Genomic DNA, 144,179 nt, shown 5'->3' on the forward strand with positions numbered 1-144,179 from the left:
ATATTCGCTATATTGCTATATATTCTTGTTTTAGAATATTATGAATTTTCGAAAAAACTAATATATTTGTTTTTTAGAATATTAGTCTTTTTTTTTTTTTAATCTGTACAGTTGTTCCACTTTGGCATACTCCTCCCCGACAAGCGTCCCCGTCACCATGGGAACGCCTGGGGGTTAGAATATACCATTGGATCTGAGTTTTCACAATCTCGTTGATTCTCATTACGAAAATTCTCATTACAAAAATTCACATTATTAAATTTGCAATCAACACTACTCCTAACGAATATTCGAATTTGCAAATATTTTACGATTATTCTACGAAATATTCGCAAAATTGAATATGACCCTGCCGCTCATCACTACAGGTATACAAGCGACCTGTGCATTGTGGGGGGGGGGGGGAGATTTTAGATATTGGATAACCCCTTCAAAAAGGTGCAAACTTACTCCACTAAGGGGAAAGTAAACAAATGGAGTAGCAATTGGTGCAATTTAATCTGGCACAAATTATGTCAGTGCAGACTGTCTTGAGGAATTCCACCCATTACTTTCTGCTAAGATCATCACCCACACATCTAAACTAGTAAAACATTACAAAGGATTGACTGGTACTCACCTCCATGGTATACAGGTCCTTCTAAAAAAAATTGCATATTGTGATAAAGTTCATTATTTTCTGTAATGTACTGATAAACATTAGACTTTCATATATTTTAGATTCATTACACACCAACTGAAGTAGTTCAAGCCTTTTATTGTTTTAATATTGATGATTTCGGCATACAGCTCATGAAAACCCCAAATTTCCTATCTCAAAAAATTAGCATATTTCATCCGACCAATAAAAGAAAAGTGTTTTTAATACAAAAAAAAGTCAACCTTCAAATAATTATGTTCAGTTATGCACTCAATACTTGGTCGGGAATCCTTTTGCAGAAATGACTGCTTCAATGCGGCGTGGCATGGAGGCAATCAGCCTGTGGCACTGCTGAGGTGTTATGGAGGCCCAGGATGCTTCGATAGCGGCCTTAAGCTCATCCAGAGTGTTGGGTCTTGCGTCTCTCAACTTTCTCTTCCCAATATCCCACAGATTCAGGTCAGGAGAGTTGGCAGGCCAATTGAGCACAGTAATACCATGGTCAGTAAACCATTTACCAGTGGTTTTGGCACTGTGAGCAGGTGCCAGGTCGTGCTGAAAAATGAAATCTTCATCTCCATAAAGCTTTTCAGCAGATGGAAGCATGAAGTGCTCCAAAATCTCCTGATAGCTAGCTGCATTGACCCTGCCTTTGATAAAACACAGTGGACCAACACCAGCAGCTGGCATGGCACCCCAGACCATCACTGACTGTGGGTACTTGACACTGGACTTCACGCATTTTGGCATTTCCCTCTCCCCAGTCTTCCTCCAGACTCTGGCACCTTGATTTCCGAATGACATGCAAAATTTGCTTTCATCCGAAAAAAGTACTTTGGACCACTGTCACTACCAGAGCTTTGAGACGTTCTCACAGCTCTGTTTCTCCACCCCTGTGATGATGTCACTACTAGAGCTTGGAGGAGTTCCCTCTGCCCTGTTTCTCCGCCCCTGTGATGAGGTCTTTACTTTCTGTTTCCTTCCTCCCAGCTGTCCCTCCTTTGTTTGATTTCACTGCCTTTAAATCACCCATCATCCTTTGTAGAGGTGCGGATTATACTTTTCATTTGAGCTGTATCTCTCGCTTGAGTATCTTCACCTGTGTGATATCTTTCCACTGGATCTGTGTTCTGCTGAAGCAAGTACTTTGGATATTGTCTGATGACTTTGGATCTGTTTTCACTGCAGCTGCAGCTCCTTCAGTTAAGTGTCCAGACATTGTGTGTTTCTGTTTCTTTGCTTACTTGATCCGAGGCGACCCCGGTTCCGTCCATATACTGAGCAGGGCACCGGTGGCCGTGCCCCTTCCACTATTGTAGGGGTTTCAGTGGTCATCAGCCTTAGGTACGCAGGCATGTCTCGATCCACCATCTGGATCTGGACATGTGCTTAGCAGCTTAGGGAGAGCTTTTAGGGTCTGACAGGGGTCACCCTTTATCCTCCCTAGTTTGGGTCCGGTCAGTTGCTATTCACTGTGTAGGCTCTTGTTGCTCACTTACAGCCGTGACAACCACTGAGCAACGGTCCAGTGCTGCTTCTCTGTAGCCCAGGTCAGGCGCTTCTGCCGCTGTTTCTGGTTCAAAAGTGGCTTGACCTGGGGAATGCGGCACCTGTAGCCCATTTCCTGCACACGCCTGTACACGGTGGCTCTGGATGTTTCTACCCCAGACTCAGTCCACTGCTTCCGCAGGTCCCCCAAGGTCTGGAATCGGTCCTTCTCCACAATCTTCCTCAGGGTCCGGTCACCTCTTCTCGTTGTGCAGCGTTTTTTCTGCCACACTTTTTCCTTCCCACAGACTTCCCACTGAGGTGCCTTGATACAGCACTCTGGGAACAGCCTATTCGTTCAGACATTTCTTTCTGTGTCTTACCCTCTTGCTTGAGGGTGTCAATGATGGCCTTCTGGACAGCAGTCAGGTCGGCAGTCTTACCCATGATTGCGGTTTTGAGTAATGAACCAGGCTGGGAGTTTTTAAAAGCCTCAGGAATCTTTTGCAGGTGTTTAGAGTTAATTAGTTGATTCAGATGATTAGGTTAATAGCTCGTTTAGAGAACCTTTTCATGATATGCTAATTTTTTTAGATAGGAATTTGGGGTTTTCATGAGCTGTATGCCAAAATCATCAATATTAAAACAATAAAAGGCTTGAACTACTTCAGTTGGTGTGTAATGAATCTAAAATATATGAAAGTCTTATGTTTATCAGTACATTACAGAAAATAATGAACTTTATCACAATATGCTAATTTTTTTAGAAGGACCTGTATTTATCATACTTACCAACATTTAAAAATCAAATCTCAGGACATTTGAAGTCTCTACTTTTCTTCCTTGGAACACCCCGGAATTACACAGAAATGCCACATTTCAAGCAAATTAGCTTGGTCGCCATGGGAGTGTGTGGATCCATTAGTAGGGTGATATAAACTCTGACACTCTCTTAGCACCTTGACTATTGAAATCAATGGTTTATCATGTAATACAGTGCAGAACTGGTCCTCCAGAACCTGGTCAAGAGATGAAGAGCCTGAAAATAGAATCTCCCTCTATTAGGGTACTTTCACACTTGCGTTTTTCTTTTCCGGCATAGAATTCCGTCACAGGGGCTCTATACCGGAAAATAACTAATCAAGCATATCCCCATGCATTCTGAATGGAGAGTAATCCGTTTAGTTTGCATCAGGATGTCTTCAGTTCAGTTGTTTTGACTGATCAGGCAAAAGATAAAACTGTAGCATGCTACGGTTTTCTCTCCGGCGAAAAAAACTGAAGACTTGCCTGAATGCCGAATCCGGCATTTTTTCCCATAGGAATGTATTAGTGCCGTTACTAATGCCATCAGTTAGCATACATTTTACCTGATCCGGCAGGCAGTTCCGGCGATGGAACTGCTTGCCATATCTCTCTGCCGCAAGTACCCTTAGCTGAGAATTATTTCATAGGATATATAAAAAGGGATTTTCAACTCCTTTAATATATATCCTCCAATGTATGTCAGCAAATAGTAGGAGACAGATAGGAAGGAGCAAGAGTGGACTACAGTCTGTCAGCATGGAGACACCGGTCTGCACGGGAGCCGTATACTCAGCAGCTGTAGTATATTGTTAACCAATGCCATGTGCAAAGTTGCTTCATTTTGGATCCACCGAAAAAATTCGGAATCGCTTTTGGAGCTGGACATAACTTTTAAAGATGTACTTTTTGCAAAAGCCTTTACAAAATCCCTACACGGCTTCTATAGTGTAACGCATGGCCTCCTACAATAGATACACTCTCCATCAGTAATACACCACATTAAAATAAGATCCATCTGGCGTTTTTTAATTATTTATGCTTCTAACTTGTTATGTCAGGACTTCAGAGATCATTCCGTGCTTTGGCTTTAAAATCAAATCAATAATTTTATAAATGGACGGGTTCTTTCCTTTAAAAAAAAAATAATCTGCAGGAATGACTATGCAGTCTCCATACCTAATATACAGCTTATAGGCCTGCAAAATACTAGTTTATTTTTTTAAATCCTCATCTAGAGATACATTTCGGTACGGCATAACAATAATAATAGGTGTTACAAAAAGCAGATATGGATCCACTTTGTACACTGAACAGATTTGACTTAGGCCTCTTTCACACGGGCGTCAGTTTTTTTGCCCGGATAAGAGGCAGGTGCGTTGCGGGAAAATGCGCGATTTTTCCGCGTGAGTGCAAAACATTGTCATGCGTTGCATTCGCGTGATAAAAATCACGCATTTTTGGTACCCAAACCCGAACTTCTTCACAGAAGTTCGGGCTTGGGATTGATGTTCTGAAGATTGTATTATTTTCCCTTATAACATGGTTATAAGGGAAAATAATAGCATTCTGAATACAGAATGCATAGTAAAACAGGGCTGGAGGGGTTAAAAAAAAAAAAAAGCCGGCATATCCTTGTGTCTCCTCTGCTGAACAGGACCTGGGGTGAGCTGCTGCATTAAATAGAGGTTAAGGACCTTTGATGACGTCACTCCGGTCATCACATGGTACGTTACATGATCTTTTACCATGGTGATTCATCATGGTAAAAGACCATGTGATGACCGGCGTGACGTCATCAAAGGTCCTTAACCTCTATTTAATGCAGCAGCTCACCCCAGGTCCTGTTCACTGTTCAGCAGAGGAGACACAAGGAGATGCCGGCTTCGCGATCAAGTGGACTAAGGTGAGTTAAATTTTATTTTATTTTTTTAAACCCCTCTAGCGCTGTTTTACTTTGCATTCTGTATTCAGAATGCTATTATTTTCCCTTATAACCATGTTATAAGGGAAAATAATAATGATCGGGTCTCCATCCCGATCGTCTCCTAGCAACCGTGCGTGAAAATCGCACCGCATCCGTACTTGCTTGCGGATGCTATGCGATTTTCACGCTTTCCATTCACTTCTATGGGGCCTGCGTCGCGTGAAAATCGGACAATATAGAGCATGCTGCGATTTTCACTCAACGCACAAGTGATGCGTGAAAATCACCGCTCATGTGCACAGCCCCATAGAAATGAATGGGTCAGGATTCAGTGCGGGTGCAATACGTTCACCGCACGCACCGCACCCGCACGGAAAACTCGCCCGTGTGAAAGGGGCCTTAGGGCTGTACGTGGATCTGGACTCTGCTGCAGGTGAACCGTCAGGCCACTACCTCTTGGAGTAATCTCTGTTCAGAAGAGAGGGGCTGGGGGTGAGGGGGGGGACCGTATACGGAACACAAAAAACGGCCTGCAAAACGGAAATAAATAACGGTAGTGTGAAAGAGGCTTTAGAGGCAAAAAATGCATACATCGCTGCAGTGGGCTCTATAGATTTTTATGAGTGCTGTATTATGGCTTTGTACAATTTGGAGATGTCATACGGTGATCTTGACTTTTAACCTATTATACTATCATCTACAGCAGGGCAACCATACCCATGAATGTGGCTAAATATTATGGAGAGCCAGACGCCCGGGGCTGACTGACAAGACTGCAGCATGTGTGCTCGGCATAAGGCATTACAAGATGAATAGCATTCTTTAAAAATGGCAGCAACGTGCAGATAGATCAGAGGTCTTTTTTAGCTTGAAGGACACTTTATAAGATAACCGGCGGATATGAGCCACATTACAGAAATATGTATGACCACAATCCAATGGAGGTTACATTTATTAACCGTGAACCATCAGTTAACCCCTTCAGAACCAAGCAAATTTAGGCAACAATCTTTTCTTTTTTCCTCCCTGCATTCCAAAAGTCATAACTTTTTTTCTTTTTCCGTTCCCACAGCCGAACCACTTAACTCCGTATAATGCACTGTACCACTGTCAAAAATATTTTCTAAGGCTACTTTTACACTAGCGTTTACATTTTCCGGTATTGACATCCGGCAGAGGATCTCAATAACGGAGAAAAACGCTTCCATTTTGTCCCCATTCATTGTCAATGGGGAAAAAAACTGAACTGAACAAAACGGAGTGCACCAGAATGCGTTCCGTTCCGTTTGGTTGTGTTTCCATACCGGAGAGCAAGCTGCGATTTTCTTTCTGTCGTGGGATGCGGAGCAAAACGGATCAGACGCAATAGAAAACAGATCCCTTCCCCATTGACTTTCAAAGGTATTCATGGCGGGTCCGATATTGCTATGTTAAAGATAATACAACCGGATCCGTTCATAACGGATGCAGATGGTTGTATTATCAGTAACGTAATCGTTTTTGCTGATCCCTGCCGGATCAGGCAAAAACGCAAGTGTGAAAGTAGCCTAAGAGGTAATAGAAAAAAAAGCAAAACTGCGTCATCTATGAAGTAAAATTTACATTATAACCTTACTCTGCAGGGCAGTTTAATTCTCGCAATACCAAATTTTTGAAAATAATTATTGTTATGTTTTACTACTTTTAAAAAAATTTAAAACGCTGAAAAGTTTGCTTTCTGTCACCAGATTTTGACACCCATATTTATGTATTTTTCCATTGATGTAGCTATCTGAGATTGTTTTTTTGGGCAGGGTCAGCTACTGTAGTTTTTATTGGTGCCAATTTTAATTTTTTCATTATTTTATACTCAATTTATTATTAAAGGGAACCTGTCACCCAAAAATCGCCTATTAAGCTGTTTACAGTACCTTATAGTGCTGTATACTCGTTTCTTGATGCACTTTTTGTTCGTTTTCCCGCATGTCTGCTCATTCAGAAATCGATGTTATATTCAGCTGCTGCCCCGTGCTTCAAGTCAGGCTTGAAGTCACGGGGGCAGCGGCCTCGGCGTCTTACATGGCCCTCTCCCCGCCCCCTGCCTCTGTTACTGACAGCCGAACTCCGAATCCGGGACCGCTCTCAACGGCCGCATGCGCAGTAAAGGGCGGCAGGAGCGCGGTCCCGGCTGCCGCGCGTACTACGCGCCGTCTTACTTTCGCCGCACTGCGCATGCGCCCGACATCCTGTATCAAACGCGCCCGCACCCGGCATCTGGGCGCGGGCGCGTTTGATACAGGATGTCGGGCGCATGCGCAGTGCGGCGAAAGTAAGACGGCGCGTAGTACGCGCGGCAGCCGGGACCACGCTCCTGCCGCCCTTTACTGCGCATGCGGCCGTTGAGCGCGGTCCCGGATTCGGAGTTCGGCTGTCAGTAACAGAGGCAGGGGGCGGGGAGAGGGCCATGTAAGACGCCGAGGCCGCTGCCCCCGTGACTTCAAGCCTGACTTGAAGCACGGGGCAGCAGCTGAATATAACATCGATTTCTGAATGAGCAGACATGCGGGAAAACGAACAAAAAGTGCATCAAGAAACGAGTATACAGCACTATAAGGTACTGTAAACAGCTTAATAGGCGATTTTTGGGTGACAGGTTCCCTTTAATATTTATACTATAGTTTTTTAGAAGGTGATTATTTTTTACATCATTTACCATGCAAGATAAATATTGTGATATTTTAGTATTTTGGATCATTAACAGATTTAACAGTGATCATTAAGATGGGAATACCCCTTTAAGGAAAGATGTCCTTTCTTGGCACGGTCATCTAAGGTAAACCATAATTGCATGAATAGCAGTGTGGTCTACCATTGACAATAATGAGAGGCAATTACCATTTGGCTAGCCCATGTTTTTGGGCCCAGAGACAGCGCCAAATTATGGAGATGAAAACTCTATGAAAGTTCCCTTGGGCTAGTGTCACACATCATTTTTTTGTGTTTTTGAGAGATTTTATGGTTTTTGATGCATTTTTATGCTGCCAATTTTAGGCTACCTGGGTGAGCGCACATAAGATCCACACAAATTATCATATGGATATATGTGTGTTTCTGCAGCGTATCCGCACCAATATCTGCAATGTCTAAGGCCCCGTGCACACGGCCGTGTGCGGGCCGTGGAACCGCGGCCTGGATCCCTCCTGAGAGCAGGAGCGCACGGCGTCACTGGTTGCTATGACGCCGTGCGCTCCCTGCTGCCGCCGCAATACAGTAATACACTGGTATGATCTATACCAGTGTATTACTGTACTGTGCCGGCAGCAGGGAGCGCATGGCGTCATAGCAACCAGTGACGCCGTGCGCTCCTGCTCTCAGGAGGGATCCAGGCCGCGGTTCCACGGCCCGCACACGGCCGTGTGCATGGGGCCTTACAGTGGTTTTGGGTGCCGCTTTGATGTGGTTTTGCCTCAGGGCTCACTCACTCATTGGAAAAGAGTGAAATCCGCAGCTAAAACTGCAAAATTAATTGACAGGCTATTTCATTTAAAAACCGCAATGGAACCGCAAAGGAAAAAATCTGCAAAGTGTTCATGAGATTAATGTAATACATATACTTTGCTGATACTGTATTACACTGCGTTTTTTCCATTGGGGAATCCGCGTGGAAGAACCGCACATATTCCACAATGTGTGCAGCTGGTCTTTAGGCAAAAATGTCTATGGGAAATATTAGGCCTCTTTCACACGAGCGAGTTTTCCGCGCGGGTGTCATGCGTGATGTGAACGCATAGCACCCGCACTGAATCCTGACCCATTTATTTCATCAGTTCTGAGTTGCGTGAAAATCGCAGCATGTTCTATATTCAGTGTTTTTCACGCAGCCCTGGCCTCATAGAAGTGAATGGGGCTTCAGTGAAAAACTCATTGCATCCGGAAGCAAGTGCGGATGCAATGCGTTTTTCACTAATGGTAGTTAAGAGATGTTGTGGTTTTTATTACACGTGTGAAAAACACATCAAAATGCATTGCACCCGCGCGGAAAAAACTAAACTGAACGCAATCGCAGACAAAACTGACTGAACTTGCTTGCAAAATGGTGCGAGTTTCACTGAACGCACCCTGAACGCATCCGGAGCCAATCTGCCACGCTTGTGTGAAAGGGGTATTCCCATCTTGGACATTGGGGGATTATCGCTAGGATATGCTCCTAATGTCTGATAGGGTCGGACCTGCACAGATACTTAGACCACAGCCCGCAACGTGCGCCGCTGCCCTCCATTCTTTACTATCTGAGCACCGAAAATAGTCAAGCACTGGCTCGGCTATTTCCAACTGCCCCATAGAAGTGAAGGGAGCGGTGACTGCGCTTGTGCGGTGCACTTCCCATTTATTTCAATGGGACTTACGAAATTGGCACTCCCATAGTAATGAATGGAGGGAGGCCGTGCATGTGCCCTCTCGCACTTTGCAGGGTCCGTTCTCTGGGACCAGCACCTATCAGACACTGGGGGCATATCCTAGTGATATGCCCCCCAATGTCCAAGATGGGAATATATAATCTGGGATTATAATATTGATGGCCTATCCTTGGGGCAGGTTGTCAACATCTGAAAGGTGGGGATCCGTCTCCTGGCTACCCCGCTGATCAGCTGTTTTAAGAGACCGCGGTGCTTCGATGAGTGCTGTGGCCTCCTCACAGTTCATCAAGCACACTGCCATAGATTGGCAAATTTATTTGTCAAATAGCAGCGTTTTTAGGGCCTGATGTTTTCCCCCCATTGTTTGGTTAGCCCATAGACCTCCATTATTTTTAAGTGATGGTATAAGGGGGTACCTACTTTTCTACAGAAAAACGCAAGGCATATAAAAATGCCAAGTGGTAAAACACATTATATGGCCAAAAACACCTAAAAAAACCTGAGCAAATCCAGCTTTTTTTTTTACGTCAATTACCCCCTCCCCCCTAAAAAAAACCCTAAAAACTGTATTCCGCAGCACCCCAACAAAAAAAAAACAGAACTGTATCCCCTACATATAAATGTCACATAACCTCTGTATACAGTCAATAGAAGAACACTAGCACTCTCTGACACTGTTTATGGGGAATCCTGCAGTTAGTGCTTTTATTATATGTACCCAAAATGGTGCATTAAAAACTATAACTTGTCCTGCAAAAAATAAGGCCCCATAAAGGTATATTGATGAAAAAACCAAAAAGATATAGCTCTTGGAATGCAATTTTGAAAAGAGAAAAAATGGGTGTGGTCACTAAGGGGTTAATAATGACATCATAAAAGTAAGGGCTCAAAACTTCCATTCAAACTCTTCTCCCTTCATATCATAGTTTAGCCTTTTTTCCGTCTTGTCCCCATCACAAGAGACATGTTCTCGTAGACTGATATATTACAGTCAATGACACTGTTCTCCATCAAAATGGCGCCTGCCGCACATACATAGCAGAGGATCGCGGGGACGTAGTTTCACACCGTAACATTTTTACCTCTAGCGCGGACAGACTCTAGTCACGCTCCCTGTCTAGGCAGGGCAGACGTATGCCTTTGACGCGTGCGCAGTAAAACCTAGGGCGATTCCTGTGTGGGCGAACATGACGTTATCGCCAGTCAACCGCCGGCAGGAGAGGAGGAGCAGGGGAGCGTCACCGCCGGCCTCCGCCATGGCTGCCATATTGGATGGGAAGTGAGCCTCATTCCTCCGCCCACTGAGCTTGGTGGCGCACGGACCGGGCCTGGAGAGTGGCGGCCGCGGCGGTTGGAGCTAGTTCACGGTGTTCTGCGCCTCACCCGCTCCTCTCCCGACTATTTTTCTTTGCCTGACACACGCCCCGGCCGTGAGGCGGAGGAGAAAGCGGACAAGATGGCGGACCCGGCAGAGTGCAGCATCAAAGTAATGTGCCGCTTCAGGCCTCTGAACGACTCTGAGGTGGTAAGGGGCGACAAGTACGTGGCCAAGTTCCAGGGGGAGGACACGGTGGTCATCGCGGTGAGTGTGGGCGACCCCCCGGGCAATGACAGGGGGTGGGGGTGTTCTCCTGGCATCTGCCGCTCCTCACTGGGGGCGCTGTTCTGTCACTGTATGTTTTCACACTGGCACCCATCTAGGTTCTGCCACCCAGGACCAGTGCCACCTCTCTCCACTGGTGATTGCCCAGTTACCCTTGATGCTTAGGTCCTGCCCCCAGAGGCTGGTGTTTCCATGGGCGGGTGACCTCCCTGCAGTGCCCGCTGTCTTATTTCCAAGCTGGAGGCTGTCAGTGTGGGTTGTGCTGCCCATGACTGGCGTCAGTGATTTTTAACTGGTTGCTCTGCCCATGACTGGCGCTGGTGCATTTGACTTGGTTGCGCTGCCCATGACTGGCGTCACAGTGGGCATGTCCTGGTGATGGTGGCTTCCATGGCCGCTCTGGGTTATTTGTTGCCGTTCCTGTCACTGATGACTGGTGTCGCTTGTTTTTTGTACCTGGTTTTGCTCCAAGTTCTGCCACCTATGAGCAGTGTCCCTGTGCCACCACAACACCCTGGTGGAGGCGCTCCTGCCCGGTGGCTTGTGTCGGGGGACGTTTGGGCAGTTCCTATCTTGGCGGACGGCCATGATGAAGTATTTCCACTGTCTGTGTTCTTGCAGCCTCTCCAGGTGCCCGTTTCTAAAAAGTCTATATTGAATGGGGCCCTGATCAGATGGAAGACGCATGCCTGGTACTTGTAGTGCCACACTAAGTGACTGAACATCACTGTGTAGACATAACCTGTCCTAGTTCTCCGGGCTAGCAGGCATGTCGCTCAGGAGCATAGGAAAGCTGAGTGTTGATCCCTAAAATGAGTGTTAGCTCTTGCGATTATTTTTCTATTAATATCCTTGTGCTTTAGATTCTTTCCAGTAACTGCAGGCTTTGGTTTTGCTGCTTGGTGACTTGTGTGGTTGTTAGTCGCATCCTCTCCACCTACCTACGATTCCAGCCCGGCTGTACATACTCCTTTTTCTATCATTTCTCGGACTTGCGTTGAACTCCTTCTACGTCTGTCGGCCGCGCTGCCGTATATCTGACAGATCTGCCTTTCCCTGAATGTCCACGACCATTTACTTCTGGATGTGCGGCTGATAGTAGGAGCTCGTCTTATATGCTGCTCTTTTACATTTTAGGTTAGTTTTATTTTTTTTTAAGGCAAATTTCGCTTTAGGTTTTTCAGCCAAAGCCAGATGTGGATTCGAAAGGAACCAAAAATATAAAGGAAGGACGTCCCTGCTGGATCCACTCCTGGGTTTGGCTGAAAAAACCTCAGGGGAGCCTGCCCCACGTCTGTGGGATCCTCCCTTACTGGCCCTCTTAGTGAAAAACTTCAGCAAAGTAAATGAGATTAGACAAATCTCAAGTAAACTTAGATAATTTATTTTCTGTGTGGATATTGACCTGTCCTGCTGATTTTGAAATCCCCAGCGGTTTCCCCATAGACGTCAAACAAAACAGAATATCTGCACCAAAACCGCAGTAGGTTGTGCCGATTTATGTGCTTTTTTTTAATGCAGTTTTTCTGCAGACAAATCCATAGTTACTCTTAAGGTCCCCTGCACACGTTGCAGATTACGTGCGTTTTTTCCGCCTGGATTCCTGTGCAGTACGGTTTTGATCGCTTATGAAAATTAGAATATCCCTTTAAATGCCCGGGGATATTTAGTCTTGTGTTTTAAATATTCAGTTTCAAAGTAAGGCCTCATGCACACGACTGTTCTGTTTTTTTTTTTTTTTTTTTTTTTTTTTTTTTTTTTTTTTTGTGGTCTGCAAATCGTGGATCCGCAAAAAACTGAAGCCGGCCGTGTAGAAATGCCTGTTGTCTGCAAAACGGACAAGAATAGGACATGCTATATTTTTTTTTTGTGGGGCCACGGAACGGTGCAACGGATGCGGACAACACACGGAGTGCTGTCCGCATGTTTAGCGGCCCTTTTGAAGTGAATGGGTCCACATCTGATCCGCAAAAACTGTGTGTGCATGAGGCCTAAATCGGAAGAATTTCTGCAGTTTGTCCTCTGTAGCTGGTAAATGAATGGCTACGGACAGTGGAGGAGATGTATCACGAGGAGAATTCTTACATGTCCATGTTTGGGGGGGGGCGGGGGGCGGGTCTTCTGGCCGATCCTTCCAACCAGACCCTCCAACACCCCCGTACCTCTGGGGACCTGAGAGGGGAAGCGCACGTGCCTGCTGCCCTCTTTTGGGTACCGCCACTGAGGCGCTCCGGTCCCATGCATCAGCGTTCAGTTTGATAGGGCTGCAGCAGTGGTGATGTATCCGGCATGCGTTACATCAATCAGTCACGCGATGCATGGGGAATCTATCTATCGATCTCAATTTTTTTTTTTTTTCATTTTGTAATGGAAAAAAATAAAATGTAACATTTTTCCAGACTTTGCTTACGACCCGAGTCTCGGTGATGTAAAAGATACATATGCCAATAATATTGGATAATATTTAGAGGCTGCACACTTTTGTAAAAGTAGGCAAAAAATATGATTTTTCAATGTTAATTACTTTTATTGGGAAAACTAGAAATCACAAATGTAAAATAAAACTAGACACTAAGATTAATAGGTAGTATGATAGGCAAAACGTGTTATAATCCGCTTTGAACGATGCAATCCCTTCTTTTGCTTGGTGACGACTTTTCTGTGATGCTCGACTGCCCTCAACAAGAATAGTTTTCGTTGTTCGCCCCTGACCGGTTCATTAAACTTTTATCAGAGCAATTCCTCTTTCTGCGGTATCGCTGACCACCTCGAAAGCGTTCACAGGGCTTCTTAGAGAATCGCTGCAGTATTCTGTCACGTCGTCGGTCCCAAACAGTTTGAAGAACGTCTTTGTTTTATTAGTAACGAAATGGCTCAGGTCTTTTCCTTTAAACTAGGTTTTTACCCTCTAATCATTTAATTTACTTTTTCTTTTGCAGGTTTGGTTTCAAAATTTTTAGTTGTTTTTTCCTTAACAGCCTGAGTTATACGTTCATCCAAAAAAGCCAATCCTTCGTTTTTGTTTCTGACAGATACCAAAGGGGTCTCTTAGCGACTGTGAGAGCACTTTTTTTGACTTCTGCATCTGGGTAAGTGCTCAGAAGCTGGAGCATATCCAAATCATTCTTTGGAGCCCATCAACCTACAGTTGCCTCGTGCAAAAAGTGAACATGTATGAGGCTAACAAAATGTGCAACCCGTTTCATTCCTTTCAATTCTCGTTGAGGAATATTCAACTGTTCAGTGAAGAGGACAATTTTAAGTGCATATAAATATTGCCTTTGCCTTCCACCTTGCTTGATGCAGAGCCCCTGGGGTCCTGAAACTGAAGTCGTTTTTAGACCAACCTCCTAGGTACAGGAGTGAGAGTAGTAATAGGTGATCAATGTGTGCAACCCCTAAATATTATTCAATCTTCTTGAAATTTGGCATATATATATATTTTCCACGGGTGGAAGCAAAGTCATATGAAAATCACATCTTTGGAAAAAAATTTAACACCCTAATTAATATATTAATATATTTTGCCCTTGATCCATTTTTAAGATGGCGGCCATGTTCCGGGCATAGTCTAAAAGATAGGCCCCCTCGCCCATTAGGCTACATTCACACTAGCGTTTTGGCTTTCAGTTTGTGAGATCCATTCAGGGCTCTCACAAGCGGTCTGAAACGGATCAGTTTTGCCCTAATGCCTTCTGAATGGAAAAGGATCCGTTCAGAATGAATCAGTTTGCCTGCGTTCCTTCTCCTTTCCGCTTTGGAGGCGTGTTTTCGTGTCCGTCTGAAGAAACTGATCCAAACGGTGTAAGTCAATGGGGACTGATCCGTTTTCTCTGGCACAATAGAAAACGGATCCGTCCTCCATTGACTTTCAATGGTGTTCAAGATGGATCCGACATGGCTATAGAAGACCTAATACAACCGGATCTGTTCTGAACGGATGCGTTTGTGCAGATCCATGACGGATCCGCACTAAACGCGACTGTGAAAGTAGCCGTTCTTGCTGGGATATTCAGATATTTAATTTTCATTCATTTCTGAAATCAAAGGGTGTCCTGATGATACACACACGGCAGTGCACTTGGCAGCATTCTGTCCTAATGGTCGGCGTACTGCTCCTGTGTGGAGATGACGCACAATAGGCTCTTCCCTGCACGCAGCAGACAACATGCAGATTTGGGTAAATTCTTGATCTTGCTTTGGTTTTCTTCCATGAAAGATTGTCTGCTGTTAGGGAGAACAGATTGTGGCTGATCTGGCAGAGAGCGGGTGGCTGAGCCCAGATGTTCACTGCTTCTCTCCATAATGAAAATCTGCAGCTTGTAGATGATCTGACGATGGGGCGTAATGTCTGGCCTGTGACGTGCAATTATCTGCTCCTAGCGAGCTTCCCTCCTTACCTATGTAATCCTTCTACTGTATCCGTATAAACTATCTGCCGCTGACAAGCCTTCTAATCGGACGTGTCTGCTGGATGACTTCATCCTTGTTGTTGGAGGCTGTGCGGTCACCTGTGGGATTTCTGATCCCTCCTGTATTCTCAACCTGGAGTTGTGGCAGCAGCTGTCTCAGCTGTAATACCTGGGTGTGCTCCTCTTTATTAGTCATCTCTCTCATCACGCTCATTATTGTAGTCACAGTGATCTCCTGATGGCTTTACTGGCGTTGTCCAGTCTTGTAGAAATTAAGTTTTGTTTCTTTATTTTTGGGTTTTGCGGTGGGTCTGAGAGCTGAGACCCCCAGTGATTGCTGGAATGACGTGAAAGAAGTTCTGGCCCGGAGCACTCTATATAAGGCTTCTTTCCCACAAACGTATTCTCTTTTCATGTCCTTTCCGAAAAAAATAAAAAAATATAATAAGTATGTGTATATATATATATATATATATATATATATATATATATATAATATTCTTATTATATTTTTTTGCTGACCGTATGCGGAACAATTCAATTCAGTGGGTCCACAAAAAACTAGTTACTCCGTTTCCGTATTTCTGTTCCGCAAAAATATAGAACATGTCCTATTATTGTCCGCATTACGGACAAGGATAGTACTGTTCTATTAGGGTCCTTTACACCTGGGGGTTACAGACCCAATACTTCTCACAGCTGAAGGTTTGATGCATTTGTTTCCAGTCTGGACAATTATCTCTGGCGGTGCAGAATGTCTGTGAGCTGGTCCATCATGGGACAAATACCCCAGATTCTGCTAGAGATATATATAGATAGAGATAGAGATAGAGATAGAGATAGAGATAGAGATAGAGATAGAGATAGAGATAGAGATAGAGATAGAGATAGAGATAGAGATAGAGATAGAGATAGAGATAGAGATAGAGATAGAGATAGAGATAGAGATAGAGATAGAGATAGAGATAGAGATAGAGATAGAGATAGAGATAGAGATAGAGAGAGATACATATAGAGATAGAGAGAGATACATATATAGATAGAGAGAGATACATATATAGATAGAGAGAGATACATATATAGATAGAGAGAGATACATATATAGATAGAGAGATACATATATAGATAGAGAGATACATATATAGATAGAGAGATACATATATAGATAGAGAGATACATATATAGATAGATAGATACATATATAGATAGAGAGATACATATATAGATAGATAGATATAGATATTTTTAGCTTTCTAGTTGTTAAATGGGATCTCCATGTAGCCTAATAGGCATATGGAAGGGGATCACTTAGATGAGAGGTCCTATAAACAGTTCCCATCACATTATATGAAATTTTAAAGGGGTTTTGCGGAAGACATGTTTGCCTAAGTAATTTCCAGAGCACCTATTCTTATGACTCTGTGATGTACAATTACTTTATTATTCCTGCTAGAATTCATTCATAACTTCTAGCAGGAATAATAAAGGAATGGTACAACATAGGGCCATAATAATATGGCTCTATGCTCCAGAATTGTTATTACAGCTATTACTAATGCAGCCATGTCAGGAGAGGTGACAGGTCTTCTTTGATTATTGATGACCTACTAGGGGTGGGCGATATGGCCTAAAATCTATATTGCGATATAATTTTAAGCATGTGCGATATGCGATATATATTGCGATATATTGTTTTCTATATTGGGGGGGGGGGGTGTTTAAATTTTTTTTTTTTTTTACTTTTTATTTATTAACTATTTGCCTCATTAAGGGCTAGAACCCTTGTCATATTCACCCTAATAGAGCTCTATTAGGGTGAATAGGACTTTACACTCTCCCTGCTGCCCTGTGCATAGTACACACAACAGCAGGGAGCTGACCATGGCGCCAGCCTCTCATGTGCTCCCCCAGCCTCTGATCTGCCCCCCTTCCCCAGCCTCTGATCTGCCCCCCTTCCCCAGCCTCTGATCTGCCCCCTCTGGTAACTCAACGCAACGTATTAATCATTGGTGGCAGTGGCCACAGGGTCCCCCTCCTCCCCCCATTATTGGTGGCAGTTTGCCGTTCCGATCGGAGCCCCAGCAGTGTAATGCTGGGGCTCCGATCGGTTACCATGGCAGCCAGGAGTCACGCTACTGAAGTCCTGGCTGCCATGGTATGTTAGTGAGCAGAGAGCAGCGCATTATACTCACGTGCGCTGTGGCCGCCGGTCGCTCCTTCTCATAGGTCTGTGCGGCGCATTGCTAATGCTGTAAGCATTAGCAATCCGCCGCACAGACAGAAGAAGCAGCGACCGGCGGCCACAGCGCACGTGAGTATAATGCGCTGCTCTCTGCTCACTAACATACCATGGCAGCCAGGACTTCAGTAGCGTGACTCCTGGCTGCCATGGTAACCGATCGGAGCCCCAGCATTACACTGCTGGGGCTCCGATCGGAACGGCAAACTGCCACCAATGATGGGGGGGAGGAGGGGGACCCTGTGGGATATGGCCGGCACATTCATTGGTAGCACAGTGGCCACAGTCCCTCCCCTCCTCCTCCTACTCTGTCCTCATTGGTTTTCAGCGGCAGCCGCGCACAGTGGGGAGGGAGGGACTCCCTCCTCCTCCTCCCTCCGCTGTGCCGGCTCAGGAGAAAATGATCATATCGCGGTCCGGCGATATGGCGAAAATCCATATCGTGGCCCAAATTCATATCGCATATCGCCTATATCGCCCACCCCTATGACCTACCCCAAGGAGAAGTCTTCCAGTATTGGATTCTTGGGGAGGGGTCCAGCTCCTGGGATTAAAGGGAGTCTTTCACCTAATCTGAGCGTTTTAGACCGCTCAGATCAGGTTATAGACTCTTTAACCCTCATTACGATCATACCTTTCTCTTATGTGTCCCTCGCCCAGATAATGAAAATAACACTTTTTAAACGTATGCAAATTACCTTCTGAAGGTGCCCAGGGGCGGCGTTACTGGGCGATGGGCTGATCGTGACGTCCGCCGGCTGGAGGTGTGTTTTTCTGGGCACATCGCCCAGTAAAGCCGCCCCTGGGCACCTTCAGAAGGTAATTTGCATACGTTTAAAAAGTGTTATTTTCATTATCTGGGCGAGGGACAGATAAGAGACAGGTATGATCGTAATGAGGGTTAAAGAGTCTATAACCTGATCTGAGCGGTATAAAACGCTCAGATTAGGTGAAAGACTCCCTTTAAGTTGAAATACTAAGTGCAGCCGCTATGCAATGTACAGTGCTTTGCTTGATATACCATGAAGAGACTGCAGCGCTGGTCCGAGTCCTGCTTCGCATTCAAACAGCTGATCGATAGGGGTGTCGGGGGTTAGACTCCCACCAGTCAGCTGCTGATAACCTATCCTGAGTCTGCAAGGGTGGAAACTGCTGGCACAGGGTACTTACCTGCTGACCTCTTCGCCTTAGGGGTCCATTCACAAGTCCATATTTCTTGCTATGCATCCGTTCCGCAATATTGCGCAACTGGTGCAGATCCATTCATTTCAATGGGGCTGCAAAAGATGCGGACAGCACGCAGTCTTTTCTAACATAGTGCTGGCCATGTGCTGTCTACAAAATGCACACGGCTGGTAGCCGTGTTTTGTAGAGCCTCAATTTGCGTACAGCAAAACACTTAGACGTGTGAATGGACCCTATTAAGATGTATTCACAAATAGTGGTGATTTAGCTTGCAAAAAGTCATCCCCACTGCTGCAGATGAGTTAATAGGTGTGTGTACCCCGCAGTAACCTCATGTCTGCTGGCAGCGATCACGCCTCTCAATGGGAAGTGCGCAGTGATTTGTCCCATGCTGTGCCTGTATAAAGTCCACTGCCTGCAGTCATTGTGGCTGAGCCGGCAGCCGAAACTAACTTGTACCCTGGATGTACCTTTTACTGCAGTGTCTGCCAGGCTTCATCCATAACTCTCATCATCTATAAGTTATTTCTTCTCTTGCAAAAACATTGATCATTTGAGGATTGCACGGCTAGATTAAAAAAAAAAAAAGTCTTAATTTACTCATCATTAAGGTCTCCCATGTACTTGACTGAGGTCAATTGAACCCGCTGAATATTGGTGGGCTGGCTGACATTTCCTATGTTGACAGGGGCCTACTGACTGCAAATGGCAATGGAAAAGAGGGATTGGGCATGTTGAATTTCAGCACTTGATTCTTTTAATTGTAAGCGCTATAACTGCCACCACCATAGGTGTTTGGCAGCAGCTTAAAGGGGTAATCCGGTTGTTTCAAGGTATCCCCTGTCCACAGGATCCTACCGCTGGGACCCCCACCAACCACAAAAATAGAGGCCCCGTAGCCCCTGCCGAATCCCCGAAATTAACGGAGTGTGCAGCAGTTTGATTAATTTCTATGGGAATTCCAGAGATAGCTGAGCCGGAACTCCCATAGAAATTAATAGAAAGGCCATGCGCAGGGGGTACAGGACCCCCTATTCTCCTGATCAGTGGGGATTCCAGCAGTAGGACCTCCACCAATCTAATAGTTATCACCTATCCTGTACAACCTTTCAGGATAGAGAGATATATATATATATATATATATATATATATATATATATATATATATATATTTTTTCGATCTATTTTATTTTTCACATTTTACTCATTTTGGGCTGACAATTCAACGAAAGCAGAAACTGGCAGTCTGCAAACAGACTAATTTTGTATCTTTGCTGAACATTTTTAATAATGACTTTCTGAAATATAAATATTTAGCCCAATATGAATAAAATGCGGTTAATAATATATAAATTGCCCAGGTGTCCTTAGTCTTTAATCCGGCCATACACATCCAGTGTGTCTCCCCACTGCCTCCAAACTCCCCCCACGTTCAGCTGATGTCAGTAGGGAATAAGGCGAAAGATGCTTCTGGAGTGACTTACTGGACTCTAAGGATTCTTCTGTCCCCGGATGTCATCGGTCATGTGAGAATTGGGAGCTCCCCATACACAGTAGACAGTCGGCTGATCCCACTGTTCTCAAATGGTTTGGCCATCAGTGCACTGTTTATATGGAGGTTTTTACACCCCTCTTCCATCTGAACAGAGTGTGTGTTTGGGGGAGGAGTCAGGAGGAATAGGTGTTAAAGAACTAGTAAGGTATATGGTCGCCTTTATCTCCTAGAAAAAAATGACGGATAAAACCGTAGCATCCTGCGCTGTTATCTCCATCCTGATCAGTCAAAAAGACTCAACTGAAGGCATCCTGAACGGATTTCTCTCCATTCAGAATGCATGGGGATAAAACTGATCAGTTCTTTTCCGGTATAGAGCCCCTAGGATGGAACTCGGTACCGGAAAAGAAAAACTCAGGTGTGAAAGTACCCTTAGGCCCCTTTCACACGGGCGAGTTTTCCACGCGGGTGGAATGCGTGAGGTGAACGCATTGCACCCGCACTGAATCCGGACCCATTCATTTCTATGGGGCTGTGCACATGAGCGGTGATTTTCACGTAACGCAGGCCCCATAAAAATGAATGGGGCTGCGTGAAAATCGCAAGTGCGGATGCGGTGCGATTTATTATTTATTTATTTATTTTTTTCCTTTCATGCATGGTTGCTAGGAGACGATCGGGATGGGGACCCGATCATTATTTTCCCTTATAACGTGGTTATAAGGGAAAATAGCATTCGGAATACAGAATGCATAGTACAATAGGGCTGGAGGGGTTAATTTTTTATTTTTTTATTTAACTCTCCTTAATCCACTTGTTCGCACAGCCGGCATCTCTTCTGTCATCATCTGTGAGGTAAAGGACCTGTGGTGATGTCACTGCGCTCATCACATGATCCATGAAGCCGGGCTGTGCGAACAAGTGGATTAAGGTGAGTTAAATTATTTTTTTAACCCCTCCAGCCCTATTGTACTTGGCAATCTGTATTCAGAATGTATTATTTTCCCTTATAACCATGTTATAAGGGGAAATAATACAATCTACACAACTTTGAACCCAAACCTGAACTTCTGTGAAGAAGTTCGGGTCTGGGTACCACATTCAGTTTTTTAATCACGCGCGTGCAAAACACATTGCACCCGCGAGATAAAAACTGAACGCAATTGGGTACCTACTCGCGCGGGTTTGCCGCATTGCACCCGGGAAAGAGGCCTTAGTTGTAGCCTTCTGGACATTTGAAACATGTCAACCTGTGGTAGTGGGAGGTGATGTCCACAAGATGTAACCTGTGATACGAAATGAAAAATAAAAACGATGCAAGTGCAACGGTAAATTTATCAAATGCTGGAATTTATCCTTTCACACTTATGTGCTGAGAGCCTGCTTTGGTTCATGCCGTACACGGAGAACATTTGGAATTTCTTCAATACTTCCAGTTGAGAAGGAGTACGTTGTAGTGCAGAAAGCCTGTTTCTTTCATAGATTGCTGACACGTCACTAAAAACACGCTCACTAGGTACAGAGGAGGGTGGAGAGCAAAGATATCTTCTGGCATCAGAAGCAAGGCTTTTAAAGTGCGCCTCATTTTCTTTCCACAACTCAAGTGGATTGTCCTTTCTATTGATCACTGGTTCTTTCAAATAAAGATGAAGCTCATCAAGGCTGACTTTTGGTAAAGTCAGAGAATCCTCTACATGGGGCCCCAATAAAAGGCTTAACATGGCATCAATTATTTTTTTTCCCATGTGTTTCCTATTTGGGAATTTGTATGTTTCTGTTGCATCATCATCCTGCTCTTCCAGGCTCTTCCGCACTAGTAGCATCAGGGCTCTTCCGCACTGGTAGCATCAGGGCTCTTCCGCACTGGTAGCATCAGGGCTCTTCCGCACTGGTAGCATCAGGGCTCTTCCGCACTGGTAGCATCAGGGCTCTTCCGCACTGGTAGCATCAGGGCTCTTCCGCACTGGTAGCATCAGGGCTCTTCCGCACTGGTAGCATCAGGGCTCTTCCGCACTGGTAGCATCAGGGCTCTTCCGCACTGGTAGCATCAGGGCTCTTCCGCACTGGTAGCATCAGGGCTCTTCCGCACTGGTAGCATCAGGGCTCTTCCGCACTGGTAGCATCAGGGCTCTTCCGCACTGGTAGCATCAGGGCTCTTCCGCACTGGTAGCATCAGGGCTCTTCCGCACTGGTAGCATCAGGGCTCTTCCGCACTGGTAGCATCAGGGCTCTTCCGCACTGGTAGCATCAGGGCTCTTCCGCACTGGTAGCATCAGGGCTCTTCCGCACTGGTAGCATCAGGGCTCTTCCGCACTGGTAGCATCAGGGCTCTTCCGCACTGGTAGCATCAGGGCTCTTCCGCACTGGTAGCATCAGGGCTCTTCCGCACTGGTAGCATCAGGGCTCTTCCGCACTGGTAGCATCAGGCTCTTCCGCACTGGTAGCATCAGGGCTCTTCCGCACTGGTAGCATCAGGGCTCTTCCGCACTGGTAGCATCAGGGCTCTTCCGCACTGGTAGCATCAGGGCTCTTCCGCACTGGTAGCATCAGGGCTCTTCCGCACTGTAGCATCAGGGCTCTTCCGCACTGGTAGCATCAGGGCTCTTCCGCACTGGTAGCATCAGGCTCTTCCGCACTGGTAGCATCAGGGCTCTTCCGCACTGGTAGCATCAGGGCTCTTCCGCACTGGTAGCATCAGGGCTCTTCCGCACTGGTACATCAGGGCTCTTCCGCTCTTCCGCACTGGTAGCATCAGGGCTCTTTCCGCACTGGTAGCATCAGGGGCTCTTCCGCACTGGTAGCATCAGGGCTCTTCCGCACTGGTAGCATCAGGGCCTCTTCCGCACTGGTAGCATCAGGGCTCTTCCGCACTGGTAGCATCAGGGATCTTCCGCACTGGTAGCATCAGGGCTCTTCCGCACTGGTAGCATCAGGGCTCTTCCGCACTGGTAGCATCAGGGCTCTTCCGCACTGGTAGCATCAGGGCTCTTCCGCACTGGTAGCATCAGGGCTCTTCGCACTGGTAGCAATCAGGGCTCTTCCGCACTGGTTAGCATCAGGGCTCTTCCGCACTGGTAGCATCAGGGCTCTTCCGCACTGGTAGCATCAGGGCTCTTCCGCAACTGGTAGTTCCGCACTGGTAGCATCAGGGCTCTTCCGCACTGGTAGCATCAGGGCTCTTCCGCACTGGTAGCATCAGGGCTCTTCCGCACTGGTAGCATCAGGGCTCTTCCGCACTGGTAGCATCAGGGCTCTTCCGCACTGGTAGCATCAGGGCTCTTCCGCACTGGTAGCATCAGGGCTCTTCCGCACTGGTAGCATCAGGGCTCTTCCGCACTGGTAGCATCAGGGCTCTTCCGCACTGGTAGCATCAGGGCTCTTCCGCACTGGTAGCATCAGGGCTCTTCCGCACTGGTAGCATCAGGGCTCTTCCGCACTGGTAGCATCAGGGCTCTTCCGCACTGGTAGCATCAGGGCTCTTCCGCACTGGTAGCATCAGGGCTCTTCCGCACTGGTAGCATCAGGGCTCTTCCGCACTGGTAGCATCAGGGCTCTTCCGCACTGGTAGCATCAGGGCTCTTCCGCACTGGTAGCATCAGGGCTCTTCCCCTGGTAGATCCTGGCTCTGCGCACTGGTAGCATCAGGGCTCTTCCGCACTGGTAGCATCAGGGCTCTTCCGCACTGGTAGCATCAGGGCTCTTCCGCACTGGTAGCATCAGGGCTCTTCCGCACTGGTAGCATCAGGGCTCTTCCGCACTGGTAGCATCAGGGCTCTTCCGCACTGGTAGCATCAGGGCTCTTCCGCACTGGTAGCATCAGGGCTCTTCCGCACTGGTAGCATCAGGGCTCTTCCGCACGTGGTAGCATCAGGGCTCTTCCGCACTGGTAGCATCAGGGCTCTTCCGCACTGGTAGCATCAGGGCTCTTCCGCACTGGTAGCATCAGGGCTCTTCCGCACTGGTAGCATCAGGGCTCTTCCGCACTGGTAGCATCAGGGCTCTTCCGCACTGGTAGCATCAGGGCTCTTCCGCACTGGTAGCATCAGGGCTCTTCCGCACTGGTAGCATCAGGGCTCTTCCGCACTGGTAGCATCAGGGCTCTTCCGCACTGGTAGCATCAGGGCTCTTCCGCACTGGTAGCATCAGGGCTCTTCCGCACTGGTAGCATCAGGGCTCTTCCGCACTGGTAGCATCAGGGCTCTTCCGCACTGGTAGCATCAGGGCTCTTCCGCACTGGTAGCATCAGGGCTCTTCCGCACTGGTAGCATCAGGGCTCTTCCGCACTGGTAGCATCAGGGCTCTTCCGCACTGGTAGCATCAGGGCTCTTCCGCACTGGTAGCATCAGGGCTCTTCCGCACTGGTAGCATCAGGGCTCTTCCGCACTGGTAGCATCAGGGCTCTTCCGCACTGGTAGCATCAGGGCTCTTCCGCACTGGTAGCATCAGGGCTCTTCCGCACTGGTAGCATCAGGGCTCTTCCGCACTGGTAGCATCAGGGCTCTTCCGCACTGGTAGCATCAGGGCTCTTCCGCACTGGTAGCATCAGGGCTCTTCCGCACTGGTAGCATCAGGGCTCTTCCGCACTGGTAGCATCTGGGCTCTTCCGCACTGGTAGCATCTGGCCTGTTCCGCACTGGTAGCATCTGGCCTGTTCCGCACTGGTAGCATCTGGCCTGTTCCGCACTGGTAGCATCTGGCCTGTTCCGCACTGGTAGCATCTGGCCTGTTCCGCACTGGTAGCATCTGGCCTGTTCCGCACTGGTAGCATCTGGCCTGTTCCGCACTGGTAGCATCTGGCCTGTTCCGCACTGGTAGCATCTGGCCTGTTCCGCACTGGTAGCATCTGGCCTGTTCCGCACTGGTAGCATCTGGCCTGTTCCGCACTGGTAGCATCTGGCCTGTTCCGCACTGGTAGCATCTGGCCTGTTCCGCACTGGTAGCATCTGGCCTGTTCCGCACTGGTAGCATCTGGCCTGTTCCGCACTGGTAGCATCTGGCCTGTTCCGCACTGGTAGCATCTGGCCTGTTCCGCACTGGTAGCATCTGGCCTGTTCCGCACTGGTAGCATCTGGCCTGTTCCGCACTGGTAGCATCTGGCCTGTTCCGCACTGGTAGCATCTGGCCTGTTCCGCACTGGTAGCATCTGGCCTGTTCCGCACTGGTAGCATCTGGCCTGTTCCGCACTGGTAGCATCTGGCCTGTTCCGCACTGGTAGCATCTGGCCTGTTCCGCACTGGTAGCATCTGGCCTGTTCCGCACTGGTAGCATCTGGCCTGTTCCGCACTGGTAGCATCTGGCCTGTTCCGCACTGGTAGCATCTGGCCTGTTCCGCACTGGTAGCATCTGGCCTGTTCCGCACTGGTAGCATCTGGCCTGTTCCGCACTGGTAGCATCTGGCCTGTTCCGCACTGGTAGCATCAGGCCTGTTCCGCACTGGTAGCATCAGGCCTGTTCCGCACTGGTAGCATCAGGCCTGTTCCGCACTGGTAGCATCAGGCCTGTTCCGCACGTGACCTTTCTAGAACCTGCACCTCCTTTTGCCTATCTTCTGTCAGCCGTTCTTTTGCCTTGCTCAATACATTATCAGAAGAGAAAGCATGATGTTTGAATCAAGGATCTAAAAGACATGCCAACACTGTTTATATTCTCTTCATACTTCAAAAAACATTTGAGGTTTTCCTTCATGACCTCCTTGAGTGTTTTAATGCCTCGTGTAGTGGGCCCTTCATTCTCTTGAAGGATCATCTTCAGCACTCTTACACATGGAATGACAGATGACACACGAGTCGTTATGGCTAACCTCTAGGGTCACTTCCTCTATTGGGAGGAGGGTCTGAATCAGATTTGCTACAATCTCCTACTGATCCTCCATGTTCACCAGCATAGATGCTAACAGCTCGCTTCTGTTCCAGCATTCTTTGTGGAGTGGGGAGTTCCACCATGTTGGAACAGCCTGAATCAGGCTGTTTTGGGGCAGGCCAAGGTCTGACTGAATGCACCTCAGTTGGTGCTTGGCAACGAATGAATGGTGGAAATGACTTGCGCACTTCTTTAGCATGGCAGTTATGTCGCTCACAGCTCTCTGGGCTTGACAGACCATCGTTTACTACGTTGCAGGGTGTGTGTCATTCAGCTGAGATCTGACACTTCAGCAAGCTTCATTCCTTTCACCATGCAGGGCTCCAGATGGCGACCAAAATGGTCGCCAATGCGACTTAGAATTTACAAATGGCGACATGACTTTTTAGTCTTGTCGCAATTTGCGACTAGACCCGTTGCCGCAGCTCTTCAGTTGAATACAGCGGCGGGCACAGGAGCTGATAGTTCTCTGCCCCGCTGCCAATGTTCTTCTCAGCAGCGCAGTGGAGAAGGAGTTTCTCCCTGCCCCCCCTGTGCTGTTGCTGCCCCCAATAAGAAGAGAGACAGGAGGAGGGGGGGAGCAGCTGTGGCCACTGCGCCACCAATGAAGATAACTGACCTGTTATTACAAATACAGGAGACCGGTGCTGGAATCAAATAGCCGGCACCCGACCTCTGCGATCCGCTGCAGTTAACCCCTCAGGTGCCGCATCTGTTTAAATTTGGATGTCTATAGCCATTGCTTGGGTATCTTCAGTGTGTGAACTTACCCTTATGTATTAGCGTCATTGCTCATACACACTGTTACGGATCTATGTTGGATGAATGTGTAATACTGAACCCGTTGTCTGCCTTACTGCATTGTCATTCTGCGTCATGGATTCCGTAAAGAAATGGTGGCATGCTCTATTACTAAAGCAAGATAGGTCTAAGCCCCGACTGTAGGGAAACGGCAAATGAGCTGGCGATTTCCTGTTTTAACAGCTTTCATGCAGTGTGGCACATCACCCCAAGGCCTCTTGCATGCGACCGTATGCCCTCCGAGATATACGGTCCCGGAGCGTCATGAATCGTGTGCACAGGAGCGCACAGCATCATAGGTTACAATATGATCATAAGAGTGCAGGACAATATCCCCGCTGGGCGGCCCGATGTGCACAGCATCATTGTAATCTATGATATTGTGTGCACGATCAATGCCGCTCCGGGACACAGTCAGGTCCATAAATATTGGGACATCGACGCAATTCTAAAATTTTTGGCTCTATACACCACCACAATAGATTCGAAATGAAACAAACAAGATGTGCTTTAACTGCAGACTGTCAGCTTTAATTTGAGGGTATTTACATCCAAATCAGGTGAACGGTGTAGGAATTACAACAGTTTGCATAGGTGCCTCCCACGTGTTAAGGGACCAAAAGTAATGGGACATTACTTTTGGTCCCTTATTTATGGACCTGACTGTATATCTCGGAGGGCACACGGTCGTGTGCAAGAGGCCTAATTCTGTTTCCTAGCTCAAACATATTGCTGTGCTACGCTGTTTCCATCGCTCCCATGCATTGCAATGGAAGCTGCTGAAACAATGGAGCTGGCTCCCTCCATCCCAAACACCTAGTGGTCAGCGCCTGTCCCATCTTGCCTTAATAATGATGAAATGGGACATCCCTTTTAAGCTGCCCATATGCAATAGACCGTACAATTTTGTCAGGGTTGGCTGACCTTCTAATATGTATTTGGCCAGCCTCCAGACTATCCGCTGATGGCCCATGCCTGGGGAGATAAGGATCAGGCATGTTGAATTTAACTTCCCGATCCTGTTGTTCATGCTGTACGTGCAAGGAGGATCGGGAGAGAGAGCAGTTGGCTGACTATTATCTTAGGGGTATACCTACCTTTAGATAAATGGAGTCTCTACACTTAAAGGACCACTACAAAAAAAATAAGCAATTACTTGGTATTTATATATGTTTTCTATCTTACTTTTTTCAGGCTTTCTACTGGTTTTTATTTTCTGTCACCCCATATTTCCCACTTCGCAGGATCTAGTGGCTGTTATCTCCATGCCTCCAGTCGGCTGTATAGAGATTACCTCTCAGCTAAGCCCCTCCCACAGAGGTGAGACTGGTAGTTACAGATAATGCGTCATGGAGTCCGAGAGACATAAACCTGAGCTACCGGTAATTTTACATCTTAATGGGGTTGTGCCACTTAATTTTTAGGTTATCGTCTATCCACACGATGGGGGACGACTAGCTCAGTGTTTCCCAACCAGTGTGCCTCCAGCTGTTGCAAAACTACAACTCCCAACATGCCCGCACAACCAAAGACTGTCCGGGCATGCTGGGAGTTGTAGTTTTGCAACAGCTGGAGGCACACTGGTTGGGAAACACTGGACTAGCTGATCACTGGGGATCCAAATGCTGTGACCACCATTAAGGGTCCATTCACATGTCCGTTGTTTCTTTCCTGTTCTGTTCAGTTTTTTGCGGAACAGACCAGGACCAGTTCTGGACCCATTCATTTTCAATGGGTCCTGGAAAAAATCGGACAACACAATGTGTGCTGTCCGTTTCCGTTGTTCCGTTCCGCATGTCCGATTAAATATAAAACTTGTCCTATTCTTTTCCGCAAAAATCGGATCCTGGTACAATACAAAGTCACTTATTCACATTTTTTTTTCAAATTATTTTTTTCAAAGAAATCCGAACAACTTTATTTGCTTTGTGAAATTTATACATGTTTCCGTTTTTTGCGGATCCGCAAAAAACGTATGACATACGGAAACATTTTCAGGAACAACGGATCCGCAAAAAACGGAGCGAAATTCGGGATATAGAAAAATACTGATATGTGAATGTAGCCTAATAATGAGAATCGTGGTCCCGCCCCCATTCTGATAGAGCAACAAGTTGTGCGTTCACATTGCTGCTCCATTTATCCTCTGTGAGAGCGCTAGAGATAACGGATTACAGTGCAAGGCAATCTGTTTCTCCCATAGAGAATGAATAGAGCGACAGGACGCGTGCTCAACCTGCTACTCCTTCAGGATGGGGGAACGGGACAACAGTTCTTAAGCTTAGTGAAAGTCTTAGGCCCCTTGCAGATGAGTGTGTTCGGATGTGTTGCAGAGCTTTCATTGAAAATTTCGCAAAGAGAGCCATTCAGTTTTTTGTTTGCAATCGCGATCAGTTTTTATCGCACGGGTGCAATGTGATTTACTGCGTTTTTCACGCGCGTGATAAATGCCATTGTATCCTGCACGTGTGGTCCCCATAGTAATATTATGTGATGCCGTGTATCTGAAATGTCTGAGCACTGCTCTAGGATGGCAGCACAGGCTTCAACTGCGGCCTAGTAGGGGGCAGCAGGGGGATCTCTGCAATGGAAACATTCAGGCACTGAACCTTTTAGGCTGGGTTCAGACCTGAGCGTTCGGGACGGAGCGCTCTTTATGCGCGATTGTATGCGCGTTTACAATCAAGGCTCCGGAACAAGCGAACGCCCATTGTCGCGCGTTCCCGGAAGTCTATGTACGGGAACGCGCGACAAGACGCCCCAAAGAAGCTCTTGTACTTCTTGGGGCGTCGGGTGTTTTACAGCGCGATCGTACGCGCTGTAAAACGCTCAGGTGAGAACCATTCCCATAGGGAATCGTTGGCTCTTGCCTGTTGAGCGTTTTAAAACGCTCAGGTCTCAACCGGCTGTTAGGAGCATGTATAGCCAATGTCAATTAGTTATACATGGAGAAAATAAATGCCAGAAGTAGTAGGAAAATAAAGTATTCTCTACTCCATATCTGCAGTACTACTTAGGCTACTTTCACACTCGCGTTTTGTGCGGAGCAGTCACTGACTGTACTGTTCAGATAATACAACCGCATGCATCCGTTCAGAAAGGATCTGTTTGTATTATCTTTTAACATAGCCAAGACGGATCCATCTTGAACACCATTGAAAGTCAATGGAGGACGGATCCGGTTTCTATTGTGTCATAGAAAACAGATCCATCTCCTTTGATTTACATTGTGTGTCAGGATGGATCCGTTTTGGCTCAGTTTCGTCACACGGACACCAAAACGCTGCAAGCAGCCCCCAGAGCAGAATGGTGGCTGATCTGATGAATTCTGAGCAGATCCTTTTCCATTCAGAATGCATTAGGGCAAAACTGATCACTGCTTGTGAGAGCCCATGACGGATCTCGCAGACGGAAAGCCAAAACGCGGGTGTGAAAGTAGCCTTATGTAGTATCGCACACATGTGAGGTTCGAAATGGGAAGGAAAATCTGTATGGATATTGGGGAATGCTGCTGTGCAAGGGTTTATATACTTTCAGCCAAGGCTAATCACGGTGTACATATTCTAGAGTATGGGTGTCGGCTGTCTCGCTGTTCAGGTACATCTTGAGCATCTCGGTGTGGACGTGTCCGTCTCATCGCTGGTGGGGGGGTGGGTGGTCTGTATGTATGCAATAACATACACTACTGATATCGGAGTATTTTTTGGTACCATGTACTTTTATTGTCGTATTCTTAATGTGATCTGCAACACAGTCTCAAACATGCTGCACATAGTCAATGGAATGAGTGTACCCACTAATATATCATGTGTCTGGATTGGATGTTTTTTTCTTTTCCTGTAAAATGTTACAAAATTTCAATAAAAATTATCTGATTAAAAAATATATATCTGCAGTACTTCTTATGGTCCAAAATCGGGGTGGCAGGTTTTCTTAAACGGCCGACATGCCCCTTACTTTGCATGTTTAGCGAAGCGAGCCCGCATACTAAATGGGGAGAGGGAGTAAGCCGCTGCCGGATAAGGCTTTGTTCACACAGTCAGTGTTCGGTCAGTGATTTCCATCAGTGATTCTGAGCCAAAACCAGGTGCGGCTCTAAACACAGGACAGATGCAGATCTTTCCCTTATACTTTATATCTGCGGAGGCTCCAATCCTGATTTTGGCATCACAAACACTGATGGAAAACACTGACCGAACACTGATGTGTGAATGAGGCTTAAGTCTGGTTGTAGTTTATGTCCACCGAGAACAGAAGGCTTGGGCATGTCCAAATCAATCATCCTGATCTTGGGCAGCTGCTGCCTTCTAATGCCTAGGTTGTCAATCTGTGGTACTTTGGTGTATACCCATGTCTTTTGGGGATAGCCCACTGCACTCGAGCTGTTTTTAACAGGGGCAGCACAGTCATGTATTATCATAAACTTGGGGGTACCTTTTGATGTTGCTGGTACTTAGAGGACCTTTCATCTGTCTAACCCTAGTCTAATTAGGGTCTTATCTTATAGGGCGGCCTCCACTGATGTCCTTAAGAACATAGTTCTTTGAAACTCTGTTTGGCAAACACGGATGTAAGATTTTTTTTCAAAGACCTTCTGAAATCCTCTCTGACCTGATAAGATATGCGCAGACCGGTCATACTGCTGTAAAAGCGCTGCAGGCTCTATTCACAACAGCTGTATATGGGACAGAAGAAAGGAAGTATGCAAGTTCTTCATGGATCCAGTCCTGGCCTTGGCTGAAAAAACCTGCGTCAGAAACTGTGCACTCATTACAGCGACTAGCTTGTGCCAGGAGGCTGGGCATTGTGTCATGGGGGTTGTGGACCTAACCAGTCAGCGCCTCTAATCTTAGCTGTGTGTAGTCGCGGTCTTTGTGTTGTTTTCTAGTAACATCTCTCCTGCTGAGAGCTCCATGAATAGCTTGCCCTCAGTTTCCCGTCACCATGTCTGTGTGCTAATGCTTCCTCCATCAGATACTTATCGGCTCCTGCATTTAGGATTTCTTTTGGTGGGTAGATTGTCCTCCCGCACTGTGCTAACGTGGAAGGTCAAGGTTGTCAGTCTACCCTTGTTAATCATAGCATTTCTCTTAAGGTAAGGGAGTGTCCTGCCATCGTGTCAAAACCCTGACTAAGCAAGTCTGTGTGTGAAACGACTGACACCAGGTTTGGACTTGGATGGATTTTGTGACAGTCACCTAATTCTTGTTCCTTGTAATTAGTAATGGCGTGAAGCTCTTTTCTGCAAAGTATGGTGTTTCTGTGCATCCGAAAGTTGGATTCTGTAAGGTGAATTTGCAGGAGAGCACCTACTGCCATCATGCATTGTGCAGAGACCAACACCAGGTGCCATGGTGTGGGGGGTGCTATTAGCTGCCATGGCTGTTACTGCCTTGTATTTGAGGAGGGAACACTGACCAGCCTTGGGTATATCCAAGACATTGTGGAACCAGTCCTACTGCCTTTTTCACTCGCAAGACAAGGTGATCCAACAAGGTCGCACCCATCCACTTATTGCCTGCACTACACAAGGTGCCCTTCGGGTTATCCAGTGGCTCCCCTGGCCAACTCGATCACCAGATCTTTGCCCCATCGAGATTGACTTGGACTGGATGGGACGATGGATATCCCATGCACAGCAGCCAACAATCGCCTTGGCTGAAAGAGCTTGGAATGACAAACCTCAGGAGGACATCCAGGATCTGTATGACCATTACTAGGGACGAGCGAATCTACTTTGGATGTTTCATCCTAAGTCGATTCGCATAATACTTAGTTTGAATACTGTACGGAGCGAGCGCTCGGTACAGTATTAGAATGTATTGGCTCCTATGAGCCGAAGTTATTACTTTGTGAAGTCTCCCAAGACTTCTCATAATTTCATAAATCGATTTACTAGTTTAAAAAAACTATTTGCCGAACTCTGATTCGATACCAAGGTACCACTTGGAACCAAACCAAAGTGCGGGAAATGTGTTTTTCTACTGTAAAAAAATAAAATAAAAAATTTATAAAGGTATTATGTAAATCAACTTCGAATGTTTCATCCGAAGTCGATTCGTTCATCCCTAACCATGCCAGAGTGACATCCTGTATCTCAGCAAGGGGAGATACCACCCAGTATTAATGTGCCCCTGCATCCACATATCCAATGCTGAAGAACCCAAAATTATGGAGCACCACCTTGGTTGTATGATCATTGACCAAGCACCCACTAGCAGTTTATACTTTGTCATAAGTCTTGGCTCAATCGCATTGTTTTATGTGAACAGAGCCTAATGTACATTTCCGATTCATACTTGCTTGGAATATTAGTCTTTAAAGGGGATATCAAGTAATATATATAATGGTGACCTATACTCGGGATAGGTCATCATTATCAGATTGGCGCAGGTCTAAGTCCGACACCGCTGATGGATGGTGAACGCAGCAGGCTCCAGGCATCTCTCCCAAGCACAGCGCTGTACTTAGTATAGTGGCTGTACTTGGTATTGCAGCTCACCCCTATTTGCTTCAATGGGGCTGACCAGCGCCTAGGCCAGTAATGGTGAACCTTTTAGAGACAGAGTGCCCAAATTGCAGCCCAAAGCCCACTTATTTATTGCAAAGTGCCAACACTGCAATTTACCCTGAATACTACAGCCCAATATGGTATATCTTCCATGTACTTTATCACTTAGCTATAACAGCCTGCCTGCATTCAGTGCGCTGCCTGTGCTGTTCATAGTGCGCCCTGCGCTGATGAATGGCAGGAAAAGTCTAAGGCATATGGGTACACCATAGACTTTTTCCAGGGTGCGGGTGCCCACAGAGAGGGCTCTGAGTGACCCCTCTGGCACCTGTGCCATAGGTTCGCCACAACTGGCCTAGGCGCCAGCCTTTTCTAACAGCTGATATTGGGGCTAGGTCATCAATATTTAATACTAGACAACCCCTGTAATTTTAGTATGACTGTACTGGATTGTTTGGATGGAGTTATTGGTTGAAAATCAAGTGACACCTTGTCACAACTGTTCTTACATACATATAAATGTAGTTCAGTCTGCTAAATGAAACCCGGCTTTGTTATACTGCTCAGCGAGGCTTCATATCCTGGGTGTCTTGCCATACAACATGGGTGCACCCGGAAGGCATATTTTTCTCATCATAGCACAAAGGCTTCTCTATATATATTGACTGACTTCATTGAGGGAGAGCAGTTAGCATTCCACGTTATATAACTCTGTCCTGTTGGTTATATTCAGGTTATTGTGGTTACTTGTATAAGAAGCAAAGAGTTTGATATCTTGCAGAGTCCACCAGGTCAAAGCATCGCGTGTGTCTACAATTCCCAGCATTCTCTATTCGTTTCTATGGGAGTTCTGAGAAGAGCAAGTATGCATGCTGGGAGTTGTAGTTTCACTCCCAAAAAAAACATGCATCACACATCCCCATGGTATGCATTGATCTATTATTGGTACAATTCATATAGCCTTTCAGCATAAATAATACAAACCGGATTCCAAAAAAGTTGGGACACTAAACAAATTGTGAATAAAAACTGAATGCAATGATGTGGAGATGGCAAATGTCAATATTTTATTTGTAATAGAACGTAGATGACAGATCAAACGTTTAATCCGAGTAAATGTATCGTTTTAAAGAAAAAATACGTTGATTCAAATTTTCACGGTGTCAACAAATCCCCAAAAAGTTGGGACAAGTAGCAATAAGAGGCTGGAAAAAGTAAATTTGGGCATAACGAAGAGCTGGAAGACCAATTAACACTAATTAGGTCAATTGGCAACATGATTTGGTTTAAAAAGAGCTTCTCAGAGTGGCAGTGTCTCTCAGAAGCCAAGACGGGTAGAGGATCACCAATTCCCACAATGTTGCACAGAAAGATAGTGGAGCAATATCAGAAAGGTGTTACCCAGCGCAAAATTGCAAAGACTTTGCATCTATCATCATCAACTGTGCATAACATCATCTGAAGATTCAGAGAATCTGGAACAATCTCTGTGCGTAAGGGTCAAGGCCGTAAAACCATACTGGATGCCCGTGATCTCTGGGCCCTTAAACGACACTGCACCACAAACAGGAATGCTACTTTAAAGGAAATCACAGAATGGGCTCAGGAATACTTCCAGAAACCATTGTCAGTGAACACAATCCGCCGTTGCCAGCTGAAACTCTACAGTGCAAAGAAGAAGCCATTTCTAAGCAAGATCCACAAGCTCAGGCGTTTTCACTGGGCCAGGGATCATTTAAAATGGAGTGTGGCAAAATGGAAGATTGTTCTGTAGTCAGACGAGTCACGATTCGAAGTTCTTTTTGGAAATCTGGGACTGCATGTCATCTGGACCAGGACAAGGACAACCCAAGTTGTTATCAACGCTCAGTTCAGTAGCCTGCATCTCTGATGGTATGGGGTTGCATGAGTGCGTGTGGCATGGGCAGCTTGCATGTCTGGAAAGGCAGAAAAATATATTCAGGTTCTAGAACAACATATGCTCCCATCCAGACGTCATCTCTTTCAGGGAAGACCCTGCCTTTTTCAACAAGATAATGCCAGACCACATTCTGCATCAATCACAACATCATGGCTGCGTAGGAGAAGGATCCGGGTACTGAAATGGCCAGTCTGCAGTCCAGATCTTTCACCTATAGAGAACATTTGGCGCATCATAAAGAGGAACGTGCAACAAAGAAGGCCCAAGACGATTGAACAGTTAGAGGCCTGTATTAGACAAGAATGGGAGTCCATTCCTATTTCTTAACTTGAGAAACTGGTCTCCTCGGTCCCCAGACGTCTGAGTGTTGTAAGAAGGGGAGATGCCACACAGTGGTGAAAATGGCCTCGTCCCAACTTCTGCTGCTGTTGTGGCTGCGGTGCTGTGCCTGTGGCTACCTTTTGATATGGCCAGGCAGTGTGCAGGGACTTGAGGGAGCTCACCATTAGAACCTAATCGGCTTGCACCGCCTGTTGGACTAACATTGGGACATGCCGTCTACATGCATGTCACTGTTGTTTGGCGGATCCGTTATGAATCTGCAAAAACGCTTCAGTTACATATATATTACAGCAGTCTGCATCCTTCATGAACGGATCCGGTTGTATTATGTCTTCTATAGCAATGACGGATCCGTCATGAACACCATTTCAATGGTGTTCAAGACGGATCCGTTTTGTATTGTAACAAAGAATAAATGGGGCGGCTCACCCTGCCTTAGGACTTCTATGGTGCTCCAACTGCAATTAATGCACCCAGATCAAGAGGTAAAGGTTATATTTGTATTGTCAGGGAAAACTGATCCATCCCCATTGACTTACATTGTGTGCCAGGACGGATCAGTATCGCTCCACATCCCTGGGTGGACAGAAAACCGCTGCATGCAACGTTTTGGAGGCAGAACGGAGGCAAACTGATGCATTCTGAGCGGATCCTTATCCATTCAAAATGCATTAAGGGCAAAACTATTCCGTTTAGGTGCCCTGGACGGATCTCTCAAACGTAAACCAAAACGTGAGTGTGAAAGTAGCCTTACAAATAATAATAATAATTTAAAAAAAAACTCCAGTACTTCTCCAGTACTTTGTAGCCGTAATGTGGAAAAAAAGTATCAATATGGCCAAATCATTTTTTTTTGGTAACATGGGATCAAAAAGTCATTCTTGGCCCAAAATGGTATAAATAAGGCTACTTTCACACTAGCGTTCGGGGCTCCGCTTGTGAGTTCCGTTTGAAGGCTCTCACAAGCGGCCCCGAACGGATCCGTCCAGCCCTAATGCATTCTGAGTGGATCCGCTCAGAATGCATCAGTCTGGCACCGTTTGTCCTCCGCTCAGCAGGCGGACACCTGAACTTACAATCTAAGTCAATGGGGACCTATCCGTTTGAATTTGACACACTATGGCTCAATTTTCAAACGGATCTGTCCCCCATTGACTTTCAATGCAAGTCAAAACGGATCAGTTTGCATTATCATGAACAAACCCCCCCCCCCCCCCCCCCCCCCAATTTATTATTTTTTTTTTGTTTTGTTTTGTTTATGGTAATGCAAACGGATCCGTTCTGAACGGATCTAAGCGTTTGCATTATAGGTGCGGATCCGTCTGTGCAGATACCAGACGGATCCACACCTAAACGCAGGTGTGAAAGTAGCCTTAAACGTACAAAAAAATAAATTTAAAAAAAGCCCTCTAATTCCACTCCATAGATTTATTTATATTTTTTCCAGCTTCCCAAATGGATGATAAATGGTTCTGTTAGAAAGTACAAAAGACAAGCTCTCAAAATAGAAAGCTTGTGGCTTTTAGAATGCAGGGAAAATACAAAACCGGAGGCTGGCTGGTTCGTGAATGGCTAATATTAAGTGCTGTTGATGTCATTTTCAGCTCTTTGTTTTTGTCTTTGGTCCCCGCAGTCTCACTTATTTTAGGCCTGTTTCAGACAAGCGTATCCTGTGCAGAAATCGCACTCCATGTGTGAGCGTGATAACCTGTTATGGATAGGCATGAGAGAACTTGTGTTTTCGAGTTCGGCGTGCAAGGTTCAAGTTTTCTAAGAATTTCATTACAGATTCCGCTAACACGGACCATAAGTTATGGTCTGTGGTAGCGGAACCCATAACAGATTTCTTAGATAACCCGAACCTTGTACGGAACTCTGTGCCGGAAAAGAAAAACACCAGTGTCTAGTTAGACTAGCCTTAGAGTATAAATGTTAAGCATCTGTCACATGCCTATGCTTTGTGTAATGACTGGATGGATAATTATAGTTTACCATTTGTCTATGGTGAAAATGACTTTGCAATCTTTTTTTTCAAGAATAACCTGCCAAGTACCTTCCCTTTTTTTTTTTTTTTCTCTTCCTTTTTAGCACATAAAGGGTTAAAATGGTTATCTGGAAATTTTACAGAAGCCCCACCAATCAGCTGTTTGAAGAGGCCGCAGTGAGTGCCTAAGCCAGTGACATCTCCATACATCTGCAGCTCGGCTCCATGCAAGTGAATGGATCTTAGCTACTAAAACAAGCACAGCCGCTTTACAATGTATGGCGCTGTACTTGGTGAGCTATGAGGAAGCCATGGCGCTCACCATGGCTATGGTGAGCGATGCGGCTTTCTCAAACAGTTTACTGGCAGGGATGGCGGGACTCCAACTCCCACCAATCTCATATAATGAGGATGGGGCATCTGTATGCAACTCCTAAATAACCCCTTTAATTATCGTGTAGCTCTGTATTCCTTCTCAATGAATGTAGCACATTGGTTAAGGCAGCGTAGGCTTGCCTAATCAATATGGACTGCCATACATATCCTATGAGATATGATGAACCAGTATGAAGGCACTGGTCCTCTACTGGACCAGTTATCGGTATAATGACTTGCCTGTGCAAAAGGTGCCGCTGATCCCCCTAATGATTGAGCAAATTCTCCTTCATTGGGTGAGCCTGTCATTCGGCCGTCGCCAGAAATCATTGTTTCGGTGCAGGAGATCGTGCTGCCTAAACAGGGATCTGCTGCCCAAGATGAAGGATTATACGTTATGACATGCTATCACTGTAGAAATCGCTTGTCCCCATACAGCAGTGGAGATTGCTCCTATAGAGAATGAATGGAGCTGCAGGGAATGTGCTCGACCAGCTAGGGATCCCCTATACCAGTGACGGTGAACCTTTTAGGCCCCTTTCACACGGGCGAGTATTCTGCGCGGATGCGATGCGTGAGTTGAACTCATTGCACCCGCACTGAATCCCGACCCATTCATTTCTATGGGGCTGTTCACATGAGCGGTGATTTTCACGCATCACTTATGCGTTGCGTGAAAATCGCAGCATGCTCTATTTTGTGCGTTTTCACGTAACGCAGGCCCCATATAAATGAATGGGGTTGCGTGAAAATCGCAAGCAAGTGCGGATGCGGTGCGATTTTCACGCACGGTTGCTAGGAGACTATCGGGATGGAGACCCGATCATTATTATTTTACCTTATAACATGGTTATAAGGGAAAATAATAGCAATCTACAAAACACCGATCCCAAGCCAGTTCGGGTTTGGGTACCAAACATGCGCTATTTTTCTCACGTGAGTGCAAAACGCATTGCAATGTTTTGCACTTGCGTGGAAAAATCGCGCATGTTCCTGCAACGCCCGTGTGAAAGAGGCCTTAGAGACCGAGTGCCCAAACTGCAACCCAAAACCCACTTATCGCAAAGTGCCAACATGGCAATCTAACCTAAATACTACAGCCCAATATAGTATATCTTCTATGTACTTTATGATTTAGCTATAATAGCCTGCCTGCGTGGTTCATAGTGCGCCCTGTGCTGATGAATGGTTGGAAAAGTCTACAGCATATTGCTACACCATACTTTTTCCAGGGTGCGGCTGCCCACAGTGGGCTCCGAGTGCCGCCACTGGCACCCATGCCACATAGGTTCGCCACCACTGTCCCATTAGGTGATATCTTAAAAACATGGTACAACCCCTTTAAGAACTGTAAGGATATGGCCACGTGTGTATATTTAGTGCAGATTTGTATGCGGAAACCTGGGGACAGGCCATCTGTTTTAAAATCTGGGCATACCCCTGTAACTGCATTATCTGGGACCAACAACCCCTTTTTGTATGGGCTAGGCAGGGTGTGGGTGTTAATAATAATAAAAAAAAAAAAAAACTCTGGCCGATGACCACACTCTGGTTCCAGCACTGAGCTCCCTTCTCTGCTTTCTGTCCCCACTGTACCTTAAGTATGAGGTGCTGTCTAGACACGTCGCCTCTGCCGGGCATTCGGTAACCTCAGCAGTGACGTCTGCAGGCACAGCAATGGACCGCTGCTGAGGCTGTTGATTTGGAGGTCAGAACAATGTTATCATAAAGTGTGATTACTTTATATGATGGAGAATGACACCAAATAGAGTAAACTCTTTGGGGGTCATTTACTATCCAAAGATATGCCAAAAATTTTAGGCAAATTGTGGTGTTAAGGTTATTTACGCTGCAATCTGTGACTTTTCCCAGCTCACCACACTAAAACAGTGGGCGATTTTAGGGAGTGGACCGGCAGGCCCGTCTCATTCATCATTTTCTACACCTGTTTTAGGCATAGAGAATAGTCTAAATGTAAGATGGCAAGGGAGCAGTCTTACATTTAGAAGCACCAGCTATAGGGGTTATAGACACCGGTCTTAATAAATGACCCCTTTGTGCTCACCTTATTGATGCCCTTGTTTTGACGGAACCGGTCATCACCTTTATGCTGCCCATACTAACGGCAGAATAAAGTAGAGACAGGCGAGTTGATTTCAGCGGTCTGTCATTTGAAAGTTAAAAGTGGTTGCTGAGAACCAACATCAAAATCCTTGCAGCCCAGGCCTGGAAACCTGGAGTCACCGCCACCTGAGAAGAGTCATGTCTATTATAATCTCCTGCTCTCTCTGCCCACCTGCTGATGACGGACAGTCTAATACCTAGTTTTCTCCCTAGCAGAGAACAGTGCCAACCATCAGCAGATGGGCGAGGAGAGCAGGAGATTATGAATAACCATGACTCTTCTCAGGTAGGTTTGACTCTTTTCAAGGCCTGGGTTGCAGTGATTAGGATGCTGGTTCTCGGCAACCACTTACTTTTAGCTGATGAGTGACCCACCGCTGACATCAGCATTTCTGTCACTACTTTATGCTGCCCTCGGTGAGTTCAGCATAAGGGCTCATGCACACGACAGTATTTTGCGTTCAGTATACTGGACGTTTTTTGAGCTCAGTATACGGAACATATACTGAACCATTCATTTCAATGGTTCAGCAAAAAATACTGAAGTGTCCTCAGTGTGCATTCCGTTTCAGTATTTCAGTATTTCCGTGCCGTGAAAAGATAGAACATGTCCTATACTTGTCCGCAAATCACGGTGCTTGGCTCCATTCAAGTCAATGGGTCCGCAAAAAAAACGGAACACATACGGAAATGCATCCGTATGTCTTCCGTTTCCGTTCCGTTTTTTCCTGAACCATCTATTGAAAATGTTATGCCCAGCCCAATTTTTTCTATGTAATTACTGTATACTGTATATGGCATACGGAAAAACGGAACGGAAAAACGGAAAGGAAACGGAAACACAACGGAAACAAAAAACGGAACAACGGATCCGTAAAAAACGGACCGCAAAACACTGAAAAAGCAATACTGTCGTGTGCATGAGGCCTTAAGCTGATGACTGTTTCCCTTTAAGCTGATCCTACACTAATGTTTGCTGCCAATTTCTGACAGAATGGCTGAATGTCTAAGGCTACTTTCACACTGGCGTTTTGTCTTTCTATTTGTGAGATCCGTTTAGGGCTCTCACAAGCGGTCCAAAACGGATCAGTTTTGCCCTAATGCATTCTAAATGGGGACGGATCTGTTTTCACTGACACAATGACACAATAGAAAATGGATCAGTCTTGGGTATGTTAAAGAGAATACAAATGGATCTGTTCTGAACGGATGCTGACTGTTGTATTATCTAAACTGATGTTTGTGCAGATCCATGACGGATCCACACCAAACGCGAGTGTGAAAGTAGCCTATTATGTAGCCTTCCAACTCTCTCCCAGTGGCAAATATTAGGATAGATGAGGGTTTGGCCTTAGAATTTCACTTGCCCAGTCCTTTCTTCTCGGGGACAGAAACCTCTGACAGATGCTTTCTCCCTTCTCACCATTCAGTACACATGCATGCTTGGCCGAACCACACTAGGAAGACCTGGTCTTTCTATCTCATGTTCTCTCTTTTTATAGAAATATTTCCCATGTACTACAGATGATACATTTCTGGGCTACGAGTTGTGAATGCTTAAGTCGGTTACCTTGTGTAAATTTTGGTATTGATATTTCTCAGGCTGGCCAGGTTAAGTTTAATTTTAAGAAGTTAAGGATGCATTCACAGGACCACATGTATTTTGGATGAAGTCTATGTTGCATCCGTGGTGTTTTTTTTTTTTTTTTTTTTTTTTTTGGCAGACCCATGAGTGGGGCCTAATCCTGCAAATCAACCACCTATAAGATCTGGATGTCCCATAAAACATTGTGGCCTGTTGGGTACAATACGGATTGTGTCGGGGTTAGGGATGAGTGAACTTTACAGGTCTGGCGTTCGGGCAGTGGAGGAATCCCGTTATGGATTCTATCATAATGGAATTCTTTAAAGGGAGTCTGTCACCAACCTGACCGGTTTTAAACCGATCATAGTTCAGTGGGACACAAAGAAATGACACAGATGGTATCTTTGTTTCATTTTTCAGATCATCCAAATCGCCCAAAAAGTAGTTTTTATGACATGTTAATGAGCCGTGCCTAGGGGCGGAGTTTGCTGAAAGTGCCCACGTTCCCCTGCCTCACTCGCGCTGACTCCACCCCTTAGTAAACTCCGGCCAGCCCTGTGGCATCATATTTCCCTATAGGCTGTTTGTGCATCGCTGCCGGCCTTGGGCATGCACAGTGTTCTGCCCACTGTGGGCAGAGGCACAGATATGCAGTGCGCATGTGCTGACTTCATGCCAGTTACTGTCATAATAGAAGTCTATGGCCAAGCATAGAGGATCCGTCTGGTTTCTGTTAATGCAGGATGAAAACCAAAGTCCTGCAAAATGGAAACCAGCCGGATCCGTTATGCTTGCCCATAGACTTCTATTATGATGGATCAAAACGGATTGTCTCCTAATAAAGGCTTCCATTTTGCATTCAGACATAGGATTCCTTTATAACGGAATCCATAGGGGGATTTCTCTGCTGTCCGCACCCCGAACCTGTAAAGTTCGGGTTCGCTCATACCTAGTCAGTGTCTGTTCAGTGGAAAACTGATGTTTTTAGATGCAAGTTCAATCAGTTTTGTCTGTGATTACATCCAGTGTTTGATTTTTCTGTGCAGATGCAATCAGTTTTTTATGCATTTTTTTGTGCACTTGAAGAAAATCTGAAAAAAATAACAATCTGTATCTCCCAGCAACCAAGTAAAAAAAAAAAAAAAAAACATTGTATCCGGATGCCTTTCGTTTTTTGCACAAGCCCCTTTCATTTCTATGGAGCCAGAGCTGTGTGAAAAATGCAGAATATAGAACCTGCTGTGATTTTTCCCTAAATGTAAAGGTGGTCAGGATTCAGTCTGGATGCTATGTGATCACCACATGCATCACGTCCGGGTGGAAAACAGACCTTACTGTAGTCGTATATATACTACGTGGCCGCTAGGGTAGGTGAGCAGAAATCCTGATCTCCACATACTGACGTCCGTCCAGTCCCGTCCAGCAGGGAACAGCGTACCGGAGTTCTCTGGGTCCGGCATTGCCAGATGGTACCTGGTGGAGACAGGTGAAACCGCTTTGCACCTGACACTTTATGGCTGATTATTATCTGCGCTCCGCAGTACATTTACACAATTAGAAGAATTAAACAATCACTGAGAGTAACAGAGCTCATCCTTCGGTGGAACCTAATTTCTCTGCCCTCTGTAACCAGGCTGCTGTATTGATCGTTTGCGTGGTTTCCATCCTCTAATGCTTTCTATGGCTCCTTTTAATTACAGCTATAACTTGTACACAGAGGGGCATGCAGATGAAAGCTAGGAGCTAATATTTCCCTGTACAGCACAGCTGTAATCTCCTGGATATCTGTGTACTCTACATGTTTTCTCCCACTATTATACAGATTAACGGGTACCTGTCACAGGGTTTGGTGCCACTGAACCACCAGAATGATGTTACCAGCTGAGGTTTGAGTCTGAAATCTGTCCATATTAACTTGGTCTTTATTTTTGTCTAATAGAAACATAGAATGCGTTGGCAGATAAGAACAATTTGGCCCATCTAGCCTGCCCAATATACTGAATACTATGGATAGCCACTGGCCCTATCTTATATGAAGGATGGCCTTATGCCTATCCCATGCATGCTTAAACTCCTCCACTGTATTTGCAGCTACCACTTCTGCAGGAAGGCTATTCCATGCATCCACTACTCTCTAAAAACTGTCCTCTTGTAGCAGTTTTTCTTATTTTAAAAATCTCCTTTTACCTTGTTGATTCCCTTTTATGTATTTAAAAGTTTCAGTGCCAGTCATCTAATAAATCTCTCTTAATTACTAAAAGATTCATAAACTCTTTATTTAAGCCCTATTCTTATCAGTAAGATGACAATTGAGCAGTAATGAGTGTTTAGGAGGTCAGAGATTAGGAGCTGCCTGATGGAACAGACTAAGGCCTCGTGCACACGACAGTATTTTTTCACGGTCCGCAAAACGGGGTTCCGTGTCCGTTTTTTCTTTCATGCGTCTTCCTTGATTTTTGGAGGATCACAGACATGAAGGGAAGTAAAAAAAAGTCGTTTTATTATCCACCTGGCCGTGCGAGCCAAACGGATCCGTCCTGACTTACAATGCAAGTCAATGGGGACGGATCTGTTTGACGTTGACACCATATGGTGCAATTGCAAACGCATCCGTCCCCCATTGACTTTCAATGTAAAGTCAGGAGTCCGTATCGGAGTTTTCTGCAATCCGATGGTATATTTTAACTTAAAGCGTCCCCATCACCATAGGAACGCCTCTGTTAGAATATACCATCGGATTTGAGTTAGATTGTGAAAACTCAGAACTGACAGTATATTCTAACACAGAGCCGTTCCCATAGTGATGGGGACGCTTCAAGTTAGAATATACTAAGAACTGTGTACATGACTGTCCCCTGCTGCCTGGCAGCATCCGATCTCTTACAGGGGGCTGTGATCCGCACAATTAACCCCTCAGCTGCTGCACCTGCGGGGTTAATTGTGCGGATCACAGCCCCCTGTGGGAGATCTGGTGCTGCCAGGCTGCAGGGGGGAGAGCCCCCCTCCCTCCCCAGTTTTAAATTCATTGGTGGCCAGTGCGGCCTCCCTCCCTCCCCAGTATTAAATTCTGGGCCACCAATGAATTTAATACAGGGGAGGGGGGGGGGGCAGCACTGGCCACCAATGAATTTAATACAGGGGAGGGAGGGGGGGCAGCACTGGCCACCAATGAATTTAATACAGGGGAGGGAGGGGGGGGGGGGGCAGCACTGGCCACCAATGAATTTAATACAGGGGAGGGGGGGGGGGCAGCACTGGCCACCAATGAATTTAATACAGGGGAGGGGGGGGGGGGCAGCACTGGCCACCAATGAATTTAATACAGGGGAGGGAGGGGGGGGGGGCAGCACTGGCCACCAATGAATTTAATACAGGGGAGGGGGGGGGGCAGCATTGGCCACCAATGAATTTAATACAGGGGGGGCATCACTGGCCACCAATGAATTTAATACAGGGGAGGGAGGGAGGGGGGGCAGCACTGGCCGCCAATGAATTTAATACAGGGGGGGCATCACTGGCCACCAATGAATTTAAAACTGGGGGGGAGGGAGGGGGGTCTGCCCCCTGGCAGCACCTGTTCTCTTACAGGGGGCTATGATACGCACTATTAACCCCTCAGGTGCCGCACTATTGTGCGTTAATTGTGCGGATTACAGCCCCCTGTAAGAGATCGGGTGCTGCCAGGCAGCAGGGGGCAGTTATGTCCACAGTTCTTAGTATATTCTAACTTGAAGCGTCCCCATCACCATGGGAATGCCTCTGTGTTAGAATATACTGTCGGATCTAAGTTTTCACGATGTGAAAACTCAGATCTGAAAAGCTGTTATGCAGACGGATCTGCGGATCTGACTGTGCGAAAGTAGCCTACGGATCACTGACGCGGATGAGAAGCTTGTGTGCCTCCGTGTTTTTTCACTGACCCATTGACTTGAATGGGTCCGCGAACCGTTGTCCGTCAAAAAAATAGGACAGGTCATATTTTTTGGACGAACAGAAAACACGGATCACGGACGCATTTGACAAACGGTGCATTTTCCGATTTTTCAGCGGACCCATTGAAAGTCAATGGGTCCGCAGAAAATCATGGAAAACGGAACAACGGACACGGATGCACACAAGTCGTGTGCATGAGGCCTAAAAGTACAGAGCCTTCTAATAAAGAATCTCAAGGCTGTACAGAGAAAGGGGTTACATATTTTTTTTTTATAAATACAAATTGAAAAAAATATTTTTAGCTCAAAATGAGTACAATTCAATAAGAAACATTGCCCCAAAGTTGTACATAGCCTTTAAAGAGGACCTGTCACCGCTGCCTGTTTTAATAGCTTCATACATTCCCTATTTATTAACAATTCTGGAGCATCTATTCTTAGGTCTGTATGTTGTGCCGTTCCTTAATAATTTTTACTAGAAGTTATGAATGAATTGCTAGCAGTCTGCAGTAAGGATACAGAGGGGAGGTAACCAGTTAGGTTTGTGTCGTTAAACACTCTCACTCTATTTGTTCAGTGCTGCAATTGTCAGACTTAGGCCTCATGCACACGACAGTATTTTTTAATGGTCCGCAAAATGGGGATCTGTGTCCGTTTTTGTCTCCGTGTGTCTTCCTTGATTTTTGGAGTATCACCAGACATGAAGGAAATAGTAAAACAATCTAAGTCAAGTTTGCCTTGCAAATAAATGGACACGGATTACAATCTTGTGTGCCTCAGTGTTTTTTCACGGACCCATTGACTTGAATGGGTCCGCGAACCATTATCCGTGAAAAAAATAGGACAGGTCATATTTTTTTCACGGACTGGAAACACAGATCACGGATGCGGATGACAAACGGTGCATTCTCCGAATTTTCCACGGACCCATTGAAAGTCAATGGGTCCGCAGAAAATCACGGAAAACGGAACAACGGACACAACAACTCGTGTCGTGTGCATGAGGCCTAAGGCTACTTTCACACTGCCGTTTCTGGGTCCGCCTGTGAGATCCGTTTCAGGGCTCTCACAAGCGGCCCAAAACTGATAAGTTCAGCCCCAATGCATTCTGAATGGATAAGTATTCGTTCAGAATGCATCAGTTTGCCTCTGTTCAGCCTCCATTCCGCTCTGGAGGCGGACACCAAATATATATATATTTATATAATGCTCCTCTGTACCCTTACTGCAGACTGCTAGAAATTGATTCATAACTTCTAGTACAAATAATAATGTAATGGCACAACTTAGAGCCATAAGAATAGATGCTCCAGAATTGTTACATAAAGCAGACATGTCAGGAGAGGTGACAGCTCCTCTTTAAAGCAATTCTCATGCACTCAGTGTTGCTGAAGGTGTTAAGATCTTAATTTACTATACTTTGCAGCGGCAGATGGACAGATTTGGGACCCTTTACCACAGCTACATAGCGGCATGCTGGGGGTTAAATGCCTCTAAACTCTGTAACGGGTTCCTTTTAAAGGGGCACTTCCATGGGACTTTGATCTTAAAAAATATAACATATAATAAAAATGAGCAGCTTTTCACTTGCCCTTTGTATTTCTTATCCCAGTGATCAGATCCTTTTATTTATATATCTATCTATCTATCTTGGCCCTGTCTTATGCTTCTTTTTTTTTTTTTCTGTTTTATAGTCCAAACCTTACAACTTTGACCGTGTGTTCCAGTCCAACACAAGCCAAGAACAAGTTTACAATGCATGTGCAAGAGCAATTGTTAAAGGTAAGAGGTAAACTGTGAAAAGGCACAGGCTGTGGATGTATGGATGCATGAATGCATATGTGTGCGGATGTGGGTGCACGTTTTTACACATATATTCAAACTGTTTAGTTATGTTACTTAATGCCTGTGCACATGTTTATATTTATATTTAAAATCAATGTTATTAACTATTCATTAACTCATATTGGCATGTCCAACCTATCCCTTTTATTAATTTTAATATCACTTGAGTGATGACTGACTTATTTGTAGTTGTTAATGTATGGATATGTATGTAGGACTTTCACGGGTGTGTATGTATATGCACATATACACGTGTGTCTTTTTGTATGGATATACATGAATTAATAGCAACTGAAAACCAGATGTTATAACGACAAATTATTCTCCACTCACTAATATTATATAATTCAACCACTCTAACAAATAACGATAATACAAAGAAACTTGTATAAGTTCTGTTTACTAATCAATTGTTAAATTAAACATACGAAAATTAACCTTATAATATTTCAAAAACCAATAAAAATTTACTGATAAAGAAAAAGCACAGACTGGATTTTAACTGTTCAGGCAGAACTTCACTTCTCTATGCAATGGCAAAAAAAAGACCACGTGGTATACGTTTTGTAATATGATAGTCCACAGCTAATATATATACCATTCCAGTGGTGATTGTCAGAGCCTTCCATAGGAGGTTTCAGTTGGGTGATGCACCTCATGCATGTGTCTGACTGAAAGCTCACACTCGTGAATAGAGCCTAAGGCGTATGTGTTTTTTGCTGCAGTACCACAGCAAAAGTTTAGTAGTTTTGCAAAAAGAAGGTAACGAATTGGAGATGATTGCAAAAAGGGGTGCGACCCCAAAGTGTGGGAAGAGTTTCAAAAGCACTATTACAGCGCTGCAAAAAGTGCATGTATTTACATGTCTTAAGGCTCATTCAGATGGCCGTATGCTATCCGCAAAAACGTGGATCGGTTTTTTTGCGGCTTAGCTGCTGACCCGCAAAAATGTGGATCCGTTTTTTTGCGGATTAGCTGCTGACCAATTCACTTCTATGGGGCCCTTTTTCTATTGCACGGTTCTGCAAAACAAATAAAACATGTCCTCTACTTGTCTGTGAAAATCAGGACATGGCCCCATTAAAGTCTATGGGTCCGCAAAAATACAGAATTTTATCCTTTTTTTGCGGATAGCATTCAGTATTTTTGCGGACAGCATACAGTCGTCTGAATGAGCTCTTATTGTGATTTTGCCACAGTAAGAGTTGCAATTTTTCTATAGGATCTTCGATTAACAGCGGAGACAAAAACCACAGTCCTCTGCTTTCAGCAGCCCGGTTACTGCTGCCTGTGACTGTGCCCTAAAAGTATCCGCTACAGAGGTCTATATAGGCGCATGATCGTAAATGTATCTGAATATCTCAGATTCTGGCAGTATAGGCAGAAGGGGTCGTATCAATAACTTTCACACTATAGATCTATAATATTTGGCCATTGTTTTGTTTTCCAGATGTACTTGAAGGCTACAATGGTACAATATTTGCTTATGGACAGACATCTTCTGGAAAGACCCACACTATGGAGGTAAATCTGTTGCCTTTTACCCCCACAAGGTTCTGGTGATGTGTATCTGTATTAATATATGATGGTTTTCTTTTCAGGGGAAGTTGCATGATCCAGATGGGATGGGGATCATTCCTCGGATAGTTCAGGATATATTTAACTACATTTACTCCATGGATGAGAACCTGGAGTTTCATATAAAGGTAATGAGAAAATATGGATTAGTGATCATCCATAAAAAGCTGCGTATGTATATTTCACATCCTATTATATAACAGTTTTGCCTATAACGCTGTTTGATCATGAAGCGCCTGACAGAATTATTATCCCAATGAATAGTGTTGCTACTTTGTGAGCTGATTTTACAGAGATGAAACTCGAAATCTGTTTAATGAGGACCTTTTATGGGTTTATATGTTAGAAACTGGTATGCTTACCAGATAGTGCTGGCATCTGCAGGGGCCACATTTTATTTTATTTTTTCTCTCTAAAATACCCCTCCATTCCAGCGCTGTGTCCCCCACCGTGTTTTGCGCCTAGTATGTTAATTTAGAGCATCGGTACAGGGAGGGGGAGACTGCCGGGTTTCTCAATGGGCGTCTCTTTTTCCCTGGCTGTAGCGCAGTCCATTCGCAGCGGACAGTGTCACAGCCAGGGGACAAGGTGAGCTGTTTTTTCTCCCTGGCTGTGAGGCTCTGCTGCGATTGGACCACACTACGCTACAGGTAGGAGGCGCCCATTGAGAAACCTGTCCGTCTCCTCCTCCCTGTACCAATACTCTAAGCTAACATATGAGGTGCCAAAAACAGTGGGGGACACAGCACCGGAACGGAGGGGTATTGGGGAAAAAAAAAAGTGCTGGCATCTGTAGGGGCTGCCCTATCTGGTAAGCATACTAGCTTGTAACCCATAATCCAATGAAAAGTCCTCTTTAAAGGGAACCTGTCACCGGGATTTTGTGTATAGAGCTGAGGACATGGGTTGCTAGATGGCCACTAGCACATCCGCAATACCCAGTCCCCATAGCTCTGTGTGCTTTTATTGTGTAAAAAACCTGATTTGATACATATGCAAATTAACCTGAGATGAGTCCTGTCCCTGACTCATCTCACATACAGGACTCATCTCAGGTTAATTTGCATATGTATCAAATCAGGTTTTTTACACAATAAAAGCACACAGAGCTATGGGGACTGGGTATTGCGGATGTGCTAGCGGCCATCTAGCAACCCATGTCCTCAGCTCTATACACAAAATCCCGGTGACAGGTTCCCTTTAAGGGTACTAAACCCAATTATTTCATAGTTTGAGTGCATAAAGTGCTCTCATTTTCTAGTGTGCATTTCCTAGGGGGTCAGCATTATAGCTGGGAAAACCCCTTTAATGTTTATAGGGAGTTGATTCATGCTGTCTTAATCCATTTTACTCTCAGATCTTCTGTAATGATTCATTGATGCCTCTCTATATATTTAGTGGTTTTGTAGAATTTGAAGTGTATTTTAATTTTGTTTAGGTGTCATATTTTGAAATCTATTTGGACAAGATAAGAGATTTACTGGATGGTAAGTGTTAATTACTAGTCTGATGTGTGGGGTTACTAGTTGGACTTTTCAGAATTATACTACATCATCCTTCTAAACTGCATCTGTCAGCAGATTTGCACCTATGACACTGGCTGACCTGTTACATGTGCACTTGGCTGCTGAAGGCATCTGTGTTGGTCTCATGTTCATATGTGTCCGCATTGCTGAGAAAAACAATGTTTTAATATATGCAAATGAGCCTCTAGTAGCAACGGGGACGGAGGATGACATCACCGGTTCTGATTGGCGGGCTTTAGCACTGCCCTAGCTGTTTTAGAGGCCTGTGACGTCAAGGGGCTCACTGCTAGGCAGAAGCCTTCACCTAACAGTCCCGATGGAGAGCCCAGAATGTCACCGGATCTCAAAGTATTTTCCCTGCTCGATTCAACGCAGGGCAAAGGAGAGCATTTCATATCACGGGGGCAGAAATGGGGATATGTCTGGGTTCATATCGGCTTTAAAGGGGTTAACCTCGGGATAGATCATAAATATCCAATTGGTGAGGTCCAGCTCCTTAAACCACAACGATCCGCTGTGTGAATTGGTAACAGCATTTGGACTAATGCTGCAGCTTCTTCATCATATACTTAGAACAGCGGCATACATTCCATACTGGATTCACTGGACTGGGATTGAGCTGCAGAAAGACCATGAGACCGGTGGACATGTCACTGGCCAAGGAATAGGCCCTTCCAACTGCTGATCTGCAGGGGTCCTGGTGGTGGTATTCCCCCACTGATGAGATGTTGATTACAGAATGGGTCATCAATCTTTAACTCTGAGTAAAACCCCTTTAAAGCTGATATGAGGGATAAGGAAGGTATGTAGTTGAGACTTGCCCTTTTTCTGGAAGTTAATAAAACCTGACAAAAAAAAGGGATCTGTGTGATTCACCCAGCATTTGATAGTCCTATGGACATTTATTTATCCTTGGATCCCTCAGACAAAAGGATTACCCCCTCCCCCCCCAACAAATGTCCTCTCCTGTTTTAGCAGGTGTGAGATCTGTGTGAGAGTGCGACAATCACTTTGAACTCTAGTTTTAATACGAGGAACCCACTGAAATATTGCCATTTATATGATGCTTTGAAACCATAATTTTCTTGAAGTCTAATGGTCTGTGTGATACGTTTTATCTCTGCTGCTCCAATACTGTCAGAACAGCTTTTTTTCATATGATGAGACCGGCCATGTTATCTTCTGTACACAAGCCTTGGGGCAATAACTACGTCCTCGCTTTACAGCTGATGCTTTATCTTCTATATTTCAGTGTCAAAAATAAATCTTTCTGTCCATGAAGACAAAAATAGAGTGCCGTATGTAAAGGTGGGTGTTACAGCGGATTTATGCCTTTGTTTTGTCAGCTTTTTTGCAGCGTCCTTGTAACTTTTTTGCTTTTCTCTCTAAAGGGTTGTACTGAACGTTTTGTATGTAGTCCTGAAGAAGTTATGGATACTATAGATGAAGGAAAATCAAACAGACATGTAGCAGTGACAAGTAAGCGCGCACACACAAGTTTCTTTCTGTTCTTTGTGCAGAATTCTTGCTGTTTCTATGTAAGATACTTGTATACCGGTCAGAGTACATTAAATGGAACCTGTCGGCTCCAAAACACCCACCAAAGTAGAGTAAGCCGTGTATAGTGTGAGTAACGCTCAGTCCTATTTAGTAATTTTTTTTTTTTTTTCTTCATATCCTCTTGCATTCTGACCTTTTTGCTCTCACAAACCAGCAGTAAAAATGCATTGAGAGGACTCCTTTTGGTCCTTTCCATTTTGTGTGTGTGTGTGTGAACACAGGAGTCCTCAATGCATTTGACTTCTGGTTTGTTGAAGCACAGCATCAGAACGCACGTGAGTCTGAAGATAAAAATGACATTACCGGACTCTGCATCACTTGCCCAATACACCGCTAGCTCTAGTTTGGGAAGTGTTTCAGAGCTGACAGATTCCCTTTGAAGTTAATTTGTAGATTGCATTGTAAGGACTTATTCACACTGATCCTTTGACTGTATATTTGTTTTTTGTTTCTTCACACATCAATGGTTTTCCATTGACCATGGGTTAGTGGAATAACAGTATGCACTACTTTTGGCCCATTGAAGCCTATGGATCTGTGAAAGAACACTAAGGCTGGGTTCACACCTGAGCGTTTTACAGCGCGTTCCTACGCGCTGTAAAATGCTCAACAGGCAAGAACCAATGATACCCTATGGGAATGGTTCTCACCTGAGCGTTTTACAGCGCGTACGATCGAGCTGTAAAACGCCCGACGCCCCAAGAAGTACAAGAGCTTCTTTGGGGCGTCTTGTCGCGCGTTCTCATACATAGACTTCCGGGAATGCGCGACAATGGGCGTTCGCTTGTTCCGGAGCGGCGATTTGTAAACGCGCATACAATCGCGCATAAAGAGCGCTCCATCCCGAACGCTCAGGTATGAACGCAGCGTAATGTCCTTCCTGTTCTGTCAGTGATTTTCATTGTCCATTGGTAGGAGATGCTCTGAAAATCCCTTTTAAGCCTAGCACTGCACGTGGAACACGGACTAACACCAGACCCTTTATGAATGAAACGCTATATTCTCATGGATGTTATCTTTGATACGGACGTATAAATAATGACTAAGCTCCCTCCTAATAGGCCTTTTGGCAAAGTTTAATTGACCAGCCCAGAAGCACATTTGTCAAAATGGAGCCAATTGCAGGCATCAGTCGTTGTTTGCAGTTTTTCTAAGGGTACTTTCACACTTGCGGCAGGATGGATCCGACAGGCTGTTCACCATGTCGGATCCGTCCTGCCGTCATTTCGCCGCTCCGTCCCTATTGACTATAATGGGCACGGGGGGCGGAGCTCCGGCGCAGCACGGCGAAAGCTGCCGGACTAAAGTCCTGCATGTCTGACTTTTTAGTCCGGCGGCTTTCGCCGTGCTGCGCCGGAGCTCCGCCCCCGTCCCCATTATAGTCAATGTGGACGGCACGGCGGAATAGCGGCAGGTAGGGCTGAAACGATTATTCGAATAACTCGATTAAATCGAGTCAAAAAATTCATCGATGCAGTTTCCCTGCATCGAGGAATCGTTCAGATCACGTGATCACGGAGCGGGAGTGAAATTAAGCGTCTCACTCACCGCTTCCGTGTCCTCCGGAGCCAGAGAGGCAGGACTGAGCGGCCGGCACGGAGGAGGAGGGAGTCTCTCCCTCCCCACTGTGCGCGGCTGCCGCTGAAGACCAAGTAGGAGGAGGAGGGGAGGGACTGAGGAGGAGGGGAGGGGAGGGGAGGGACTGTGGCCACTGCGCCACCAATGAATGTGCCGGCCATATCCCACAGGGTCCCCCCCTGAGAGCAGCGCATTATACTCACGTGCGCTGTGGCGGACGGTCGCTCCTTCTTCTGTCTGCGGCGGATTGCTAATGCTTACAGCATTAGCAATGCGCCGCACAGACCTATGAGAAGGAGCGACCGCCGGCCACAGCGCACGTGAGTATAATGCGCTGCTCTCTGCTCACTACTAACATACCATGGCAGCCAGGACTTAAGCAGCGTCCTGGCTCCCATGGTAACCGATCGGAGCCCCAGCATTACACTGCTGGGGCTCCGATCGGAACTGACACTGCCACCAATGATTAATACTGGGGAGGGGGGGTTGCGTTACCAGAGGGGGCAGATCAGAGGCTGGGGGGAGGGAGGGGAGGCAGATCAGGAGGGGGGGGGGGGGGGGGGAGGCAGATCAGAGGCTGGGGGGAGGCAGATCAGAGGCTGGGGGGAGGCAGATCAGAGGCTGGGGGGAGGCAGATCAGAGGCTGGGGGGAGGCAGATCAGAGGCTGGGGGGAGGCAGATCAGAGGCTGGGGGAGGCAGATCAGAGGCTGGGGGGAGGCAGATCAGAGGCTGGGGGGAGGCAGATCAGAGGCTGGGGGGAGGCAGATCAGAGGCTGGGGGGAGGCAGATCAGAGGCTGGGGGGAGGCAGATCAGAGGCTGGGGGGAGGCAGATCAGAGGCTGGGGGGAGGCAGATCAGGGGGAGGGGGGAGGCAGATCAGGGGGAGGGGGGAGGCAGATCAGAGGCTGGGGGGAGGCAGATGGAGAGAGAGAGTGGTTAAAGGGGTTGTCCGGGTTCAGAGCTGAACCCGGACATACCCTTATTTTCACCCCGGCAGCCCTCCTGAGCCTGGCATCGGAGCATCTCATGCTCCGATGCGCTCCAGTGCCCTGCGCTAGATCGCGCAGGGCACGGGCTCTTTTGTTTTCAATAACACACTGCCGGGCGGTAACTTCCGCCCAGCAGTGTGTTCGGTGACGTCACCGGCTCTGAGGGGCGGGCTTTAGCTCTGCCCTAGCCGTTTTACTGGCTAGGGCAGAGCCAAATCCCGCCCATCAGTGCCGGTGACGTCACCGGGCTGCCTGTCAGCCCCATAGAGAGCCCGGTACGTCACCGGAACTCAGAAAAATGCCTTTGCCCTGCGCGATTTAGCGCAGGGCAAAGGAGAGCATCGGAGCATGAACTGCTCCGATGCTCATGTCAGGGGGGCTGGCGGGGGGAAAATGGAGGTATGTCCAGGTTCAGCTCTGAACCTGGACAACCCCTTTAATGGAGGCTGCAAGCACCACCTTGGCATGTATAAAGTTATTGGTTTAGAGAGGGGTTAATGAAGGCACCTCCAAGGTGCTTTCATTAACCTCTTCAGACCAATAACTTTATACATGCCTAATGCCAAGGTGCTTCCATTAACCCCTCCAAACCCAATGGGCATGTATAAAGTTATTGGTTTGGAGGGGTTAATGGAAGCACCTTGGCATTAGGCATGTATAAAGTTAGTAACCCCTTCAAACCAATAACTTTATACACACCTAATTACGTACGTTATTTTAAGTAGCTTTTTCTTATTAGATTACTCGATGAATCGAGAAATATAATCGATAGAATACTCGATTACAAAAATATTCGTTTACTGCAGCCCTAGCGGCAGGACGGATCCGACATGGTGAACAGCCTGTCGGATCCGTCCTGCCGCAAGTGTGAAAGTACCCTTAAATGTAAAAATTACTCCATTAAGCCTGGTGATTATAATGGTTTGACTTGATTCGTTATCACAAGAGAAAACCTTTTGTGCTCCCAGTGCACTTTTCACTATTGTTCTGTTGCATCATTCGATTTATGTTTATTGGCACATATTGTGGCAAATCTGCAACAAATTGTGTAGCGTTCAGCTGCAGGACATGGGTGACGTGTGTCTGTGACGGTTCTTCTTTATCCAAGTCATGGTTCATCAGTAATGTTAAGTCAGAGCAACTGGACTTGTATTTTTTTTCCATTGAAGATGTTTTACTAGTCAGCTGACTGGCATTCCCAATTAGGATGGCTTGTACCAGAATTCTTTGGCATTCAATACTGGTGACTTGTACTTTAGTCATGAATTGGATTCTAATTGAGAAAACCAGTCAGATGACTAGAGAAACGTCTTCAAGGAAATAAAAATACAAGTCCAGTTCCTCTGACTTATCAGTGCTAATATACCATGACCTGGAAATGGTGGAATTTGCAGAACACACACAGCTAGCTCAACACACCTAGGGCAAGGAGAGACGGCAAAGAGTAGTCATTCCATGAGACCAAACTGGCAGAAGCCATACAGATGAGGAATTAAGCTGGACATGAAGGGAAGTAGCTGTTTTGATAACAGCGTCTAATATACCTGCTACCTGCTCCTCTGGTGGTCCCTTTTGTTTGGAAAATGGATGGAGCCTTACAGGGGGGTGATCAATGACAAGGGGGTGATCACGCATATAGACTTCCTGATCACTTCCCTGTCATTGATCACCCCCCTGTAAGGCTCCATTCAGACGTCCGTATGTGTTTTGCGGATCCGATCCATGTATCAGTGGATCCGTAAAAATCATACGGACGTCTGAATGGAGCCTTACAGGGGGGTGATCAATGACAGGGGTGTGATCAGGGAGTCTATATGGGTGATCACACCCCCCCCCCCCCCCCCCCCCCATTCAGATATTTTTTTTTTGGCCCAAGTTAGCGGAAATATTTTATTTATTTATTTTTTTTTGTTTTTTTCTTACAAAGTCTCATATTCCACTAACTTGTGTCCCAAAAAAAAATCTCACATGAACTCACCATACCCCTCACGGAATCCAAATGCGTTAAATTTTTTAGACATTTATATTCCAGACTTCTTCTCACGCTTTAGGGCCCCTAAAATCCCAGGGCAGTATAAATACCCCACATGTGACCCCATTTCGGAAAGAAGACACCCCAAGGTATTCCGTGAGGGGCATATGGAGTCCATGAAAGATTGAAATTTTTGTCCCAAGTTAGCGGAAAGTGAGACTTTATGAGAAAAAAAAAAAAAAAAAATCAATTTCCGCTAACTTATGCAAAAAAAAAAAAAAATTCTATGAACTCGCCATGCCCCTCATTGAATACCTTGGGGTGTCTTCTTTCCAAAGTGGGGTCACATGTGGGGTATTTATACTGCCCTGGCTTTTTAGGGGCCCTAAAGCGTGAGAAGAAGTCTGGGATCCAAATGTCTAAAAATGCCCTAAAAGGAATTTGGGCCGCTTTGCGCATCTAGTCTGCAAAAAAGTGTCAATGTGGTATCGCCGTACTCGGGAGAAGTTGGGGCATGTGTTTTGGGGTGTCATTTTACATATACCCATGCTGGGTGAGATAAATATCTTGGTCAAATGCCAACTTTGTATAAAAAAAATGGGAAAAGTTGTCTTTTGCCGAGATATTTCTCTCACCCAGCATGGGTATATGTAAAATGACACCCCAAAACACATTCCCCAACTTCTCCTGAGTACGGCGATACCAGATGTGTGACACTTTTTTGCAGCCTAGGTGGGCAAAGGGGCACACATTCCAAAGAGCACCTTTCGGATTTCACCGGTCATTTTTTACAGATTTTGATTGCAAACTTCTTCTCACACATCTGGGCCCCTAGAATGCCAGGGCAGTATAACTACCCCACAAGTGACCCCATTTTGGAAAGAAGACACCCCAAGGTATTTTGTGATGGGCATAGTGAGTTCATGGAAGTCTTTATTTTTTGTCACAAGTTAGTGGAATATGAGACTTTGTAAGAAAAAAAAAAAATCATTTTCCGCTAACTTGTGACAAAAAATAGAGTCCTATGAACTCATTATGCCCATCAGTGAATACCTTAGGGTGTCTACTTTCCGAAATGGGGTCATTTGTGGGGGTTTTCTACTATCTGGGCATTGTAGAACCTCAGGAATCATGACGGGTGCTCAGAAAGTCAGAGCTGCTTCAAAAAGCGGAAATTCACATTTTTGTACCATAGTTTGTAAACGCTATAACTTTTATCCAAACCATTTTTTATCAAAGACATGTAGAACAATAAATTTAGCGAAAAATTTATATATGGATGTGTTTTTTTTTTTTAGCAAAATTTTACAGCTGAAAGTGAAAAATTTCATTTTTTTGTAAAAAAATCGTTAAATTTTGATTAATAACAAAAAAGTAAAAATGTCAGCAGCAATGAAATACCACCAAATGAAAGCTCTATTAGTGAGAAGGAGGTAAAATTCATTTGGGTGGTAAGTTGCATGACCGAGCAATAAACGGTGAAAGTAGTGTAGTGCAGAAGTGTAAAAAGTGGCCTGGTCATTAAGGGGGTTTCAGCTAGCGGGGTTGAAGTGGTTAAGTCTGATCACAGATTTTCTATTGGATTGAGATCTGGGCTTTGACTAGGCCATTCCAACACATTTATATGTTTCCCCTTAAACCAGTCAAGTGTTGCTTTAGCAGTGTGTTTGGGGTCATTGTCCTGCTGGAAGGTGAACCTCCGTCCTAGCCTCAAATCACGCACAGGTACAGGTTTTGCTCAAGAATATCCCTTTATTTAGCACCATGCATCTTTCCCTCAACTCTGACCAGTTTCTCAGTCCCATCCCCACAGCATGATGCTGCCACCATGTTTCACTGTGGGGATGGTGTTCTTTGGGTGATGTGATGTGTTGGGTTTACGCCAGATATTGCGTTTTCTTTGATGGCCAAAAAGTTCAATTTTAGTCTCATCAGACCAGAGCACCTTCCTCCATACATTTTGGGAGTCTCCCACATGTCTTTTCGCAAACTCACAACATGCCTTTTTTGTTTTTAGCTGAAAGTAATGGCTTTCTTCTGGCCACTCTGCCATAAAGCCCAACTATATGTCGTCCTATGTACAGATACTCCAGTCTCTGCTGTGGAACTCTGCAGCTCATTCAGGGTTACCTTAGGTCTCTGTGCTGCCTCTCTGATTAATGCCCTCCTTGACTGGTCCATGAGTTTTGGTGGGCAGCTGTCTCTTGGCAGGTTTGCTGTTGTGCTATGTTCTTTCCATTTGGTTATGATAGATTTGATGGTGCTCCTGGGGATCATCAGATTTGGATATTTTTTAATTATTTAATTTTTTCATAACCTAACCCTGACTTGTACTTCTCAACAACATTGTCCCTTACTTGTTTGGGGAGTTCCTTGGTCTTCATGGCAGTGTTTGGTTAGTGATGCCTCTTGCTTAGGTGTTGCAGCCTCTGGAGCCTTTCAAGAAAGGTGTGTGTGTATATGTAATGACAGATCATGTGACACTTAGATTGCACACAGGTGGACATCATTTCACTAATTATGTGACTTCTGAAGGTAATTGGTTGCACCAGAGCTTTTTATGGGCTTCCTAACAAAGGGGGTGAATACATACGCACATGCCAATTTTCTGTTTTTAATTTCTAAAGATTAAAAAAACATTGAACTTAAGGCTGTAATGTAACAAAATACCAAAAAAGTTAAGGGGGTGAATACATTTGCAAGGCAATGTGTGTGTGTATTTCGGTCCGTTTTTTGCGGATCCGTTGTTCCTGAAAATGTTTCCGTATGTCATCCGTTTTTTGCGGATCCGCAAAAAACGGAAACATGTATACATTCAATAATCAAATAAAGTTGTTTGGATTTCTTTGAAAAAAAATTGAAAAAATAAAAATAAAAAAAATTTGCTATGTGTTTCCAGGAACGGATTCCACAAAAAACGGAAGACATACGGAATGACATCCGAATGTCTTCCGTTTTTTGCGGATCCATTGACTTTGTATTGTACCAGGATCCGAATTTTGCGGAAAAGAATAGGACATGTTTTATATTTAAACAGACATGCGGAACGGAACAACGGAATGTGCTGTCCGATTTATTTATTTTTATTTATTTTTTTTCCCAGGACCCATTGAAAATGAATGGGTCCAGATCTGGTCCTGATCTGTTCCGCAAAAAACGGAACAGATCAGAAAAGAAAAAACGGACGTGTGAATGGACCCCAAGTGTAATTTGTATTCAGACGGATCCGTCCAGACTTTACACTGAAAGTCAATGGGGGGCGGATCCGTTTGAAAATTGCACCATATTGTGTCACCTTCAAACTGATCCGCCCACATTGACTTCCATTGTAACTCTGGACGGATCCACTTGCCTCCGCGCGGCCGGGCGGACACCCGAACGCTGCAAGCAGCGTTCGGGGATCCGCCTGCTGAGCGGAAGGCAAGCGGAGCCATACTGATGTGTTCTGAGCGGATCCGCATCCACTCAGAATGCATTAGGGCTGGACGGATCTGTTCGGGGCTGCTTGTGAGAGCCTTCAAACGGAACTCTCAAGCGGAGCCCTGAACGCTAGTGTGAAAGTAGCCTTACGTTTCACACATTCATTGGGTGAATGGATGCACCGCAGATTGTCGGAAACGTGCGTTTGCAGCAACATTTGTTCCCGATAATCTGCCTGATTATTGCACCATTTAAATCCTCCTTTTAAGGCCTTGTGCACACGACCGTAGCAGGTCCGTGCCCAAATTGCGTGTCTCAGACAGCGGGCATCAGCCGTATGAGCACTGTATCACGGAAGCAGACCCATTAACTTGAATGGGTCCGCAATACGGAAAATGCGGTGTAAAAGGAGGCACAGATTGGAAGCGCTACAGAATGCTTCTGTGGGTTTTCTGCGTCTGCAGACAGCGGGCACACAGTCGTTGCCTGTGCATTTCGAAACCACATTTGCGGTCTGTATCATGGGCGCGGCCGGCACACAGTCGTGTGCATGAGGCCTAAGGCCCCTTGGCTGCCTGCTGTCTAGTAGATAATTGGTAACGAGTGTTTGTTTCAATGTTTCCTTTTCAACCACCGTCTGCTCCATTGGGCCATGTGAAGGGGTCTTAAGGAGCCAAGCACCTGTATGATTATCACAAGCAGAAGTTCCTGATGAACAGTTTATCTTGTATACTGAAGCCCCCTCTAACCCCAGGATGGTGTTCCCGCTGTGTCACTGTCTGACTGTATTACATTTCCCTTACAGACATGAATGAACACAGTTCTAGAAGTCACAGCATTTTTTTAATAAATGTCAAGCAAGAAAATACCCAAACGGAGCAAAAGCTAAGTGGTAAACTTTACCTAGTGGACTTGGCAGGTAGTGAAAAGGTGAGCAATTAATAATTTCCAGCTTTTACTTTTGCGTTTGGTCTGGGTAGTACAGCTGCTTGGATGTGCTTTTTTTTCCAGTTTTTGATAAATTATATCTTTGTACATCTTCGTTTAACGACTTATCTTCAGTGCATAAGGACCATCTTTAGACCACTTTCTGATACGTCATCAGATGTGGCCCACACTGTTATAAGGTATGGAGATGTTCTGTAGTACAAGTTTCCAGTATGGGCTGTTCACATCTAAATTTTGCCTTACATTTAACATATACTTTGGCGGAAAAAAAAGGATGCACAAGCGTAGTAGACTATTCTTTCCACCCTGCAGGGTCCAGTAAAACAAATGTATAAGTTTAAAGGATACCCCCCCCCCCCCCTCCCAACATATTCAAAGGAACCCTATGGGGACAGAGGACACTGTATTTCATCTGTCGGGGGCATCCGTTTAACGTATACATCGTTTACATATATGTCAAAGATGTGAACATAGCCTTAACTGTCAAGCTGCTCTCCTGTGCAATACTTCTGAGTTACTTGCTAGTGATTTCACTCCTGTGGACAGCAGCTATCACTCAGATGTTATAATTGTAAAGTCTAGACTACAAAAGCACCTCTGCGTAGACCTAGCCATCCTCCATACCTTTTTTGTAACCAGTCCCATCTGCCTGTTAATTTTGGCATTTCTACTTACCAGTTACAGGGCAAATAAATAGGATGATGGTGGCCAAGAAGCCAGTGTAGCATCCATTTGATTACTGATGTGCCCTTATGGCTTCAGGTTAAAATGTATTTCCAGAGCTTACAGAGGACCTCTCCTGACGTGTGTATTTCAGCAAGTGCTTGCATCCCCCTTATAATAATTCAGAAGCATCTATTCATTTAACTCTGATGTGCACAGACCCGAACCCCCCCCCAACTGTACTTGTTTTGCAAAATTCCAGCAATTAGTTTGTACTCTTTAAAAATTGATGGATTGTACTATTGCCCTCTCTTGTTTAGGGAAGCACAGCATCTTGTTTTGTATGGATGTCTGTGCTTAAAGGGGCTGTGTCATGTCGAGCATTGGTAGCATATCACTAGGATATGCTACCAATGTTTGAAACTGAACCCTAAATGGGAGTACATGGATCACGCATGTGTGTCCTCCTTTAATTTCTATAGGAGTGCCAAAAATAGCAAAGTGGCGCGCTATTTTCTGAAGATCTATAGAAATGAATGGGTAGTGCACTGCACAAGCGCAATCACAACTTCATTCACGCTCTGATATTTTTAGCAGTCCTATAGAAATAAATGGAGGACGGTCACACACACGCGATCCACTCTTCACTCTGTGGGCTCTGTTCTAGGGAAAGATGTGTGTCCCAGAGGTGGGACCCTCACCCATTGGTGACGCATCCAAACAATAAGCCACCAATGAATGAGGTGAGACAACCCCTTTAAAACTGCAAATTAGTCCAATTTAAATGAAATCTCTAGGGCACAGCAACACTAGGCCATCATTGCTTCATCAGTCTTGGTAAACCCTTTAACCCCTTAATATTAGTGAAGATTGCCCAATTATTTGTTTATGCACTATTTTTTTGGGGGGTGGATAATCCCTCAGTTTCATCTTCTGGGAGCATGATGGCTCTGTGATTAGCACTGTTGATGTGTAACATTGGGGTCCTGGGTTGGGATCCAACGAAGGGCAACATCTGTATAGTTTCTGTCCTTCCGATGTTTACCTGGGTTTTCTGCCAAAACATACTAATGGGTTCATTTGGAATATAGATGTGGTGCCTCAGGTACAGATGATCTCTGTACAGCACTGTGGATTATGTTGGTGTGGTACATGTGTATAGTCAGGTCCATAAATATTGGGACATTGACACAATTCTAACATTTTTGGCTCTATACACCACCCACAATGGATTTGAAATGAAACGAACAAGATGTGCTTTAACTGCAGACTGTCAGCTTTAATTTGAGGGTATTTACATCCAAATCAGGAGAACGGTGTAGAAATAACAACAGTTTGCATATGTGCCTCCCACTTGTTAAGGGACCAAAAGTAATGGGACAGAATAATAATCCTAAATCAAACTTTCACTTTTTAATACTTGGTTGCAAATCCTTTGCAGTCAATTACACCCTTAAGTCTGGAACGAATAGACATCACCAGACGTTGGGTTTCATCCCTGGTGATGCTCTGCCGGCCTCTACTGCAACTGTCTTCAGTTCCTGCATGTTCTTGGGGCATTTTCCCTTCAGTTTTGTCTTCAGCAAGTGAAATGCATGCTCAATCGGATTCAGGTCAGGTGATTGACTTGGCCATTGCATAACCTTCCACTTCTTTCCCTTTAAACTCTTTGGTTGCTTTTGCAGTATGCTTTGGGTCATTGTCCCTCTGCACTGTGAAGAGCCGTCCAATGAGTTCTGAAGCATTTGACTGAATATGAGCAGATAATATTGCCCGAAACACTTCAGAATTCATCCTGCAGCTTTTGTCAGCAGTCACATCAGCAATAAATACAAGAGAACCAGTTCCATTGGCAGCCATACATGCCCACGCCATGACACTACCACCACCATGCTTCACTGATGAGGTGGTATGCTTAGGATCATAAGCAGTTCCTTTCCTTCTCCATACTCTTCTCTTCCCACCACTCTGGTACAAGTTGATCTTGGTCTCATCTGTCCATAGGATGTTGTTCCAGAACTGTGAAGGCTTTTTTAGAAGTCGTTTGGCAAACTTTAATCTGGCCTTCCTGTTTTTGCGGCTCACCAATGGTTTACATCTTGTGGTGAACCCTCTGTATTCACTCTGGTGAAGTCTTCTCTTGATTGTTGACTTTGACACACATACACCTACCTCCTGGAGAGTGTTCTTGATCTGGCCAACTGTTGTGAAGGGTGTTTTCTTTACCAGGGAAAGAATTCTTCGGTCATCCACCACAGTTATTTTCCGTGATCTTCCAGGTCTTTTAGTGTTGCTGAGATCACTGGTGCGTTCCTTCTTTTTAAGAATGTTCCAAACAGTTGTTTTGGCCACGCCTAATGTTTTTGATCTCTCTCTGATGGGTTTGTTGTGTTTTTTCAGCCTAATGATGGCTTTCCTCACTGATAGTGACAGCTCTTTGGATCTCATCTTGAGAGTTGACAGCAACAGATTCCAAATGCAAATAGCACACGTGAAATGAACTCTGGACCTTTTATCTGCTCATTGTAATTGTAATAATGAGGGATTAACACACACCTGGCCATGGAACAGCTGAGAAGCCAATTGTCCCATTACTTTTGGTCCCTTAACAGGTGGGAGGCACATATGCAAACTGTTGTAGTTACTACACAGTTCATACCCTCAAATTAAAGCTGCAGTTAAAGCACATCTTGTTTGTTTCATTTCAAATCCATTGTGGTGGTGTATAGAGCCAAAAATGTTACAATTGTGTCGATGTCCCAATATTTATGGACCTGACTATAAAATAATAAATCCTGTTTGAAGGTTGCTCAGTTGTGGTGTAACATGAAAGCTGATAAGTTGTCATTTGCTTCTCGGCTTCCTGCTCTAGGCAGGTGAATAGCTGAGGTGCCTTACAGCAGATTTCTTTTGTAACTCTATACAGCAGCTCCACAGCTATTAAATACAACAAAAAGCTTTTTGTCTAAAGAAAACCTCTTGTGTCCAGGCCTTTCAGAGTTGGATATTTCCTAGTCCTGTGATGGCGAACCTCCGGCACGCCAGCTGTGGTAAAACTCCCAAGATGAACCCATGCTTGGCTGTTTTCAGAACTCCATAGAAATGACTGGACCATACTGGGAGTCCTAGTTTTACCACAGCTGGAGCGCCGGAGGTTAGCCATCACTGTACTAGTATAATTGAGCTACAGGACACAGTTTACGTCACTTCTGGCTCTAGTCACCTTTGTGGTAGTTGTGCAACACAAAGCCGAACCATTTACCCATTACAGAACCCCCTTACAAGCCACAATGTATTGTGCGGTTTACTGTAATGTTTTTCCACTATGGTTTCTGTCAATGAAAAGCTGCAGGAAAATGCTTTGGCGGCCTATTATACATTTAATGTACAGAATGGAAGTCAGTGTACAGTGTGTGCACTACCAGGGGAGAAGAATACAGAGGCACATATATTACAGTACTAGTTTGTAGGGGCCATAATGAGCGGTGGTCGATGCTGAAACAAACCTTTACGCAAGCCGATGGATGCTGGCAGCTGGTCAGTGGCGTGTTCAGATGGGCCAGTAATTGGCACAACAAACATTCCTGATTTTTGATTACTAGCCTGTGTAAAATGCCCTTCACACCCCATCCAGATTACAATGTAGATTTGAAAAGGATTATGGTAAGATTAATATGAACAGACCCTGTGGAGAGGTGTTTAGTGCCTGCTGGGTGGTAAGTGTGCCAGGTCCACTGCATGATGCCTGCAGTCTCGTGCATAAATCCTATTAGCTATCATATGATCTGTGCCCAGGACCCTCCGGGTGTCACACGGTTGCTTTGGCAGCTGTGCCGTCCAGCGTTGGATCAGCCGGGGGAGTTAAATTGGAGGCTGTTGTCAGTAATACAGTTGATGTGACCATTACAGACTGACTACCGGTATATTGATTTTCACTTCCTATTGTTTTAGGTCAGCAAAACTGGAGCTGAAGGTGCGGTGTTGGATGAAGCTAAGAACATTAATAAGTCCTTGTCATCTCTTGGCAATGTCATCTCAGCCCTAGCAGAAGGCAATGTGAGTAACACAGTGTGCTGTTCCTAGCATTATGTGCATTCATCTCTTATTCAGTCTGCCATTGACAAGTACATTTTTCTCAAGTTTAACAGAAGTGTTTTTTTTCCCCAATTTCTTCTGCTTAAAAGTAGAATAAAAGAAATTAAAAGTGTAACTCAAATCTTACGTCAAAGTTTTGAATTGTGGGGTTCTCTGCGCTAACACCCCACCAGTTGTTAAAGGAGTGCCCAAAAAGCGAAAGTCTACGAGTCCATCTAATGTGAATAGACCTTGCTCGGCTGAGAGCTTCTGCCCCATGTTTTAGCAATTCTCCCCATTTGAAATGAAGGACTTGGCGTTGTGATAGACAAACACATTAGATGCTCATTGTTGCTGCTTTCGACCCAGATAGATGGATGTGGGTGAACAGGACCCTATTCTTTACTGCAAAGGCCCTATGACTGGAATCGCACTTGCTTTTTTGTGGCAGAAGTGGCTACAAAAGCGAGAAGTGTCTGGCTTCCTATACCTGAAACTGAGTATGTGATGACTGTTTTGTTTTAGGCTCCATTCAGACGTCTGCACTTTGGGTCCGGATCAGTTCTGCAATTATGCGGAACGGGTGTGGACCCATTCATTTTCAATTGGGACGGAAAAGATGCGGACAGTGTGCTGTCCGCATCCCCGGTCTGCGGCCCTTAAAAAAAAAAAAATAATATAGAACGTGTCCTATTCTTGACCGCAACAAGAATAGGCATTTCTATTGTGGTGCCGGCCCAACGTTTTGCAGATTTGCAAAATACTGCGGATGTGTGAATGGACCATAATTCAGTTTGTAAGCCAGGCAGTTGCTTTTACCTGACATTCATAGGGGCCACCCTGTGATTTTAGGTCAGTGGGTTTTCCTCGGTTATTGGCACATTTATGCGGATAAAACTGATGTTCACACTTTTCTCTTGGAAGTAGACATCAGCTGTCAAAGCTTTGGTCATTTATGATTAAAACCAGCTGTTCACTCACATCTTAACCACGCTGTCATCCCTACTTGTTAATCTCAGTAGCTGGGCATAAATTAAAAGGGTTTTCCAGGATTTCTTTTTACTGATCTGTCCTTTTTGGATAGGTCATCAGTATGTGATTGGTGGAGGTATGACATCCGCGACCCTCTCCTATAAGCTGTTGGAGAAGACACAGGCATTCCTGTGAGTGAGTACATAGTATAGCTGCTGTGCTTAGTATTGCACTCGGCTCCATTCACAGTGCCTTCTCAAACAGGTGATCGGTGGGGGTCATGGATGTCTGACCCCCACCAATCAGATACTGAAGACCTATCACGAGGATGGTTTCCAAATAAAGAGTGGTGGCAGCATCTCCAATCCAAAAAGGTTTATTCACACAGGGTTCAGGAGACAGTACACAAGGTCAAATAAAGTGCGCCGTTTCGGCTACATGGTAGCCTTTCTCAAGCCTTTCTATCCTGAGGGTAGGTCAATTAGTAAGAAAATCCCGAAAAACCATTTTAAACTTTTAACTAACTGGTTTGGCTTTACAGTGTCATATTTTTTTTTTAACTGGATGTTCTCCATATGAAGAGACAAGCTCTCTGAACATGGCTGTATGTTCCATTATGTTGCATTGATGGTTTAGCTTATAACGTAATATTCTGTCATTTTTCATACAGGTCTATATTCCATATCGTGATAGTAAAATGACCAGAATCCTCCAAGACTCCTTGGGAGGAAACTGCAGAACCACTATTGTCATTTGTTGTTCACCATCATCTTATAACGAATCAGAGACAAAGTCTACACTTCTATTTGGGCAAAGGTTTGTAATTTTAATCTTGAAGAATAGCTGTCCGAGTAACACACAAACTGGCTTAGGTCTATTTCACACGTCTGTGATATCCGTTTGAAACTGGTCAGTGGTTCATCCACGAAGGATCTACGTTTGGGCCTTGTCTGTTTTTTGCCTTACATACATTACTAGGGTGAAAATTTCCAGGGCATATCCTAGCAATGCGCCCTGAAAGCCACAGACTAAACATGGATGGAAAACCACTTGTGTGAATACACATATTAAAGGGGTTGTCTCACTTCAGCAAATGGCATTTATCGTCAGCAATGGAGGCCGTGCTTAGACACTATAGGAAAAAGCTTACACTCTAGAAAAAGCAATCTCATACAGAGCATTAGAGTAGGTAGGGTAGTTAATAAGGGCTCATATACACGACTGTATGCCCTCCGAGACATATGGTCCGTGAGCGGGCCATATGTCCCGTAGCGGCATACATCGGGCACACGGAGTATACAGCATCATAGATTATAATATGATCATATGAGTGCTGGACAATAGCACCATGGGCAGCCCAACGTGCACAGCATCATTGTAATCTATGATGCTGTGTACTCCAGTGCGCACGATGTATGCCGCTTTGGGACATACGGCCGGCTCACGGACCGTCTTGAAGGGCATACGATAGTGTGCATGCGCCCTAATACACATAAGCTACACAGGTACAATTTTTTTTTTTTTTTTTTTTTTTCCTGACCTCATACTTGCCTCTTAGGCTACATGCACACGAATGTTGTTTCCTTGTCCGTTCATTTTTTTTTTATTTGAGCATAGGATGCAGACCCATTCATTTTAATGGGTCCGCAAAAAAAAAAATGCGGACAGCACACCATGTGCTGTGTCCCCATCAGTATGTCCGTTCGGTAGCCCCGCCAAAAAATAGAACATGTCCTATTCTTAGAAGCAAAAATAAGATGCGATGCTCAACTAGGGGTAAAAAACAGATAGGTGCACTGCTATTAGACTCACCCACTCTAAATATTGAAAATGAAAATAGGGTAGCAGGCAGCACTTACATAAGGAGCACGTATTTATTATTAAATGTTAGAAACAAATAGTATTAAAATATAAGGCAGCTAGTACAATTGGATGCAATATAGCAAATGACAAGCACCAAGTAAATATGGTGCAAAATAGTAAATATGAACAAGTAATACAGTACTGTTATGAGACGCACAGGAGTGAGTGAGGCCACAGTGGGAGGTGCTCACAGTAAAAAGGATTCGCCCCTCCTTTACAAGTAAAACAATATCAAATATTATGCTGGGCACTCACACTATAGGTAGAACCGTAAATAGAATAGCAACTGTCTTATTGATTAAATTGATAGATTTATTAGTAACTTGCCGTTAATAATGATAAAATACAATATACTGGGCTATTTAAAGGTCAATAGGATACATTGGTATAAAATACAATAGACAATAAACTGCAAATATCTAAAGGTGAATAGATTATAAATACACAATAATATAGAATAAATAGTCAAGAATCAGGAAATTGATGATATGCGGCTACAATAGCATCGGATCTTATGTCCTAAAAAAAGGTCTATTTCTGGCCAAGGAAATAATGAATAAATACTGGGACAAAGTCTCCGAAAAATCCAAAGTCCAATGATACAATGTGAAGCAATGTTATGCTACAGTGAGAGTTTGATGCGGCGTCCCGCTTCTACTCACTGTTCGGTGATTGCTGGTGTAGGTTTCACTGCTGTAGTTCCGGTTCTCTGTGTCACCTAATTCTCCTTCTTAGGTTATCTCCGCTGCCGGTTTAGATGGCTCTGGGCATCGCTCCGTATGTTTAAAGAGCCGATGTCCTCCAAGCCTATATTTGCCTGCTTCCACGCTGAATCTAATGTGCGGTCACAGGGTGGAGATGTGCTCGTTCTCTAGCTTTGAGAGGTTCGAGCTTCTAATGAATCAGCGTGGCAGGTCCTCTTAGAAGATGTTCCGGTTTTTTAGCGTCAACCTAGGAAAATTTCAATGCTAGGTGCAACAAGAGTTTATATAGAAATAAGCTGGGGGTCTTGGATCAAACGCGTTTCGGGGCTTCACGTTGCCCCTTCCAAGTAATAGCAGCAGCTGATGGAGATCGATCAAGTTCAATGGAGATCGATATGTATATGAACAAATAACTGCAATCATTCGCTGAATGTTCCAATTGTAAGGAGAGTACTTTGGGTCGAATCAATAATCCATAGAAAAACTGAATGTCATAATAGTTACAATGTGAACAGAAATGGTGGTAGTTTGTATCTACCAGTGGAAGCGCAACTAAGATTAAAATAAATGAAGGACCTGCAATTGAGGGTGGAATGGGTCACAGGCCAGATTGCTTTAGTGCGGCGTCCCGCAAGTTCTACAGTATACTATCCGGCGCTTACCTTTCCTGAAGTTTTCTCTCTGCAGTCCCGTAAGTGTGCATCTCTGTTCAGGCTTTCTCTGCGTCTCACGTGGAGTGCTACTTCCAAGTTCCGTTGTAATGGAGCGATGTCGTATAGTCCTGACGTAAGCAAGTGACGCTGGGGTTACTTTTTGCATGTGACTTTTATCGCTAGTCACATTGATATCACCATGCGCTTTCTGGTTATTTCAAATTGAAAGGCCAAACTAAGTTTTTTTTCCTAGCTTGCAAGCAGAGGGTACATCCCCAAAATCCTCAAACTCGTTTCGAGACACGTAGTCCCTTCATCAAAAGTACTCTATTGAATCCAGCGTACTGCTCTCCGGCATCCGTGTCACGTGCAAAAGGTAACCCTAGCGTCAGTGACCTTGCTTACGTCAGGACTATACGACATCGCTCCATTACAACGGAACTTGGAATTACCACTCCACGTGAGACGCAGAGAAAGCCTGAACAGAGAGACGCACACTTACATGTCCTATTCTTGTCTGTTTTAGGCATTGTTACAATGGATCCGGGAAAAAAAAACGAATGGCATACGAATGTCATCCGTTTTTTTTTTTGGTTTTTTTTCGGACTGCAAAACACATATATGGTCGTGTGCATGTAGCCTTACTCTGACTTCTGTTTAGAGCGAAGACCATCAAGAATACAGTATGTGTTAATGTGGAGCTCACTGCTGAGCAGTGGAAGAAGAAATATGAGAGAGAAAAAGAGAAAACGAAGAGTTTGCGGAACATGGTGCAGTGGCTTGAGAATGAACTGGCTCGCTGGCGTAAAGGTAAGTTGGCGGTTTGGGTGCTGGCACACGTGAATTTGCGTCTGGCGGTTATTTTCTTAGTTTAACTGCCTGAAAGCGCGATGTTTTGTTTAATAATAATTTTTTTCTGCTGTTTGTCTTCATTTAATTTTTCCCATATAAAGTGATGTGAAAACTTTGTAAAACACCAAAAGATCTATCATGCTATGTTTAAAAAATAAAATAAAAAATGCAAAAGTAAAAAAACACCTAATTAACAAAAAGGAAAGTTTTTTTTGTTCTTCTTTCCTATTTCCCATAGACCAGGGATGGCCAACATGCGGCTCCCCAGCTATTGCAAAACTACAACTCTCAGCATGCCCAGACTGCCTACAGATATCAGTCTATAGCAGGGCATAGTGGGAGTTGTAGTTTTACAACAGCTGGAGGGACGCAGGTTGGCCATCCCTACCATAGACCTTCAGCTAACATCTGGAGCTGGCAGTTTTTCCACAAAATGTGTAGTAAGGGGCAGGTGCCTGAAAATGCAGTAAAAATACACATGAAAGCACTGTTTCAGTAATTGTAGGTTCTGCTCTAGTGACCAGGCATTGTTGCTGCATACTTATTGGTGTTTTGTACTGATTTTAATGATAACCTTTCAAATTTTGATCGGTGTAGGCCAGACCCCAGGCACCTTTGTGGATTAGCTGTTTGAAGAGGCTGTGACTCGCCTAAGATCTGTGGCCCCTTCAGATAGCTGGTGACGAGGATGTCAGGAGCTTGACTGCTTCTGATCTGATTCTTATGCCCAATCCTGAGGATAGGGTATTAATATTTAGTTTCCAGAAAAGAACCTTTAACTGGATAATACTATTTAACCCTTGTCTTGATAAGGTCGGTCAGAATATCTCGGCAGGGGTTAACTACTTATGTGTTGCAGGTGAAAATGTACCAGTTGAGGAGCAGTTTGATAAGGAAAAGGCCAATCTGGATGCCTTTGTAGTGGACAATGTGGTAGCAAACGACAAGCCTGCTGTCACCCTTGCTGCTAATTTTACGGATGCTGAGAGGAGGAAATGTGAAGATGAGGTTGCTAAACTGTACAAACAACTGGATGACAAGGTATATATATGAAAACTTCAGAATCCAGTCCGAGTATTTTTTTAGTTTTGATTCTTTGCTAGGTCAGTATCTTCAGTGTCAATGAGAGTCCAGTCTACAACACAGGATCTGTTCACAATGGTATTTTCTCTGTTCAGAATCCAGTCCTAGTATTTCATTTTGACAGATTCTCTGCTCAGATACCTTGTTAGTCCGAACTACAACATGGGCTGTCTTCACAGTGAAATTTTCTCTTGCTTACTGATGGTAAATACCATGTTCTGCAGCTTTATGTTCTTGACATAAAAAATGGAACCTGACTGACGAGTGAACGAGATCCGTTAGGATTTATTAAAATCAGTTTAACACGTTCAGGACCTTGGATGAGAATGCTCGTCCTAACTTGCAGGTACTTAACTCACTAGGACGAGCATTCTCGTCCTAGGGTTAACTCGCTGCCGCGATCAGCAGCAGGGGTCCGGCTGATACTGACAGCCCGGGCCCCTGCTGTATCTTCCAGCATCGGTGAAAACACTGATGCCGGCGGATTAACCCCCCTGTATGCCGCGGCATACAGGGGGTTTGCGGCAGCTTGTACAGATGTATTGTGCTGTATTAAAATGGGGATCAGACCCTGAAATCTTGAAGTCCCATAGTGGGAAAAAAAGAAAAAAGTAAAAAAAATAAGTTTAACAAAAAAATTAAACGTTTCAAGTAAAAAAAAAATCATATTAGGTATCGACGCGTCTGTATCGACTGGTTCTATAAAAATATCACGTGACCTAACCCCTCAGATGAACGCCTTTTAGTGATGTCATCTTACATCACTAAAAGTGCAACACCAAGCGATCAAAAAGGCCTATGCTACCCCCAAAATACTAACAATCTAACCGTCATCTCATCCCACAAAAAATGAGGTCCTTACTAAGACAATCGCCCAAAAAATAAAATAAAATTATGGCTCTCAGACTATGGAGACACTAAAACATGTTTGTTTATTTTTTGTTTCTAAAATATTTTTGTGTAAAACTTTAATAAATAATAAGGATATATATTAGCTATTAACAACCTGCTCTATAAAAATATCACATGACCTAACCCCTCAGGTGAACCCTGTAAAAAATGAAAACTGTATATAAAACAATAAAAATCATTTTTGGTCACCTTACATCACAAAAAGTGTAATACCAAGCGATCAAAAAGTTATACGCACCCCAAAATCATACCAATCAAACAGTCATCTCATCAGGCAAAAAATGAGGTCGGAAGTAAGACAATTGCCCAAAAAATAAAAAAAAATATGGCACTCAGACTAGGGAGACACTAAAACATATTTTAAATTTTTTTTGTTTAAAAAATGCTGTTAATGTGTAAAACGTAAATACATTTTAAAAAAAAGTATACATATTGGGTATCGCCGCGTCTGTAAGAACCTGCTGTATAACATTTTTACATGACCTAACCCTTCAGGTCAACACCGTAAAAAAAAGTTTCAAAAAAGCAATTTTTGAGTTATTAATATCTATCATAAAAGTAGAGAAATGGAAATATGGACATTTTTTGGTTATTTTTTATAAATAAAATTTTAAATTTTTTGACTCAATTTTACCACGGTCATGAAGTACAATATGTGACGAGAAAACAATCTCAGAATGGCTTGGATAAGTAAAAGCGTTTTAAAGTTATCACCACATAAAGTGACACATGTCAAATTTGCTAAAAATGGCCAAGTCCTTAAAGGGTTTCTGCACCTTCATTTAACTGATGATCTATCCTCTGGATAGATCATCAGCTTCGAACCCCCGCCGATCAGCTGTTTGAGAAGGCACTATTTACCGCCGAGCCGCCCGCCCACTGACGTCACGACTTGTATCAACTAGAGTGGGCGCGGCTAAGCTCTGTTCACTTGAATGGAGCTTAGCCGCGCCCACTCTAGTTGATGCAAGTCGTGACGTCAGTGGGCGGGCGGCCCGGCGGTTAACAGTGAGAAGGCCGCGGCGCTGCTGGAGCGCCGCTGCCTTCTCAAACAGCTGATCGGCGGGGGTCCCGGGTGTCGGGAGGATAGATCATCAGTTAAATAAAAGTGCAGAACCCCTTTAAGGTGAAAAATGGCAGAGTTCTTAAGGGGTTAAAAACTGATCTATTGTAAGCTGGTCTTGTTGAAGCATCTAAATATGCACTTTGTTCTTTTTCGGGGTTTTTTCTTACAAAAAATGTTTTGTCACTTTCTTATCCAAAATAATTCTCATAATATGCTAAGTAAAGTTTTATCTATAGCTCTTTCAGCATGGACATTTGCACGCAGCTACATTAATTGCACATTTAGATGTGCAGAGCAAGCAAGTAATTATTGGGAAGGCACGCAGAAAATGAAAGACTGCCGTATTTTCATCTAAACCCCCTGGGACCAACCAAATCCAAATCTTTCTAGGTTCTGCCAGTGATATCTATGGAATTAGATCTTCACCCCTCCAGTTTGGTCTTACAGTTTGCAAAGTTGTAAACATCAGACCTGGATTGTGATGTATTTTGGAAATGGTTGGAGAGTGAATGTGTATCAAATCCATTTTTGGTATTTTTATTGTGTTCTGCTTCTATTTAAAAAAAAAATAATTTTTTAGGACCTCTCTATATGTTATGTTGAACTAGGGCACTTGTCGATGAGACCCGAATAACGTCTGCACTATTACATGTCGATGAGAACTTGATAACATCCACACTATTACACTTCAGTGAGACCCTGATGACGACCACACTATTACATGTCAGTCTCGTTGACATGTTATAGTTTGGGCCTTAACTGTTCAGTGCCCCTTTTCAAAACAATATATAGGGAGGACCTCTAGAACTTTAAAGGGATGTTCCTATCTTGGCCATTGAGGGGGAGGGGGGTGCAGTTCACGAACACAGGGGTGGGTCCCAGGATACATGCGTTGTCTGAAGTGTGGTTTGCCCAGCACTCGCAGGATAAGCATAACATGTCTATTTCATCTCAGGACATAAACAAGTTAAAAACATAGTGCCGACTGCTTTTGGGCAGATGAGCCCCATATGGCATAATGCATTAAAAAAAAATTGTTTAAATGCAGAAAAGTAAGGCTTGCACAGAGAACACCACTTTGGAAAATCTGACATGGAAAAGTGGACTGTGCCTATAGAGAATATGCAAGAAAGCACAAGAATACATGGAAAACGCAAATGGTTTTCAGTAACCTAATGTGAACAGACACCAATAAAAAATAATGGCGTAATTAATAAATAAGCCAAATCCGATTTTGAGGTTTAAGCCGTTTGGATAACAGCTCTCCATAGGGAGTATCCAAAAGGCTTTACGTCTGAGGAGAACCCTCCTCTTTGGGTCGGTGCACTTTTTCGATTGCTTTCATCTGGAGTGAGCTTGTATCTCCTTGGTGCATATTCACAAAGTGTTTTGCAGCATCGGACATGCTTTTGTGTTTAGGATTGACTATATTGTTCAAATGTTCACCGATTCATTGGTAGGACCCCAACCAATCTAATAGTTAACCCCTATCCTATAATTTGACTCCTGTATTTGGGACCATAGAACTGTTTTTTAGATCATAGTTTTGTTCTTTAGTTTATGTAAAGAGTTATTGGTCTTGTGCTCTATTATTTATACTTAATATATTTTTTTTAAAATATATACATTGTGTTTTATTTTTTCAGGATGAAGAGATCAACCAGCAGAGTCAACTGGTAGAAAAACTAAAACAGCAAATGTTGGATCAAGAAGAGGTAGGTTATAAGTGGGTATATCCCCCCCCCCCCAGTTATTGCCATTATTAAAATAGTAATGGCCTTAAAATAGGTTACTTTAATACATCAGTGTTTTTAAAAGGGTTTTCCTGGGTCACCCGCCTATCAGCTGGAGCGAGAAGGCAGCGGCGCTTTTGTGAGCGCTGTACATTGTATATCGGCTATGCTTGGTATCGTGCTCAGTCGCGTGGGGCTGAGCTGCTCCTAGGCCACGTGACCAATGAACGTGTCATCACTGGCCTAGGAAAATCATTGAGAAGGCCGTGACGCTCACAGGAGCTCTGGTGCCTTCTCAAATGGCTGATTGGCAGGGGACCAGGGAGTCGGACCCCCACTGATCAGATACTGATGACCTAACCTGAGGATAGGTCATCAGTATAAAAAACTCGGAAAACCCCTTTAATGCCTCTGATTGTTTTTAGTCAGTCTATATTCATATGCTAAATTGTGTTCAATCATTTCAGCACTGATTCCATGCTGAAAACCATGTGACATCTGCGCAGAAACCACCACCTATTGTTTTCAATGGGAGTCTGCTCTGCTATTCATGCGGATTAATTTCTTGTGGTTTAGCACACCGCACCAAGATTGGACATTCCCTTTCTTGGCATATTTGGTGGCAATGTGTTCGCGCATTAGCTCCATTCAATGCGACTTAAAGGGGTTCTGCACTTTGTTTAAACTGATTATCTATCCTCTGATCAGCTGTTTGAGAAGGCAGCGGCGCTACAGCAGCACCGCGGCCTTCTCACTGTTTACCGCAGGCCCAGTGACATCACTACTAGTATCACTGGCCTGGGCTAAGCTCCCTTCCCTTGAATGGAGCTTAGCCGTGCCCAGGCTAGTTGATACAAGTCGTGACGTCGCTCGGCCAGTGGTAAACGGTGAGAAGGCCGCGGTGCTGCTGGAGCGCTGCTGCCTTCTCTAACAGTTGATCGGCGGGGGTGTCGGACCCCCGCCAATCAGATGCTGATCTATCCAGAGGATAGATAATCAGTTTAAACAAAGTGCAGAACCCTTTTAAAACTGCAGGTGAATTTGCAGCATTCAAATTGAAAAGCCACAACAGAAGCCAGTGTTTGTCAATGAATCCACAGCAGATTTTTAACATTGGCAGAATTTGCCCTTTGAACATAGCCTAATTGTTACGACATTCGCCATAACATAAATGGACCTAATTTTATTTGCCTTGCCTGGCCACTTTTGAACTTTGTAGTTCTTGTTATTGAACACCTTCTGACAAGAAAACCGCTTTGAACCCTATACAGAGGATAGTTCATCCATTTCAAAAGTCTCAGAAAAACTTTAATGTATTTTTCACAACTTTCAGCTGTTGGCTTCCACAAGACGAGACCAGGATAATATGCAAGCAGAGTTAAATCGTCTGCAGGCTGAAAATGATGCCTCCAAAGAGGAAGTGAAAGAAGTGCTTCAAGCCTTGGAAGAACTGGCTGTCAATTATGATCAGAAATCACAGGAAGTGGAGGACAAGGCGAAGGAGTATGAGATTCTGAGCGAAGAGCTCAGCCAGAAATCGGTGAGGCAGAGAAGGGTCACTGTACAATAAATATAAAATGTCATTAGTACTGCTGGGGACCCTTAAATGGACTGTCCAGTTTGGAAAACTAATTTTCACATAACCTATTAGTAAATTTTAAAGGGAATGTGTCATCAGAAAATGACTTGGGGGCACATTTATTAAGACCAGCGTTTTAGAAACTGGTCTTACTAAAGCTCTACATTGGCGGTGGATCCGCTGCAGTTATGTAGATGTGCCGGCCTCTTCCCTGCTGTCTTGCATTTAGACCATTATCTAAGCCTAAACCAGGCGTATAAAATGGTAAATGAGACGAGCCTGCTGGGGGGACATGTCGCAGATTGTGCGTACAGATAAGACCAGATCCACCATTCACAATTGGCGATTGTCGGAGCCTATCTCTTCTTTCCCATAGAAGTCACTGAGGTTCCCTCCTGACCATTGTGTCTATGCACCATGTGTCTGGCTTAAAGCAATTTTCTTAATGCTTTCTAAATGCTGTTAAGAACAGCTCGGGCAAGATGGCTGCCCCCATAATCATGGTCAGGAAATAGAGTTAAAAATGTGTAATTAGAAAATAAAAACAGATTAGAAAAAAGGAGATGTGTTACTATCTGGTTTTAACTGGCAGATAAAATTTTTGTTGACACATTCCTTTAAGTTAATAGAGGGGACGGGCTCTGTCCATCATCTCATAGTGGAGAGTGTAGCTCCCTCTGAAGGACCTATCCTGTCCTATATTACACAGAGAATCCATTGATTTGAATGGACACCGTGTAAGGGTCCATTCACACATCCGTGTGTGTTTTGCGGATCCGCAAAACACAGACAGCGGCAATGTGCGTTTCGCATTTTGCGGACCGCACATTGCCGGCGCTAAGAGAATATGCCTATTCCTGTCCGCTATTGCGGACAAGAATAGGACATGTAATATTTTTCAGGATCGGAAGTACGGGACGGAACTCCACAGAAGCACTCCGTAGTGCTTCCGTAGGGTTCTGTTCCGCATCTCCGGATTTGCAGACCCTTTGAAGTGAATGGGTCTGCATCCGTGATACGGAATGCCCGCGGAACGGCACCCGTGTATTGCGGGTTCGCAATACGGCAACAAGCAGCACATGTTCGTGTGCAGAAGACCTTAGATTGAGACATCTCCAATTATTTTTTCATTCATATTTTTTTTATTTTATTATTATAACATTGTCTTTGTGATTCTTGTCTACTGAGCACATTTTCTAATTTTTTTCTTTATTTTTGAAGATAATTTTGTCCAGTTTAGACTCAGAGCTCCAGAAGCTGAAAGAGATGACGAACCATCAGAAAAAAAGGGCTACGGAGATGATGACCTCTTTACTGAAGGATCTGGCAGAGATTGGCATAGCAGTGGGAAACAATGACTCAAAGGTTATTCTTCCCACTTTTTACATTGTCCATTCCTTGTGAATATATTTATTTGTTGTTAATAGTGTAAATTTAGTTGCTCTCTGTATGCAAGAATTGTAATAATACATCCACTTAAAGAGGACCTTTCACTGTTCTGTTTTTGCGCCCCCTGTATGCTAATAGATTGCATCGGTACAAGCAGGAGGAGACACTAGTGCTTCTCAGGGGACGTCTCCTTCTCCCTGGCTGTGCCATGGTCCACATGTCCACTGCAGCCAGTTACTAACCTCAGCTGTCTTGTGCCATATACTGCTGAGGCCATTTATTAGCTGCAGCAGTTACATAGGTATACTGGCATGTTGCAGCTGCAGTCAAGAAAGCAGAGGCCAGTGTGGATAATGAGTGGCACCACTAGGATTTCAGGGGACGGGGATAAGTTAATGCTTTTATTATTATTTTTGTCTATACCCCCCCCCCCCTTTTTTTTTTTTTTTCTTTATTTTATTTTTTGGTCAAGTTGCCCTACTCTGGCAAATTCTTTAATGGTTATTAAATGTCCCAGATGCCCCTGTTCATAGTCGACCTGTCCTGCTGTTCTCTGCCAGTTATATAGGCATATCTGTTTTAATGAATGTGTTCATTGCTATACCATAGTTCAATATTTTTAATGAGTCAGCCGGTGTTGATTATCTGTGAAGTTTGGTTTTATTTGTGTCAAAAACCTTTCACATCTTCCACGATAGCAACCTGAAGTGAGTGGCATGATCGACGAGGAGTTCACCGTTGCCAGGCTGTACATTAGTAAGATGAAATCTGAAGTGAAGACCATGGTGAAACGCTGCAAACAGCTGGAAGGCACCCAGACTGAGAGCAACAAGAAAATGGAAGAGAACGAGAAGGAACTTGCTGCATGCCAGCTTCGTATCTCTCAGGTAAGTGCTTCCAGTCTCACCTGTTGGTTGTCTGTGACAGCTAAACACGCTGGGTTGTGAAACTTTAACGTTCCTTCACACACAGTTTTGGTGCTGCTGTTTTTTCTTTCGGGTGAAAAAACAAACACAAAACACTTGAGGAGAACGATCATCTATTTTATTTTTTATTTTTTGGGGCGATTCTGTCCATATAAAGTGCTCTACCACTTGGCGTTTTTTTTATGCCACTTTTACATGCCTGCCATTTATTTTTTTTAGATTAAAGTATGTGCCCAGCTCTGATGTCCCTTTCTCTTTGGATCTGTATGGGGAAAACCATTGTTAAAAAAACACCAAGACACATAGCCCAAGCTGCAAAAAGCAGTGGATGTCTAATGGTGAAAAAGAAATATCAGAGCGTGCTGCTATTAGAATAAAATGCTATCGACACAAAAATATGCACCTCAAGGGTGAAAAAAACACCACTATAAATGGTGTCCTACATTTAATATTTCCCATTGAGGACCCACTATCTCTATGATGTATGAGTCACTGATTTGGGTTCGGGGTGCCCTGTAATGTGTATAGTTAGTAGAAGGATGTGCATGATTTAATATAGGAGGTGCAGTGGAGGTAGGGCTGCTCTAATATGTATATGCATCTTTCTCCTGGTGACAAGTTAATTACTAGCTGGTCCAGCAGCTGGACCCCAATTATCAGCTAATCTAAGGGGGTTCTTCTAATGAAGAAGGGGGTACTTTTACATTGACTACCATTTTCATGTCTCTTTAAAGCATGAAGCAAAGATCAAGTCACTGACAGAATATGTGCAGAACCTGGAGCAGAAGAAGAGGCAAATGGAGGAGTCCGTGGATTCTTTAAATGAGGAGCTTGTCAAGCTTCGGGCACAGGGTGGGGCATCTTGCTGTGTTATGCTTTATAATCATTCTTTAAAAGTCTTTACGAACTACACAGACCAGATATACGAGAAATCTCACTAAGTATTTTATGAAAACTGGGAGGTGTGACAAGTCTCAGATATCTGCCTTCAAGTATTGACCATCTCAAAAAGTTGAGTGAATAAAAAAATAAATTGACTGCAGTCCGGACTGTGCTTTAAAGTACAGCCTTGCAGTAGGAAAACAAAAAATTGTGATTTGGACTCCTGTGGGCAGTACTACTCCTATATTAATGCATTCCCTGTAAATGCTATGAAGATTGCTCTTGATTTGCCATCCATCGCCTGGCTGTGTTGTTCAGTACACAGTTACCCCTAGAAAGTGATACACTAGTAATATACACACAGTTAACACTGAATATGTTAAAAACTAATTTAGGTGACGGCATGCTTTGACATTTTGCAAGGGAGTTCCTTCAAATAGCATGTGGAAAAGGGCCAAGTAAGACTATCGTTTTCTTCCTTCTAGAGGAGAGCTAAACTTAATAAGACACAGCCTTAACAGTCCCCTGCATGTATTTTATTAAAGCCATCACTTGTGTGCCAAATAATTTGCAATATGACCAGTCCAGTGATTTATTCTTTATAGGTGTATAGAAAGGACCAGCACTTGCTCGAATTGTAATTTCAAGTAGATTTAATGGTCACATACATGTGGTAAGTGACGCGTTTCGGCTGCTGTAAGCCTTTGTCAAACAACTTGACAAAGGCTTACAGCAGCCGAAACGCGTCACTTACCACATGTATGTGACCATTAAATCTACTTGAAATTACAATTAGAGCGAGTGCTGGTCCTTTCTATACAATTATCTGTGGATCTTCTCTGGGACACGCGCACTGCATCGCTGATAGCAGAAGTGCCACGTGTATCTTCTTCTGGATTTATTCTTTATAGGTGTGAGTATTTGTAAGGCAGTGATATGTAATAGTCTTTCATTGTACGATTGTTTCCACTGACAGCACTTAGTTATGATATTGGTCGTTACACCTTTAGTAGATTAGTTTTATACATATAAAAACTCATAGTTCGACCCCCTCCCCAATGCAAAAACCAAAACAAGCCCCGAAGTGCACTGTACAGAAGCTTCTGAGTCTTTCCGGAAGGTTTCAATCGGGGTTGTTAGTGTGAAGAATTTTACCACTTCATTGCTTAATGGTTGTGGTGTGCTTCTTGTGTTGTATTGGTGAATACAATTTTCATGACTGTTCTTTTGTTGTGTTTTTATTTTAGAAAAAGTTCATGAAATGGAGAAGGAGCACTTGAATAAAGTACAGACAGCAAATGAAGTTAAGGTATGTTCAGCGGATTACATTTTTAAATGCTGCCAAGAACAATAAAAAATAAGTTGATACTGTTCTGATACTTGCCAGATCCCCAGCGGTCTCCACTTCCTGGTCCCTCTTAATACACAGGAAATGACCGTTCAACCAATCGCAGGCTGAGGTGGGGCAGCGATCAGCTGAACGGTTACTTCCTATCTGTCAAGAGAGACAAGGAAGTACAGCCCAGCAGAGAACTGGGAATCATTGGAACAGTAGGGTGAGTATCAAATTATTTGACACTGTGCTGAACATGTTTGCTTTTTTTATTGACCTCACAAGAGCTGTCATTTTCATTTTGAATTGGGCTAGTTTCACAATAGTTTCAGAGCAGGCAGCCTGCCAAAGTCCTCTGGATACGACATTGCCAGAAGCTGCCTGATTGACAACTATATGGGGACTGCCGTAGATTTAGCCACAACTCGACAAATATGGCAAGAATCGGTCTGACAAATACAGCTGCACACAGTGGTTTTAGTCCGGCTGATTCTCTGCATATTCCCCATTATAGTTAAAGGGGTTGTCCGCTTTTTACTATTGATGACCTATCCACCGTCGATCTGATATTTATGACCTATCCTGTGGAGGACAACCCTTTTAATGGGGCTGGCGGGCATTCAGGCAGCTTCTGCCAATGCTAGGTCCAGAGAGCTCAGGCTGGCTGCCGGAACAGCCTAGCAGAGCTCTCAAACGCTAGTGTGAAACTGTCAGACTTTTTAGTGCAGTTTTGGAAGCCAAAATCAGGTATGGATCATAGTAGGAGAATAAGAATTAAGGACAGGTACAACTTTTTCTGGTTTTGGCTACAAAAACTGCATTAAAAAACCTGAACGTGTCAGCACCCTTAAAGGGGTTTTCCGTCTATTTTTGTAAAGATTATGTGAAGTCAGTTGTACTTTTTTTTAAAGCGGATCTGTCATCAGACTGCTCTGCCTTACTTGACCATGATTGGTAAGCGACGTATATGAAGTTATACAGTAACCAAGCCATCCACTACTTCACTAAATAGTTCTGCAAAGACCGACGGGGGACTGACTACCAAATTATCAACACGTTTTTTAAAGGAGAATAATAATTTGATATTTCAATCAGTGTACAAATATAGTGAAATCATTTCTTAAAAGCCTTCAAAAGATTTCTGGAAGATTTATCAGTAATTTAGATGTTTTTTAGGATCTCTTGTGTTATATAAAGTGAACGATTAGACGTTTGCTAATCCGTCTAGCAAATTAAAGGGGTTTCTGATATTTGGATATTGATGACCTATCCTCAGGATGGTTTGTCTAGATCAGATCAGTTAGCGGTCTGAGACCTGGCACCGCAGCTGATCACCTGTCAGGTAGCCACTGGCGCTGGAAACTAAACTTGCAACAGAAGGATTCATCCACTGTACAGTTGCCAACATTCTGCGGCTCAGCTCTAACTCGCTTCTATGGCCATTACACAGTGGACAGAACCATGTGCTTCAGGCTTTTTCCACAATATAGTTTCCTGTAGCTACTTGAAACAGCTGATTGATGGGGATGTAGGGTGTCAAACCTCCACTGCTGTTATTTCTCACTTATCCTGAGAATTGATCAATATCTAAGTACCAGAAAACCCTTTTAACACGTTATCTCCTCCATTTTTACATTCATAAACCTTAGAACTTCAAGAGGATTTTTCGAACTGTTCACATTTTTTACATATACATTAGTTAAAAGAGGAAGCAAAAATACCCTTTTTTTAAAAATATATTTTTTTTTTTATATGAAAATACAATGAAACCCTATTATATCAGATGCATGTGCAGCAAGCCCATGAGATGCCAGAGCGCGCGGCATGGGAGTGGTAGAGGCTCTGGCTCTCACAGTGAATCATCACACTGGCTGTCACAGCTGTCCTCACACTGTTGCTTCCTAGGGCTGTGCAGTGAACAGTAGGAGGCACCTTTTTGTTCTCTCGGGGCACACCCTGATTCTGGGGGCTCCTGCTTGATGGTAGTTGAAGTGCCCTAGATGTTAGGTGTTTGGATGGGTGCAATGCAGGACGTGTACAGTGCAACAGCTGGCTTAGGGTACTTTCACACTTGCGGCGGGACGGATCCGTCCTGCGGCTATTTCGCTGTGCCGCCGGACCGCCGCTCCGTCCCCATTGACTATAATGGGGGCGGTGCACTGAGAGACCCCGCCGGACTAAAATGACTGCATGTCAGGCGGCTTTCTCCGTGCACCGTCGTGCTGCGCCGGAGCTCCCCCGTCCCCATTATAGTCAATGGGGACGGAGCGGTGGTCCATGGGCACGGCGAAATAGCCGCAGGACGGATCCGACATGGTGAACAGCCTGTCGGATCCGTCCTGCTGCAAGTGTGAAAGTAGCCTTATGGTGTAGGAGTCAGGAAACCGAGCCAGAGGTAGAAGAATAAAGTTTGTCTTTACTGCGGAGCAAAATGGGAGTTGTAGTACATCCCATAATAGTAAAACACAGTTCCAACTGTACTCACTGCAATTTTCTCCTGCATAGCAATGTATGGATTTAGGCGTTATGACCCTCTTTGTACACTATCTTGCTAAAGTTTTTCTCTCAGAATCAATGGCAAGCAGTAGTACTCTGGTAATGGTGGCTGTAGTGTCCACTGCGAGATACAGGGTTTTGATGGTATGTTTGGCCAGGACGTGTACATCTGTGAAGGGTGTCTTAACGGTGTCCCTCACAGCAGCAAAGTCTGGCTGTAGAAGCAGATTACCTCGCTGACTTCCATGCTTAGCCATGCAAATTCCAAGTTCCCCAATTCTCTCCTTTATTTTTGTCTCCTTCTTTCTGTAGATTTTGCAGAGATCTGTTAGTCTCTGTAGCTTTCTTGGGCCTAGTAAGAAGGAGCACAGGGCACAGCTTCCTTGCTCTCTGAACTCTTCCAAAAACTTTCTACGGCTAAGGGTGGAGGCAGCCAGCACCTATCAACCTGCAAGAATGAGCCTGGGTTATTAACCATGACTATGCCATCCTTGCACGGCTATGCTGGTTGCAGTACACAACATAGCAATACATGACATAACAATAAATTAAAGAACAAACCTTTTGCAGATGGCCTTTGCTCCAGAATTACTGCACATGGTATTCACCTGAGGCATCCTTTTCACATATGGGACAACAATGTGATGTGAACAGTTCCTTAAGATTAAGTGCATGTGCAATGCATTCTGCAGAATAAGGCCAGTCTCACACCGCCCTGAAGTAAACTACATTTTGGAATCTGTATTGCATTCCCAGCCAGTAAGCTCCTCTGTTCTTCTAAACCAAACGTGGATCACCATAGGCTTGAAATAGAACTGCAAAGGTTGATGTTGTACCCGTATTGTGGCCTGGGCATACAAGTTTCTATAAACAGTTGTTTATTACTTCATATCCTGGAAACGATACAATCCTGGGTATTAATAGGAAAAACTGATAATGTCTCAGAGTTTAATGAATTATTCTTCTTTAGCATGCTGTGGAACAGCAGATTCAAAGTCATCGGGAAACTCATCATAAGCAGCTGAGCAGCCTGAGGGATGAGATTGATACAAAGGAGAAGATTATCACTGACCTCCAAGAGTAAGTCATTAATAATCATTGACTATAGTGCATTATGTAGGTTAGACTTCTCCAGACTTTAATCTAAAAGTGATGTGAAGATAAATTACCATATTTTTCGCTCCATAAGACGCCCTGGATCATAAGACACACCTAGGAAGAAATTAAGAAAAAAAAATGTCATTAGATCTTCCAAATCTGACTGCCAGTGCTGATTAGACCTCAGATCAAACCCCCATTCCTTATTAATCCTCCTATCAAACACCCATCGATTATTAAGCCTCAGATCAGACCCTCGTTGTGTGCACTACATCCTGACTCTGTACACAATTAGGACAGTGCTGCACGGTGTCTGGAGAAGACCGGGTTGCGGTGAGTACAGCCAAGAGCAGGAACGTCGTACTGACCACTCCTGGTCCTACTGTGTACTAGTGAGCTCTTCTATAATGGAAGCGCTCACTAGTATTCTCTGGATAAGATGCACTGCCATCCCACACACTTTTGGGGGGGAACCAAGTGCATCGTATGGAGCGCAAAATGTGGTACATTTACAGGTAGGAAAACTGCCTACTATTTCTTGTGACTTAGCATTTTTGGTAAAACAAAAAAAGTCTCAGCTAGAAATCCATGTCATTGTTTCTTATTAGGGTAATATTACAACATGGAATTTCGATGTTGTAATCGATCACTATATTCCGATTTGCGTGCATGATTAAGAGGCCAAGTACAAATTAGATACATACATTGCTTTCTCCATTATAATACTGTTTGATTATTGCAGCCAAAACCAGAAGATGATCCTTGAGCAAGAACGACTGCGGGTAGAGCATGAAAAATTAAAATGTGCAGATCAGGAGAAAAGCAAGAAGTTGCATGATCTCACGTAAGTACATAAAAAGTACTTACAACTTCAGACTTAGCTGAAGTCTCACATGTTTTTCCATTCTTGTACAACCCCTTTAAGGCTCTGGGTTTTCACACACTTGCTTAAAGTAAAAAAAATAATAATTTATAAACGTCCAATTTGCTTACTTCTTGCAATATTTCTTCAGGGTTATGCAGGACAGAAGGGAGCAAGCACGTCAGGATCTGAAGGGACTTGAAGAGACAGTGGTAAGCAAGCATTACATTATAATAATGTATCATTTAATTATCTAATGTTTCTTAAAAATGAATCTTAAATCTCTAATTCTAGGCTAAGGAGCTCCAGACCTTGCATAATCTCAGAAAGCTATTTGTTCAGGATTTGACAACTAGAGTGAAAAAGGTAATCCATTTCCAGATACCTACTTTTATGGAAGGCTCTGGTTTTCCATTTGCTCATTGTGGTATGTTCTTCCTGAATAGAGTGCGGAAATGGACTCTGATGATACTGGGGGGAGCGCTGCACAGAAACAGAAGATCTCCTTTCTTGAAAATAACCTTGAGCAGCTAACCAAGGTCCATAAACAGGTATGTAAGGATTCCCACGTAATAGTTTTATTTTGTGCAGAGTAGAATCTGTACAAAAATAAGTCTAAAATATTATTTTCTACAGCTGGTACGCGATAATGCAGATCTGCGTTGCGAGCTTCCAAAGCTGGAAAAACGGCTTAGAGCTACAGCTGAACGAGTTAAAGCCTTGGAGTCTGCGCTAAAAGAAGCCAAAGAAAATGCATCTCGTGATAGGAAGCGATATCAACAAGAGGTGGATCGCATTAAAGAAGCTGTTAGATCCAAGAATATGGCAAGAAGGGGACATTCTGCACAGATTGGTACGTACTCTTTTATGTTGGTTTGTTGGACTGCATGAACTTTCCTGTGTTCCTGATATTTGAAGAATACCTCCAGTTTTCATGTGTGGGGTCTGAACACTAAGACCCCCAACATTTCTAAGAATGAAAGCTGCTAACAGAGCTGTCATAGCGTACACTGCCTGCTTGCGTCTGTTCATCTTCTCCCATTTGAAGACTACGGAAATACTTCTATTGTAGCCTATGGGCCTTCTTCAGCTGTCTTAAGTACCGTTGGGAGAGACTGGTCTACAAAATTAATTGTGATAAGTTGGTAACATTTTAGAATATTATGTGTAACGAAACTATAAAATGGAGCACAAGCAAGTTGTGTAATTTCTTTTTTTTTTGTCATTTATATTTAGCTAAACCAATCCGTCCCGGTCAGCACCCAGCTGCCTCACCAACGCACCCAAATGCAATTCGCGGCGGAACGGTGTTCCCTCAGAATAATCAGCCTATGCCTATCCGTGGAGGAAGTGTTAAGCAAGACAAAATGTAAGTTTTATATGGGTGTGTTTTTTTTGTTTTGTTTTTTTTTTAACTATACTGATACAGTGGGAGTTTTAAAAGTATCCGTGAGCTGTCTTGACTTGTCGGTTAGTTATTTCAATGAGACTAGACGTATTTACTGTTTTAGAATTCTGCATTGTGCCATTCCTCTTAGAAATGTATGAAGAAGCACACAACTGGATGTTACCATTTCCTTTGTCAAAAGTATGTGCCCCTACACAGACTGGCAATGACGGCACTGATTGGATAGTATCAGACTGTGCCGGGATAAACCCCCAATAGGCAAGGCCTTGTTCAGTTTGCGGCCTCCATCATTTAGTCTGTCAAAAGCAGAGAAAAAAAACTCTGCATGCAGCTTTGCTGAAAAAGCGGATTTCCAAACAGAAACTGAATTGACCTCCTTTATAGTCTTTATTAAATTATTTTTATTAATTTTCAATAAGTTACAAACATAGTGGCAAGACATATCTGCAGTCAAGCAGGTACATTATATTAAGCGACTAATGACAATTATTATGGACATTATACAGTCGATGACATGTGAGTTATAGACCTCCTTATAGTCAATGGGATCTGTTTAGCTCAGAATTATAAGAAAAAAAATGGTTACGTTATGGGGCTAAGAATTATTTACCAAAATAGAGATGTTGGGATTGGTGACAGGAAGCTGTTGTACCCTTAGTATCAAAGGTTAGACTTATAACTTCCACAAACCTTACTAAGGGCTCTTTCACACCTGCGTTCTTTTCTTCCGGCATAGAGTTCCGTCGTCGGGGCTCTATGCCGGAAGAATCCTGATCAGTTTTATCCTAATGCATTCTGAGAGGAGAGAAATCCGTTCAGGATGCATCAGGATGTTTTCAGTTCAGGACCGAAACGTTTTTTGGCCGGAGAAAATACCGCAGCAGTTCACTTGCTCCACTTTCAGTTCACTTGCGTTTTTCCGGATCCAGCATGTAATTCCGGCAAGTGGAGTACACGCCGGATCCGGACAACGCAAGTGTGAAAGAGGCCTTAACAAAATAGCAACTTATATTTTTGTTGTTTTTTACCTCCTTCTAAAAAAATAAAAAATAGAAGCAGCCCTGTAAGTCATATGAATCCAGAGATCTTCCATTGATTTCTCCAATTGCTGTTAGATTCTATTCAGGCTGGTAGCTCAGGGGGCACACCCTTCTAACAGTAGATACGGCAGGTGGACCTGCACATTACTATACCGATTAAAGACTGTGGGTGACATTTTAATGAAGCAAATATCTAAGAACTGGAGCATTTTTTAACGATGTAAATTTCAAAAGTAACTAGTTGTTCCTGCCGAATTATATTTAAATAACATTTAATGGTGCAACAACCCTGGTAACTGTTTTCAGGATACTGATTTCAGTGCTAAAACACTTGTCCAATGTAATAAGAAACATTTAATGAAGATTACTTCAGCAGTGTAAGATAGTTTGTATACATTTGAAGTATAGAACAGATCATTGCACTTGTCAGTGTTAGCGGTTTATGAAGTTGACCTTCTACCTGTACATTTTGTTTTTCAGCTGCTGAAGGATCACCGACGCATCGATGGGATTGAGAACAGTCAAGTGGTGATCACTACTGGGGTTCACTTAACTTTGGGGATTATAGGATTGTTTTTGAAATTGTAATTTATATCTGGCCTGTACAGCTCTTCCTTTCTCCCAATGTATTTTTTTTGCATTTTTTTTTCTCTATTTGCAGCAAAACTTAGAGTGCAATTTTGATGTATTTGGAAATGACATGTAATTTAATGGCTCCATCTATTGCACAGTTTGGTCTCCATGTCTTAAATATAGTCTGCACTGTGCCAAGTCTGAATGTACGTTACTGGTCGGGTAGAACCTAGTTACGTTTCTGTAAATCTTCGTCATAGGGACATGGAGCAAATTAACGGTTGAATACACTTCCAGGTTAACCTTTTACAATACATTACAAGTCTACTTATACAGGGGCGGTAGACTCGTGACTTTAATATCAGCGCTACAATAAAATACTGTAGATTGTACAGCGTCTAGCTACTAAAGTGTGCTTTACTATACTGGCCGCTGGCCTGAAATCTATACTACCAAATACTCTTAAGATTTCAGGATACTCGCGGCCGCTCTATTATTCTGTGGTGGAAGACCTGCTGCCGTGTGGTTGTCATTTTAAATAATGTATAGGAACAAGACGCAGGAGGAAAACTTTTATATCCAAGACTGTTCAGAGACTGTCCTGTTTATGAGCGTTACTGTGTGAAAACGTTCTGCTTTATTCTATTAATAAATGTGTATGGGATCAGCGAGACCTATCCATGTATAACAGCGCTTGCACTGGCTATAGTTTTTCTTTATGTATATATTTAATTTACCCATCATACCACTCTGGATTATCCATTGTAGTATTAAAGTCTATATACATTCCTTGCAGGGGTGCTTTTATGGAATGATTATATATTTACATGCACTGGAAAAGCAATGTTTTTTCCCTTAGTTATTTAACAGAAATCTGGGTGTTCCACTGCCGGTATATAACTAGTATCTGGTTTAGAAAAGAGGATTAAAAGGGCGTCTTGACAGGGGGACCAGTCAGCCCAACATGTCTGTTGCAGTAAATAGTTGCAAAATAACAATTCTGTCCCAACGTTTCTTAGAACTCTGACTTGTGCTGCTCCTCCATTATTCCTCTGGAAATGTGATGTATAGGTGCTACAGTATCTGTGTAGGGACACGTGCTACTGGCAAGCGGAATAGTAACACCTAGCTTTTAAGATTGTTTCCATGAAGAATAAGTTAGGATTAACAGAAACGTCTAAGAAAAGATGGTGGAGAATAGTTTCATTACAGGTATTTACTTCCGCAGATGTGTCGGAGTGGTGACGGTTCCTCTTTGAAAGATAGGAATTTGTAGGTAGGACATTTTTTTAAATATTTTAATATTTTTTATTTTTTGTTCATTGATTTGGCGCTCTACCTCCATAATTGATTTGACATTCTCGTGCAGTTATAAATGGAGATTATTGTGTAGACTTTGATTTAGACTTTTTTTATTTTTTTATTTATGAATGCACGGGTGCTAACAGTTTAGCATAACCATTTACTGTCACTACAGTTTACCTGATGCTAAGACTAGGGTTGAGTGAACTTGTGTTTCAAGTTCGGCATACAGGATTTGGGTTATCTAAGAGTTTTGTTATGGCTTACGCTACCACAGACTATAACTTATGGTCTGTGGTAGCAGAATCCATAACGGAAATTCTTAGATAACCTGAACCTTGTACGCCGAACTTGAAACAAGTTTGCTCATCCTTAGCTTAGACATGCTGATGGCTGTGTCTGCTGCTTCAGTGACCTTCCTTCTGCAGCCACATGAGAAGCCAGTCATGAAATACTATTGGAGCTTATACACTCTCCATAATAAAGCCTTTTATTGCTTACCGTGATTACATGAGCTGGTATAGACTGAAATAGACAGATAATGGCGGTAGACTGGCTTCACGTAGTGGCTATATCTGCTTATGTCCATCATTCCTATATGGAAGCTGAATTTTTGAATTATCCTAGGTATCACATACACTCCAGAGTTGTAGGGTTATTCATACTGACTTTCTATAAAATATGATTAACACTAATCCCTTCCTTCATGCGGTCTCGGACAGTGCATAAGTGGTCTAGCGGGTTTAAAATGTACCAGTCGCTTTAAACAAACAGACTTTTGTGGGCTGAACTAATATACGACCTGTACCTGTTATCATAGTCAGTAGATCAATGCTGGGCTGTGCAGTGCAAGCCAGGAGCGTTTATGACAAGTATAATTCCACCGTGATGCTACTACATAGCGGTCACAAGATTTACACAAGAACGGTGTCGCCCCCTGTTAAGAAGCCACAGGTATATAGTAAGAGACCAATGCACACTACACTAACAGGAAGCAGAATATTTTCCTTTTGTGCCTCAGTCGTCGTCTGCATTTTTGTTCTTTTTTCAGGTTTTAGCTTCATATCCGGATATGTTTTTGCTCTGTCAAACTGAACGGTAAAAAATAAATCTCCTAAAATCTACACTATATGAATGGTTTGTCTCCTCGTTTTCCCTACGTCAGGCTTCCATGATATGGTTTGTGGTAAATGCTTCTAGCTTAGATCAGAAGGGTTTGTTTTTTAACCATTTTGGTTTCTTTCGTTCTCATGTTTTCTCCTTGGCACATACATATGTCGGGACTAGCACAGCGATTGCAAGCACAGTATGTACCTATTTATTAATGGCGCCCGGCTAAATTATTTTAATTGTTTAATACCGTGGCTATTACTGGCCATGGGTGACAGAATACATGCCAGTAACAGGTCATGCACATAATACACTGATATTGGGACAGAAAAATTGCCATTTCCATCAGTCTTTCTGCATGCTGTAAATGTATTTGTGTTTAAAATAATAAAAATAAAAAAACTTGAAATAATTTATACTCTGTTTATTTAGTAGATAACAACCATACTGTCTTATTGGAATTGATACATGTTTTCCAGCATAGTACACTGGAACCAGTATCTTAGGATAGCGTATAAAGAGTAATGTTGCTCCCCATTGCTTGTTTCCAGCTCTGTGGCTCCCTGGCTGCTTCACTGCACTTCTTTCCATGTCTGTCAGTTTCCTGCATAGACATCACTGCTGCATGTGTTCCTAAAAAATATATAGTGTGCAATCCTGTGAATCAACTTGCTGGATAACAGGCTGAACTGAATGGACAGATATGTTTTTTAAGCCTTATAAACTGTTACTACTATGTAATCCCTTTAAGGGCAATTTTGTCTGAGTGCCTGTTTACCTTAGCCTGGAAACTCAAATGATCCACATTGAAACCTTTTGGGCTATTGTGAAGAATGGACAGAACTGAGAATTGCAATTTAAAAAAATAAAAATAAATTTGGAACATGACCAGGGTGGGTCAAGTCATATATACGGGGCTTGGCTATTCCTGATCATGTCCCAAAGTCGTGTTTATAGAGTCTCAATTGATTGAGTAGCTGTCGGCTCTCCTGACATGCCTGTGTTAGTAACTAAATGCGTTCTCCGTGTAATACCACTTCTGGAGCATCTATTCTTATAACTCTGTATTATTCCTGCTAGAAGTTTGCAAATAGCCAGCAGTCTGCAGTAAAGGTACTGCTGAGTGTTACCAGTGCTTTTCTGTACAGGGACACACCCCCAACTGGTAACACCCATCTGTACTCTTACTGCAGGCTGCTGGCAATTCATTTGTCATGTTTTAGTAGAAATAACAGGAACAGCACAACATAGTCATAAGAATAGATGTTCCAGAACTATTGTAAGTACTTAATACAACAGACATGTCTGTAGAGGTGACTGGTCCTCTTTCTAGGGAGCTGTCACTTCTCTTTACATCTGAGAGAGCCATTTGCATATTTATTACCCTTGGAGCATCGTCAGTAAGTCTCCATACTGAGTGATCTGCGAGTTCCACTTAAAGATGTAGTTATACTAATAAGATGGTGAAATTGAGAAATCCATACAATGCCCCATAGCTACCCATTTTATTGGCATCATTTGGTGCTGTAAAAGTGGAAAACATTTGACTGCTTTCTGAACTTCCAAATATGATAGGTAAAATGAGTATATGGACTAAAACTTGCTTAAAAGAATCTGTGTGACAGGTATAGTATATTCACTATGTAATTGTGTGTAAAGGATATTAATTTTAGTTTCAATAGTTTTTTATTTTATCAATAAAAACAAAGAGGTATTCGGCCATGGACAACATCACAGCAGAAGGATATTAATTTTATTCACAATCTGATAAATTTTCAGAGTTCTTAAGTACCAGCATCAAAAAGTACTGAATATGAGGTCACCTCACTGAGTGTCCCTCGCCCTTGGCATTGCTAAAATTAATTGTGTTGTTGATTTGTGGACTCCAGAATTCATCCTGGTCTTTGAATCCGAGTCATTGTTTTGTTGCCGAGAAGAAAATGTCTACCTGACACACATTGTACCAATAAAAATTTGGGTTCAGGCCATGCACCACATTTATTAACTGTGTTACACACTCTTAAGACACTTTTTTCCGACTTTTCTAGCTGTGTTTAAAGAGGACCTTTCATTTGTATACAAACTAAAAACTAACTCTATCTGTGGGCAGAGCGGCGCCCAGGGGTCCCCCTGCACTTACTAGTATGCCTGGGCGCTGCTCCGTTCGCCCGGTATAGGCTCCGGTGTCTCAGTTCCGTCTGTTGTATTGGACTGATTTTTTTTGTAGGAGGCGTGTCCCTTGCTGCAGTGCTGGCCAATCGCAGCACACAGCTCATAGACTGGCTATGAGCTGTGCGCTGCGATTGGCCAGTGCTGCAGCAAGGGACACGCCTCCTACAAAAAATCAGTCCAGTACAACAGACGGAGCTGAGACACCGGAGCCTATACCAGGCGAACGGAGCGGCGCCCAGGCATACTAGTAAGTGCAGGGGGACCCCTGGGCGCCGCTCTGCCCACAGGTATAGTTAATTTTCAGTTTGTATACGAGTGAAAGGTCCTCTTTAAATGAGACGACGTGGGCCAAAACCTGTGCCATGCAGGGCTGAGATTGGTGGCGGCCAACTAGGCAATTGCCCACAAACCCATCCTGAAAAGGGGCCCTCCCCTGTCACTGCTACTCAGCAGCTATGCCCTCCCGTCAATAGAGCCAGTGGAGCAGAGGCAGGACTCGGGTGGCGCATGCCTGCATCACACCATTAGCTCCACTTTGTTCAGATCAGAACAAGAGGTCAGGTGGAGCTAGTGGTGTGATGCTTAATCCACGGCCTACACATTACATACTGTGACCTGGGGGCTGGATCGGACTCGTGACCTACACTGATCGCTACTTGACCAGGAGGATAAAGTGTTTTTGCTGTGGAGACCTGTCTGTTCTGTCCTTATTTTTTCACCGACACTATATCCAGCAGTGTACAGGGTGGGCCATTTATAGGAATACACCTTAATAAAATGGGAATGGTTGGTGATATTAACTTCCTGTTTGTGGCACATTAGTATATGTGAGGGGGGGAAACTTTTCAAGATGGGTGGTGACCATGGCGGCCATTTTGAATCAAACTTTTGTCTTTTCAATAGGAAGAGGGTCATGTGACACATCAAACTTATTGGGAATTTCACAAGAAAACAATGTTGTGCTTGGTTTTAACATAACTTTATTCTTTCATGAGTTATTTACAAGTTTCTGACCACTTATAAAATGTGTTCAATGTGCTGCCCATTGTGTTGGATTGTCAATGCAACCCTCTACTCCCACTCTTCACACACTGATAGCAACACCGCAGGAGAAATGCTTCTGTGAAGATACGAGATGTGCAGCACCTGAAACTACGGATACTGGAAGCCTGTGCTAGCATTTCTCCTGCGGTGTTGCTATCAGTGTGTGAAGAGTGGGAGAAGAGGGTTTCATTGACAATCCAACACAATGGGCAGCACATTGAACACATTTTATAAGTGGTCAGAAACTTGTAAATAACTCATGAAAGAATAAAGTTATGTTAAAACCAAGCACAACATTGTTTTCTTGTGAAATTCCCAATAAGTTTGATGTGTCACATGACCCTCTTCCTATTGAAAAAACAAAAGTTGGATTCAAAATGGCCTCCATGGTCACCACCCATCTTGAAAAGTTCCCCCCCTCACATACAGGTCCTTCTCAAAAAATTAGCATATTGTGATAAAGTTCATTATTTTCTGTAATGTCCTGATAAACATTAGACTTTCATATATTTTAGATTCATTACACACCAACTGAAGTAGTTCAAGCCTTTTATTGTTTTAATATTGATGATTTTGGCATACAGCTCATGAAAACACAAAATTCCTATCTCAAAAAATTAGCATATTTCATCCGACCAATAAAAGAAAAGTGTTTTTAATACAAAAAAAGTCAACCTTAAAATAATTATGTTCAGTTATGCACTCAATACTTGGTCGGGAATCCTTTTGCAGAAATGACTGCTTCAATACGGCGTGGCATGGAGGCAATCAGTCTGTGGCACTGCTGAGGTGTTATGGAGGCCCAGGATGCTTCGATAGCGGCCTTAAGCTCATCCAGAGTGTTGGGTCTTGCGTCTCTCAGCTTTCTCTTCCCAATATCCCACAGATTCTCTATGGGGTTCAGGTTAGGAGAGTTGGCAGGCCAATTGAGCACAGTAATACCATGGTCAGTAAACCATTTACCAGTGGTTTTGGCACTGTGAGCAGGTGCCAGGTCGTGCTGAAAAATGAAATCTTCATCTCCATAAAGCTTTTCAGCAGATGGAAGCATGAAGTGCTCCAAAATCTCCTGATAGCTAGCTGCATTGACCCTGCCCTTGATAAAACACAGTGGACCAACACCAGCAGCTAACATGGCACCCCAGACCATCACTGACTGTGGGTACTTGACACTGGACTTCAGGCATTTTGGCATTTCCCTCTCCCCAGACTTCCTCCAGACTCTGGCACCTTGATTTCCGAATGACATGCAACAGTCCAGTGCTGCTTCTCTGTAGCCCAGGTCAGGCGCTTCTGCCGCTGTTTCTGGTTCAAAAGTGGCTTGACCTGGGGAATGCGGCACCTGTAGCCCATTTCCTGCACACGCCTGTACACGGTGGCTCTGGATGTTTCTACTCAAGACTCAGTCCACTGCTTCCGCAGGTCCCCCAAGGTCTGGAATCGGTCCTTCTCCACAATCTTCCTCAGGGTCCGGTCACCTCTTCTCGTTGTGCAGCGTTTTCTGCCACACTTTTTCCTTCCCACAGACTTCCCACTGAGGTGCCTTGATACAGCACTCTGGGAACAGCCTATTCGTTCAGAAATTTCTTTCTGTGTCTTACCCTCTTGCTTGAAGGTGTCAATGATGGCCTTCTGGACAGCAGTCAGGTCGGCAGTCTTACCCATGATTGCGGTTTTGAGTAATGAACCAGGCTGGGAGTTTTTAAAAGCCTCAGGAATCTTTTGCAGGTGTTTAGAGTTAATTAGTTGATTCAGATGATTAGGTTAATAGCTTGTTTAGAGAACCTTTACATGATATGCTAATTTTTTGAGATAGGAATTTTGTGTTTTCATGAGCTGTATGCCAAAATCATCAATATTAAAACAATAAAAGGCTTGAACTACTTCAGTTGGTGTGTAATGAATCTAAAATATATGAAAGTCTAATGTTTATCAGTACATTACAGAAAATAATGAACTTTATCACAGTATGCTAATTTTTTGAGAAGGACCTGTATTAACTTCCTGTTTGTGGCACATTAGTATATCACCAACCATTCCCATTTTATTAAGGTGTATCTATATAAATGGCCCATCCTGTAGAATTCAGCACGCTGCAAGGGTAAGAATGTGCAGTGGGTGGGGAAAAATAGTGGCTAGCTTTTTTTTTTTTCCTCTCTCTCAAATACAGTGCCTTGCAAATCTATTCAGCGCCTTGACTTTGTATTTTGGTGCCTCACAACCTGGAATTAACATGGATTGTTTAAGGATTTGCATAATTTAATTTACAGAACATGCCCACAACTATGAAGATTTTTTTATTTATTTTTTTATTGTGAAGCAAACAACAAATAGGACAAAATAACAAAGTCAATGTGCATAACTATTCACCCCCCTAAAGTTAGTACTTTGTAGAGCCATCCAAGTCGCTTTAGATAAGTCTCTATGAGCTTGCCACATCTTACCACTGGGATTTTTGCCCATTCCTCCTTGCAAAACTGCTCCAGCTCCTTCAAGTTGGATGGTTTGAGCTTGTAAACAGCAATCTTTAAGTCTGACCACAGATTTTTTTTATATATATTTTTTTTATTTGATTGAGATACGGGCTTTGACTAGGCCATTCCAACACATTTACATGTTTCCCCCTAAACCAGTCAAGTGTTGCTTTAGCAGTGTGTTTGGGGTCATTGTCCTGCTGGGAGGTGAACCACCGTCCTAGCCTCAAATCATGCACAGAGTGGTACAGGTTTTGCTCAAGAATATCCCTGTATTTAGCACCATGCATCTTTCCCTCAACTCTGACCAATTTCCCAGTCCCGGCTACTGAAAAACATCCCCACAGCATGATGCTGCCACCACCATGTTTCTCTGTGGGGATGGTGTTCTTTGGGTGATGTCCTGTATTGGGTTTGCGCCAGACATAGCGGTTTCTTTGGGCGAAAAGTAAAATTTTCATCAGCCCAGAGCACCTTCCGCCATACATTTTGGGAGTCTCCCACATGCCTTTTAACAAACTCACAATGTGACTTTTTGTTTTTAGCTGGAAGTAATGGCTTTCTTCTGGTCACTCTGTCATAAAGCCCAACTCTATGGAGCGTACAGCTTATTGTCGTCCTATGTACAGATACTCCAGTCTCTGCTGTTAAAATCTGTAGCTCGTCCAGGGTTACCTTTAGGTCTCTGTGCTGCCTCTCTGATGAATGCCCTCCTTACCTTTTCCGTGAGTTTTGGTGGCAGGCCGTCTCTTGGCAGGTTTGCTGTTGTGCCATGTTCTTTCCATTTGGTTATGATATATTTGATGGTGCTCCTGGGGATCATCAAAGATTTGGATATTTTTTTCATAACCTAACCCTGACTTGTACTTCTCAACAACATTGTCCCTTACTTGTTTGGAGAGTTCCTTGGTCTTCATGGCAGTGTTTGGTTAGTGATGCCTCTTGCTTAGGTGTTGCAGCCTCTGGGGCCTTTCAGATCATGTGACACTTAGATTGCACATAGGTGGACATCATTTTACTAATTATGTGACTGAAGGTAATTGGTTGCACCAGAGCTTTCTATGGGCTTTCTACATACGCACATGCCAATGTTCTGTTTTCTATTTCTAAACAATAGTTTTATTTATATATTTTTCTCATTTCACTTCACCAACTTAGACTATTGTGTTTTGATTCATCACATACAATTCAGATTAACAAAACATTGAACTTAAGGCTGTAATGTAACAAAATACCAAACAAGTCAAGGGGGTGAATACTTTTGCAAGGCACTGTATTTGCATCTCAAATTTTTTATTTTTGTGATTTGCTTCTGATTAATAACTCAAAATGGCACGCAGCATCATTTTACTGTGGGAATTTGGGAAAATCACGGGGAAAGAATAATGCTCACATGACAATGAGAGGAAGTGGCGGGTAGGGCTTACCCTGATTGGCTAACAGGCAGTCTAGATCACCCTAGCAGTGGGCAGCAGACATGAAGGTGCCTGTGCAGAATGCCATTCTGCTGTGTAATTGTGACCTGGCAGGAAGCGGTGTTGTGGCTCTGCAGGCTGAGCATCCTATCTAGACAGTATAAGAAGATTATATAGAGAGAATAGGTGAAAGGAAGGGGCAGCGTAAGAAGATTATAGAGGGAGGGAGTGGGAACTGGCCACTGTCAGGTGTATTTGCTGGCAGGCTACTGTCGGCTTATCTTCTGGCAACTAGTTCTACATTGGATTCCTGCCAAAATTTTTTATTTTATTGAAAAACATCTTTCACAACTGTTAATGAAGGCATACTGCATCACAGTGTCCAGTTGAAAAGACGCCTCATGTATCACTTTTTCAGTGCAAAAATCTTGCATGAGTTTTAGTGAATGCGTGTTATGCTGTGAGAAAAGCTTTCAATAATTCCACCTCATTCCACAGCTGTAACGCAAATTGCAACTTGTTAGTGAAGACATACTGCATCACAGCATCTAGTTGAATAGGCGTTTATTACTGAGCAAAAATTGTCACACCCAAGTGTTTGAAGGGCCAATATTTCTGCATTTTGAGTATGTAGTTCAATCACTTTACATTTCAAAAATTGCATTTACCATTGTATATTTGTAGTGTTTGTCACGTCATCACGATTGGACGCCTGCACCTCATCGTTCTAGGCTGTACCTGGCCACTTGATGACATTATATATGGAGGCATTTAGGGGGCTACGTTATTGTTCAGGGCACTGTGGGGGCCACTACTTTTAGGGGATATTATTTTAGGATGATATTACTGTTAGGGGGCACTGTAGGGGAGATGTTACTATGGGAGGCCATTATTGTTGGGATGTTATTTTAGGGGGGCATTACTGTTGTGGCACGGTTAGGCTTTACTGACAGCACTATAGGGGGCATCGCTGGGGACTTTTAATACTTGGACACAATAGGGGCCTTCACTGTGGGCATTTTTACTACTCGGGCACTGTAGGAGACATCACTATTGCAATATGTGTGCACTATAGGGGACATCACTGAGGACAATATAGGGGATATAACTGGAGGCACTGGGGCATTTTAATACCACAGCTGAACATGAAGTTTTGCTGGGGATCTGTATTGTGCTGCATTGTGGTATTTGGTTCCTTTGGGGGAGTATATTGTTCTGTATTGTGGTACTTGGTACTGCTGGGGCAGTATATTGTGCTGCACTTTGGTATGCTGCAGAACTAAATACCAAAAGTTCACAAAATCCTGACCGTCTACTCCATGCACATGTGTAAGCTCCACCTACTGGACTTGACCCAACATTTTGGCCCTGTGGTCTGTTACTTTGAGCTGCTACTCTGTCTACAACTCCCCTCATCCTGGCCCTGATAGGGAGTATTCAGACTTGGTGCCTAGGGTGGCACCAGCTATAAATACGGGATAAGTGATAAAAGCTGCAAAAAACTGAAAGTTTATGAAGTTGCATTTTTTTTCTGCAAAATGCTGCTTGTACTCCACTTGATACAGCCTTAGGCCTCTTTCACTCGGGTGTGTGCGCCCCGTTGCCGTATTGCGGACCACATTTGTGGTTCCGCAATACACGGGTGTCGTTCCATGGGCATTCCGCATCATGGATGTGGACCCATTCACCTTAATGGTGCGGAACGGAAGCACTACGGAGTGCTTCCGTCCCGTACTTCAGTTCCGCAAAAAGATAGAACGGCTGCATCGTGGACTCATTCAAGTGAATGGGTCTGCGATCCGCTGCGGCTGCCCCACGGACTGTGCTTGTGCATTGCGCCCCGCATTATGCAGGCCGCAGCACGACCACGGGGCGCACATGCCCGGGTGAAAGAGGCCTTATAGTTTTGTGCGAATTGGGTTCGGATCGATGTATCCTAACCTGATTTATTTAAAAATGTTCACCATATCTGCTCTGTAGCATGCTAAAATGTATAGGCTCCGCTGAGGCCTGGAAAATCTTGCTGCAAATAACACAAGACTTGCTTTGTCTCACGTCTATGACGTTACACTTCGGTTATATGCATAAATTACTGTTTCAAAATCCGAAGCTGAACTCCGCTTCGTTAATGAGATTTTAAAATGGTAATTTATATTTCGCTTATGCACATATAAATTATATAAGGTCATATTCACAAGCCAAAGCAAGTCTCCTGTTATTTGCAGCAAGATTTTCAAGGCCTCAGCGGAGCCCATACATTTTAGTGCGCTATAGAGGAGATATTGTAAACAAAGTTTTCAACCGAATCGGGTTCAGATAAAGCAATCCGAACCCTATTTGCTCAAGTCTACAGCAATAAATTAATTCTCCTTCTCCCTTGTCCCAGAGAGCCCCCATGAAGAATTCACTTTTTAGCAGGAGTTTTCTTACAACTTTTCTGGCAGACTCCGCCTGATTGCACTACATATCCAGGATTTATTATATAGTTTGTGTTTTATCTCTCATCTTTACTACTCAGAAGCCCTAAAATTATAGAAAATATAAACAACTAAAGGGTAAAATTCGGTTTGTTTAATAGAAGAAAATTCAGCATGTTATAAAAGCAAAGTTACTGAAGTAACTTAAGTCCACTGGGTGTATATAGGAAACAGTTCAAATCTCAGCAAAGCTTCTACTTCTATCTGCTGTTCAGAAGGCCATGTGTTGGTTTTCCCTTGTTGAAATTGATGTTTCTGCTGTTTCCACCTCCTTGTCATGCGCAATTTGTTGACATTAAGGAGCTGAAGTTGTAAAGTATGTCAGTAGTTACAAAACTACATTTCCTTGTGTGCGCTTCAGTGTTTTTGGGCCAAATCCCGCTGTCTACTTCCTCTCACTTCTCTGCCATCTTTATTGTAGAAGAGGACAAGCTCTTTTCTCTGTGCATGCATGTATCCAGCTATTGTATGCTTGGCCATCGCATGCACCTTGCACACAGCACAGAGCACCAGCCCAAAAGTGGTGATGTGCTGTCGACAGGACATGATTTATGAGCCTGGAACATGTAACCAGTGGGAAAAAAAGGTCATCATTACCAGATCACAACAGTGCTTCCAGGGTCACATGACTGAGTGCTCGTAACAGGGAACAATTTTGTAAAAAAAAAAAAAAAAAAAGTTAATTACAAAATAAAAAACTTGGTCCCTGGGATTCTCCAGATATCAACTACAAAGAAATGTTCCCAGTCAAATAAAAATCATGCATTCAATTGTAAAGTCCAGTCTGATCACTTCTGTCATTGCACCATAGTGCAGCAATGTGAAAAGGAATTGTCTGCTCTGAGAGCCATATTGTATCATCTCTAAGAGATATCAACATGAAAAGTCCTCGGAGATCCAGAGCGTCTTGTGAGGGGGGCATGTATAAACTAGGAGTTCATACAGCATACATCTTGATATTAGAGGCAGGTCACAGGTTCAGTCTTATCGCCCTATGGCTTTCAGCTCAGCAAGTGTCTCGCTATAAATCTGGCGGTTGGAATTGATCTGCATCATCTTGGAGCTCATAATGCTGATGTATGACAGGCATTGGTCCCAAAAGGCCGTCCTTGAGCCCACCAGGAATGGTGCTTCTGGATACCCATTCTCATTGCCGGTGTAGCAGTGGGTGATGAAGTAGCAGGTCAGGAGCCACATTTGAAGCTGTTCTACGCTGTCTGCCTCTGGGGAGATGAGGTCCCGACACAGCATATAGAGGAAGACCACGCTGCCTGAGCTCAGGAAACTTACTGGTTGGTAACCCGTAATAAGGAGATAGTTGTCAATATTTCTCAGCCATCCTATAGCCTGTGTAGGGGAAAGATCAAGCTTATAGCACCTCCGACGTAGAAATAGTCCGAGACACCTCAGGAGCTCACTGGACGGGGTGTAGAGCACAACACGCCTCTGAGATGATTGTGCAGGGTCAATCCGACACCGTTTGGCTGGTAATTCGGGACAACAGCGGCGTCTCTTCACCATGGTTATATTAGAAGCTCACACTCCCTTCAAAGACAAAAATCCAATATAAACAATATAACCCTCACAAGCCAATACATTCCAGACAATAAAATACCAAGTAAGGCTCTAGTCACATAACCCATGCAACGCTGCTCTCCCTGATAAAATTACAGGACCACAATGGAACATGATGGACTCAGACCTGTCAGTGGTATCCATTATGTGAACAATTAATTTGAGACTTGGTTTCTGGTATACATTACAGAAGTATTTCCATATGAACATTTATGATCTTCACAGTATATGCCATAAATGCCGATAGGTGCGGGTGTCACAATTGGGTCCTACACCTTATTCAAGAAAGGGCCCCATCTTGCAGGCACAGAGAATGTAGACGTGGCCATGCATGCACAGCTCGCTTCATTCACTTCTATGGGAGTTGCAAAATTAGTTGAGTGAATGTGTTTGGCTATTTTTGGAACTGCCATAGAAGTGAATGGAGAGACTAGGAAATGCATGGCCACCTCTCCATTCACTGCGGCCGCAAGACAAGGCTACATTCTTGAGACTGGTACCGGTCCGAGGCATGTCCCCTAACCTATCACACTTTATTTGATGAGGTTTTTAGAAACACAGCAAAAAATGTGGCACAACTGACACATATAGTTGGAGAAGTGTCAAAACTGCATTAAAAAGATGCAGTTTTGCAAGGCAGTTACTGGCCGCCTATCTTTTTCTACAGGTGAAATTAAATTATTTTATTTTATTTAGTTATTTTTATCGATGCTTGAACGCTGAAAATTACAAAAACCATTACTGTGTGAATACACACTTAGGGGGACATTTATCAAATCAGATATATCAGTTTTGTGGCTTAAATAATTTGCAAGTCATGGAGATTGTGCTGTTTTCTGCAACATTTCATAAATTTATACAACATTTGGTGTTCCTCGCCATTTCTCAAAGTGGTCTATTTTTAAGAGCTAAAAGTGAGATTAGACCTGGATTATGGCTCATTTACTATGTGCCCCTTGTGCAAAAGTCGCAAAAAAGTCACAACTAGTGATGAGTGAACTTCTGTTTTAAGTTCGGCGTCTAAAGTTCGGCTTCCGGTTAGCGGAGAATCCCGATATGGTTCCCGATATGGATTCCGACTTCCGTTGTGGTCCGTGGTAGCGGAATCAATAATCGGCCATTATTGATTCCGCTACCACGGACCACAACGGAAGTCGGAATCCATATCCGGATCCAGATCAGGATTCTCCGCTAACCGGAAGCCGAACTTTAGATGCCGAACTTAAAACAGAGGTTCGCTCATCTCTAGTCACAACCAACGCCAGGCAACCCCCTGGTCTAGTTTTACACTCAAGCCAAATATGTTATCACGGTGCACCAGTTCATAAATTTGGAGCAGAAACACAACACAAAGCCAGACTTAAAACTGAGACAAAAACAGCCACAAATGATAAATGTCCCCCTTATTACTTACCTGTCCTGGACACGTGATACATACATATATGAGAGAGCTGTGTGAATGACAGCAATATACTGAAAAATTGTATAACTTTTTATAATAGAATGAATGTCTCTCATTTACATAACGTTTAACCCCAGTGTAAACCAGTTAGAACTGGGTATAAAACAATAGCGAGCGGTCTGGTTGTCACGGCAACACCACCTTTCCTGCACAATCAAATGGGGCTTTTACCTCTGGTTTTTAAATGGTAAAGGAGTGAGACTTCTGAAAATGTGCATTTTGGTGGCAGAGCACATAATCCACTAAAAATAATGCAGCATATAATATAGTCCTGTCTAAGGCCACGTTCACAGTAGCATCATGAAGTCTGGCATGCTCCTCCCGCAGAGGAACAGCCTGACGGCGTTCACCGTATCCGGCATAGCCAGATAATGCTACAAACCTCCAGATCTCCATTGACTACAATGACATCCGGCTGCTTTGCTGCATAATAATGGCTTTCAGATGGACAAATAGTTGCGCATAACGCTACTGTGAATGTAGTATAAGACCTCAAAAGCTATGACTGCAGGTCAGCAGTGTGCGGTCAGATCATATTTACAGTCCCTGATTGTCCAAGAATCATCCAAGACAGGGAATAAAAAATTGGGTGGAATGTGGCCTCCCAGAGATTTTTAATTTGCTCCATAAATTGGCTTAAAATATAGCACAAATCTACACCAGCTGATAAGCGGCATAGCTTTTTCTCTGGAACATTAAAAGATGCCAGAAGAGGCATCTACATTACATATTAATACCAGCGTGTGAAACACCAGCCTTAATACATTTTCCCCAATATCTGATTATATATGGCGGTACTTTACACTTATTATACTTTACCTTTTCAGCTCTGGAGATCTGTTTTAGTAATTTCCCTTCCGCTAATATTAGTAGTAGTAGTAATCGCACGGTAGGTAAATGTTCACTTCAACTGTAATGTGTGAAATGTGAGGAAAAGCTGCGTGTAATTCACATACGTTCTAGGTGTCCGTGTTCTAGAACCTAATACACGACAATAGAACAGAGTGGTTGCTATAACGACATCACCTCTCATGGTTACTGCAACTTTATTTCTTTTTTTTTTATTTTTACTTTTATCTTTTTTATTGAGCAAAATCAAAGCTTACGAAGACAAAGCTACATGTCATTGGTGGGGTCAACAGGTCTCCAACAATTACAATTGGTTTACAATGTGCCTTTCGTCCCACGAGGGACAAGGTCCTACAGGTCACATATCAAATTAGATGAAAGGTAGGTAAAATGTTATCATGTTAAAGAATCAGTTGTACTATATATACGAGTCTGAGGCGGGATGGGTGTAATATCGCCAGTAGCTACGTCTTAGTGTAATAGAGAAAGGTATGAGCGTTCACCTTTCCAGTTAACCGCTCAAGCTCAGGGGGAGGATTCATCCTTTTAGGAGCTTTAGTTTTCATATCCTCTGAAGGATTTCCAGTCCTTCCATGTCTTATCAAAGGTATGGTGTGATCTCATCTCCCAGGAGGATATCTCCTCAAGCCTGTAAATCTGATCAATCTTAAGGAACCAATGTTCCAGAGAAGGGACTTCAGGAGATAGCCACATGGCAGGGATCAGAAGCTTGGCCGCACTTAGTAGGTATTTAAACAGCCTAAGGTTGGGTGTAGATAGGTCTCTTGGGAAAAGATTTAGAAGGGCGGTTTCGGGAGAAACCGGGCAATTGGTTCCACAGATCTGGTTTCCATGTTTAAAGATATCTTCCCACTACTTTAATATTATAGGGCAGCTCCACCAGATATCAAAGTATGTGCCCCTATCACTAGAACATCTCCAGCACACGTCCGACGCCGAAGCAGAGTATAGGCATGTCTTGTCGGGGGTTTTGTACCACCTTGAGACTATTTTGTATCCGTTTCCTTGGATCTTCACACATCTAGATGCGATATGGGGGGAGATATAAATGTTTTGTATTTCATCCTTCTGGAAGGTTTTGTGTAGATCCTTTTCCCAAAGGCGGATAAAAGCAGGAACTAGTGAGAGTGGGGGGTCTCTCAATTTTTTATAGAGCTGGGAGATAATTTTAGATGGAGGATGGGTAAGGGAGATGAGACTTTCAAACCATGTGAGGGGTCTAATTAGAGTGTTTAGTCTACCGTGTTGGGACAAATATGCTCTTAGAAAGTAAATTAAATTATAGCGTGAGGTATCCACATCCAGAAGTTTATGCATTTTATCTACAGAAATAAGAGAACTCTCTTGGTAAAGATCAATAATTTTGACTTTTGAAAGTTTAACCTTTGGAGGGATGCTATCGCGTAAGGCCTGGGGGGCCAAGTTAAATATATCTTTTACCAATAGTGTTGGGGATGGAAGAGGGATTCCAAGATAGGAACTTGCAGGGTGTTCCACTCTTGGAAAGTAGCTTTCATGGTTGGAGATATGTGAGAGCGGGGAGGAAAAGGAGATAATTTACCCAGTAAGAAAGCTTTAAATGTTGATCCGAGTAGAGATTGCTCTATTGCAACCCATGACTTATGTTGGGGACATCTCAACCAATCAACTACTCTCGCTAGAAGGACTGCTCTGCCGTATATTTCTGGATCAGGCAGTGATATTCCTCCTTTCGCTTTTGGGTAAGTTAAGGCCCTATATGATAGCCTCGCTTTCTTCCCAGACCATATGAAGGATCTGAAAAGAGAACGTAGGGAAGCATAGTAGGTAGAGGGTACTACTATTGGAAGTGTTTGTTGAAGATACGTCAATTTAGGTATGATTAAGGAAATCAGGATATTTTTCCTTCCGAACCATGAGAGGATAGGAATTTCTAGGGAAGCTAGATCTGTTGTGATTTTCTTTAGAAGAGGGGTGTAATTTGGGTAAAAATATTGGTTGTGATCTGTACCTAGTTTCACTCCCAGATACGTTAGATGTGGGGAGGACCAATTGAAAGGTGATTTTTGTATTAGGTGATTCTTCAGAGTGTTTGAGATGCCCGTGGAGATTATAAGTGATTTATTGTGGTTGATTTTAAGTAAGAGTGTGAGCCGAAAATTTCTAGGTGTTTATAAATCTTGGGGAGAGCCGTGGCTGGGTTGCTTGCCATTATTAGCATGTCATCCGCAAACGTGGCAATTTTGTGTTGTTGGTCTCCCAAGGTTATCCCCTGAATATCCCCGTCCGATCTCATAATCTGCAGTAGAGGCTCTAAAGTTAGTACAAAAAGGAGGGGCGACAGGGGGCAACCTTGTCGGGTTCCGTTACTTATTTGGAAGTGGGATGACAAGGTGTCGTTGACTGTTACAGATGCCGAGGCATTTAAGTACATGGCCTTCACTGCTAGGATAAAAGGATTAGGGAAGTTGTTAGAACATAAGACTGAGTACATAAAGGACCAGCTAACCCTATCAAAGGCCTTCTCAGCATCTGTGCTGAGAAGGACCAGGGGTAGAGCACGCTTATTAACATAATGAAGGATGTTAAGTACTCTGGCAGTGTTGTCTTTTCCTTCTCTGTTCTTGATAAAGCCTACTTGGTCTCTATGGATCAGGGATGGTAAGATCCTAGCTAGTCTGTTAGCCAACAGTTTTGCTAAAAGCTTTAGATCTGTGTTGAGAAGAGGGATGGGCCTAAAATTGGAGCAGAGGGTGTGGTCTTTGCCTTCCTTCGGAATCACCGTGATGTGGGCTTTGGTCATATCTCTGGTTAGCGGGAGACCCTGCAGAGTTGCGTTAAAAATAGGCAGTAAGTGGGGAATTAATGTTTCATGAAAAGTGTTGTAATAAGGGATGGGAAGTCCATCAGGGCCTGGGCATTTACCCTTAGGGGAATTTTTAATGGCTCCTAGAAGTTCTTCTGAAGTGAAGGGGGCAGAAAGCTGTGTTCTGTCCTGGTCTGTTAACTGCGGGAGACCTAATAATAGTGTAATTACTTTTGCACAATACAATCACTTTTAATTAAAATAAAAAATTATTTGTTTTTGTCGCCGTATTCTGAGAATGACTTTTTGATCAATTTTTACTCCTTTGCATCTATTCTCTATTCTGTGGATATGGTATTTGTGTTTTTTATGGGAATACCCCTAAAATAGGACATCTGTCGACTGAGTAAAACTAGTGATGGGCTAACCTTGTATACACATCATTTCCTAAAAGACGTCACTACCATAAAGTTGGATGAATCAGTTTTCATAGTAAAAATGAAATAAAACCGATACACGCAATAGTCCTAGAAAATAAGGACTCTCTCATCCCTCAGTATTGTCCACACAGTAGTAGGAAATTCAGTTCAATACACAATCAGTGTATAAATATTCACTTATAGGTGTTCAGTAATCAAGCAGTCCATATAGTCCATAAGAGGTTGGATGGTACATGGAGACGCTGCTGGAGAAGTTCAAGCACTTAACATATGACGTTTTGGAAAATGAAGGAGATCCAAGTGCTTTCCAATCCCCTATGGACTATATGGAATACTTGATATGTGTAGAAGAGCTGTATATAGAAGGGGGTAGGGCTCTAGAGTGGGACATAGAGCTGACTTCCCTGAACATTGGGGTAGCACCTGAAATCCAGGATTGTCCTGCTGGATCCAGGATGATTGGGAGTTCTGTAATAGCCAGAACTTCCAGGATGGCTGTAATATGACCTGGCGGCAGTAAATGTGAGAGGGATGGAGAAGCTATCTGCACTGCAACACTGGGCTGAGGACAATCCTGAAGAAAGTCCTGTTGTACTCTGCACCTCTCCCTAGTGTTTTCCTCTAGAGTCTCATAAGCACAGTGTGATAAAAATCAATCTACAGTAGTGTGGCGAAAATAACCTTGCCACTGGGTTTTGGAGGGGCCTGTTTGCCAGCCTCTTGCCTTAGGATTATGGCCCATATACTAACTTTGAAGGAGAAGACAGACCGGCCGCACAGCCTAAATCTGTGGAACTGTTTTTGGACGGAAAGCCATGCTTGCGGTCGGCCAAATGGGACCTCCATGGAATTCGGGAACCCCTGCTCAGATCTGGGTGATTTTTTGATATGTTGTTCACCCAGATCAGAGCTATCCATGGATGTATATATATATATATTATGGGGATATGTAATGTTTTGAGGTGTTTTCTGTGTTTTGGGAAAAATGTGTGTTTTCTGCCTGTGAGTGATTAAGTTAGCCCATTATGTTTGGTAATTGTATCACAGGCAGAGCCCAATGTGTTTTGGTAATTGTATTTTGTTGATTGCGTCAAAGACAATGCCCATTGTATCTTGTTGATTGCGTTACAGACAGAGGGAAGGGGGTTTGTGTACAATTGCTGGGAAGGTTTCAGTAATGTAAATGCATGTGATTGGCTAAAATATAAACTGTCACAGTCTTCTACAAGTGTACCAGGGGGAGTGTTCCTTGCTAGTAGACCTGCATGAAAAGGCTGAAAAATAACCCATTAAAAAGTTTTCCTGTTTTACCATCAACATAGAGCCTCGTCCCATGTGTGTCGGGATTGCTATACTCTGTATACTCCCCTGGTTATAACCCCTAGCTCTTGTAAGAGCTGTTCCTGTTCCTTGTTCCTGTGGTGGTTACTGTGTAGAGCGGAGTGCTTGGAGTCCTCGGGAAGCACTAGGAGCATCCATCAACGGAGGTACCCAGTCGGGGTGCCTCCACAGTCACCGGACCTGAACCCAATCGAGATGGTTTAGGATGAGCAGGACCGCAGAGTGAAGGCAAAAGGGCCAACAAGTGCTAAGCATCTCTGGGAACTCCTTTAAGACTGTTGGAAGACCATTTCAGGTGACTACCTCTTGAAGCTCATCAAGAGAATGCCAAGAGTGTGCAAAGCAGTAATCAAAGCAAAAGGTGGCTACTTTGAAGAACCTAGAATATTACATATTTTCAGTTGTTTCACAATTTTTTGTTATGTATATAATTCCACATGTGTTAATTCATAGTTTTCATGCCTTCAGTGTGAATCTACAATTTTGAAAATTAAGAAAACTCTTTGAATGAGAAGGTGTGTCCAAACTTTTGGTCTGTACTGTATATACTTACTGTGTGTGTGTAGTGTGTTTGTGTGTCTAATGTATGTGCATATGGTAATGTGTGTTCAGGGCGAATAGTGTTTCTCATTGAAGAAATGCTGCAAGCCCTGGAGGAGCAGAGAATGGGAGTGGAAGTGGCTGAAATAATTATTCACAGTGGCAATCCTCACTCCCATACTCTCTAGGGACGGGCAGTGACAGGAGGGTGCACCCCTTCTTCTCCCGATACACTCCCTGATCCTGGAGCTAAACGCATATCTTTCCTGAACAGCAGGCAGAGCTAAAACTTAATTGGCTGATGCAGTGCTCACAAGGGAGCTCCTCCGTCAGAGAGGCAAGCTACTTCCCTCTGCTTAGTCAGGGAATAATTAACTAAAGAGTGCCACCTACAGGGAGCTTTTAAGAATACGAAGCGTAATATAAAGCATGAACAGATTAAATAACATAAAATCAAGAGCCTGTTCTGGGGTACTGGAAAATCTGAAAACCAACAGGAGTTTGGTGAGTATTTATAACATTAGAGGGTTTTTTTTCTCTCAAAAAAAATGTAGAAATACTTAACTTTACTTCTCCAACGCATCTATGAGAAATAAAACAAGTTTTCATTTTGCCTAAATTCAAATATCCTACAGTTTTGTTTCTATAGCCTCCATCACTAGCGTAACTATAGGGGTCGCAGTTGCGACCGGGCCCCTAACCAGGGGGATCCAGAGGGCCCCCCTTTCCAGTGGTACTGTACTTTTCCCTTTATAAGATGCAGTGCATCTTATAAAGGGTATACTAGTGAGCGCTTTCATGGAAGCGCTCACTAGAATGCAGGAGGCGGAGAGGGAAGGGCTGTGAGCGCTGTACTTACCCCTGCTCCTTCTCGGGTACTGCGGTGTCTTTGCTGCCTGCAGTATAAGGACGTAGAGAGCGCACTCTGACCTGACGCTGCAAGAGGTCAGGTGACTGTGCAGCACAGGCCCTGAGAAAGGAAGAGAACCAGGACAGGACGTAAGGTACTTTATTATTTTACAGTCTGATCTGAGGTCTGATATGGGGGTGTGAAGGGTCTAATGGGGAGTCTGGAGAGGTCTAATGGGGGTCTGGAGGTCTGACTGGGGTCTAGAGAGGTCTAATGGGGGGTCTGTGGAGCTCTGACTGGTGGTCTGGAGAAGTCTAATGGTTCTGGTGAGGTCTGACTGGGGATCTGGAGAGGTCTAATGGTGGGGTCTGAAGGTCTGACTGAGGGTCTGGAGAGGTCTAATGTGGGGGTCTGGAAAGGTCTAATGGGGGTCTGGAGGTCTGACTGGGGGTCTGGAAAGGTCTAATGGGAGGTCTGTCTCGGGGGCTGGAGAGGCCTAATGGGGGGTCTGGAGTGGTCTGACTAGAGGTCTGGAGAGGTCTAATGGGGGGGTCTGGAGAGGTCTAATGTGGAGTCTGGGGGTCTGGAGAGGTCTAATGGGGGACTGGGGGTCTGGAAAGTTCTAATTGGAGGTCTAGAGGTCTGACTGGGGGTTATGGAGTTGTCTAATGGGGGGTCTGGAGGTCTGACTGGTGGTCTGGAGAGTTATAATGGGGGCTATGGAGGTCTGATTGGGGGTCTGGAGGTCTAGTGGGTGTAATGTGTGTCTGGAGGTCTGGTCTGAGGTGTAATGGCGCTCTGGAGGTCTCGTCAGGAGGTTTAATGGGGGTCTTATATGGAGGGCTGAAGGTCTAATGGGGATCTTATATGGGGTCTGATATTGGGTTGAGGTCTAATGGGGTTCTGATCTGAGGTCTAAAACTGGGGTCCTAGATGGGGTCTGACATAGAGGTCTAAAGGGGTCTGGTCTGAGATGGGGGGTCTTATTTAGGGTTTTATATAGGGGTCTGATCTGAAAGGGGGGTCTATTTCTGCAGGATAGTATTGGAGCATAGCGGACACAGTATTGGGGGTGGGAGGATGGGGTGTTAAGAAGGTGAGGAGGAGGATGGAAAAGTAGGAAAATAATATGTCTCTTAAACTCTGCAGAGACGAGGTGCGGCTGAAAGAAGTCACCATGGTGGTCTTGTCTGACAGGAGACGAAGAGGAAAGAGAATATCTACATCAGAGAAGAGAAGTCACTGGATGTAAGAGGTACATATGTGGGGCTGTAATATCCTGTATGTTCTGTAGCGCTGTATGTAATGTGTTCCAAGTATGTCTTTAAATGCTTTGTCCCTTTTTTTTCCATAAGAGTGCTGCCTTCTCTGCTCTGTTTACCTGCTCATCACTGCAAATGCTACGCCGAGCAGGTAAACAGAGCAGAGAAAGCAACTCTCATACAATCGCTGCCTACTTTTCAAACAACTGATCGGCGGGGTTGCCGGGTGTCGGACCCCCACCAATCTGATATTGATGACCAGTCCAAAGGATAGGTCATCAGTAGTAAAAAGAGGACAACCCTTTAACAGTAGGAATGGAGAGAAGGGGTTTGGTTGAGAATTAGGCATGGGGTGCCCAAGCAGAACTCTTGCACCAGGGCCCATGAGCCTTTAGCTACGCCCCTGTTCAAACCTATATTTGTCCATGGTAACAGACTACAAACAAACTCTATGTAGTCTGATCTAATATACAGGAAAAGGTAATAAGGTCAAGGGAGCATGAGCAGATTTATGAGATAGCGCCATAGTCCCACAGGCATTAACACAATGGCTGGTATACCATATGTTAGTAAATCTCCCCATAGTGTAATATTTTGGAGGCATTGACACCCAGTTTATAGAAATAAGGCTAGTTTCACACATGCAGTAAATCTATCTGGCAGGCTGTTCTGGCAGAGGAACAGCCTGCTAAAGTTCACCATATCCGGCCTAGCCAGATACTGCTGTGCACCGCCAGACCCTATTGACTATATTGGGATCCCGCGGGAATACGGCCGAAACCCCACCAAATCCTATTATAGTCAAAGGAGGCTGGTGGTGCACAGTAGTATTTGGCTCCACCTACTTGACCATACTTGTGTCAGCCCCATAGTCTGTCACTTTGAGCTTCTAATCCGTCTAGAACTCCCCTCATTCTAGCCCTGTTAGGGAGTATTAAGACTTGGTGCCTAGGGTGGCATCAGCTATGAATATGGCCCTTTATAAGTGATGAAAGCACTTGTACTTGTACTGCACTTCATACAGCCTTATAGTGTTGAGCGAATTGGTTTTGGATACAGCAATCTTCGTTTACAATATCTCATCTGTAGCGAGCTAAAATGTATAGGCTCCGCTGAGGCTTCTAAATTTTAGCTGCAAGTAACACAAGACTTGCTTTGTCTCACGTCTATGACGTTAGACTTCGGTTATGTGCAGAAATTACTGTTTAAAAATCCGAAGCTGAACTCTGCTTCGTTAATGAGATTTTAAAGGGGATCTATATGTGTATGTGCGCGTCCGTGCGTGTGTGCCGATTTGCCGATTTTGTGCATATAGCCTATATCGCTGGACCGCGATATGACCACGAAGCGGTAGTAAAGATCGGTTACCATGGCAGCCAGGAGCCACGCTACTGAAGTCCTGGCTGCCATGGTATGTTAGTGAGCAGCATTATACTCACGTGCGCCGCGGCCGCCAGTCGCTCCTTCTTCTGTCTGTGCGGCGCATTGCTAATGCTTATAGCATTAGCAATGCGCAGCACAGACCTCTGAGAAGAAGGAGCGCCCGGCGGCCACGGCGCACGTGAGTATAATGCTGCTCACTAGCATACCATGGCAGCCAGGGCTTCAGTAGCGTCCTGGCTGCCATGGTAACCGATTGGAGCCCCAGCATTACACTTCTGGGACTCTGATCGGAACTGCCCACAGCCACCAATGATGGGGGGGAGGAGGGGGACCCTGTTGCCACGGCCACCAATGATTAATACTTGGGAGGGAGGGGGGGGTGGGTTTCAGTTACCAGAGGGGGCTGCTGATGGGTCCCTGCACCGCGCATGCCCACTATAACAAACGGCACACAGACGCAGGGCACTCACACAGGGATTTTATGTGATGGGGCTGGAGTGTAATCCTACATAATAAAATCCCTGTGTGAGTGCCCTGTGTCCGTGTGTGTGTGCCGTTTGTTATACTGGGCATGCGTGGCGCGGGGACCTATCAGCACACAGCGCTCCACAGCCCGCCTGCACCTGCGCCCAGCTCCGCCATCACTCCTCCCCCTTTCCCTCCAGCTTCATCGGCAGACGCCTTACACCCCAGGATCCCCATCATTATACACATAGTACACTCTAACCCCCATCATTACACACATATTACACTCCAATCCCCATCATTACACACAAATTACACTCCAATCCCCATCATTACACTCCAATGAGTGTTGTAGTATAATGATGGGGGTTGGAGTGAAATAGTATGCAATGCTGCAGCAGGTACGGGCCACTCTCTGCCCGGTGTGCAGGTGTGGGCAGTGCATAAGGGTGTCGGTGAAGGATACGTTGTGGCAGGCGGCGGTTGCTGCGCCCAGATCCCGGGGTGTCAGTCAGCTGCAGAGGAAGCCGGAGGGGGAGGAGGAGGCACGGTGGAGCTGGGCACAGCAGCGGGCCGATGCGCAGGGGTGGGCGGTGCGTGCAGAGCGCCGTGTGTTGATTAGCCGCCACGCATGCGCACTTAACTAATCGTCACACACGCACGGTTGCAAACAGGGACTTTATTATAGTGGATATATATCTATTCTAATAAAAGTCCTGTGTACGTGCTCAGGGCTGGTGGCCGTACGTGTGTGCCGATTATAGAAGTGCGAATGTGCAGCCAACGGACACACACACAGGCCAATCCAGGTCGCAGAGCCGGGCTCGGGGGCACATTGGCGGGAAAGCAGCGCTCAGGGAGGAGGACGCCGGGAGCCGGGCACAGCAGCTTTCAGAGTTACTCTGCCCGGAGCACACGGGACAGCGCAGCCGTCACAGGTCCCGGTGAGCCGTCCACACTGAGAGCCGGCTATCTCACTCATTATGCCGCACTGCGCATGCGCCCGCTTCCCCACACGTGCAGTGCGGCCAGATGCCGCTCCATCGGCACACACTCCACGGACACTACATGTGCAGCATCCTATTGTAATGGCAGCGGGGGGCAGTCACTGTATTGCACCGGCCCCGCTCACTTACTACATGGTGAGGCAGGAGGCCGGGTGGGCGGCCAGGCACTGGTAGCGTAACTCACTAAGTGACTCCCCTGCTCCGCCCACTGCATGAATGAAGCAGGCGCATGACGTAGTGAGTTACGCTGCCAGTGCCTGGCTGCCCGCCCGGCCTCCTGCCTCACCATGTAGTAAGTGAAGAAGTGAAGATTGCTATTATTATTACAGTTATTCAAAGTATTACTACTCTGAGCGGGGCCGGTGCAATACAGTGACTGCACCGGGCCCCGCTGCCATTACATTCACACTAAACAGCGACACTGTTATGGAGGGATCTGTGGATGACACATAGCATAAGATGCTATGTGTCATCCACAGATACCCCCCTAACAGTGTCAGCTAGAGACCAGCCCCATAACAGTGTCAGCCACAGACCAGCCCCATAACAGTGTCAGCCACAGACCAGCTCCATAACAGTGTCAGCCACAGACCAGCCCCATAACAGTGTCAGCCACAGACCAGCCCCATAACAGTGTCAGCCACAGACCAGCCCCATAACAGTGTCAGCCACAGACCAGCCCCATAACAGTGTCAGCCACAGACCAGCCCCATAACAGTGTCAGCCACAGACCAGCCCCATAACAGTGTCAGCCACAGACCAGCCCCATAACAGTGTCAGCCACAGACCAGCCCCATAACAGTGTCAGCCACAGATACCCCCATAACAGTGTCATCCACAGGTACCCCCCCCCCATAACAGTGTCATCCACAGGTACCCCCCATAACAGTGTCATCCACAGGTACCCCCCATAACCGTGTCATCCACAAGTGCCCCCCCATAACAGTGTCATCCACAGGTACCCCCCATAACAGTGCCATCCACAGGTACCCCCCATAACAGTGTCATCCACAGGTACCCCCCATAACAGTGTCATCCACAGGTACCCCCCCATAACAGTGTCATCCACAGGTACCTCCCCATAACAGTGTCATCCACAGGTACCCCCCCATAACAGTGTCATCCACAGGTCCCCCCCCCCCATAACAGTGCCAGCACTACTGTTCTAGCACCCGTTATTGTAACGGGCTTAATGTCTAGTTTCAAATAATTTATACGCGCATAAGCGAAATGTAACAGCATAGACGTAAAACGAAGCAAGTCTCCCGTTATTTACAGCAAGATTTTCAAGTCCTCGGCAGAACCCATACATTTTAGTGCGCTATGGAGGAGATATTGTAAACAAGGTTTTCAACTGAATCGGGTTCAGATAGAGCAGTGGTGGGCAAACCTTTTTGTCAACTGAGCCAAATATCGCCATAACCACAATCAATTTTTTTTTTGAGAGCCACATTTTTAAAACCTAAAATATTGTGTCAACAGTACCAGTGAGGACTATTAGGGCTCATGCACACGACCGTGTGCCCGCCGTTGCCATATTGCAGGCCGCATACGGCGGGTCCGCAATACACGGGCACTGGCCGTGTGCAGCCCGCATCAAGGACCCATTCACTTCAATGGGTCCAGGATCCGGGATATGAGTGCTACAGAGTGCTTCCGTGGTGCTTCTGGCTGTGCCTCCGCACCGCAAAAAAGTAGCGCATGCACTACTTTTTTGTGTGCCAGCTGCATCATGGACCCATTCACTTCAGCATGCGCTACTTTTTTGCGGTGCGGGCAGTCGGATGCGGATCGCGAACCCCATTCAAGTGAATGGGTCCGCGATCCTCATGCAGCTGCCCCATGGTCTGTGTCCGTGCATTGCGGACCGCTATTTGCGGTTCGCAGCACAGGCACGGCACCCTTACATTCGTGGGCATGAGCCCAGAGTGTGTTTTTACATACTTTTATATGTACTTTTTTTAATTTGGATCTTGATTATTATTTCATTTTATCTTGATCATTTTTAACTTTTATTAAACTTGTCTGCAGATGTGGATGACGCACTTATGGGGGATATCTGTGGATGACACATATATAGCATCTTATGCTATATACAGTACAGACCAAAAGTTTGGCCACACCTTCTCATTCAAAGAGTTTTCTTTATTTTCATGACTATGAAAATTGTAGATTCACACTGAAGGCATCAAAACAATTAATTAACCGCTTGCCACCACGCTAACGAAAGGCGTCATTGCGGCGGCTCTCCCAGGTCACACTAACGCCGATTGGCGTCATCTCGCGTGAGCCGAGATTTCCTGTGAACGCGCGCACACAGGCGCGCGCGTTCACAGGAACGGAAGGTAAGCGAGTGGATCTCCAGCCTGCCAGCGGCGATCGTTCGCTGGCAGGCTGGAGATGTGATTTTTTTTAACCCCTAACAGGTATATTAGACACTGTTTTGATAACTGCGTCTAATATACCTGCTACCTGGTCCTCTGGTGGTCCCTTTTGTTTGGATCGACCACCAGAGGACACAGGCAGCTGTGTAAAGTAGCACCAAACACCACTACACTACACCCCCCCCCCCCCCGTCACTTATTAACCCCTTATGAACCCTTGATCACTCCATATAGACTCCCTGATCACCCCCCTGTCATTGATCACCCCCTGTCATTGATCACCCCCCTGTAAGGCTCCATTCAGATGTCCGTATGTGTTTTACGGATATACGGATACATGGATCGGATCCGCAAAACGCATACGGACGTCTGAATGGAGCCTTACAGGGGGGTGATCAGTGACAGGGGGGTTATCAGCCCATATAGATTCCCTGATCACTTCCCTGTCATTGATCACTTCCCTGTCATTGATCACTTCCCTGTCATTGATCACCCCCCTGTAAGGCTCCATTCAGACGCCCGTATGTGTTTTACGCATCCACGCATCTATGGATCGTATCCGCAAAACACATACGGACATCTGAATGGAGCCTTACAGGGGGGTGATCAGGGAGTCTATATGGGATGATCACCCCCTGTAAGGCTCCATTCAGACGTCTGTATGTGTTTTACGGATCCACGCATCTATGGATCGGATCCGCAAAACACATACGGACGTCTGAATGGAGCCTTACAGGGGGGTGATCAGTGACAGGGGGGTGATCACCCCATATACACTCCCTGATCACCCCCTGTCATTGATCACCCCCCTGTAAGGCTCCATTCATACGCCTGTATGTGTTTTACGGATCCACGCATCCATGGATCGGATCCGCAAAACGCATACGGACGTCTGAATGGAGCCTTATAGGGGGGTGATCAATGACAGGGGGGTGATCACCCCATATACACTCCCTGATCATCCCCCTGTCATTGATCACCCCCCTGTAAGGCTCCATTCAGACGTCCGTATGTGTTTTGCGGATCCGATCCATGTATCCGTGGATCCGTAAAAAACATATGGACGTCTGAATGGAGCCTTTCAGAGGGGTGATCAATGACAGAGGGGTGATCAATGACAGAGGGGTGATCAGTGACAGGGGGGTGATCACCCCATATACACTCTCTGATCACCCCCCTGTCATTGATCACCCCCCTGTAAGGCTCCATTCAGACATTTTTTGGGCCCAAGTTAGCGGAAATATTATTATTTTTTTCTTACAAAGTCTCATATTCCACTAACTTGTGTCAAAAAATAAAATCTCACATGAACTCACCATACCCCTCACGGAATCCAAATGCGTAAAATTTTTTAGACATTTATATTCCAGACTTCTTCTCACGCTTTAGGGCCCCTAAAATGCCAGGGCAGTATAAATACCCCCCCATTTCGGAAAGATGACACCCCAAGGTATTCTGTGAGGGGCATATTGAGTCCATGAAAGATTGACATTTTTGTCCCAAGTTAGCGGAAAGGGAGACTTTGTGAGAAAAAAACAAAAAATAAAACATTTCCGCTAACTTGTGCCAAAAAAAAAAAATTCAATGAACTCGCCAGGCCCCTCATTAAATACCTTGGGGTGTCTTCTTTCCAAAATGGGGTCACATGTGGGGTATTTATACTGCCCTGGTATTTTAGGGGCCCGAAAGCATGAGAAGAAGTCTGGGATCCAAATGTCAAAAAATGCCCTCCTAAAAGGAATTTGGGCCGCTTTGCGCATCTAGGCTGCAAAAAAGTGTCACACATGTGGTATCGCCGTACTCAGGAGAAGTTGGGCAATGTGTTTTGGGGTGTCATTTTACATATACCCATGCTGGGTGAGATAAATATCTTGGTCAAATGCCAATTTTGTATAAAAACAAATGGGAAAAGTTGTCTTTTGCAGAGATATTTCTCTCACCCAGCATGGGTATATGTAAAATGACACCACAAAACACATTCCCCAACTTCTCCTGAGTACGGCGATACCACATGTGTGACACTTTTTTGCAGCCTAGGTGGGCAAAGGGGCCCACATTCCAAAGAGCACCTTTAGGATTTCACAGGTCATTTTTTACAGATTTTGAGTTCAAACTACTTACCACACATTTGGGCCCCTAGAATGCCAGGGCAGTATAACTACCCCACAAGTGACCCCATTTTGGAAAGAAGACACCCCAAGGTATTCCGTGAGGGGTATGGTGAGTTCCTAGAATTTATTTATTTTTGTCCCAAGTTAGCGGAAACTGATGATTTCTTTTATTTTAATTTTTTTTTTCTTACAAAGTCTCATATTCCACTAATTTGTGACAAAAAATAAAAAATTCCATAAACTCACCATACCCCTCACGAAATACCTTAGGGTGCCTTCTTTCCAAAATGGGGTCACTTGTAGCGTAGTTATACTGCCCTGGCATTCTAGGGGCCCAAATGTGTGGTAAGTAGTTTGAAATCAAAATCTGTAAAAAATGGCCGGTGAAATCCTAAAGGTGCTCTTTGGAATGTGAGCCCCTTTGCCCACCTAGGCTGCAAAAAAGTAAAAAAGTGTCACACATCTGGTATCGCCGTACTCAGGAGAAGTTAGGCAATGTGTTTTGGGGTGTCATTTTACATATACCCATGCTGGGTGAGATAAATATCTCGTCAAAAGACAACTTTTCCCATTTTTTTTATACAAAGTTGGCATTTGACCAAGATATTTATCTCACCCAGCATGGGTATATGTAAAATGACACCCCAAAACACATTGCCCAACTTCTCCTGAGTACGGCGATACCACATATGTGGTTTGCAGCCTAGGTGGGCAAAGGGGCACACATTCCAAAGAGCACCTTTCGGATTTCACCGGTCATTTTTTACAGATTTTGATTTCAAACTTCTTCTCACGCATCTGGGCCCTTAGAATGCCAGGGCAGTATAACTACCCCACAAGTGACCCCATTTTGGAAAGAAGACACCCCAAGGTATTTTATGATGGGCATAGTGAGTTCATGGAAGTTTTTGTTTTTTGTCACAAGTTAGTGGAATATGAGACTTTGTAAGAAAAAATAAAAAAATTATAATTTTCCGCTAGCTTGTGACAAAAAATAAAAAGTTCTATGAACTCACTATGCCCATCAGCGAATACCTTAGGGTGTCTACTTTCCGAAATGGGGTCATTTGTAGGGGGTTTCTACTGTCTGGGCATTGTAGAACCTCAGGAAACATGACAGGTGCTCAGAAAGTCAGAGCTGATTCAAAAAGCGGAAATTCACATTTTTGTATCATAGTTTGTAAACGCTATAACTTTTACCCAAACATTTTTTTTTTTTTATCAAAGACATGTTGAACAATAAATTTAGTGAAAAATTTATATATGGATATCGTTTTTTTTGCAAAATTTTACAACTGAAAGTGAAAAATGTCATTTTTTTGCAAAAAAATCGTTAAATTTCGATTAATAACAAAAAAAGTAAAAATGTCAGCAGCAATGAAATACCACCAAATGAAAGCTCTATTAGTGAGAAGAAAAGGAGGTAAAATTCATTTGGGTGGTAAGTTGCATTACCGAGCAATAAACCGCTAAAGTTGTGGAGTGCTGATTTGTAAAAAAGGGCCTGGTCACTAGGGGGGTATAAACCTGTGGTCCTTAAGTGGTTAACACATGTGGAATTATATACATAACAAAAAAGTGTGAAACAACTGAAAATATGTCATATTCTAGGTTCTTCAAAGTAGCCACCTTTTGCTTTGATTACTGCACACTCTTGGCATTCTCTTGATGAGCTTCAAGAGGTGGTCACCTGAAATGGTTTTCACTTCACAGGTGTGCCCTGTCAGGTTTAGTAAGTGGGACTTCTTGCCTTATAAATGGGGTTGGGACCATCAGTTGGATTGTGGAGAAGTCAGGTGGATACACAGCTGATAGTCCTACTGAATAGACTGTTAGAATTTGTATTATGGCAAGAAAAAAGCAGCTAAGTAAAGAAAAACGAGTGGCCATCATTACTTGAGGAAATGAAGGCCAGTTAGTCAGCCGAAAAATTGGGAAAACTTTGAAAGTAAGCGCTATTTGACCATGAAGGAGAGTGATGGGGTGCTGCGCCAGATGACCTGGCCTCCACAGTCACCGGACCTGAACCCAATCGAGATGGTTTAGGGTGAGCTGGACCACAGAGTGAAGGCAAAAGGGCCAACAAGTGCTAAGCATCTCTGGGAACTCCTTCAAGACTGTTGGAAGACCATTTCAGGTGACTACCTCTTGAAGCTCATCAAATGAATGCCAAGAGTGTGCAAAGCAGTAATCAAAGCAAAAGGTGGCTACTTTGAAGAACCTAGAATATGACATATTTTTTGTTGTTTCACACTTGTTTGTTATGTATATAATTCCACATGTGTTAATTCATAGTTTTGATGTCTTCATAGTCATGAAAATAAAGAAAACTCTTTGAATGAGAAGGTGTGTCCAAACTTTTGGTCTGTACTGTATGTGTCATCCACAGATATCCCCCATAAGTGCCTTCTAGTAAGTAAAGTAATGTATTAGTGGGGGGAAGGGGGGAGGCAGGGACACTTGCGGCGGGGTCGGTGCAGTGCCCAGCGCTGTGCACACACCGGGGTCAGCTCCTACCTTTCTGCTGCAGGACATTTCGCTCCTCCTGAGCGGCAGCCTCTTCACCACTCCTTACATGGCCATCAGTGGGCAGCCGAACTAGAGCGCCGCTGCCCACCCTTCTGCTGCTGTGCGCAGCGTGACATCTCTCCCTCCGTCATGCGCCTCCTGCCCCACCTGCGCCGGGGCAGGAGGCGCATGACGGACAATTTGCAAGCAGCTTGAGCGGTGCGATATGAGTGCGCAACCGCCCACCCACCAGCCCGCACCAAAGAGCCGCAGTGAAGGTTCTAAAGAACCGCTTGTGGCTCGCGAGCCGCACTTTGCCGACCACTGAGATAGAGCAATCCGAACCCTATTTGCTCAAGTCTACAGCATTAAATGAATTCTCCTTCTCCCTTGTCCCAGAGAGCCCCCATGAAGAATTCACTTTTTAGCAGGAGTTTTCTTACAACTTTTCTGGCAGACTCAGCCTGATTGCACTACATATCCAGGATTTATTATATAGTTTGTGTTTTTTTTATCTCTTATGTTTACTACTCAGAAAGCCTAAAATTATAGAAAATAGAAACAACTAAATGGTTAAATTTGGGTTGTTTATTAGAAGAAAATTCAGCATGTTTCAAAAGCAAAGTTACCGAAGTAACTTAAGTCCACTGGGTGTATATAGGAAACAGTTCAAATCTCAGTAAAGCTTCTACTTCTATCTGCTGTTCAGAAGGCCATGTGTTGATTTTCACTTGTTGAAATTGATGTTTCTGCTGTTTCCCACCTCCTTGTCATGCGCAATTTGTTGACATAAGGAGCTGAAGTTGTAAAGTATGTCAGTAGTTACAAAACTACATTTCCTTGTGTGCGCTTCAGTGTTTTTGGGCCAAATGTCGCTGTCTACTTCCTCTCACTTCTCTGCCATCTTTATTGTAGAAGAGGACAAGCTCTTCTTTTCTCTGCGCATGCATGGATCCAGCTATTGTATGCTTGGCCATCGCATGCACCTTGCACACAGCACAGAGCACCAGCCCAAAAGTGGTGATGTGCTGTCGACAGGACATGATTTATGAGCCTGGAACATGTGACCAGTGGGAAAAAAAGGTCATCACTACCAGATCACAACAGTGCTTCCAGGGTCACATGACTGAGTGCTCGTAACAGGGAACAATTTTGTAATAAAAGTTAACTACAAAATTAAAAACTTGGTCCCTGGGATTCTCCAGATATCAACTACAAAGAAATGCTCCCAGCCAAATAAAAAAATCATGCATTCAATTGTAAAGTCCAGTGCAGCAATGTGAAAAGGAATTGTCTGCTCTGAGAGCCATATTGTATCATCTCTAAGAGATATCAACATGAAAAGTCCTCGGAGATCCAGAGCGTCTTGTGAGGGGGGCATGTATAAACTAGGAGTTCATACAGCATACATCTTGATATTAGAGGCAGGTCACAGGTTCAGTCTTATCGCCCTATAGCTTTGAGCTCAGCAAGTGTCTCGCTATAAACCTGGCGGTTGGAATTGATCTGCATCATCTTGGAGCTCATAATGTTGATGTAAGACAGGCATCGGTCCCAAAAGGCCATCCTTGAGCCCACCAGGAATGGTGCTTCTGGATACCCATTCTCATTGCCGGTGTAGCAGTGGGTGATGAAGTAGCAGGTCAGGAGCGACATTTGAAGCTGTTCTACGCTGTCTGCATCTGGGGAGATGAGGTCCCGGCATAGCATATAGAGGAAGACCACGCTGCCTGAGCTCAGGAAACTTACTGGTTGGTAACCCGTAATAAGGAGATAGTTGTCAATATTTCTCAGCCATCCTATAGCCTGTGTAGGGGAAAGATCAAGCTTATAGCACCTCCGACGTAGAAAGAGTCCGAGACACCTCAGGAGCTCACTGGACGGGGTGTAGAGCACAACACGCCTCTGAGATGATTGTGCAGGGTCAATCCGACGCCGTTTGGCTGGTAATTCGGGACAACAGCGGCGTCTCTTCACCATGGTTATATTAGAAGCTCACACTCCCTTCAAAGACAAAAATCCAATATAAACAATATAACCCTCACAAGCCAAAACATTCCAGACAATGAAATACCAAGTAAGGCTCTAGTCACATAACCCATGCAACGCTGCTCTCCCTGATAAAATTACAGGACCACAATGGAACGTGACGGACTCATTAAGGTCTGTCAGACCTGTCAGTGGTAACCATTATGTGAACAATTCATTTATGAGTCTTGGTTTCTAGTATACATTACAGAAGTATTTCTATATGAACATTTCTGATGTTTTCACAGGATATGCCATAAATGCCGATAGGTGCTGGTGTAACCATTGGTCCCTACACCTTATTCAAGAAAGAGGCCCCATCTTGCAGGCACAGAGAATATAGACGTGGCCATGCATGCACAGCTCGCTTCATTCACTTCTATGGTAGTTTCGAAATTAGTTGAGTGAATGTGTTTGGCTATTTTTGGAACTGCCATAGAAGTGAATGGAGAGACTAGGAAATGCATGGCCACCTCTCCATTCACTGCGGCCGCAAGACCAGGCTACATTTTCGAGACTTGTACCGGTCCGAGGCATGTCCCCTAACCTATCACACTTTATTTGATGAGGTTTTTAGAAACACAGTAAAAAATCGGGCACAACTGACACATATAATTAGAGAAGTGTCAAAACTGCATTTAAAAGATGCAGTTTTTCAAGGCCTGACTTTTTTTACAGGTGAAATTAAATTATTTTATTTTATTTAGTTATTTTTATCGATGCTTGAACTCTGAAAATTGCACAGACAATTACAATGAAACCATTGCTGTGTGAATACACATTTAGGGGGACATTTATCAAATCAGATATATCAGTTTTGTGGCTTAAATAATTTGCAAGTCATGGAGATTGTGCTGTTTTCTGCAACATTTCATCAATTTATACAACATTTGGTGTTCCTCGCCATTTCTCAAAGTGGTCCTCATCCAAAACAGGGAATAAAAAATTGGGTGGGATGTGGCCTCCCAGAGATTTTTAATTTGCTCCATAAATTGGCTTAAAATATAGCACAAATCTACACCAGCTGATAAGCGGCATAGCTTTTTCTCTACAACATGGAAAGATGCCAGAAGAGGCATCTACATTACATATTAATACCAGCGTATGAAACACCAACCGTAATACATTTTCCCCAATATCTGATTATATATGGTGGTACTTTACACTTATTATACTTTACCTTTTCAGCTCTGGGGATCTGTTTTAGTAATTTCCCTTCCGCTAATATTAGTAGTAATCGCACGGTAGGTAAATGTTCACTTCACCTGTAATGTGTGAAATGTGAGGAAAAGCTGCTTGTAATTCACATACGTTCTAGGTGTCCGTGTTCTAGAACCTAATACACGACAATAGAACAGAGTGGTTGCTATAACGACATCACCTCTCATAGTTACTGCAACTTTATTTCTTAAAGGGAAACTATGTTCACTAATTGGAATCCTTTTTAACCCCTTCAGGACATCACTTATTTTGGTCATAATAGTGTCATTACTTTTGCACAATACAGTGGGATGCAAAAGTTTGGGCAACCTTGTTAATCATCATGATTTTCCTGTATAAATCGTTGGTTGTTACGATAAAAAATGTCAGTTAAATATATCATACAGGAGACACGGTGATATTTGAGAAGTGAAATTAAGTTTATTGGATTTACAGAAAGTGTGCTATAATTGTTTAAACAAAATTAGGCAGGTGCATAAATTTGGGCACCACAAAAAAGAAATAAAATCAATATTTAGTAGATTCTCCTTTTGCAGAAATTACAGCCTCTGAAAAGCTTCCTGTAGGTTCCAATGAGAGTCTGGATTCTGGTTGAAGGCATTTTGGACCATTCCTCTTTACAAAACATCTTTAGTTCATTTAGGTTTGATGGCTTCCGAGCATGGACAGCTCTCTTTAAGTCACACCACAGATTTTCAATTATATTCAGGTCTGGGGACTGAGATGGCCATTCCAGAACGTTGTACTTGTTCCTCTGCATAGAGTGTATTTTGAGCAGTGTTTAGGGTCGTTGTCTTGTTGAAAGATCCAGCTTCAGCTTTGTCACTGATTCCTGGACATTGGTCTCCAGAATCTGCTGATACTGAGTGGAATCCATGCGTCCCTCAACTTGATATGTGTAGAAGAGCTGTATATAGAAGGGGGTAGGGCTCTAGAGTGGTACATAGAGCTGACTTCCCTGAACATTGGGGCAGCACCTGAAATTCAGGAAATCCAGGATTGTCCTGCTGGATCCAGGATGATTGGGAGTTCTGTAACTTCCAGGATGGCTGTAATATGACCTGGCGGCAGTAAAGGTGAGAGGGGTGGAGAAGCTATCTGCATTGCAATGCTGGGCTGAGGACAATCCTGAGGAAAGTCCTGTCGAACTCTGCACCTCTCCCTAGTGTTTTCCTCTAGAGTCTCATAAGCACAGCGTGATAAAAATAAATCTACAGTAGTGTGGCGAAAATAACCTCACCACTGGGTTTTGGAGGGGCCTGTTTGCCAGCCTCTTGCCTCAGGATTATGGCCCATATACTAACTTTGAAGGAAAAGACAGACCGGCTGCACAGCTTAAATCTGTGGAACTGTTTTGGGAAGAAAAGCCATGCTTGCGCTAGGCCAAATGTGACTTCCATGGAATTTTGGAACCCCTGCTCGGATGTGGGTGATTTTTGGATATGTTGTTCACCCAGATCAGAGCTATCCTTGGATGTATATTTATATTGGGGATATGTCGGGTTTGGAGGTGTTTTCTGTGTTTTGGAGAAAATGTGTGTTTTCTGCCTGTGAGTGATTAAGTTAGCCCATTTTGTTTGGTAATTGTATCACAGGCAGAGCCCAATGTGTTTTGGTAATTGTATTTTGTTGATTGCGTTACAGACAGAGGGAAGGGGGTTTTGTATACAATTGCTGGGAAGGTTTCAATACTGTAAATGCATGTGATTGGCTAAAATATAAACTCTCACAGTCTTCTACAAGGGCCCCAGGGGGAGTGTTCCTTGCTAGGAGACCTGCATAAAAGGCTGAAAAATAACCCATTAAAAAGTTTTCCTGTTTTACCTTCAACATAGAGCCTCGTCTCATGTGTGTGGGGATTGCTATACGCTGTATACTCCCCTGGCTATAACCCCTAGCTCTTGTAAGACCTGTTCCTGTTCCTTGTTCCTGTGGTGGTTACAGTGTAGAGCGGAGTGCTTGGAGTCCTCGGGAAGCACTAGGAGCATCCATCAATGGAGGTACCCAGTTCGGGTGCCAGGAGATCCGTTACAAGTAGCCTGCACAAAAAGTAAGTGTATGTATATATTTACTGTGTGTGTGTAGTGTGTTTGTGTGTCTAATGTATGTGCATATGGTAATATGTGTTCAGGGCGAATAGTGTTTCTCATTGAAAAAATGCTGCAAGCCCTGGAGGAGCAGAGAATGGGAGTGGAAGTGGCTGAAATAATTATTCACAGTGGCAATCCTGACGCCCATACTCTCTAGGGACGGGCAGTGACAGGAGGGTGCACCCCTTCTTCTTCCGGTACACTCCCTGATCCTGAAGCTAAACGCATATCTTCCCTGAACAGCAGGCAGAGCTAAAACTTAATTGGCTGATGCAGTGCTCACAAGAAAGCTCCTCCGTCAGAGAGGAAAGCTACTTCCCTCTGCTAAGTCAGGGAATAATTAACTAAAAAGTGCCACCTACAGAGAGCTTTTAAGAATATGAAGCGTAATATAAAGCATGAACAGATTAAATAACATAAAATCAAGAGCCTGTTCTGGGGTACTGGAAAACCTGAAAACCAGCAGGAGTTTGGTGAGTATTTATAACATTACAGAGGTTTTTTTTTCACTCAAAAATAATGTAGAGATACTTAACTTTACTTCTCCAAAGCATCTAATGAGAAATAAAACAAGTTTGCATTTTGCCTAAATTCAAATATCCTACAGTTTTGTTTCTATAGCCTCCGTCACTAGCGTAACTATAGGGTTCGCAGTTGCGACCTGGCCCCTAAGCCAGGGGGATCCAGAGGGCCCCCCTTTCCAGTGGTACTGTACTTTTCCCTTTACAAGATGCAGTGCATCTTATAAAGGGTATACTAGTGAGCGCTTTCATGGAAGCGCTCACTAGAATGCAGGAGGCGTAGAGGGAAGGGCTGTAAGCGCTGTACTTACCCCTGCTCCTTCTCGCTCTTTCCAGGTACTGCAGTGTCTTTGCTGTCTGCAGCGTCAGGACGTACAGAGCGCACTCTGACCTGACGCTGGAAGAGGTCAGGTGACTGTGCAGCACAGGCCCTGAGAAAGGAAGAGAGCCAGAACAGGACGTAAGGTACTTTAGTATTTTACAGTCTGATCTGAGGTCTGATATGGGGGGGTGAAAGGTCCAATGGGAGGTCTGGAGGTCTGACTCGGGGTCTGGAGAGGCCTAATGGGGGGTCTGGAGTGGTCTGACTAGAGGTCTAATGGGGTCTGGAGGACTGACTGGGGGTCTGGAGAGGTCTAATGGGGGGTCTGGAGAGTTCTAATGGGAGGTCTGGAGGTCTGACTGGGGGTCTGGAGAGGTCTATTAGGGGGTCTGGAAGTCTGACTGGGGGGTCTGTGAAGTTGTGACTGGGGTTATGGAGAAGTCTAATGGGGGGTCTGGAGGTCTGACTGGTGGTCTGGAGAGGTCTAATGAGGGGGTATGGAGTTGTCTAATGGGGGGTCTGGGGGTCTGACTGGGGGTCTGGAGAGGTATAATGGGGGCTATGGAGGTTTGATTGGGGGTCTGGAGGTCTGGTCTAAGGTGTAATGGGGCTCTGGAGGTCTGGTCAGGAGGTATAATGGGGGGTCTGGAGTGGTCTGACTAGAGGTCTAATGGGGTCTGGAGGACTGACTGGGGGTCTGGAGAGGTCTAATGGGGGGTCTGGAGAGTTCTAATTGGAGGTCTGACTGGGGGTCTGGAGAGGTCTATTAGGGGGTCTGGAAGTCTGACTGGGGGGTCTGTGAAGTTGTGACTGGGGTTATGGAGAAGTCTAATGGGGGGTCTGGAGGTCTGACTGGTGGTCTGGAGTTGTCTAATGAGGGGGTATGGAGTTGTCTAATGGGGTGGTCTGGGGGTCTGACTGGGGGTCTGGAGAGGTATAATGGGGGCTATGGAGGTTTGATTGGGGGTCTGGAGGTCTAGTGGGTGTAATGGGGGTCTGGAGGTCTGGTCTAAGGTGTAATGGGGCTCTGGAGGTCTGGTCAGGAGGTATAATGGGGGTCTTATATGGGGGCCTGAAGGTCTAATGGGGATCTTATATGGGGTCTGATATTAGGTCGAGGTCTGACGTTGAGGTCTAATGGGGGTCTGATCTGAGGTCTAAAACTGGGGTCTTATATGGGGTCTGACATAGAGGTCTAAAGGGGTCTTAGGGTTTTATATAGGGGTCTGATCTGAAAGGAGGGTCTATTTCTGCAGGATAGTATTGGGGCATAGGTGACACAGTATTGGGGGTGGCAGGATGGGGTGTTGAGAAGGTGAGGAGGATGATGGAAAAATAGGAAAATAATATGTCTCTTAAACTCTGCAGAGACGAGGTGCGGCTGAAAGAAGTCACCATGGTGGTCTGGTCTGACAGGAGAAGAAGAGGAAAGAGAATATCTACATCAGAGAAGAGAAGTCACTGGATGTAAGAGGTACATATGTGGGGCTGTATTATCCTGTATGTTCTGTAGCGCTGTATGTAATGTGTTCCAAGTATGTCTTTAAAGGCTTTGTCCCTTTTATTTATTTAATTTTTTCGTAAGAGTGCTGCCTTCTCTGCTCTGTTTACCTGCTCATCACTGCAAGTGCTACGCCGAGCAGGTAAATAGAGCAGAGAAAGCAACTCTCATACAATCGGTGGGGTTGCCGGTTGTCGGACCCCCACCGATCTGATATTGATGACATGTCCTCAGGATAGGTCATCAGTAGTAAAAATAGGACAACCCTTTAACAGTAGGACTGGAGAGAAGAGGTTAGGTTGAGAATTAGGCATGGGGGGGCGTGTCAATTTTTGCCTCCGGCAGCATAAAAGCTAGGTGCACAAGCACTGAGGGAAGAGGGGTGCCCAAGCAGAACTCTTGCACCAGGGCCCATGAGCCTTTAGCTATGCCCCTGTTCAAACCTATATTTTTCCATGGTAACAGACTACCAACAATCTCTATGTAGTCTGATCTAATATACAGGAAAAGGTAATAAGGTCAAGGGAGCATGAGCAGATTTATGAGATAGCGCCATATTCCCACAGGCATTAACACAATGGCTGGTATACCATATGTTAGTAAATCTCCCCATAGTGTAATATTTTGGAAGCATGGACAGATAGTTTATAGAAATAAGGCTAGTTTCAGACATGCGTTAAATCTATCTGGCAGGCTGTTCTGGCAGAGGAACAGCCTGCTAAAGTTCACCATATCCGGCCTAGCCAGATACTGCTGTGCACCGCCAGACCCTATATTGGGATCCCGCGGGAATACGGCCGAAACCCCACGAAATCCTATTATAGTCAAAGGGGGCTAGTGGTGCACAGTAGTATTTGGCTCCACCTACTTGACCATACTTGTGTCAGCCCCATAGTCTGTCACTTTGAGCTTCTACTCCATCTAGAACTCCCCTCATTCTAGCCCTGATAGGGAGTATTAAGACTTGGTGCCTAGGGTGGCATCAGCTATGAATATGGCCCTTTATAAGTGATGAAAGCACTTGTACTTGTACTGCACTTCATACAGCCTTATAGTGTTGAGCGAACTGGTTTTGGATACAGCAATCTTTGTTTACAATATCTCATCTGTAACGAGCTAAAATGTATAGGCTCCGCTGAGGCTTCTAAAATTTTGCTGCAAATAACACAAGACTTGCTTTGTCTCACGTCTATGACGTTAGACTTCGGTTTTGTGCAGAAATTACTGTTTCAAAATCCGAAGCTGAACTCTGCTTCGTCAATGAGATTTTGAGAGAATATTTCAAATAATTTATACGCGTATAAGCGAAATGTAACAGCATAGATGTAAAACGAAGCAAGTCTCCCGTTATTTACAGCAAGATTTTCAAGGCCTCAGCGGAGCCCATACATTTTAGTGCGCTATAGAGGAGATATTGTAAACAAAGTTTTCAACCGAATCGGGTTCAGATAAAGCAATCCGAACCCTATTTGCTCAAGCCTACAGCAATAAATGAATTCTCCTTCTCCCTTGTCCCAGAGAGCCCCCATGAAGAATTCACTTTTTAGCAGGAGTTTTCTTACAACTTTTCTGGCAGACTCCGCCTGATTGCACTACATATCCAGGATTAATTATATAGTTTGTGTTTTTTTATCTCTTATCTTTACTACTCAGAAACCCTAAAATTATAGAAAATATAAACAACTAAATGGTAAAATTCGGTTTGTTTAATAGAAGAAAATTCAGCATGTTTCAAAAGCAAAGTTACCTAAGTAACTTAAGTCCACTGGGTGTATATAGGAAACAGTTCAAATCTCAGCAAAGCTTCTACGTCTATCTGCTGTTCAGAAGGCCATGTGTTGGTTTTCACTTGTTGAAATTGATGTTTCTGCTGTTTCCCACCTCCTTGTCATGCGCAATTTGTTGACATTAAGGAGCTGAAGTTGTAAAGTATGTCAGTAGTTACAAAACTACATTTCCTTGTGTGCGCTTCAGTGATTTTGGGCCCAATCTCGCTGTCTATTTCCTCTCACTTCTCTGCCATCTTTATTGTAGACGAGGACAAGCTCTTCTTTTCTCTGTGCATGCATGGATCCAGCTATTGTATGCTTGGCCATCGTATGTACCTTGCACACAGCACAGAGCACCAGCCCAAAAGTGGTGATGTGCTGTCGACAGGGCATGATTTATGAGCCTGGAACATGTGACCAGTGGGGAAAAAAAGGTCATCACTACCAGATCACAACAGTGCTTCCAGGGTCACATGACTGAGTGCTCGCAACAGGGAACAATTTTGTAAAAAAAAGTTAATTACAAAATAAAAAACTTGGCCCCTGGGATTCTCCAGATATCAACTACAAAGAAATGTTCCCAGCCAAATAAAAATCATGCATTCAATTGTAAAGTCCAGTCTGATCACTTCTGTCATTGCACCATAGTGCAGCAATGTGAAAGGAATTGTCTGCTCTGAGAGCCATATTGTATCATCTCTAAGAGATATCAACATGAAAAGTCCTCGGAGATCCAGAGCGTCTTGTGAGGGGGGCATGTATAAACTAGGAGTTCATACAGCATACATCTTGATATTAGAGGCAGGTCACAGGTTGAGTCTTATCGCTCTATAGCTTTCAGCTCAGGAAATGTCTCGCTATAAACCTGGCGGTTGGAATTGATCTGCATCATCTTGGAGCTCATAATGTTGATATATGACAGGCATCGGTCCCAAAAGGCCGTCCTTGAGCCCACCAGGAATGGTGTTTCTGGATACCCATTCTCATTGCCGGTGTAGCAGTGGGTGATGAAGTAGCAGGTCAGGACCGACACTTGAAGCTGTTCTACGCTGTCTGCATCTGGGGAGATGAGGTCCCGGCACAGCATATAGAGGAAGACCACGCTGCCTGAGCTCAGGAAGCTTACGGGTTGGTAACCCGTAATAAGGAGATAGTTGTCAATATTTCTCAGCCATCCTATAGCCTGTGTAGGGGAAAGATCAAGCTTATAGCACCTCCGACGTAGAAAGAGTCCGAGACACCTCAGGAGCTCATTGGACGGGGTGTAGAGCACAAGACGCCTCTGAGATGATTGTGCAGGGTCAATCCGACGCCGTTTGGCTGGTAAGTCGGGACAACAGTGGCGTCTCTTCACCATGGTTATATTAGAAGCTCACACTCCCTTCAAAGACAAAAATCCAATATAAACAATATAACCCTCACAAGCCAATACATTCCAGACAATGAAAAACCAAGTAAGGCCCTAGTCCAGGGGTTCAGCAACCTTTGGCACTGTGAAACTATAACTCCCAGCATGCACACTCGCTCAGCTGTTCTTGTAACTCCTATAGAAGTGAATAAAGCATTCTGGGAGTTGTAGTTTCAGCTGGAGTGCCGCAGGTTGATGATCCCTGTCCTAGTCACATAACCCATGCAACGCTGTTCTTTCTGATAAAATTACAGGACCACAATGGAACGTGATGGACTCATTAAGGTCTGTCAGACCTGTCAGTAGTAACCATTATGTGAACACTTAATTTATGAGTCTTGGTTTCTAGTATACATTACAGAAGTATTTCCATATGAACATTTATGATTTTCACAGGATATGCCATGAATGCCGATAGGTGCGGGTGTCACCATTGGGCCCTACACCTTATTCAAGAAAGGGCCCCATCTTGCAGGCACAGAGAATGTAGACGTGGCCATGCATGCACAGCTCGCTTCATTCACTTCTATGGGAGTTTCAAAATTAGTTGAGTGAATGTGTTTGGCTATTTTTGGAACTCCCATAGAATTGAATGGATAGACTAGGAAATGCATGGCCACCTCTCCATTCACTGCGGCCGCAAGACAAGGCTACATTCTTGAGACTGGTACCGGTCCGAGGCATGTCCCCTAACCTATCACACTTTATTTGATGAGGTTTTTAGAAACACGGCAAAATATGTGGCACAACTGACACATATAGTTAGAGAAGTGTCAAAACTGCATTAAAAAGATGCAGTTTTGCAATGCAGTTATTGGCCGCCTGTTTTTTTTACAGGTGAAATGAATTTATTTTATTTACTTATTTTTATCGATGATTGACCTATGAAAATTGAACAGCCTTTTATCACATTCAAAAACCTCAGCCACTTAAAGTAAAACCATTGCTGTGTGAATACACACTTAGGGGGACATTTATCAAATCAGATATATCCGTTTTGTGGCTTAAATAATTCGCAAGTCATGGAGATTGTGCTGATTTCTGCAACATTTCATCAATTTATACAACATTTGGTGTTCCTCGCCATTTCTCAAAGTGGTCTATTTTTAAGATCTAAAAGTGAGATTAGACCTGGATTATGGCTCATTTACTATGTGCCCCTTGTGCAAAAGTCGCAAAAAAGTCACAACCAACGCCAGGCAACCCACTGGTCTAGTTTTACACTCAAGCCGAATATGTTATCAAGGTGCACCAGTTCATAAATTTGGAGCAGACACACAACACAAAGCCAGACTTAAAACTGAGACAAAAGCAACCACAAATGATAAATGTCCCCCTTATTGCTTATTTTCAGGGAATAAAACCTGTCCTAGACACGTGATACATACAGTCAGGTCCATAAATATTGGGACATCGACACAATTCTAACACTTTTGGCTCTATACACCACCACAATTAATTTGAGGGTATTTACATCCAAATCAGGTGAACGGTATAGGAATTACAGTTTGCATATGTGCCTCCCACTTGTTAAGAGACCAAAAGTAATGGGACAATTTGCTTCTCAGCTGTTCCATGACCAGGTGTGTGTTATTCCCTTATCCCAATTACAATGAGCAGATAAAAGGTCCAGAGTTCATTTCAAGTGTGCTATTTGCATTTGGAATCTGTTGCTGTCAACTCTCAAGATGAGATCCAAAGAGCTGTCACTATCAGTGAAGCAAGCCATCATTAGGCTGAAAAACACAACAAACCCATCAGAGATAGCAAAAACCATTAGGCGTGGCCAAAACAACTGTTTGGAACACTCTTAAAAAGAAGGAACACACCGGTGAGCTCAGCAACACCAAAAGACCCGGAAGACCACGGAAAACAACGGTGGTGGATGACCGAAGTATTCTTTCCCTGGGAAGAAAACACCCTTTACAACAGTAGGCCAGATCAAGAACACTCTCCAGGAGGTAGGTGTATGTGTATCAAAGTCAACAATCAAGATGTAAACCATTGGTGAGCCTCAAAAACAGGAAGGCCAGATTAGAGTTTGCCAAACGACATCACAAAAAAGGCTTCACAGTTCTAGAACAACATCCTATGGACAGATGAGACCAAGATCAACTTGTACCAGAGTGATGGGAAGAGAAGAGTATGGAGAAGGAAAGGAACTGCTCATGATCCTAAGCATACCACCTCATTAGTGAATCATAGTGGTGGTAGCGTCATGGCATGGGCATGTATGGCTGCCAATGGAACTGGTTCTCTTGTATTTATTGATAATGTGACTGCTGACAAAAGCAGCAGGATGAATTCTGAAGTGTTTTTCGGGCAATATTATCTGCTCATTTTCAGCCAAATGCTTCAGAACTCATTGGACGGCGCTTCACAGTGCAGATGGAGAATGACTCAAAGCATACTGCAAAAGCAACCAAAGAGTTTTTTAAGGGAAAGAAGTGGAATGTTATGCAATGGCCAAGTCAATCACCTGATCTGAATCCGATTGAGCATGCATTTCACTTGCTGAAGACAAAACTGAAGGGAAAATGCTCCAAGAACAAGCAGGAACTGAGGACAGTAGAGGCCTGGCAGAGCATCACCAGGGATGAAACCCAGCGTCTGGTGATGTCTATGCATTCCAGACATCAGACTGTAATTGACTGCAAAGGATTTGCAACCAAGTATTAAAAAGTGAAAGTTTGATTTATGATTATTATTATGTCCTATTACTTTTGGTCCCTCAACAAGTGGGAGGCACATATTCAAACTGTTGTAATTCCTACACCGTTCACCTGATTTGGATGTAAATACCCTCAAATTAAAGCTGACAGTCTGCAGTTAAAACACATCTTGTTTGTTTAATTTCAAATCCATTGTGGTGGTGTATAGAGCCAAAAATGTTACAATTGTGTCGGTCCCAATATTTATGAACCTGACTGTACATACAGTACAGACCAAAAGTTTGGACACACCTTCTCATTCAAAGAGTTTTCTTTATTTTCATGACTATGAAAATTGTAGATTCACATTGAAGGCATCAAAACTATGAATTAACACTTGTGGAATTATATACATAACAAAAAAGTGTGAAACAACTGAAAATATGTCATATTCTAGGTTCTTCAAAGTAGCCACCTTTTGCTTTGATTACTGCTTTGCACACTCTTGGCATGCTCTTGATGAGCTTCAAGAGGTAGTCACCTGAAATGGTCTTCCAACAGTCTTGAAGGAGTTCCCAGAGATGCTTAGCACTTGTTGGCCCTTTTGCCTTCACTCTGCGGTCCAGCTCACCCCAAACCATCTCGATTGGGTTCAGGTTCGGTGACTGCGGACGCCAGGTCATCTGACGCAGCACCCCATCACTCGCATTCATGGTCAAATAGCCCTTACACAGCCTGGAGGTGTGTTTGGGGTCATTGTCCTGTTGAAAAATAAATGATGGTCCAACTAAACGCAAACCGGATGGAATAGCATGCCGCTGCAAGATGCTGTGGTAGCCATGCTGGTTCAGTATGCCTTCAATTTTGAATAAATCCCCAACAGTGTCACCAGCAAAGCACCCCCACACCATCACACCTCCTCCTCCATGCTTCACGGTGGGAACCAGGCATGTAGAGTCCATCCGTTCACCTTTTCTGCGTCGCACAAAGACACGGTGGTTGGAACCAAAGATCTCAAATTTTGGACTCATCAGACCAAAGCACAGATTTCCACTGGTCTAATGTCCATTCCTTGTGTTCTTTAGCCCAAACAAGTCTCTTCTGCTTGTTGCCTGTCCTTAGCAGTGGTTTCCTAGCAGATATTCTACCATGAAGGCCTGATTCACACAGTCTCCTCTTAACAGTTGTTCTAGAGATGTGTCTGCTGCTAGAACTCTGTGTGGCATTGACCTGGTCTCTAATCTGAGCTGCTGTTAACCTGCGATTTCTGAGGCTGGTGACTCGGATGAACTTATCCTCCGCAGCAGAGGTGACTCTTGGTCTTCCTTTCCTGGGGCGGTCCGCATGTGAGCCAGTTTCTTTGTAGCGCTTGATGGTTTTTGTGACTGCACTTCGGGACACTTTAAAAGTTTTCCCAATTTTTCGGACTGACTGACCTTCATTTCTTAAAGTAATGATGGCCACTCGTTTTTCTTTACTTAGCTGCTTTTTTCTTCTCGTGTATCCACCTGACTTCTCCACAATGCAACTGATGGTCCCAACCCCATTTATAAGGCAAGAAATCCCACTTATTAAACCTGACAGGGCACACCTGTGAAGTGAAAACCATTTCAGGTGACTACCTCTTGAAGCTCATCAAGAGAATGCCAAGAGTGTGCAAAGCAGTAATCAAAGCAAAAGGTGTCTACTTTGAAGAACCTAGAATATGACATATTTTCAGTTGTTTCACACTTTTTGTTATGTATATAATTCCACATGTGTTAATTCATAGCTTTGATGCGTTCAGTGTGAATCTACAATTTTCATAGTGATGAAAATAAAGAAAACTCTTTGAATGAGAAGGTGTGTCCAAACTTTTGGTCTGTACTGTATATAAGAGAGCTGTGTGAATGACAGCAAGCAGAGCTCTCTAAAAAAAAATATACTGAAAAATGGTATACCTTTATATTATAGAACGAATGTTTCTCATTTACGTAAAGTTTAACCCCATGTTACCAGAGAAGTGTAAACCAGTTAGTTAGAACCGCGTATAAAACAATAGCGAGCGGTCTGGTTGTCACGACAACACTGCCTTTCCTGCACAATCAAATGGGGCTTTTTACCTCTGGTTTTTAAATGATAAAGAGGAGAGACTTGCGAGAATGTCCAAAATCTAAAAAGGGCAGTAGTTTTTTTTTTAAACTTAGCTTTTAATAATATGTTCAAAAGGTCAGAAAGCCCACAATGTAACCATAAAGCCACACCAATTAGACAATAAGTATCACAAAATTTCAGACATGTGTATATTTGAATACTTAACTAGACCAGTATTCTATAATGTACACACCGCTTACCCGAACAGATGTATAGGTAGAGGCAGACAAGGTAAACGTCCACACCATTTATTTCACGTCCTCACAGATGGATGATTCGGGACTCTGAGGATTGTGGAAAACAACAGTCCCAATTTATTCATCTGTGAGGACGTGAATTAAATGGTGTGGACGTTTACCTTGTCTGCCTCTACCTATACATCTGTTCGGGTAAGCGGTGTGTACATTATAGAATACTGGTCTAGTTAAGTATTCAAAAATACACGTGTCTGAAATTTTGTGATACTTATTGTCTAATTGGTGTGGATTTATGGTTATATTGTGGGCTTTCTGACCTTTTAGGCATATTAAAAGCTAAGTTTTAAAAAACTACTGCTCTTTTTAGATTTTTATTATTTTTTTGTATACTGCGGTAGTCTTGTAGGACTGAACCTTGTTCTATGAGCAGAAACAGCTCCTGTGGTGGCTGTATTTGATTGTGTTTTCTACTTGTGAGAATGTATCCTAAAGTCGGGGGGAGTATAGGAGTTTACTGGGCATTTTTGTGGCAGAGCACATAATCCACTAAAAATAATGCACCATATAATATAGTTCTGTCTAAGGACTGTCCTGCTGGGAGTGGCGTACATGGAGAAATAAAGGCCTCAGAGCAAAGATCAAACCAGGCCCCCCACACAGGACAGAAGGGTTTCTGCCTAAATCCTTTTCAATGACCCTTGGGCCATTTTTCCACTACCTCGTTTTCTAAAAGTTGTTCCTTAGAGCAGTGTTTCCCAACCAGTGTGCCTCCAGCTGTTGCAAAACTACAACTCCCAGCATGCCCACACAACCAAAGGCTGTCCGGGCATGCTGGGAGTTGTAGTTTTGCAACAGCTGGAGGCACACTGGTTGGGAAACACTGCCTTAGAGGGTAGAGTCCTGACCAAGTTTTCACCTCCAGTAGAAGAGGGGATGATCCCAACTGGGTCCCCTCTTGCCCTGGGCCCCATAGCAGTCGCATGGTAGTTACGCCCCTGCCTGCTGGATCCAGGATGATTGGGAGATCTGTAACTGCCAGAACCTCCTATATGGCTGTAATATGATCTGGCCGCAGTAAGGGTGAGAGGGATGGAGAAGGTATCTGCACTGCAACGTTGAGTTAGGATAACTCCATATTCTCAAAGGCATTAACACAATGGCTGGTATTCTGTACATTAGTAAATCTCCCCATAGTGTAATATTTTGGAGGCATGGACAGACAGTTTATAGAAATAGGGCTAGTTTCACACTTGAGGTAAAGCTAGCAGGCTGTTCTGGCAGAGGAACAGCTTCTAAAGTTCACCATATCCGGCATAACCAGATACTGCTGTGCACCGCCAGACCCTATTGACTATATTGAGATCCAGTGGGAATAAGGCCGAAACCCATTATAGTCAAAGGGGGCTGGTGGTGCGCAGTAGTTTCTGGCTAGGCCAGGACCAAAGTGTACCACTGCCGGGTAGCTTTACAGCATGTGTGAAAGTAGCCTAAAAGAATAACACTTCAGCTATGCTAGGAATGACTTTCATGCTTCATGCATAGATCTTTTGGATGACTACACTGATATATTTAGGGCATGAACACGCTTCTGCTCAGCATATCTCATCTTTCCTATACAAATACATGTTTCACGGCTCTAGTATTGCATTTAATACTTTGCCACCTATCTTTTCAGTACAAAGTGTACTCCTCCATCACTCTGCAGTAATGTAAGTGAAATACACATTTATCTCACCAGAAGACACCAGCTGGATCTAAAGAACTACGACATGTGTCTGAAGAACAACTGCATGTAACTTCCTCCCAGCAGAGGGAGCACTGTGATCTGATGCTCTCATATTGGTATTCCCATCTGAGACAATGGGGGCATATCACTAGGAAATGTCCCCATTGTCTGATAGGTGTGGGACCCGCACCTATTTCAAGAACGGAGTGGGGAAGGTGGTGACTGGAGGACCCCTAGCGATATGCCCCTACTATCTCAGATGGGAAATCACCTTTAAGCAGATGGCCAGCAGTCGCAGATGCCCTCCTGAATTCAACTGTATTGCCGTGCTCAGTACACTGGTACACTTGAATAATGTAGTGAGGGTGGTTGTATCTTGCGCTGCAATGTAGTATTTGGTTCTGCTGGAGTGGTATTTTGTGCTGCAGTATTGCTGGCCCTGCCTACTTGTGTTGCCCCACCTTCTGTCAATATGGACCCGCCTACAACATGGACTTTAAGTTTCCAGCCTGCCCCTGACAGGAGTGGTAACGCTGTGATTACTGGGGGAAAGGATGCAGACACTGCTAAGACAACACAGGAGACTAGGGAAAGAGGAGGAGGCCCCATTGTGAGTACAGGGGGCATGGCTAATGTGGAAATGGAGGAAGAAACTGCTGTGAGAAGGGGAGGGTGGCACTGCTGTGAGAAGGGGAGGGCGGCACTGCTGTGAGAAGGGGAGGGCGGCACTGCTGTGAGAAGGGGAGGGCGGCACTGCTGTGAGAAGGGGAGGGCGGCACTGCTGTGAGAAGGGGAGGGCGGCACTGCTGTGACTACTTTGGGAAAAAGGACAAGAAACCATTGTGAACACTTAGTAAAGACTAGGCTGTAATTATTGAGCAATAGGGGAAACACTGCTGGGACTACTGGTGGACACTGTTGTGAATAGGACAGATCGTATTTTTTAATTTCCCTCATGTCTCCTATTCTTTTTGGCCACTTTAACAAATTCAGTATTTTTCATCAGTACTTGTGAGCCAAAACCAGAAGTGGCTCCAGAACAAGAGGCACAATCTTTCTATTCGACTTTTTCTCTATATCTTCCAGGTTTTGACTTTCGAATATTGATGCACAATACTAACAAACTGTGTGATCTCAACACGATACAGACATTGCAGGACTGTTGTGAACATACACAATAGATCACCAACATTATATATGGTGAATAGCAAGCGCTAGCATGTTCCAGTATAGGTCTAGAGAGAATATCCAATTTGACAAAAAGTTAAAAGTCAAAGTATAAACAATGCTACCACACACTTATCATAGTTAGTTTAGGAGCCAGCTACTAACATAGAAATATACATCTAATGACATGCAGGATGAAAGAAAAATAAAACTGAGAAAGTTATTCTCTGCCTTTTAAACTGACACATCAATTCCAGTAAACCAGTGTCTTGTCAGTTCTCTGTATATCTCAAAGGGATAATTTTGATGGAGTGCATTTCCAGGAAAATACAGACATCTTCCACATGGTGGTGCTGTTCACCATGTACATTATATAGTATGTATTTGTGTCAGATTGTATATGAATACCCTCTTTGCTTTGGCTTACAGATTGTTAGTGGGATCTCTAGAAACACCAGAGCCCTCCCCAGAATCTGTTTAGAACGCAACACAATCATATCCAGAGAACATGCTTCATATGCTGATAAAAGATATAGCTGTTCAATGTAGTGCGCTTGACCATGCAATAAGAGACTGATCAGTGGGGTTCCGACCGCTGGGGCAATCACGAGAACGGGCCCTGTGTTCCCCTGTTTGAATAGAGTGTTGTTCATACATGCGCACTGGGACTGTTGGAGATAACAGAGTACAAGTGCTCGGCTATCTCCAGCACTCTTATAGAGTTGAATGGAGGGGCAGGGGAAAATGGGTCTTTTGTGCTTGTCTTACTAGACACTTATCCCCCATCCTGTAGGTAGGAGGTGTTTTTTTTATAGAACAACCGCTTTAAAGGGAACCTATAACCATGAAAATACAGGCATGTTACAGAGCAGAAGGAGCTGAGCAGATTGACACCCATTTGTATGGGAAATGATTTAGTAAAACTCTGCTCTTTCTGAGCTCAGTTGCCAAGTAGATGATCACTGATAAGACCACCCACACGGCCCAGAAAGAGGTTTAAATGTATAAATTACAAGTTTTATTGACTCTTTTCTCACAAAACTAGATATCAATCTGCTCAGCTCCTCCTGTTCTATAACATGCTGTCTGCAGACTGCACTGCATTTTTGTGGTGGCAGGTTCTCTTTAATACTCTCTTTAACGCCTTAAGGACCGGGCTAATTTTCACCTTAAAGGGACACTGAGAGGCCCAATAAACATATTTAGGTATATATATATGACAGTACAGGTCTTATCAAGTGTATTAAAATCATCTAAGTAGCCCCCCTGTCCACCTTATAAATACCGAAAATGAAAGTTTAATAACCTGCTTGTCTCGTCTCCAATCTGCCCAAGGGGCGGCGTTTCATCTCAAAATGCGCCCAGCCAGCCGCTCCCAACTGCCGTTCTGAAGCCCCGCCCAGCTCATCAATATTCACTTCGCTGGGCGGCGGCTACAACTCTCCCCGACTCAAGTGCCCAGCGCATGCGCATAAAGCAGAGGCTGCAGTGGCCTCTAAGACGCAGACTGTATGTACGCAGGCGCGATGTGACCCTGGCCGGGCGCATGCACTGACTGAGGACGTGCCCAGAGGATTGAATTGGCCATGCGCAGGATCTTGAGTCGGGGAGAGTTATACCCGCCGCCCAGCGAAGTGAATATTGATGAGCTGGGCGGGGCTTCAGAACGGCAGTTGGGAGCGGCTGGCTGGGCGCATTTTGAGATGAAACGCCGCCCCTTGGGCAGATTGGAGACGAGACAAGCAGGTTATAAAACTTTAGTTTTCGGTATTTATAAGGTGGACAGGGGGGATACTTAGATGATTTTAACACACTTGATAAGACCTGTACTGTCATATATATACCTAAATGTCCCTTTAAGGACCAGGCCATTTTTTGCAAATCTGACCAGTGTCACTTTATGTGGTGATAACTTTAAAATGCTTAGACTTATCCAGGCCATTCTGAGATTGTTTTTTTTCGTCACATATTGTACTTCATGACACTGGTAAAATGGAACCCAAAAAAATCATTTTTATAAAAAAAATACAAAATTTACCAAAAATGTGCAAATTTCCAAGTTTCAGTTTGTCTACTTCTATAATATATAGTAATACCTAGTTATTACTTTACATTCCCCATATGTCTACTTCATGTTTGGATCATTTTGGGAATGACATTTTATTTTTTGGGGATGTTACAAGGCTTAGAAGTTTAGCAGCAAATCGTGAAATTTGTCAGAAATGTAAAAAAAAAACACTTTTTAAGGACCAGTTCAGGTCTGAAGTCACTTTGTGAGGCTTACATAATAGAAACCACCCAAAAATGAAACCACCCATTCTATAAACTACACCCCTCAAGGTATTCAAAACTAATTTTACAAACGTCGTTAACCCTTTAGATGTTCCACAAGAGTTAATGGCAAATAAAGATAAAATTTCAGAATTTCGATTCTTTGGCAATTTTTCAATTTTAATCAATTTTTTCCAGTAGCAAAGCAAGGGTCAACAGCCAAACAAAACTCAATATTCATTGCCCTAATTCTGTAGTTTGCAGAAACACCCCATATGTGGCCGTAAACTACTGTACGGGCACACGGTAGGGCGTAGAGGGAAAGGAGCGCCGTGTGGTTTTCGGAAGGCAGATTTTTATGGCCTTTTTTTTTTGCACCATGTCCCATTTGAAGCCCCCCTGATGCACCCCTAGAGTAGAAACTCCATAAAAGTGACCCCATTTTGGAAACTACGGGATAAGGTGAAAGTTTTGTTGGGACTATTTTTAGGGTACATATGATTTTTGGTTGCTCTATATTAAATTTTTGTGAGGCAAGGTTACCAAAAATAGAAATTCTGAAATTTCATCTCCATTTACCATAAACTGTTGAGGAACACCTAAAGGGTTAATAAAGTTTGTAAAATCAGTTTTGAATGCCTTGAGGGGTGTAGTTTCTTAGATTAGGTCACTTTTATGGAATTTCTACTCTAGGGGTGCATCAGGGGTTCTTCAAATGGGACATGGTGCCAAAAAACCATACGGCCTTTCTTTGATTCTGCGCCCTGCCGTTTGGTCATACAGCAGTTTATGACCACTTATGGGGTGTTTCTGTAAACTGCAGAATCAGGGTAATAAATATTAAGTTTTGTTTGGCTGTTAACCCTTGCTTTGTTACTGGAAAAAAACGGATTAAATAGAAAATTTGCCAAGATATAGCTATTTTGGCAACATTTTTATTTTATTTTTTTGACCGTGTTTATCTGAGGGGTTGGGTCATGGGGTATTTTTATAGA

General features: G+C 44.1%; 4 protein-coding genes across 4 annotated transcripts; 1 reads left to right on the plus strand and 3 right to left on the minus strand.

Annotated features, from left to right (window-relative positions):
• The first annotated feature begins 10,461 nt into the window (after window positions 1-10,461).
• KIF5B (kinesin family member 5B) lies at window positions 10,462-92,026 on the plus strand. Its single transcript, XM_044292694.1, has 26 exons — window positions 10,462-10,838; window positions 47,319-47,406; window positions 48,920-48,993; window positions 49,071-49,175; window positions 50,486-50,534; window positions 51,826-51,881; window positions 51,965-52,052; window positions 60,899-61,023; window positions 65,656-65,760; window positions 67,421-67,566; window positions 70,632-70,780; window positions 71,682-71,863; window positions 75,530-75,598; window positions 76,950-77,156; window positions 78,417-78,560; window positions 79,283-79,471; window positions 80,245-80,362; window positions 81,640-81,701; window positions 85,192-85,301; window positions 86,062-86,163; window positions 86,333-86,393; window positions 86,476-86,547; window positions 86,628-86,732; window positions 86,818-87,034; window positions 87,418-87,550; window positions 89,110-92,026. Exons 1-26 carry the CDS (start codon window positions 10,713-10,715, stop codon window positions 89,114-89,116), a joined length of 2,889 nt encoding a protein of 962 aa, XP_044148629.1. The 5' UTR covers window positions 10,462-10,712; the 3' UTR covers window positions 89,117-92,026.
• Window positions 92,027-100,987: 8,961 nt separating this feature from the next.
• Window positions 100,988-102,717, minus strand: LOC122939490 (cyclin-dependent kinase 5 activator 1-like). The gene is made up of 2 exons (XM_044295560.1): window positions 102,196-102,717; window positions 100,988-101,170 (listed from the first exon to the last, which is right to left on the minus strand). The coding sequence occupies exons 1-2, from the start codon at window positions 102,715-102,717 to the stop codon at window positions 100,988-100,990; spliced, it is 705 nt and encodes a 234-aa protein (XP_044151495.1).
• Window positions 102,718-122,547: 19,830 nt separating this feature from the next.
• Window positions 122,548-124,159, minus strand: LOC122939491 (cyclin-dependent kinase 5 activator 1-like). Its single transcript, XM_044295561.1, has 2 exons — window positions 123,638-124,159; window positions 122,548-122,643 (listed from the first exon to the last, which is right to left on the minus strand). The coding sequence occupies exons 1-2, from the start codon at window positions 124,157-124,159 to the stop codon at window positions 122,548-122,550; spliced, it is 618 nt and encodes a 205-aa protein (XP_044151496.1).
• A 7,103-nt stretch (window positions 124,160-131,262) lies between these two features.
• LOC122939492 (cyclin-dependent kinase 5 activator 1-like) lies at window positions 131,263-132,988 on the minus strand. Its single transcript, XM_044295562.1, has 2 exons — window positions 132,467-132,988; window positions 131,263-131,445 (listed from the first exon to the last, which is right to left on the minus strand). The coding sequence occupies exons 1-2, from the start codon at window positions 132,986-132,988 to the stop codon at window positions 131,263-131,265; spliced, it is 705 nt and encodes a 234-aa protein (XP_044151497.1).
• Between the last annotated feature and the right edge of the window lie 11,191 nt (window positions 132,989-144,179).

This window comes from Bufo gargarizans, chromosome 5 (assembly GCF_014858855.1).
Source record: "Bufo gargarizans isolate SCDJY-AF-19 chromosome 5, ASM1485885v1, whole genome shotgun sequence".
NCBI classification, from domain to species: domain Eukaryota; kingdom Metazoa; phylum Chordata; class Amphibia; order Anura; family Bufonidae; genus Bufo; species Bufo gargarizans.

What these genes read in the sequence shown, in the direction of transcription:
- LOC122939492 (XM_044295562.1), bottom strand. Translation starts at nt 132,988, where the DNA reads ATGGTGAAGAGACGCCACTGTTGTCCCGACTTACCAGCCAAACGGCGT. An exon ending in AGACATTTCCTGAGCTGAAA is followed by an intron (nt 131,446 to 132,466) that starts GCTATAGAGCGA and finishes TAGTGCAATCAG; the next exon opens with GCGGAGTCTGCCAGAAAAGT.
- LOC122939491 (XM_044295561.1), bottom strand. Translation starts at nt 124,159, where the DNA reads ATGGTGAAGAGACGCCGCTGTTGTCCCGAATTACCAGCCAAACGGCGT. An exon ending in AGACACTTGCTGAGCTCAAA is followed by an intron (nt 122,644 to 123,637) that starts GCTATAGGGCGA and finishes TAGTGCAATCAG; the next exon opens with GCTGAGTCTGCCAGAAAAGT.
- KIF5B (XM_044292694.1), top strand. Translation starts at nt 10,713, where the DNA reads ATGGCGGACCCGGCAGAGTGCAGCATCAAAGTAATGTGCCGCTTCAGG. An exon ending in ACTTGGCAGGTAGTGAAAAG is followed by an intron (nt 61,024 to 65,655) that starts GTGAGCAATTAA and finishes CTATTGTTTTAG; the next exon opens with GTCAGCAAAACTGGAGCTGA. An exon ending in ATTATCACTGACCTCCAAGA is followed by an intron (nt 85,302 to 86,061) that starts GTAAGTCATTAA and finishes TGATTATTGCAG; the next exon opens with CCAAAACCAGAAGATGATCC.
- LOC122939490 (XM_044295560.1), bottom strand. Translation starts at nt 102,717, where the DNA reads ATGGTGAAGAGACGCCGCTGTTGTCCCGAATTACCAGCCAAACGGTGT. An exon ending in AGACACTTGCTGAGCTGAAA is followed by an intron (nt 101,171 to 102,195) that starts GCCATAGGGCGA and finishes TAGTGCAATCAG; the next exon opens with GCGGAGTCTGCCAGAAAAGT.